General features: G+C 36.6%; 6 protein-coding genes and 1 non-coding gene across 13 annotated transcripts in view; 3 read left to right on the forward strand and 4 right to left on the reverse strand.

Annotated features, from left to right (window-relative positions):
* LOC134844597 (talin-1-like) overlaps nt 1-28,676 on the forward strand; it is a 185,319-nt gene extending 156,643 nt beyond the window's left edge. For 2 of the 4 annotated variants that reach the window (XM_063861357.1, XM_063861363.1), the window contains 18 exons: nt 5,320-5,634; nt 5,818-6,411; nt 7,882-8,615; nt 9,197-9,421; nt 9,633-9,918; nt 10,962-11,213; nt 14,958-15,066; nt 17,127-17,659; nt 17,920-18,042; nt 21,121-21,237; nt 21,602-21,784; nt 22,329-22,826; nt 26,115-26,150; nt 26,302-26,325; nt 26,413-26,448; nt 26,935-27,003; nt 27,273-27,455; nt 27,909-28,676. In XM_063861357.1, the coding sequence (XP_063717427.1) occupies nt 5,320-5,634; nt 5,818-6,411; nt 7,882-8,615; nt 9,197-9,421; nt 9,633-9,918; nt 10,962-11,213; nt 14,958-15,066; nt 17,127-17,659; nt 17,920-18,042; nt 21,121-21,237; nt 21,602-21,784; nt 22,329-22,826; nt 26,115-26,150; nt 26,302-26,325; nt 26,413-26,448; nt 26,935-27,003; nt 27,273-27,455; nt 27,909-28,154 (4,563 nt within the window). In that variant the 3' untranslated portion in view covers nt 28,155-28,676. Of the gene's footprint in view, nt 1-5,319; nt 5,635-5,817; nt 6,412-7,881; nt 8,616-9,196; nt 9,422-9,632; nt 9,919-10,961; nt 11,214-14,957; nt 15,067-17,126; nt 17,660-17,919; nt 18,043-18,623; nt 19,069-21,120; nt 21,238-21,601; nt 21,785-22,328; nt 22,827-26,114; nt 26,151-26,301; nt 26,326-26,412; nt 26,449-26,934; nt 27,004-27,272; nt 27,456-27,908 lie in introns of those variants that run through there. The other 2 variants (XM_063861372.1, XM_063861380.1) reach the window with 2 other exon arrangements.
* On the forward strand, nt 22,140-22,212 carry Trnat-cgu (transfer RNA threonine (anticodon CGU)). Its single transcript has one exon. It is a non-coding gene; the product is annotated as a tRNA-Thr (tRNA).
* A 12,415-nt stretch (nt 28,677-41,091) lies between the features above and the next one.
* Nucleotides 41,092-45,356, forward strand: LOC134856743 (uncharacterized). Its single transcript, XM_063873018.1, has 4 exons — nt 41,092-41,641; nt 41,811-42,052; nt 43,500-43,773; nt 45,148-45,356. Exons 1-4 carry the CDS (start codon nt 41,441-41,443, stop codon nt 45,331-45,333), a joined length of 903 nt encoding a protein of 300 aa, XP_063729088.1. The 5' UTR covers nt 41,092-41,440; the 3' UTR covers nt 45,334-45,356.
* A 5,219-nt stretch (nt 45,357-50,575) lies between these two features.
* Nucleotides 50,576-71,865, reverse strand: LOC134844639 (solute carrier organic anion transporter family member 4A1-like). Of its 4 annotated transcripts, none has more exons than XM_063861433.1 (13): nt 70,724-71,865; nt 63,780-64,129; nt 60,882-61,162; nt 59,701-59,857; nt 59,433-59,517; nt 58,238-58,362; nt 57,959-58,003; nt 56,983-57,027; nt 55,647-55,907; nt 54,681-54,873; nt 54,229-54,394; nt 51,468-51,640; nt 50,576-51,205 (listed from the first exon to the last, which is right to left on the reverse strand). In XM_063861433.1, the coding sequence occupies exons 1-13, from the start codon at nt 70,792-70,794 to the stop codon at nt 50,767-50,769; spliced, it is 2,391 nt and encodes a 796-aa protein (XP_063717503.1). In that variant the 5' UTR covers nt 70,795-71,865; the 3' UTR covers nt 50,576-50,766. The 4 variants fall into 4 exon arrangements, with proteins under 4 accessions (XP_063717503.1, XP_063717511.1, XP_063717520.1 ...); XM_063861458.1 differs by having other exon boundaries at nt 51,075-51,205; nt 51,500-51,640; XM_063861441.1 differs by lacking the exon at nt 56,983-57,027.
* A 15,765-nt stretch (nt 71,866-87,630) lies between these two features.
* LOC134844664 (uncharacterized) lies at nt 87,631-113,008 on the reverse strand. Its single transcript, XM_063861469.1, has 7 exons — nt 112,100-113,008; nt 111,517-111,699; nt 91,629-92,042; nt 91,525-91,557; nt 91,002-91,268; nt 90,124-90,373; nt 87,631-89,905 (listed from the first exon to the last, which is right to left on the reverse strand). The coding sequence occupies exons 1-7, from the start codon at nt 112,757-112,759 to the stop codon at nt 89,595-89,597; spliced, it is 2,118 nt and encodes a 705-aa protein (XP_063717539.1). The 5' UTR covers nt 112,760-113,008; the 3' UTR covers nt 87,631-89,594.
* An 80-nt stretch (nt 113,009-113,088) lies between these two features.
* Nucleotides 113,089-114,841, reverse strand: LOC134844675 (interferon-related developmental regulator 2-like). Its single transcript, XM_063861482.1, has one exon. It carries the CDS (start codon nt 114,788-114,790, stop codon nt 113,504-113,506), a length of 1,287 nt encoding a protein of 428 aa, XP_063717552.1. The 5' UTR covers nt 114,791-114,841; the 3' UTR covers nt 113,089-113,503.
* A 3,279-nt stretch (nt 114,842-118,120) lies between these two features.
* Nucleotides 118,121-118,959, reverse strand: LOC134856744 (N-acetylglucosaminyl-phosphatidylinositol de-N-acetylase-like). Its single transcript, XM_063873019.1, has one exon. The coding sequence runs from the start codon at nt 118,913-118,915 to the stop codon at nt 118,166-118,168; it is 750 nt and encodes a 249-aa protein (XP_063729089.1). The 5' UTR covers nt 118,916-118,959; the 3' UTR covers nt 118,121-118,165.
* Nucleotides 118,960-144,179: the final 25,220 nt, after the last annotated feature.

Genomic DNA, 144,179 nt, shown 5'->3' on the forward strand with positions numbered 1-144,179 from the left:
CAGCTTAGTTGCCGCAGTATCAAATCTTCCTAAAATTTAACCTTTTTTGCTCAATTAAAAAAAAACATTTCAGAGTGTTCCGGTTTTGACTAACTAATTGATTTCCAAGGAGTTTTGCTTATTTTTTTTCCTATTTTTATTTTCCATGCTGCTCATTAAAAGTTCTTGGAAGTTGTTTTCTTAATACATTTAAGGAGTGTTCTGTGCATATGATGCAGTGGTACCATCCATGCTTGAGACGACAAATCCTAGAAGTTCGATTCCAGTCGATACGTGTTTTTTTTATGGAAAATGAAAATTTTGACTCCCGTGTCTGCTAATTTTTGTCGGCTTAGGTCCTGAAAAAAAGTTCGGTTTCTTTCAGCCTTTAAAACCCTTTTTTTAACTGTTTTTAATGCAGGTAATTTTTTCCAGGAAGTTTTTGTCTTTTTTATATTTTTTTGACAAAAAAAAAATATTATTTTTTTCATTTGCTGGTAATCATAGCTAATCATTTATGTATCGCAAGTGGCGCGAAGCTCTGCTTCGCCTCTGTGTTAGAAAGAAGGTATATTACAATGTCCCCTAACAAAGGTGGAAATATCGCAAAAAGTGTGAAACTAAAAAATGTACTTTCGTTTTCCGAATTACTAGCGGATTTAAAAAATTTAAACTTGAATAAAAGTTAGGATGTTCTTAAGAGTCAATGAACATAGTTCAGACTCATATATAGGTCCCTATTGTTTTTTTAAAAAATTTCCGGAAAAGTTTCAAATATATTTTTTCGCGGATTGACTTGATTGCTTTTTAGTTCAGTTCTTTTCCTCTGTTAAAAGGAAGGCAATTTCCTCTATCGAACAATAAAAGTGTAGAGTATGATCGAATTCTAGTTTCGAAAGTGGATTTCATTTTCACATTTCCCAGCGAAATAAAAATTTTTACTCACTGATCCAATTTTCTCAAATCGGGTTGAGTTTATTAAAAAGTATATCAGTCATAAATTGATCTAAAAGTTTAAAGAGCTTTAATGGCATCTATTTTTTCGAATTTCGAAATTTGAGAGTTTTTCAAAAAAAACAAGTCAGTATTTCTTGTGTTTACTTACGTTCATTGACTCTTTTCCAACTGTCTGTTGGCTATGGTTTCTAGTTGACATAGTTTTATGAACTGTTTTATAAAAATTTTACCGTAGTGATTTTTTTGAAGTTTGAAAGTTTTGGGTGGGCCGATATAGTGTACGAAAGTTGGTAGTTTTCCACCAATTTTAATTTAAAGGTTTAGTATCAAGTTATGAGAGTTAGATTTTTGAGTTAAAATCTCTACTATTGACCTCTTGTTTATCACAAGATAGAGTTACAGCTTTTACTCGAAGAATTTCTTACGCATTTTGAGCTTTGCAACAGAAAAGGATGTGCTATCCGGGTATCATTTCCGTTAATTCACTCATCTATGACGAAGTTATGGTTGCTTTGCTTCTGAACAGAGAGGCCTAACGTTAGTAAATTTTGTCTACCATTTTGGATTTTAAAGATTCGACTTTTTTCCGACTACCTGTTTATTGAGAAGGCACTTAAGATTTTTCATCGTGACATAAGCGTATGTGTTTTCCCTGAACCCTGTATTTGCTTATATTTGTAATTTGTTGGCATTTATTGAGCTGACATTTATAAAAAAAAAAACGCAAAGATTTTCAATTCTAATTTTCTAGCCAAGATTAAATGTTTGACATGAATTTCGAACCAACGACGAACTTCCTTTTTGAAAAAACATCATTAATTTTGACGTTAAAGGTGGAATAAAATATACCTATTGATCAAATTGTGTCAAATTAAGTTACTTTCATCTTATTTGTCAATCATAAATTTCTTTGAATTTTAATCAGCTTCAAAACAACATAATTGGTTCGATTTTTTCTGTGTATGCTTTGATTTAAATTAACCGGGAAAAACGATTAAAGTTGGGAAACTTTAAACGCGTTTTTCTCAAATTGAAGTTTGACAAAAAAAGTTATCAGAACAAAAGTTGCTTAGATGTTAACCTGAATTATTATGGTGCAATTTATTTTACGAAGTTAATGTCCGAAATTTTATTTCAAAATTGGGTTTTTGGCTATATTTAGTTAATCGCAAATAACACATCAAGAGCTGACAAAACTATATTAAAGCGTTGTTTCATATTCATTCTCTTGTTCTCAGCCAAAGTCGGAATTGAAAATGCTGCTTTACTGAGTGGCAATTTATTTTGCAGCAATATCATGATTTCTTTTTTGGCTATTGTTGTAAGAATGACAAGCCTCCATGACCCAGATAACAGGGCATGTGATTCTTAATCTCTTGGTCGAAGGTTTGATTCTGGCCCAGAGGTGATCTATCAGTTAACCTTCATTTTCTTTTTTTTTCACTTTGTGACCCTTTTAGAGCAACTTATTGTCGTATTTGCTTATGCTTGCAAAGTTGCAGCTCTGTGTTGAGAAGCGCAAATAAAAAATATCTATATATCGTTTTTTCTCTAAAGGGGTAGTTTTTTTGAATTTCAATCCTAGGTTTTTGTTCCGACTTTCGATACGAAAGTAACGGAATATTTGTGCTCGGGGTGGGTTTTTTTTTCTTCAGACAAATTTCGACTTTTTATCTAGCCATTTTTGACGGAATTTTTTTATATCATTCGAAAGGTATTGTTGTCCTGAGCTCGAATTTGAAAAGATATTTCACCTGTGATCGTTTTTCGTAAAGTTACGGGGGTTTAAAGATTGCCATTTTGGCCAATTTGGGACAATTAACGCGCAATATATTTCGCGTTATTAACGCGTAAGCGGAGAGTTAGTCCATCTTAGAAATCGTTCCAAATTGGTTAAAAGAAGCCTATTTGCCATAATTGGTTTGTTACAATGAGCGAAATCTATCCTTTTGTACTTTATATGGCGTGTGGGGGATGATTTTTATGAAAAATTTCAAATTTTAGAAATTTTTTTTCATTTTGTTTTATTTCATTGAATTTTTAAATGTTATTACTGCTCTATAAACCTTAAAAGGCAGTCGGAACATTCAGGACTTTGCCCTGATACGAGCAGTCTTGTTTAAATTTTGTGGCCATACATTTTTTGTTTGAAAATTAAGTAGTTTTTCTTCTTTAATTATTTGAAACCTTGCCAGCTCTCTGTTGGTTGTGTTTCTGTTCTTGTTTGTTTATGAAGACACTTACGTAGTCGTGTTGATTTTTTTTTTCACGGTCAAGTTTCAAAAAGCTCTGATGAGTACGGAAATGCATTCATAGATATTAATGCGTTTATGAATTCCCATATGTCTATATGCTAGTTTTTAACTCTTTTCAAACTAACTTGCTGACAAATAGTCAAGTGGCGAAAGAGCAAGTGGCGCATGAAAACCTGAACAATTTTTAGTTTCGAAAATAGAGTTTGTTTTTAGAAATCCCAACTGAATAAAAACTTATCCAGTGTTCTTTAGGTGTATTTAATCAAAAGATGCCATAAATAAGAAATGCTTGAAATGCTTCTTCGGAGTTAAAAAAGTACAAAATTTACAAAAAAATTTCATTCTTTGAAAACAAGCAACCAATTATGCCTAGGGTTGCCAGGGACGGATGTTAGTGTTTGCGATTACACTAATTTTTAATACTTTCGTCAAAAATTGGGAGAATCAGTCAAAACGCACTTGTTTTTGCGCATTCCATCAAATAGAATGAGCTCACAAGAAATTGCAGCAAAATAGGATTTACTGCAAGTAAATGAAGTTTTCTATGAAGTTTTTTGGGTTTCTGATTTCAAATAGAAAACCGCCTAATTTAACATTTCTATCAAATTTCAGTGTACGAAGACTTATGCAAATAGCTGCTTTCCATTATACCACTGATGATTTTTTGTTTCGATCGCTACAAGACGCGGGAAGAATAGTTGTCCATGGTGGTTTTTACGCGATTCCGTGAACTTGAAAAAGCAATTGCGTCAGTTTCGCGTTTTTCTTTTGCACTTGATTTTTTTTCCTGGAAATGATTATTACTCTGCTTGGAACATTCGGTGCTTCCTTCTTGTACATCAGCCTAATTTTGCCAATAGTGAATAATCAATAGATAGCCGGATCCATTTCCCTTTCCTCATTATCTCCTTTTGTCGATCCATGTAGGTGTTTCCCACATTGCTAATGCCTATCTTCCGTTCCTACCGTGTCTTCTCTTTGAGACTGGAGCTATTCATTATAGTTATTTGCGATTTCCCGCCCTCTTGAAAAGTGTTTCTTGCCGCAAATTGAACACTACGCCTGTTTTTTTCTACCGTTCCACCGAAAAGTCTGCAATTAATTTCCTTTGTGTATTTTGAAGTGTAGCTAAAAAATAGTTTCAAATTAGTCTGCTGGTGAAGATATGCATCAAATTAGTATGATCTGGCTTCGCTCTGCCGTAATAGTTTTGACGAAATATTACAACGTATATCATGTCTCTCTAGAGTTACTTTGATTCAATACATTTATTCCCACCCCACCTCGCAATTTGACGAAAGGTCTCCATCACAAATAGCCATACATGTATATGGTTACTCTCGATTGATTTAATCAAATTTTTGCCATGTGTTTATTCCTTCATTCAGTATAAGTTGTTGTTTCATTTTTTTCTCATCGCGATTAATTGGGTCCGATATTCTATCCAGACTAACTTATGCCTCGCAGTGATGTCCTTGCTGTTTTATGATTGCCGGGTCAGAATGGCTTAAAATCTTCTGACCTTTTTATTTTATGATAGCCGGTTGAAAAATGCACTCAGCGTTGGACTTGAAATCAGTAAATTAATTTCGCTTTTAAGTAATTGTTTTCCTTCTTTTAGCTTAGATTTCATTAGTTTATGAATAGATTTTATGAAGTTGCTTAGAATTTATGAAAAGATTTTTATGAATAGTTCATTGGTAGCTCTTAATGCAGTTAGTTATATGTTATTGCAACCTAAAAATTTGTTTGTTCTAAGCATCGACTTACTTTTTTTACTGATGAGATAGTAGTATTGTAGTATTTTTTGAGAATCAGTTTTGATTGGAAATGTAAATATTTCCTGGGGCAACAATTCCTAGTGGTGTTGCGTGTTATTCTTACCTAAGTCAGTGTTAGTTTTGTGACGCGCTTCTTGGAGGCTAGTTCTCTGCCTTAAAAAACAATAAATCTATTGCTGCATTAAATATTGTTGTCTTACGGCATGTTTCTTTTTGTCATTTCTAACCTATTTTTATAACCGTAATGTATTCCGATAATTAATAACGGTAAGTGACTTTCAAGATGAATTAGTTAAACTAGTGTTCTTCTGCTTGTAATTGATCAATCGTTGTACTTTGCTGTTTAGATGGCGGATAAACAGAAGCTAGCTTTGGAGGCAAACCAGGCATGTGTTGATATCAACGAGAGCTTCGCAGAACTTCTGAAAAATTTGGCCAATGGGAATGCACGAGGATGTAACCAATCAGCACGCGCCATTTCTCAGAAATTTGAGCAGTTTGCAACTGACTGCCGACGTGTGGCGTCTTTGCTTGACTCACGTGATGAGCAGCTTGCGTTGATTCAGTCTGCACAGAATTTGATCTACGAAGGAAAACTGACTCTGCAAGAAATTCAGCATGTAATGGAGAGGGGCGAAGGATACCTCAACAATGTCCAGAAGGTAACTGAATCTTGCAACATTTTCTCTTCAGATAGTTTTAAAAACTGTTTAAAGATGTATAAAACTCTTTAAAGAATAAGGAATATGCTACAAAATTTGATCCGTTTCTTAAAATGCTATTATAAAGCTTCAACTATAAATTTGTTTTTATTTTTAATGAATGATGATGTTTACGATTTTCAGAAAGTTGCAGATCTTGACGGAGCAATCCAAATGTTCGTCAGCACACTACCTGGTCAGAAGGAGTTCCAGATCTGCTCAGATATTGTCAACGAATGTAATCATAACATCCAGAAGAGTCCCTCGTATGAAGGACCCTTCAACACTTCCTTCAGCTCAATTAACGAGCTCCAAGGCAACTTGCACTCAGTCTCGGGTGCCTTCAGTGATGAGATCAATCTGTTAGTTCACTCTTGCACAAAGAACCCAGAAGCCCTTCCAAGTAGTGCACTTCAGACCGCCAAGAACCTGCACCAGTTTGTTCTCATTTCTCTGGACTTCTATCTCTCGTCCAAGGATAGAAACGCAGTGGAACCTCAGAAGATGCTGCAGGTTCTGGACAAACTGGTCTACAGCAGTTCTATACTTATGGATACTTCCAGACAAGTGTTCGCAGCATCAGGAGCCTCAAATGCGGCGGATACTAGTGGTCAGTTGCACCCTAAGTTGAGTGCATCGGCTAGGGCAGTTGTGACTGGAATCAATGCGATGATGGAACTGGTGTTGCAGAGCTCGCCTGGACTGAAGCACTGCGACAGTGCAATTAGGAACATTGAGGTGTGTCAATATAAGTCATGCCGAACAATTGTACTCAAATACCAAAATGCTTCTATCATCTGACAGAATGTTTTTGATTAAAAGTAATGCACGTAGTGAAGGCCCTTATATAGGTCTTGCTGATTTTTTGTTTGTCTTCTTTTTCAGGAAAAGTCTCTAATAACTACAGATGTGCATTCATACATATTGATGCATTTATTAATGCACTTAGGTATATGTACACTTTTTGAGTTCAATAGAAATTCATCTGCTGAAAGTGACGTAAATAGCACTCTCCAAATACGCACGTGGAAATGGCGCGAAAAAGCGATTTCTAGTTTCGAAAGTGGACTTTAATTTTAAGATTTTCAGCGGAATAAAAACATTACATACAGGGCTTTTCAAAAATTAATTGAATTTTAAATTAATTGCAATTAATTGAATTTTTAACTAATTGTTGGGCATGCAATTATTTCAATTAAAATTTTCTCATGCCCAGTTAACTGCAATTAATTGCAATTAATTGTTGTTGAACAGAAGCAAGTTCGTTTGTTAAGCGTTGGTTGTTGAGCAACGAATTACATCTGCACGCATTCTTTTTGATGGAATTTTGGATGAGTACAAAGAAGAAGAATTTGCGAAATACTTGTCTGAAGATGGCGATTTAGTTCATGTGCCAGTTTTCCAGAAAGCAATTATTAAATTGTTGAAACACAAAGAAGCTGATTTAACAATCGAAGAAAAGGCCGCTGTTGAGTCTCTGAAACTGCCAGTTGTCGAAGTGACACATGCGGTGAATGTCGACGAAGACGACTTTGCGTCGGGTCTTCTGAAAATTCGCAAGTTAGAGAAGAAAAATTCACGAAGTGAATACATGGATCCGACATTTCTTCTTCCAACTTCAGATCTCATAGAACGTTTTTTTAGCGTAGCTGGATACGCCTACAACGATCTTCGCAAAAGTCTACTACCAATAAATCTCGAAATGCAACTTTTCCTCAAAGTCAATCACAGATTCTGGAACGAGTCAACCGTGGACAGTCTCGATAGCGACATCTGAATTTTTCATTGATAATTGCAATTAATTGCAGTTTAACTTTTGTTTTTTTCAGTTATTTGATAATTAATTGCTGAACATCCAATTAACTGCAATTTAATTGTTTTGATCTCAATTAATTTTTGAAAAGCCCTGATTACATATTGATTCAGTTTACTCAAGTTGGGTTCATGTTATCAAAGAAGCGCCGATCATAAATTGTTCTAGAAATTCAAAGAGCTTAAAGGGCATCTATTTTTTTTTGAAATCTAAAATTGAGATTTTTTAAAGAAAGTCAGTGTGTTTTTTAATGTTTACTTGCGTTCATTACTCTTTTCCAATCTTCGCTTGGCTATGTTTTTAATATCGTATTTGCGATATTTTTCTGATGGTTTACGAATGCATCGTAGTGTAGTTTTGATATCTTACTTATCGCAAGTCAAATTTTGTTCAAGTTGGTGTCCAAGATGTTACAAAATCCGAACCGACCAATAAACAACAGGAGTTACTTCGAAAACTTCGAGAATGTGATGGAGCAGTCGCGTGCATTGGGAACCAACATGTCACAGCTGACTTTCGATGCAAAGGGAGGCGACTTAGACCAATTTGGCGAAAGCGTAGATGGCACTTGTCAATCTATCTGTCAACTGATGGAAGGCGCCGCCCAAATTGCATACCTAGTAGGTGCCTCAGATGAACGAAGCAGACCGGGGAAAAAGGCGTTAGTTGATCAAGAGCATCTGGAAGCTTTACGAGATGAGTACTTGGCCGCATGGAAAAGAGTTTTCTCACCTGACCTTAACCGTCAAGAACTAACACAAGCCGCTTCCGCATTGGCCCAATCAACTCGAGATTTGATAGGTTTTTGCAAAGTGTCATCGACTGCCTGTAGTGCGAACCCTCCGATCAGCGATAAGTTCAAGAATTTTGGACAGAAAACTGCAATGGCCACTAAAAGTGCGTTAGATGGTCTGAAGTCCGGAGAAGCTCCAAGACCGGAAGTTTACTCCCAACTTGAAGCGTCTTTCGCTGACTTGATCAGGCTGTCAGCGTCGAAGGAATTAGCAGGTGAACCTGCAATATTGAGCGAAGAGGGCAAGATGCTCCAGCAGCCGATCATTCGAGCAGGAGAGTATGTGAAAGTGGCCTCACTCCATCTGGTCAATTCGGCCAAAGGACTCTGTGAAAGGTAAGATGTCTTGAGTCATTTTTTAAATTGAAGAGTCCTTCTGAACACTCTTTTGAATGTCTGAGCGAAGTCTTAGAGCATTAGTAACCATCGAAGTATTTGATTACACCATCCAGCTTGCGAGCGTTAGTGTATTAGTACGAACCTTTTTTCTAACCTAACTCGCAAATAAAAGTGTTCTTAGAAGTGTTCATTTATTTCACTTATGCTAAAATCACGATCTGTAGCATTGTTAATGTCATAGCCTCTGTTCTCTGCTTTTTTTGTGGCTATAGTTTGTGATTTTTTAGCGTTCGTGTTTGAATAGTTAGTGCGTGAGACTCATATTCAGTAGGTCGCAGATCGAATCCGAGATGTAACCTTTTTTTTAATTCGAGACTTACTTTTATTTTTCTTATTGCCTTTGATAGAGCCGCTTTTTCATCATCATCATCGTGTCTTCTTTATACACTTTTTCTCGATACTCAAGAGTTTTTGTCGTGTTCTCGCTAGTGTTTGTGAGGCGCAGCTTCGCCTCTGTGTTATTTTGTTGGAATTATTTTTTGTGTTGATCTTAAACCAAGTTTGTTCCACTATTATAGTGGCTCTGCTGAGAACTGGCCCCAGATTGCAGATGGAGCTAGTGAGGTAACTCAGGCAGTTGAGACCCTGCTGGCTGAAGTGAGGGCCAATGCACCCTGGCAGAAGCACTGTGAGACCACCCTGAGTCTGCTGGAGCAGATGTTTGCCAATTTCATCAACGAAATGCGAGAGAAAAGAGGTAGCGAGGGTGGAGCAAAGTCAGCTCAGGACTACCAATTCGACAAGTAAAGTTCCAAGTAGAGTTTAATAAACTGTAGTATGTATGAAAAGGACTTTTCCGCTGAGAACTATCAATCTATCTCAGTTAATGTTGTGCTTTTTTCCTAAATTTAGTTATATTAAAATTCATGAAACGTCAAAATTCTTAGCACGAGGTTGCTATTACTCTGGTTTCAAATCAAATTGGCAAATAAATAAAATCAAAGATTGTTGCAGTATTGAGACGGTTTCGGCCCATCTACTGGAAGTGATTGACCAATTGAACTCACTCTCACGTGAGATGAGGTCCGCAATTCTGGACAGACAAGTGGAGCGCATAGGTCACATTTCCCAGTCGATGGTGCAGAACTACATGGTGCAACTGTTGCACCATAGCAAACAATTCCTCGCCTGTATCAGTGGAGAGAGTGACAGGATGAACTTCGAGCAGCATCTCTTGACTGTTTATGAAGCAGCGAGAGCCGAGATTGATAACGCCAAGTCGTACTCAGTGTCGCCACAGGTGAGTATATGTCTAGAAGGCATATAGTTGAAAAACATTTTTTGAACTATTTGTTGCTGTTTCAAATGCTGTTCTAATTTTCGAGAGCAAGTGACTTGTAATCGGGTACTTTTTCCTGTTAACAACTTTTATAACAAATCTTTTTGGAAGATTTTGGACTTCTTTATTCTGGCATCTCAATAATGACCAGGTCCATTCCATTCTGGTTTGATTTAGTGGTAAAAGCGTGCTTTTGGGTCCTAAGCTCTCGAAATTGAATCCCGGCTGAACCTTGTTAAGAGTCGATGAACGTAGTTCACACTCTTATTTTGGTCGTGATGATTTTTTAATTTTTTTTTCAGCAAGTCTTAAAATGCTCTAATAAATACGGAAGTGCTTTCACACGTCTTAGTTGATGCCCTAGGTATACGTGCATTTTTCGAGTTCAATTTAAATTCATTAAGGGTAGGCAAAATTTGCTCTCAATTTACGAAAGAGGAAGCGACGCAAAAAAAACGTGTTCGACTTCTAGTTTTGAAAGTGGAATTGTACTTAATATGGCGTGTGGGGGGATGATTTTCACAAAAAATCTAAATTAAAAAAAAAAATCATTTACATTACATTTAATTTTTTCATGTTATTACTGCTCCATAGACTGCTCTATAAATTGAGGCATGTTAGTTGGTAATTTTTTTTTCAAATTTACTGGTACTGCTAATGCGTCATAATTGGCGTGCGTCCCTTACGAAATTTTGTAGATTCAAAGTTTTTCTCATTCAGTTTTTCCCAGTAGCGTTATCGGTCATATTTTTGCTTTTGTATGCGAAGTGCAACTTCGCCTCCGTGTCTAATTAGTGGTTTCAGTATGGATTTATATTTGCTAGCTTTGCCTCTGTGTAAAAATAATTAATCTTTTACTAGACGCTGTCTGAGAGATTTCCTGTTTCCGTGAGTGTTGTCGACGTTGTGCTTCTTTCTTTTAATGTATAACGAATGCACTTCGTCCTCTCGTGATCTTTAAATGTTGTCAGAACGTAGTATAAAAAGCGTCTTTTTTCGTTCAGTCGGACAAGAAACAGCTGTTCGATCAGAGTGCTGTTGACTTTGAGCAGTCACTGGTGGAGTTGAGAGAATGTGCGGACAGTTTGGCTAGTCGATTCGGATCCATCGGAACCCTCCTGGCAGATTTGGAGGAAACTCTGGCCTCTCCAGAATTAGTTCAACTCACGCAAGCCGACACTGGAAAGACCATGAAACAGATTATCGAAGAGTTGCAGGCATACGTGGATGCTTTTTCCAGAACCAGTTCTGACATGGTAAGCTGACTGAAATGTTTATTTTATTGCACTTTCAAATCGGAATACGAATTTTTCCAGGTAAATGACTTGCCTAACAGAATCACTGAATCTTTTTCTCGAATTAAGAGTAATGAACGTAGTGAAGACTCTTATATAGGTATTGCTGTTTTTTTTTCAGGAAAATATTGATGCACTTAGGTATAATGCACTTTTTGAGTTCAATTGAAATCCATCTGCTGAAAGTGACGTAAATATCATTCTCCAAATACGAACGTGGAAATGGCGCGAAAAAATTTGAACTATTTCTAGTTTCGAAAGTGGAGAGTATTTTTAAGATTTTCGAAAGTGGAGTTTATTTTTAAGATTTCCCAGCGGAATAAAAACTTTACCTATTGATCCAGTTTTCTCAAGTTGGGCTCATGCTATCAAAGAAGCGCCAATCATAAATTGTTCTAGAAATTCAAAGAGCTTAAAGGGCATCTATTTTTTTTTTGAAATCTAAAATTGAGATTTTTTCAAGAAAGTCAGTGTTTTTATTTATATTTACTTGCGTTCATTACTCTTTTCCAATCTTCGATTTTCTATGTTCTGTTTTTTTGCCAGCCAACAGACTTAGGTCTTAGGTTGAGCATGTTTGAGTGTTGAATACCCGTTTTATTCGAAATTTATTTTGGTCACTTACCAAATATTTCTCATATACCGATTTGGTAAAATTTATTATTTCGACTATTGAAAATGGGGAGGAACTTTGTATTCGGGTGTGTTTCAGTTTTTTCCCGAGCAAAATTAGGTACCATAAATAATCATCGGACTGGATTGAGTGATATATCAAATTGAAGATGTTTCAGACGTGATTCGAATCACCTTTCATAGAAACTTGCCCAGAGTCGAGAAAAACCGCTGAAGTTTTTGATGTTTCGTCTATTTTTGAGCGAGTAAAGGAGCAAGCAGGCTTGTTTATACTTAATTTTAGGCCGTTTACAATGCGTTTTTACCTAAGCAATGCTTGTGTTATAGTATGATCTATCATTTTTTCCATCCTAAGTCGCAAATATTGTTGCGACGCAAATAGTGTTGCGATAAAATGTGTTCATTTTGAAAGTGTTCATTTTGATCAATAACTTGCTATTAAGTACAGCCAATGCTAAGGATTTTAACACAGATTATTATTGTTCCGGCTTTCGTAACGAAAGTAACGGAATATTTGTGCTCGGGATGGTTTTTTTCTTCAGAAAAATGTCGACTTTTTAACTAGCAATTTTTGACGGGATTTTTTTATCATTCAAAAAGTATTGCTGTCTTGAGCTTAAATTTGGGAAAATATTTTGCCTGTGATTTTTTTTCGTAGAGGTATGGGATTTAAAAGTTGCCAATTTGGGACAATTAACGCGCGATATATTTCGCGCTATTAACTCGTAAGCGTGATAATCCGTCATAGAAATCCTTCCAAATTGGTTAAAGGAAGCTTTTTTATCATAATTGATTCGTTAATGGGAGCGAAATCTATCACTTTGTACTTGATATGTCGTGTGGGTTGATGAATTTCACAAAAAATCTCAAAAAAAAAATTTCATTTTGTTTTTATTACATTTAATTTTTCCATGTTATTACTGCTCCATAGACTGCTCTATAAATTGAGGCGTGTTAGTTGGTAACTTTTTTTTTCACAATGAGTGGTACTGTTAATGCGTCATATTTGGCGTGCGTCATTTAAGAAATTTTATAGACTCGAAGTTCTACTCAGTCAGTTTTTCCCAGTAGCGTTATTGGTCATATTTTTGCTTGTGTAGAATATTTTTGCTTGTGTAGTTTTTGGTTTTTTAACGTCACTTTGGGAATCAAAAGTAAAAAAAAATACTGCAAAAAAAATCAAAAAATTTCTGAAATCTTTTTTGGTTTTTTAATGATTTTTTTTGTTTATCTAGTCTATTTGAAAAAATTGTAGTCCGATTTGCCTATTTGACTATGATAGTCGATCCCGCCTCCCGCCTAATTTGTAGTTTTCGTTTCAGATCCAATGATCACACCACCCCGAAATAAAGACTAATTTGAAGAAAAAAAATTGTGTTTTTTTTGAAGACTATGCCGTAACATTCTGTGCTGCTTGCACAGTAACCGGCTATCCTTGTTTTCATTACTTTTCATGCGGCTTAAGAGGTTTTGTGTTAACTAAGTGGCTTCGTTATGCCTCACTTGATTAGAAAAAAAGATATCATGCGTGGCGTGTTTTGATGAGGATTTTTAAATTTACTTATTTTTTTCTTGTTATTTTTTCCAATGTTGTCTGCTCAAAAATTGGCAGTTTTGCCGCTTGGTAAGCTTGGTTTTGATGCTAATTTAAAAGTTTGAAAGTTTTTTTCACAATCAAATTTCGAGACATGGGGGTGTTGATATATCGTTTTTTTGGACACTTCAGCTTCGATTTTGCGGTCACTTCATTTTCTACTTTGCGGTTTTGGTTTCGTTTTGTATGGCTGGTTTGCCATGCTTTATGTCTTTCAAGTAAAGTTGATTTTTAAAAACCATCTGTAAAATTGGTTTTGAAGTTTTTTTAGCGCTTTCTTTTTTAAATTTTCATTTTTCGACGGAAAATGTTGTCGCCTATGCCTAATTTACTACGATTATCGAGTATGTCAAACCCCAGACTTTCTTTCAGTTTCTTTAATCACCGCAGACAATTAGACTAGTTTGAAGAAAAAGAAATTGTTATCCTTAGTAACCGGTTATCTTTGTGAAGACTCTTACATGGGTCGTGATGGTTTTTCTTTGTTTTTTCAGGAATAAATTTGAAAATTGGGTCATGCTCAATTTGGTCTTTTCGCAGTTTTTGTTTTTGATTTCTTTCCAAGTTCAGTTCACTTTCTTTGCTAATGGGAGGCAAGCTCAACTATCGAACAGTGATTTAAACGCATTTAGTGAACTTTTCGTAAGTGGAATTTAGTTATCAGATTTCCCAGTGAAATAAAATTTTACCCATTGAATTTAAGTTTTTATCATACATTTTTCTACAAATTTAAAGAGCTTTAAGGTCATCTATTTTTTTTCTTCGAATTCGAAACAAGTCCGTCTTTTTTTTAGTTTCCTTGCGTTCATTACTCTTTTTCAACTTTTAGTTAGCTGTTTTGCCCAAGTTCAGTTGGTTTTTTTTTAGTTAAAACTCAGTGTCTTAATTTTTTGCTCCAAAAATTCAAATAATTTTAGTGATTTGCAATTTGGCTATAAAATACATTGCCTAAAATCAATTATGGACGCATTAGAAAGTATCCCATATCCTGAGTGTCTGTTTTTTGTAACCAAGCACACTTGCGAACATGTTTAATAGGAGTTTGATGTCCTGAACACCGTGGCTCTGTAGCATAGTAGTTAATGCGCCCGTCTTTTAAATAGGAGATCAGTGGCTTTAATCCGCTCTTATTTACGGCTTTTATATTTCAACTAAAATCTGCTAAAAATGCTAAATTTAAAGCTCGACGCGCAGGTTCGTACCAAGTCAGCATTCAAGAGCTTGTATGTCAAGAGATCCTCATCAGAAGTTGTCTGCTCATAATATTGTGACATCCATGGTCAATTTCTTATAATAATCCCTAATCCCACCCGCAACATTATAGAGCTCCTCAGGGTACGAAGGATACTCTGGATACTTTTTCTTACTGGGAGTCGGAATACTATAATGTGAGAGAGCTCATCAACGGTGTTGTCATTTTGGCAGGTTTCATTGTGTTAATGCATATTTGAGCCACAATGAGATTGATTGTGTTTCAGACACCAGCATCAGATACGCAAGTGGAGCGACTTGGACCCCTTTGCAAGGACTTAGTAGACAGCTACTTGGCTGTTCTCAAGAGATCCAATGCCATTGGGAATATGAGAGGTACTGTTACACTCAAGATAATTGTATTCTAAAATTAATTCCCGCTTACCCTTGCGATTAGCAAGGGTATTGTAGCCATGTACCAGACTTTTACCCCGTAAACAACTTTGCTAACAGAATTCGCACGTAAAAATGAATTCAAATACAATGACCATTTCTGCACACCTTGCATAGAAATAACGCCCATACCTGGAAAAACAAAAGTGCTGGGTTTGATTCTGACCGCGAGTAGTTTTTTCAAATTGAAAATTTTATCTTGGAGAAATGTAATATAATACATGATGTATTTGTTCTTCGAAATTTGAAGATGAAAATTTTTTTTCAGTTTTTTTTTAATTACGTACTGTCTGATGGCTATGTCATCTTGTTTCAGACTCTTATTAAGGTCGCGGTGATTTTTTTCGTTTTTTATTATTTTTCAGGAAACGTCTTAAAATTTGTTCAGGCTCAAATTCACTTTTTCGTGATTTGATTTTTGATTATAAGGGATATGCATAAGGGTATTTCAATCGGGCGCTAGACTTCTTTCCAGTAAAGAACTTGTTCAAAGAATGGACGAAATTGTAATCAATTCAATAACACCAAGATAAGTGTAGTCGTTGCATATTAGGTATGGGCTTTGGGTTCCTGTTACGAGTTTCTGACGAGAATTTTTCGGCAGAATTTTGGCTCTGGAAAAGCTCGGTTTTAGTTTTGTCGGCTTTTTTTTTGATAAGTTTTCTTTGGTATTATGTAGAAATGATTGATTTTTAATATGAAGTTTTAAAAAAATTTAAATCAACCTAAGTTCTTTGAAAAATGGAAAAAACAAAACGAAACTTTCAAAAACTTTTTCAGTTCAGGTAACAAATGGCTCTACGTTTTTTGTTTTTGATAGTTCAATCGGTTGTTTTTATTGCATTCTTTTTGGTACAGATAAAGTACCTTCGTCGAAATCAAACGCCGAAAAACTCAAAAAAAAATTACAATAAATGTAAATTTAAGTTAAATTTAAATGAAAATGCAAGTTTTTTTTTGAGTTTTTCGACGTTTGATTTCAAGTTTTTTTCTCATTGGATTCTAATTTTTCTGTTTTAAATTGCTATATGCATTTGCTGTTTTACTGTCAATTTGATAAGCTGTCTGCAACTTTTTCCCATTATTTTGTTGTATTCCTTCAAGTTCAGATAAAACAACATGCTATTAACGAACAGAATTCATTTTATAACAGAATTCATTTTATTTCATAAATGGTTTCATCGCGTGTACTCTGCATAGCTGGCCAAATTAAAATGTCAGTTGGAGTCAAATTGATTTGTTGCTTCTTAACTTTTTGTTATTTTGAAGGCAAACTCCTATCGAACAGCAAAAGTGTAAAGGTCACGAAAAACGTGATCGACTACTAGTTATGACAGTGGAATTTATTTTTCAGATTTCTCAGAAATACAAATTTACCTATTGATCCAGTTCTCTCAAATTGGGTCACTTTTATTGAAAAACTCCCAATCAGAACTTTTTCTAAAATTTTAAAGAGCTTTAAAGGGTCTTTTTTTCAATTAGCATCTATTTTTTTTTTGAAATTCGGAAGTTTTTTCACAAAAGAAATCGTTTTTTGTTTTGTTTAATTGCGTTCATTGATTCTTTTCCAACTCTCTGTCAGCCATGTTTTTAGTTCGAACGTTTCTTTGGCTTAAACTAATTTGATCTATGTCATATCAATTAAGTTCAAATTTTTTCTAGAGCAAACTTATTACGCCTTTTTTGGCCCAACGGTTGCCTTTCGCAATAACTTTCTGCTTAGATAGCGCTTGATAAATTTAATAGTGAAAATTAAATTGTGTTTTCCGACATGTTTTCTTCAAAATGAAGTTCCACCGGGACAAATGTATAAAAATTAAGTTAAATATTATTTCACATTTAAAAAATCGACTCACCGGTTTTCGTCTTTGTTCTTTCGGCCTGGCTTGATGTTTTTTTTCGGTTGTTTCGCAAGTAGTGCGAAGCTCGGCTTTGCCCCAGTGTTCAGTTTTTCATGTTCCCCAACATCAAATTAAACATTATCTATTCAACGATAATCATAGGTGACCAAGATGACGTGGTGAAAGCTCTCCAGAATGAGATACGCATGCTCGGAGTTCATTGCAAAGAGCGAGTCGTGCTTTCCGAGGTGATCCTTAAATCCCCTTATGACCGACACGCAAAGCAGGAGTTCCACAGCAACTCAAACGTCATCCGAGAAACCATTAAGAACATAATAATTTTAATCGAACAGCTCTGGACAGGGGTTAAGAGTTGTGACGAGGCCATTAGAACCATTACAGCTATTATTGGGGATCCGTCGTTTGCAATTTTGTTCACAATCGGAGGAGTCCATACCCCGGCTGTGAGTTCAGACGTTGATGAAGCACATGGAGGCATTGGAGAGCATACGCCCATGATTAAGAAGGCAATCGAGGCACTGAAAAAAGACACCTATGCGATGTTGCAGAGCGCGACTGACAGACAAGACATGCTGGCTGTGACTGCGCCTGCTACTGCTAGAAGCTTAGATGCGTTGAAGGGTTGTGTGACGGATGGAGTGAAGAGTCTGGGCGAAGACCAAGGACCCACGAAGGTACTCGGAAATAATAATTACCTGAAAGATAATGCCTGCCGCTGAGTTAAAATTTAAATTAAAAGGACGCTGAAAAGTAACTAGTTCAAGCGTTCAACATAGTTTTTGACGTTGAAAAATGAGAGCGCTTGACTTGCTATTGTGAAAATACTGGAAAAAGTTGGGCATGCACGTCCCTCAATATAGCGAGATAAAAGCTTGGTTTATATTATATGCTTGGACCATGATACTGTGCTGGTGAATGTAAATTGTTTATTTAGGATGTTCTTCTGGGAGCTGTGCGAGAAGTTGCGAACTCTCTTAGTGGAGTTATTGAGGCCACCCGAAACCACTGTGTAGATGGAACCCAGCCTCTCACAAAACACGTCAAGATACCCTCTGAGGTTAGTCAAGCTCTAAAGTTTGCGTCCTTTTCTTCATTCTAATTGAACAAAATTGAAATGAAATTTCTATATATGGAACTGAGAAAAAGAGCTAGAAATAGGAAATGAAAGAAGATTTTGTTGAATGGAATTTGAAAATAAGAATATGTTAAGTTTTCACTAAAACGACTAGCTCCATTCTTACAAATTAACCATACTAACACATTCTATTACCACTCCATCTGTGTAAAATTTGACTGTCACACGCAAATCATTTATCATCATGGCCATCACGACCTCAGTTTTCAACAACAGCACACTATCGCAGTCATCGTCAATATAAAAGAAGGGCGATTTGGATACACAGTATTTGGGAAGATTCGACGAATACCCTGAATTTTGGAATTTTGTTGGATATGACCTTGCCTGTGTCCTTTCTGTTGTATTCGTTCGTGTGCAGTCGAAGATCAGCAGATCGCAGTGTGTTTTCAATTCATTTCTCACTAACAAAATCCACTAATGACCTTCTAACTGGTATGGCAATTGAACAAAAAACTGTTGATTCGAGAGCGCAAGAGACTATAGGTAATGTGCTGTTTCAGCAGCAAACGGGATTTGAGCGAAAACACACTGCGTCGCTGAGATCTTAGACTGCCGCGTCGTCTCTGATACGATTTCGGACCACAAGCACAGCGAAAGAGCACCACAAGCGAAAGAAAATGGGACTAGAAATGCCAGATTTAAATCCAGATTCAAATTTAACTTATATTCTACTTTCTATTTTTAGAAGTTGTGGACTACTTATTATGGCAAAAAAAAGTAATACTGATTTTTTTTTTGCTGTTTAAACCATTCGAATATTGGAAGAAACTGAACAATTTTTCAAGATGCGAATTTGTCCAGATATTCAAGATGCGACTACTTAATTTCGCAGCAAGTTTAATAATTCAGCGTACGATATCATGTTAATCTAGGTAAACTTTTATACAAGTAAATTGGCAGTTTGCATTCAATTTATTAAATTAAATAAGAAATTGGTTTTATATATATATTAATCAAGAAATTTAATTTTTATCGAACTTATTTTTGATCAGTACGTGATTTTTCATTGCAAAGAAATGTTCTCAGAGCTGAAGAATTAACTACCTATAGAACTGGTCGCTAAATGATGTCGTTCGAGGGATTTCACAGCCCAAAAGTTGGTCTATAAAATTTTTTGCAAAAAGTTGTCTCCCTGACTGGAAAAACTTTTAATTTGCCAGTGGCGTTCGAATTAAATTTACCTATCCTCATTAATTTTACTTGCGAGCGTAGTGTATTAGTACGAAGCTTCTTTTTTTCCAGCCTAGCTCTCAACTAAAAGAGCTCATTTGGTGGCACTTGCTATAATCACGATCTGTAGCATTAGAAATTTCATAGCATTTGTTTTATGATTTAGTTGTGGCTAGTGATTGTGAATTATTAAGCGTCCGTGGCTGAGTGGTTAGTGCATGGGACTCGTAATCTCTAGGTCGCTGGATTCAATCCGACAGGTAGCCGAATTTTGACTAATTCCAGGCTTATTTTATTTTCTTTTTATAGTGCTGCGATTTGTCGTGCTGTCGCTAGTGTTTGCGAAGCTCAGATTCGCCTCGGTTTTACCCTTACAATAAGTAAGGGTATTGCAGCCGGGCATTAAATTTTTCATTTGAATGTTTCGCGGGTTTCAACTATCTTTTTTTTATAGTTTCCAATAATTCAATTTCAACCATTCAGCGGTCTGGAGTAGAGGAAACACTAATGCTTGAGACGGCAAAGGCTTTGAGTTCGAATCCGGCTGGGAACTGGTTTTTTCAGAGATTTCTGATTTTGCGGACTATCGTCTGCCATTTAGTTTTGTCGGCCTATTTTTCGTATCCCTGGCGTTTTTGAAGGTTCAGCTGTCTCGCATCGTTCTGTTACCATTTCTGAAGTCCCAATGGTGGGGTGCATTACAAGATTTTGTGCCATTTTTTTGTGCGTTTTTTGATAAATATTCAATTTTCAAATAAAAAAGAATGTTTTTACTTCGTTTCACATGCATGTATTTATTACGTAATCGATTCGGATTATATACTTTTTTTCATGTAAACAAGAATCATTGAATCATGTCCACAAATCTATACTTTTGTCTGCGAGTATGCATATTTTGAGCATGTCTGCATTTTAAATTTGTTGCTGGTTATTTATTTACTAAATCTGATTCAATCTGATTTCCTTTTTTCTTTTTTAAGCCCTGGAAGTTTTCGATTTATATCATATCGGCTTAGCGGCCTTCGATTGCCTCGTTTGATGATTGTATCAAGTTTCTTATGAGTGTGAGTTTTTTGAAGGGTTTCTTTTTTTTGAGATAGACTTTAACAAGTTTTTTACGGCCCAATGAGCTCAGCGTCTGCTCAAGAACTGACTTGTATTGCCGTTTGAGTTTTTTGAAGGGTATCTTTTTTTGAGATAGATTTACACAAGTTTTTTTTACGGCCCAATGAGCTCAGTGTCTGCTCAAGAACTGTCACTTGTATTACCGAGTTTTTTTTGTTTTGATGCTAATTTTAATGGCTCTAATTGGCATGTTTTTCTGTTAATTAAATTTTTTCAAGATAGAGATTTTGGAAGCGAGCAAAATTTTGGTAGATATAGCTTTCGTCGACGTTTTTCGAAATTTTTTTTCAACTTTCGTCGGCTTTCTATTGGCTAGTTTGTCATGCTTTGTTTGTATTGTTATCGCAAGTGGTGCTAAACTCAGCTAATTCTTTTTGTAAAGATCTACATATTCAAAAGACTATTCGAGATCGCGATACAAGATTTCTGAAGATATAAACTGGAAAACCATTTTTGAGCATTCATTTAAAAAACTATGGGCAGTTAAAACAAAAAATTATCGCTGATCTTTGTTAAGGTTTTAAGGTAATCTATAGTTCTTAATTTTTCATGAATTTTCGCGTATCTTATCCGTATTTTCTAAGATTTACGGGTTAGTGAATTGTATTTTAGGATAAAATATTTTTTGGCCCGGTATGAGTTTCACAACTACAGAGAAATTAACTAACGGGAAAATTTCTAATGAGGCTAGAGTGTGTTTAGAAATGGGCGACTGCGTGTATCCAGTTGCAGAACATGGTGTGTGACATTGAGGACAAACATGACTTAGTCTCCGAATCACTCCAGTCATGCATAGCCGTGCTAGAGGAGGAACTCATGGTTAGTTAGCTAGCTCACTACATATATATCACTCGTTTGCATCCAGTGATAGAAATTCTCAATTATGGGAGTCTCATTTTCTCGAAAAGCACCATTTTTGAACCCCATCGACGCTGTATAGAAATCGAGATTTAACCAGAATGACATGCGCGGAACTTTCTTGTTAATGGGTCTGCAAATTTCCACTTAAGTTAAACACTGTGCAACATTAAATGAAATTTGACCAAAGCTACATTTCACAATATACATGTTTCGCAGAATTTTGCAAACTTTTCGTTCACTATGCATCTCATGTTGTGTTACCGATGTTGCTACTTTGTTTCATTTTGTTCGTGCGATATCTTGATGACATTGTGTTGTTTAGAAACTAGCCGTGAACAAAAACTTGATCAAGTCCCATCCGTCTGCCTTGAGCGATTCCACAGACACAATCCACATCCTGGCCTCTGGAATTGTATCTTCAGTTAGAACCAGAAATCTCAACCAGCTACTGGACTATGCCACCAGAGGCAGGGAGACACTCATCGAAATGCTCAAAGTGTCCAGGGTAGGTGTCAAACTATTTTGCACGAGAAGAATGGCACTTTCAAATACCCTAAAATGAAAGTTATCTAGGATTTTGTGGGTTTTAATATAGAAAACTCATGAGCTTTCTATTCAAAACTCAGGAATTTGATTTATCAGCTGAAGTTCGAACTGCGCTTAAATCTGAGAGTTTTGCTTCAATGTTGTACCATATTGTGTTTCAAACTGGCTCCAACAATTACTTGACAAATTGAGATAAAAATTGGTTTAACCTTTGATTCGACATAGTTAGCTTGGTTTGTATCCTGAAGCCAAACTAAGGCTTATTGGTATGAATGTGTTTTGTAATGTTTTTTATATTCAAACGTTGTAGGTACGGCTCTGTAGCAGAGTGGTTAATGCGCCTGTCTCGTAAACAGGAGATCGTTGGTTCGAATCCGATCAGAGCCTTGAAATCTATCGATTAAGAAGCCTATTAGTTTTTATTGCCCCTAAATCAATTTAAAAAGAGCCAAATCGTGTCAAATGTTGTCCTCATATTCAACCAATTTCTTTTTTGTTTTTAGAGTTTGGCGTTCAGTCTTCCATCAGAGTCATCTCAGCAGAAGGACCTGTTCAATTCGGCGAAGGGCTGCACCAAGTCATTCATGCAACTCCTCGAGTTCCTCAAGGTTGAGGTTGAGAACGGTTTCGCAGGAGACAAGGCAAGCTTCAAGTCAATGACAGAAATCACGCGAAACTTGAGCAAGGAGGTAACGAGATTGCAGAACATTGGAAATTCTCTTGAAAAAGAGGAGCATAATGTGAAAGCGGCAGAATCGTTAGACAGCACAGCTGCTCAGTTGTCGAGAGAGGTTGATAAGTTTACGAAGCTGAGGCCGAGCAAGCCTCTTGTGGCGCAGATGACGACCACAGGGGCGAAGGCAGTAGAGAATAAGGAGATGGAGAAACAGATTGAGTTCTCCGACGCTGTTTGGGGTTCCTCGACCGACATTGCAAGAGCGGTGCTGACTTTGATTCGAGCGGCCACGGAGGCACAGGCGGCGATCGATGCCACGTATAAGGTAAGCTGACTTCCTTCTTATCCAAAACAGATAATATATGTCCCGCGCTAAATTTTGATCTCGAAGTGAGTTTTACTTTTTTTAACGAAAAGGTTTCGTCATTCATAGTTTTTAAAATCGAAAGTGCTCTGAGGTTATGTACTTATGCAGACCATTTCGCGGAGAACGGAGCAAGAGACAATTCAGTTTTACTGAGCTATGGATTAGTTAGTGTTTTTTGCGCCCAATTTTAGTTCGGTATCCAATTTTAGTTCGGTATCATTTTAAAGTGCAATAAATATGGATTCCGATCCCAAACTCTCCTGCAATTTCCCTCGTTATTTAGGCTATTATACCGTCTCAGAGCGTAGTGTTATGTTACGAATCTAATTTTTTTTCTAAAACCAGCTTATTTTTGGTAGCACGGTTTGCTGCATGCATAGCATTGTGTTTTATCTATCCTGTTTATTGGTCGCTAGTGTTTGGTCTAGAGCATGTGATTGAGTGGTCTTGACAACGAACGCTTAGTATGAAGGTCTATGGTTTGAATCCCGTAGAGCTCACAGTTTTTTTAAAATGTTTCGAGGCTTATTTAATCAATTTTTTATTTTCTTGCATCTTTACGCAAGCAATGCTTGTGTTATAGTATGAACTTTTTTTCTCCAACCTAAATAGCAAATATTGTTGCGACGGAAATATTGTTGCGATAAAACGTGTTCATTTTGATCAATAACCAGCTGTTAAGTACAGCCAATGTTAAGGATTTTTACACAGACTATTATTGTTCCGACTTTCGTACCGGAACAATGTACGAAAGTAACAGAATATTTGTGCTCGGTGTGGTTTTTTTCTTCAGACAAATTTCGATTTTTTAATCCATCATAGAAATCGTTCCAAATTGGTTGAAGGAAGCTTATTTGCCATAATTGATTTGTCAATAGGAGCAAAATATATCACTTTGTACCTAATATGGTGTGTTGGGGGATGATTTCCACAAAAAAATCTCAAAATTAAAAAATATATATTTTTGTTTATTTCATTTAATTTTTTCAAGTTATTATTGCCCCATATACTGCAGGATCGGATGTTTTTAATGAAATTTTTCGTATACCTGTTAAAGTGCGTCCGCTCTATAAATTAAGGCGTTTTAGTTTGTAATTTTTTTTTTTCAAATTGACTGCTAGTGAGTCTTTATTGACTTGCGTCACAGCAATTACTTAGACCCATATTTGGCGTGCGTCAAAAAATTATGTAGATTCAAAGTTTTACTCATTCAGTTTTAACACAACAAGCTTAATGAACACGCTTAACAGTTCATTTTTTTTGTTAAAAGAAGGCAAACTCCATTATTGAACAGTAAAGGTGTAAATACACGAAAAACGTAATTAACCTCTTGTTTGCGAGATTTTTCCAGATTGATCCTGGCGTTCATTGAATCTTTTCTAACTCTCTATTGGCTATGTTTTTCTGGAAAAAAGAGTTGTACGACAATTGTTTTCTAGCCTATTTTTGTCAGCTCATTTTCCAGGGAATGGACTCTCCTTCTGATTTGAGCAATGTTTGCTTTAATTGAAATTAGTTTTGCGATTTGTAATTGCCAACTCTGATTAAGAGCCGATGAACATAGTTCAGACTCTTATATAGGTGCTGGTGATTTTCTTTTTCGTTTTTCAGGCAAAGTCGTAAAAATTGTTCAGGCTCAAGTTTACTTTTTTTGCGGTTTGACTTATGATTTCTTCTTAAGTTCAGTTTTTTCCCCTTCTTAAAAGAAAGGCAAACTTCACTATCGAACAATAAATTTGTAAAGGTCACAAAAAACGTGATCGATTTCTAGTTTTGAAAGTGGAATTTAATTGAAGTGGAAAAAAATTCAATCATAAATTATTATAAAAATTCAAATGTCTTTAAGGGCATCAATTTTTTTCTTTAGGTTTCGAAAGTTGAGATTTTTAATGAGAAAGTCATAGCGTTCATTGATTCTTCTGCAACTTTTTGTTGGCTGCATTTTGGTGTGTTTTCTTTGTTTCTTTTTCTGCGCTTAATTTGTTTCATATTATGTGATATTGGTTTTATTACGCTAACAATTTTTGTTTTCATGTAATGGTCAGATTGCAAATTTGACATTGTTGATTGTGTATCTTGACATGTGTTCCTCAAATAGTTCAACTGTAGAGACAAACGTATTAATTTTCAAAGATTGTTTTCGCCTAACGCGCTGATAGCAAATTTGGCATTACTGATTGTGTATCTTGACACTTTTTCATCAAATTGGACATAATTAGAGACAAACGTATGAAATTTTTTGTAGATGTATTTTTATAGACAATTTATTTCTGCCAACAATTTCGTTTTCGCTTGATATGCCAATTGGAAAGTTGACGTTTTTGAATGTGTATCTCGACATGTTTCCCTCAAATCGTTCATCCTTAGAGACAAACGTTTGAAATTTTTTCTAGATCTAGTTTTTTTCCGACATTTTTTTTCAAAAGAGTTTATCGACTTAGTGGCGTTCCGGTTTCTATCCGCTAGCTTACATGGCAAAGTTTTTGTTGTAACGCAAGTGTTCCGAGGCTCCACTTCGCCTCTGTTGAGTTTTTATCTTCAATCATTGTGGGCGGAACATTTTGCTACTTGCACTTGAAATTGGGTAGGAACATTGTATTCGTTCAAGTTTTTTTTTGTTCTCCATGCAAAATAAGGTACCAAAAAAAATCTTAGGAATGGGTTGAGTGATATATCATATTAAAGCCCATTTAGTAGTGATTCGAACGACATAAAAAAATTTTCGAAAAATTTTTCCCAGTTTCGAGATATACCGGTTTGAACTTTTTGATTATTTATGCTTAATTTTACGGGAGTAAATTAGTTTTTGGAGTTTTTTAATGCTATTTTGGAAATCAAAAACTTCAAAAATTCAAGATATATTTCTGCAAAAAAAACAATGAAAGAAAAATTTGAATTTTTATTGATTTTCGTATGAATTTTTTTAAGTATCTTTTCTTCAAAATCTGCTGTTCTGTGTGTATATATTACTGTGACTGTCGAATATGATTAAATTTTAGTTTATCTTCAGAACTTTTTATTACACCTCGCAGAAAAAAAACTACACTAATTTGAAAAAAAAAAACGTTTTTTTTTAATAGGTTTTTAAAGACTATGGTCGAAAAATTCTGTGCAACTTGCACAGTAACCGGCTATCCTTGTTTGTTTCATGTTTCTCTGTTGTCATTAGTCTTTTTCAACCGTGGGTTTGTTCTTTATATGCCGAAACAACTAAACTAAAAGACTCATGCTTAAAATTGTTTTAAGGGACACGGACACGCACCCGAATGCTCTGGACACAAAGTGAGTAGGAATTTTGTCATAATTTTTAATAGCTAAAGTAGCCCCTCTAGATGTTTTTATTGTTTCGAAGAAATATGCTATAATTTACCATACGTTTTTTTTTTGTTCCCGGTTTCTATGCTCCAGTAAAAAATCAAATCTTATGTTTCAGGATTCCTGCTTCTGTGACTCAATCGTAAGTTATTATGGTCGTCAACTTTCCCTCATCTTGAATGAAAAGATAGAATTCAAAAATATAATCAATTGAAAATGTATTGTGCAGTTCGCTATAAAAAGATCATCAGGAGCTTCCACCACGGTAAGGTTTTCCGTTCATTATTATAGCACCTCGGCGGTTTCCGCTTTCTGTTTTCGTGACTGTTCATTCAGCTCGATTCTGTTTGACGTCGACAAAATTAATTTGATTTTCCCGTCATGTAAATTCTTTGGTTCACTGCCTATTTGTTGTCTATTCCCACGAAACATTTGCACATAATCATGGGGATGAGGTTCATCGGGCTATAGTTTAACTTATTCATCGCACCTACAAAAAATGTTCTTACTGCCCCTGCGAATTGCTCAATTGCAGTTTTATTGCACAATAGGTTTTCTATCAATTGAGCATGATGTACTCTGTTCCATAGGTGCTTCTCTTTCTCTTCTTTATCTCCTGTCAATATATGTTCGCTGCACCTGCTATGAAATGGAGCTGTGAGAATGTTTAGTTGACATGTGTTGCGTTTGAACCTGACTTCGCGTTCAAAATATGGTTCGTTCCTAGGAAATGAACGATATTTGGTTTCAGCTGAACAACACGAGGAAGACGGAGAAGTACCACAAAGATGCACAATGGTCTGAGGGACTCGTGTCAGCGGTGAGAAGAATCAAAATAACATTACATCCATGCTCTCAGTTGGAAAAAAATAACGTTGCCAGTTTCGATCAAAATTAATATCTGTAATAAAAAAAGTCAACACTATGAGATAGCTCGCATTGATGGTAGTTTTTTCATAGCAGAGGTGCAAAAAAATATCTGCCAGTGTAATTTTTTGGTTTCTAGTGCTGTTTCCCAGATTTTGGTCAGCATTATTATGAATGAATTTTTGGTGTCAACTGTAAGTATCTAAATGTCTAGTTTTGCAGGCGAAGGAGGTGGAGATCGCGACTCACCATCTGGTAAGAGGAGCCAATGACGTCATGCAAGGCCACGGACAAGAGGAGACTCTGATCAGTGCGAGTAAACAAGTGGTGGCCAAAACTACTGCACTTGTGTATGCATGCAAGTCTAAGACACAGCTGGGCGACACTGTTGAAACAAACCTAAATGTTAGTAGGCTTTAAAGATCAAACAATCATTTCTAGTTTTGTTCTCCGTGTTCATTAAACCTCTTGGAATGACATCTGCCGAGTTATCATGATACATTTTCATTCATCCGATTTGCTGGATAGATACAAAATGTTCATTTTCTGGGCGCCTGGGCATAATACACTCAATGAGTAAAGCCGACTTGAACATCTGTGTGATGCCGCAGCCAGCAACCTAAAGTTTTAACTCTATGCTATGTTTCTAGGATGATCCGGAAATTACGGTATATGTGGCTATGTTATTTATTAAGTGGAGTGTTTATAAACTGCTGTGTTAATTTAAGGATATGAGCAAATGATTTTCCTTCAAGCTTATCGACTGGTCATTGATGAATTATGAAGCATATCTTTTGAGCTTAAATGTTCACCTGTATTGTTGTTTTTGCGTTCAGGGCAACTTTCATAATTTTTCAGCGTGCGAGTGACAATGTGAAGAAAGCGTCTGCTGCCCTGGTCAAGGACGCCAGTGAGTTTATTGAACAAAAGCCAGTTCAAGATCTAGAACTTCCGGCTGGCAAGGTGCAGGCAATGGCTGCTGAGATCAAACTGCGAGAAGCGCTGGACAAGCGAAGGCGCGAATTGGAAGCGGCGAGAGAAGCTTTTGAGAAGTACCAAAGAGCGAGGTACGATAGAGATGCTGCTACTGCCTCTGCATCCTAATGACAAATTAATTAGTACTGCATCCTTCCTGAAGAATAGAGGCTGGGACAGTAAAGAACTGGGAAAATAGCATAAGCGATGATGTTGAGCATTGGGTTTGATCATGTTGTTGGGACTCATTTGTTTTCTATTTTGTATTTTCTGCGCTACAAATTGCCGACTGATTTTGGTTATCTTTTTAATAATGTGGATGCTTTAAATTTAGTTAATGTTTGTTTGCTTGCCTCCCTACTGTAATTTGCTTTTTGTCGAAGCTCACGAGAATAAGTATCACTTCTATCGCACAAACTAACTGGAATTTTGAACTAATAATAAATAAAGTAGATCTTAATTTTCTCGCCCTTCACTTTAAACTTGTAAGTAGCAATTATCCTGTAATTCATTAATTTGTGATCTATAGAAAAAACATGAACATAGTCTTATTTCGGATACCTTGATTCTCATATTTCATTGTATGCAATCTTATTTGAAGCGTTTTTTAATCAAAAAAGTAATTTAAATTTCTGTTGTTCCGTTTTCAAAGAGATAATTGATTACGCAAGCAAACCCATGTTCAGTTTTTACCAACCCAACACGCATATAAAGGAATGAAGGAAAATACCCCGAAATTCGGAAAATAAGTCAGGTCTCTCTGATTTTCAGAGAAGGCAATAAAGCTGATGTTAGTTGCTATCGACCAATCAGTCTTTTGTGCTGTATATCAAAAGTCCTTAAAAAATTAATCTTCGATGAACTCTGAATATTGTCGACATAAAGTTCACAAAAATCAGTTTTGTTTTCGAAAGCAACGATCAGCTATCATCCATTTTTTGCTTTCCTTAGACTCAATATATCAACAGTACGATGACAAGAAAGTTCGAGAACTTATTGTAATCTACCTAGATTTTGCAAAAGCGTTTGCTAAAGTTGTCCACGACCTTCTAATCCAAAAATAAATCGATTTTAAAATTGGAGGAAAGTTACTCTGTCTGCTCAACTCATATCTTGAAAATCGAAAACAATTAGTGAAAATAAACAGCGATGAAGCGGATTATGTAGATGTTACCAGTGGAGTGCCACAAGGGTCATTACTTGGTCCATTACTGTTTTTACATTTGCGAAGCAATGTGTCATATTACGAACCTTCTTTTTTTCCAAATTACATTGCAAATATTGTTGCGACTTAAAGCAACAATATTTGCTAGATGGAATTGGCAATACAAAATGATTGGCAAGATGTTGCATCTTTACAGCTGATTGATAATATGTGCTTTGACATTCGAATGCTTATACGTTAAAACAGTTGATGCATTTTAATTCATCAAGTGAACCGAAGAAAGTTATTTGTTTCAAACATCTTAACAATTATAAAATTTAGTTTTCAGAAATTTTCTAATTCAATATATCTCGCAATTTTTTGAAATGCTGAATTTACACAATGTGGCTTTATGATGTGCGATTTGTTACATGCAAAATTCTATCTTTTTGTATTTGGGGCTACTTTTGCTGCATCGAATTAGCAATTCATGAACATATGTAGCTGCGTCATTGGTGGCTAGTTTTCAGGGATTTTAAGTATCCGTGGCTAAATGGTTAAAGAGTGTGACTCAAATTTGTTAAATCGCAGATTTTTGCTAATTATAGTTTTTGCTAAGCCCCGAGTTTTTGCAAATTCGAGGATTATTTCTTCTTTTATTCTGTAACTTGATAGAGCTGCTTTTTTGGTCGTTTTCTCGCGTTTGTTTGCGAAGCGCAGCTTCGCGTCTGTGGTAATATTTATCAAAGATCTGCCAGACTAGCTCAAAGCTATGCCGTTGCAGATGACTTTACACTTGTAGTACTCTAGAGCGAATACCTAAATCAAGGTGCTGAACAACTTGTTAACTGGTGCTGCCAAAACTTGATGAAAACGAGCACATGCAAATGTAAACTCTTGAATATAAGAGGTTGTCTGACAACAACACACTATAATGTCGAGCTGGAGGCCACCAATGTTCTGAAAGATCTTAGATTAATGATAACTCCCAGCCTTAACTGGATTGACAACTGCAACAGTCGTGTTTAAAAGGTAACCCGAGCTTTTTTTACAGCTGAAAAGAATTTTTTCATCTGTCTGTTCGTGAATTAAAATACTACATTCCTACACTCGTTACATTGTTCCCATCATCACATTTTGTTCACATGCTTGGCTACCAAAAAGCGGATCCTCTCTTCTATAAATGATTACAAAGAACGACTAACTAAACTGAATTCATACTTTTGAGTCGTTATGTTGAAATACACGACTTGCTCCTTCATCTATCAATATTAATTTCCAACTATGAAATTTCTTTTAATTTCGAAAATTATCATGATGACAAATATGACAGTTCAAAACAGTATGTCAAAACAGGCTATCAAAATCAGACGACAATTATTTCCATCGAACTAAATTTCTCTACAATATAATTATCAAAAGTCTCGACAAATACGGAAACGAATTGAACAAAAAGAAAATCAGCGAACTTTACTGGAATTATTTCGTCAACGAATTCTTGTATGGGAATAAGTGCTTAGGAGAATCATTTGTAAGTGTTCTCACTGCAACAACTGGAAAAAACTCGATTAAACATTATTTATATCTGAGAAAACTAACTTGATGAGTAAGCCTCAACTACTACTATGATCGCACTTTTGCTGCAGAACATTTAGGAATTGGCAGTTTAATGTCATGTGTTTTATCTGCTTCATTGGTGACTAGTTGAAGACTGCAAGTTCGTGGGTTTTTTCCGTTTAATTTCAGCGTAAATCTCAAAATTTGTTCAGGCTCAAATCACGAAGCGAAATAAAAATTCATCTAGAGATACACGTTACTCAAATTAGAGTAATTGTATCCTACGATGTCTATCATAGTTTAATCTAGAAATCCAAAACGGTTCAAGGCTACCTTGTAAAGAAAAAAGAATTGAGTGAGTTTTCTTATATAGGTCTTGCTGATTTTTTGTTTAGTTTTTTTTTCACGCTCTATTTTAATTTTTCGGGGTTTGACTCGTGATTTCTTTTTAAGTTCAGTGTATTTATATTGTTAAAAGAAAGCAAAACGCCACTATCAAACAGCAAAAACGTAAAGGTCACGAAAAACGTGATCGACTTCTAGTTTCGAGATTTCGAAATTAAGCAAGAGATTTCCCAGCGAACAAATTTTTACCTATTGATCTAGTTTTCTCAAATTGGGTTAAATTTAACATAAAAGCTCTAAAGCCATCTGTTTTTATTTTATTCGAAACTTGAAATTTGAAGATTTTTGAAAAACAAGTTTTTTTTCAGTTTTTTTGCGTTTATTACCATTTTTCAACTGTCAGTTCGCTATGCTTTTTCTTTGAAATTCAGAAGCTGAAATTTTATCAAATTAACAAGTCGGCAATTTTTTCTGTTTTTTGGCGTTCATTGCAAGCGGACATGTTCTTTTTCGTGAAAATTCATAGAAAACTAACTTCAATTACGTAGTGAATTGTTGTAGTTCGTTTCCGTCAGTAATTACCTTTTCAAATGATTGTCTTCAAAAATGTTGATTTTTTTTGAATACATGTTTTTGGCCTGGCTTACTTCGTTTCAATTTCCAGTTATTGGATATAGATTAAATTAGCTAGTACTGTTTTTATCGGATTTTTTTGTAAAAGTTTGAATTTACTTTTGTTTTAAAAACTTTTCAACTTTCATTGAAAGTTCGGTAATTTGTCATTCTACCAAGTCTGTCTTGAATAGTTTATTTTTTTTACTTTGTTTCAATTGAACGGTTTCGGTTTTTGTTCAATTTTTTTTTGAAATTTCAATTTTTCTCGACAACTACTTCATTCATTTTTACTCAAGCAAAACTTGAGTGATAAAACTAGTTCTCTTTGTTTTTTTTTCCACCCTAAGTCGCAAATGTCAGTGTTCATTTTGAAAGTGTTAATTTATTGCTGCACTTTGGCTTCAAGGTATTATGGATCTACAGCGTAAAAGTAGGTAAGAAGACCCGCAACAAAAGAAGAGGGTTCGAACCTGGGCAGGGTCGGATGTTTTCAATGAGCTTTTTCGTAAACTAGTTAAAATGCCTCCGCTGTAATTAAGGCATTTTAGTTTGTAACATTTTTTTTTCAAATGGATTGCTAGAGCGTCTTAATTGGCTTGCGTCACAGCAATTACGTAGACCTATAATTGGCGTTTGTCAAAGAAAGTATGTAGACTCAAAGTTTTACTCAATCAGTTTTCCCAGTAGCGGTATCAGTCATATTTTTCTTGAGTATGCGAAATGCAACTTCGCCTCCTTGTCAAAGAATTGTTATCAATGAAAAGACTGGCTATTACCATATGTGACTGCATATCTTTGTAGTATCGTTTTCCGTACTCCAATTTCAACAGCCTTTGAAATTTTTTAACGGCGGTGATTTTGAAATGTTTTGTCGATTTTTTATTTATCTATCAGAAACTTTCATGCCAAACTTGATTTTATAATTTCTTTGGAAAAAACAAACAGCAGGAATCTCTTCTGTATAACACGCTACGCCCTAATTTTAATAGAGAGCAAAATGTGGGCTCAAAAAATGCCATTGTTTGGACAGTTTGGTCGATTTTGAAACTTTTCCCGTTCTTTCCGAAAACTACCATCTCATATCTTGAAATAAGTGAAATAAGGGTTCGATCGAAAAAAAAAATTGATCGCGGGGGACTTTTTTTGCTCAAGAAGCTCCCTCTTTCATTCTGATTTTTTTCTAAAAAAAATCATGACCTCCAAAAAAAACAATTTTTTGACATTTTGGTTGTTGTTTTGACTCATCGATTTTGCTCAAAAACGACCCTCACAAATCTGAGCGTAAAAGATCAATCGAAAACTAAGTTATGCGCCCCAGTTTCTGCTGAAGAAAAAATGTGTTTGGAAAAGTCGGTTTTGTTAGAGCTTCTCATCGTTTTTTGGAAACTTTGTTACTTTTATCGAAAACTACCGTGCCAAATCTGGTGTCGAGAATTTAAGCGGAATTAGAGGTTCTACGAATCCTCTGTGCGTTAGTGGATTAACCTCTTTTTCTAGAAAAAATTTGATATGGGAAAATAATTTTTTTGAAATTTCGATCAATTTGATCAAAGTTCTGAATTTGACAATTTTGAGATTTCGATTGTTTTTTGGAATTTTTTTCAAACTCGCAAAACGCTGTTTCTGAGTTTATTGGTCGAATTGAAAGAACATGGTGTGAGCTATTTTCTGCATAAACGTTTACGCCATTTTTTGTAGAAATTTTTTGTGGTTAAGGAAAAATCCATTTTCCCAAACTTTTTATCGGTTTTTTTTTGGAAACTTTTCCCATTCCCCAAAACGCCTCTGCAAAATATAAGGATATAGTAGTAATAAAGTTATTCCGAAACATAATTTAAATTTTATCTTTTTGAAAGTTTCGTTTATAAAACGCAGATCTTTTTGGGTAGATCGCCATCAGACACAAATTGTCTGTTTTCAGATGTCTAGGGTTTCAGAATATGGTATAGCCATTTCAATGTTTTGAAACAAAACCCAATTTTTATACAATTTTAAATTTTCACTCCTTTTATCTTTGTACTACATTTTGTACGATGATTTACACAAACTAGATTATTCTTTGTTCTATGTCTAGATGTCATTGGATTGATTAAAGTGATATAAATGTAAATAGTAGTCAAAATAACATTGATATATTTGTTTATATCTTAGCATATGTGTATTTAAGATTTTTGTTGAATTATATTTTCAACCAAGTAAAAATTGAGGCAGAGCTTGGACGCTATTTATAAGTTTCTTTAAATATTTCATCACTACCTAAAGTGTAATTATCTAATTCAGTATGACTAGCGTTTTTTAAAAAATAACTTCTTCTTTTTAGGAGGACAAACATTCAAAGTCTTCTTTTTCTAGCCCAATGTGAAAGCTTTGCAGATTTATTGCAATATATGACAAGTTTTCGAGTTTTTTTCTTGATCTTTATAAGTTTAGCATGATTAATAAAATTATTTATGAATTCTGGAGAGCATTCTTTTCTAAACACTTTTCTTAATAGTTTCAGCAGTTCAAAAACGTTAGTTTGTAAATTTTAGTTTTTGAACTGCTGAAGCTATTAAGAAAAGTGTTTAGAAAAGAATGCTCTCCAGAATTCATAAATAATTTTATTAATCATGCTAAAATTATAAAGATCAAGAAAAAAACTCGAAAACTTGTCATATATTGCAATAAATCTGCAAAGCTTTGGTTTGTAAAGTCATTTTTGATTTTTAGTTTGTTAAGTTTACTGATTGTGTTTCTTGGAAAAGCAGATTTTCATTAAACAATTTATAGAAATTTCAAAAAAATTTGTTTTGTTTTTATCCGTAGCAGCATAAACAAGTACGCCCTATTGTTGCCCAATTGATATAAGATAAGTTTCGCACAAATGATTTTTTTCGTACACTTCCAGGTTAAGAAAAACATCCCACAAATTCTCTGTAACTTATTTTGAGCCTCGTTTTCTTGTCTTGCATTGCCTAATTTTTCATCAATATAAACGGGCACATATCTAAAACTAGTTAGTTGCTCAATATTTGTTTTTCTTTAAATTCTTTTAATGTATTTTTAGTGACTTTGGTTTTGGAGAGGCAAATTGTTTTTGTTTTGTATGTGTTCAACGTTGATTGATTACCATCTAATCAATCATTGAAATCATTCAGAGTTTTTCGATGATTTCTCTGTATATATTTTTTTCTCTACTATAGTTTGTACTGCAGTATAATCAGCGTACTAAACTATTTTTGACTGGTCATTATTAGAATCAATATCGATAAGAAGAAAATGATTAAAAGAACACCTAATTTAGATTCTTGTGGTACACCAAGTTTGACGAACTGGGTGGTAAATTTATATCGATTTACAAAATTAGATTGAGTTCCATTTGAGAAACAAGATTTTAAAATTTCAAAATTTGATACTGAGTTGTGTCTACCCTACCCATGCTTTCCGGAAAGCAGACTCTCTTTTACATTACCCTCTTTCAGTAGCAACAGTTAAGGGTGTGGGTTAAGAACATTTTTTGCAATTTAAGCATTACTTCCAGCATCAGTACAAAAAAATCAGAAAAAAAGTCTTGAATTTTTTTAGAATAGTTTTTTTTCTGGCTCAGCAGTAGGTCAAACAGCAATTATTGCCTTGGTTGCCGCACGGTAATCAAATTTTTATAAAGATTATTTACAGCAGTTTTTCAAACCTAGTTCAAAAAATACGGCAACCGTTTCCTTTTTTATTCATTTTCGTTGACGGGGTTTTTGAAAAACCGTAATTAATGTAAAAAGTAATCAAAATAACATTGATATAATTGTTTATATCTTTGCATATGTGTATTTAAGACTTTTGTTGAATTAAATTTCCAACCAAGTAAAAAATGAGGCAGAGCTTGGACGCTATTTATAAGTTTCTTTAAATAATTCATCACTACCTAAAGTGTAATTATCTAATTCAGTATGACTAGCGTTTTGTAAAAAAAAACTTCTCCTTTTTAGGAGGACAAACATTCAAAGTCTTCTTTTTCTAGCCCAATTAGAAAGCTTGGCAGATTTATTGCCATATATGACAAGTTTTCGAGTTTTTTTCTTGATCTTAATAACTTTAGCATGATTAATAAAATTATTTATGAATTCTGGAGAGCATTCTTTTCTAAACACTTATCTTAATAGTTTCAGCAGTTCAAAAACGTTAGTTTGTAAATGTTAGTTTCAGTTCCGTTGGTTTGTAAAGTCATTTTTGACTTTTAGTTTGTTAAGTTGACTGATTGTGTTTCTTGGAATAGCAGTTTTTGAATAAACAATTTATAGTAATTTCAAACAAATTTGTTTTGTTTTTATCCGTAGCAGCATAAACAAGTACGCCCTATTGTTGCCCAATTGATATAAGATAAGTTTCGCACAAATGATTTTTTTCGTACACTTCCAGGTTAAGAAAAACATCCCACAAATTCTCTGTAACTTATTTTGAGCCTCGTTTCCTTGTCTTGCATTGCCTAATTTTTCATCAAAATAAACGCGCACATATCTAAAACTAGTTAATTGCTCAATATTTGTTTTTCCTTAAATTTTTTTAATGTATTTTTACTGCCTTTGGTTTTGGAGAGGCAAATTGTTTTTGTTTTGTTTGTGTTCAACGTTGATTGATTATCATCTAATCAATTATTGAAATCATTCAGAGTTTTTCGATGATTTCTCTGTATATATATTTTTTTCTACTATAGTTTGTACTGCAGTATAATCAGCGTACTAAACTATTTTTGACTGGTCATTGTTAGAATCAAAATCGATTAGAAGAAAATGAATAAAAGAACACCTAATTTAGATTCTTGTGGTACACCAAGTTTGACGAACTGGGTGGTAAATTTAGATCGATTTACAAAATTATATTGAGTTCCATTTGAGAAACCAGATTTTAAAATTTCAAAATTTGATACTGAGTTGGCTCTACCCTACCCATGCTTTCCGGAAAGCAGAATCTGTTTCACATTACCCTCTTTCAGTAGCAACAATTAAGGGTGTGGGTTAAGAACATTTTTTGCAACTTAAGCATTACATCCAGCATCAGTACAAAAAATTAAGAAAAAAAATCTTGAATTTTTTGAGAATAATTTTTTTTCTGGCTCAGCAGTAGATCATACAGAAATTATTGCCTTGGTTGCCGCACGGTAATCAAATTTTTATAAAGATTTTTTACAGCAGTTTTGTAAACCTAATTCAAAAAATACGGCAATCGTTTCCTTTTTTATTCATTTTCGTTGACGGCGTTTTTGAAAAACGGTAATTACGAGGAAAAATGTAACGATTAGTCCGTCAAGATAATTCTAATGAAATGCAAACTCAAGATCAATTTCTTCGTTATGTTAGGAAGTATTAGTTAACACGGTGATGGTAGATTAGACAAAAATTTAGGGGCACCAGATGTTTCTGAAGAAAACAAATCAATTCGAATTTACCAGGTCAAGCTGAGTAAATTATTTGAATTATTGAATTTCTTGCGGTAAATGGGATATCCAAATTCCCGTCCATGTCCAATTTTTTTGTCGGAATTGTGTAAGTCTTGAATAAACTGATGAAACATGCCCCAAATCTTTATATTCTTTTTTCTTTGGTATGCGTTAACCGAAGAAGATAGAATTGTGTATTTTTCCGTTGTAAGGGTCAATAACTATTTATTGATCAAAGTAAAATTTTGAATAAAAGTATTAGATTTTTAGACCCATTTTCCGTTGAAAAACTTGAACCAAAAGATTTAGCTTTGTGTTTTATTCTGTCAGAAGAGCCAATATCCCAATATCTTTATCTTGAAAATTTTCATTGTTTGTTTTTTGGCTTAGGTAAGGGCAAATGTTTTGGGGAATATTCTTCATAAGTAGGGAAATTTTTTATGCAGGAAATTGATTGACTAAATACAATTTCGTTATGAGATAAATATCTAGCGCTTTTATACAACGGAAATGGGGGTAACAGTCATGAAATTTTCAATTTAAAATGGAAAAAGAACAAATCAGGAAATGCAATTAAAAATATTTGTGAGATCAGTTTCTGTAAATCTAACGGGTTAATGTACTCTAAAGAACAAAATTCTGAACGACGGCGCTTCAAATTTTAATTTTGAAGACTGGAATTCAAATAAAAGTGAAAATATGCGAAACTTGATTACTTAATACAGTGAACTCGGAATTTTCCAGGTTTGACCCGGCTGTGTTACAGCTTAAATTCATCTTTCGTTCCGTCAAGTTTAACACTGAATTATTTTTTGAAAGGATTGCTACGACAAAATCCTTACCCCAAGTTTCAAAGAGGATCATTTTTTGAATGGAAAAATTGATATTAGATCAGTAAAATCCGCACCTTACCCGCTAAATGTTCGATTGATTGTTCTACTACCCAAAAGGCAGCTTTTGATTGTTCTACTGCCCAAACTACATGTGAATCTCAATTCCTTTGCAGAGTATTTTGTTTTGTGGTGTCTTAAACATCTTGATGTGAACGAAACCGTTTTTCAATAGTTCTCATGGAGTTTTTGCATGATGCCTTTAAATTTTGTGGGATGCGTCGGATTTCACTCTTTAATTTTTTGTCGAAATATGTATCTGTGGCCGATTTAACTGTTTTTGATTTAATTTGTGAAACGTAGTAGTGTGACTTTCATTCTTTCATTTCAAGCCTTACGTGAACATTTTGCATATTTAAAACAATCAATGACAAGTTTTAGAGTTTTTGTTGTCGAAATGTATATTTATGGTCAATTAAACTGTTTTTGATTATATTTTTTAAACGCTTTACTATGACTTTTTTTCTATCGCAACGCAACATTTTTTTGAGTTTTTAGTCTGTGTGTCTTAATCTTAATACATTTGGCATGATTGATAAAACTATTAATGAATTTTGAAGGGCCTACTTTTCTGAACACTTGATCTAATAGTTTCGGTAGTCCATAAATGTGGAGTTCCTTTACGGTGTAAAGTAATTTATGATTTTTTGTTTGTTTAGTTGACTGATTACCTTTCTTGAATTAGCAAAAATTTATGATACAATTTATAGTATTTTCGAACGAGTTTGGTTTGGTTTTATCTGTAGCAGCATAATCAATTACGCCGTATTTGCGCATTTGGTTTAACATAAGTTTCGTATACTTTCATCGATTGAGATAAATTTAAACACTTTCAGGTTAATAAAACATCACACAAAATATGTATAACTTACTTTGAACTTTATTTAATCTCTTTCATTGCCTTGTTTTTCATCAATGAAAATACACAGATATCTAAAACTAATTAATTGCTCAATTTATTTTTTGATTTTTCACTGATTGTGTTTTTGGAGAAGAACCTTGCTTTTGTTTTGCCTGAGTTTTTGTCTGTAAGAGTCATAAAATTTTGAATTCAACGTGAAAAAAAGAACAAATAAGGAAATGGAATTCAAAGTATTTGTGGAATCAGTTTCAATATAAATATATCAGTATAAATATAACGGAATATACTCTGAATAACAAAAGTCTGAGCGACTATGCTTCAAATGATAATTTTAAAGACTGGAGTTAAAGAAAGTGGGAAAAGAAGCGAAATTTGATTACTTAATACAGTGAACTCTGAATTTTCCAGGCCTGACCCGACTGTGTTACAACTTCCATTCACCCTTCGTTCCGTCAAGTTTAACACTGAATTATTTTTTGAAAGGATTGCTACGACAAAATCTTTACCTCAAGCTTCAAAGAGGGCCATTTTTTGAAAAGAAAAGTTGATATTAGATCGGTAAAATCCTTACCTTACCCGCTAACTAATCAAATCGATTAAGAAATCAGAAGGAAAATGTCCATAGACCCAGTGAGTTAGTATGATATGATATATTTTATTGCTAAGCTCTGTTGAAAGTTCCACCTAAATTATTATGATTTTCTTTTTCATTTCAAGCGCGAAAAGATAAATTATAAGTAGTCACGTAAAAATTAGAACAAATAGCATGCCTCAATTTAATTTGGAAGGATTTTTAGGCTGGATCAAATCGCCATTCACGCGTTTACAGCACAAACTATATAGCGCAATGTTTGTCCCATATCTCTTAACCCCTCAAATTAAAAGATCACTAGTGAAAACCTTTTTCGTTTTGAACTCAAGACAACAATGCGTTTCAGGGTTTTAAAAAATTCTCCAAAAATGGCTTGTTAAAAAGTTTACATTGGCCCCGAGAAACCCCTCTCCACCTCCTTATAAATATTTTTTGTCACTTTTTTCGAAAGTCGGATCAATAAGTTGTTTCAATCATGATCTGACGAGTACGAATCTTTGAAATAGAATCTAGAGGAAAAAATTTGACTCATGTATTCCTCAGTGCACAAAAAGGCAAACCTATCGAAAATTACACAAATTTTGTTGATATTTGATAACCAGTAGCGCTAATAATAACATAACAGCCGAAAAACAACCTGCGTTCGATAATATCTTAGACAGGAAAAAATATTCTTCTACAACTCTGGGATATCAACAGAACGAGTTTTTGCTCAGTCTGATAATTGGCTTTTGCGATGGAATTTTTTCAGCGCCACTACATGTTTTCTGTCCAGTTTACACAGTTCACGGTTTAATTGATGGTAATTTGATACCATTAGTATATGGCTTGCTGCCAGACAAAACTCAGGTAACGCACGAAACCTTCTTCAGCTTCTTTGATCAACTTGGCTCCAAAACTGTCATTGACTTTGAAGTCACTGTTCCCAATGCTGTTAAAAAGGTTTAACCTTCAGCAGAAACTAAATTTTACCGCAAATGATTGCCCGTTTCAAAGACGAGCAAAACAATGTAGAAGTTAGGAAAACAAGAAAAAAGTAAGCTAATGCCAACCAAACAAGGAATTTTTATGCGCTGACATTGAGTACATATTTTTTAAGTGTTTGATTGGCATTCACATACATTATTCTTGTTTTCTAACTTCTTCTTCGGAAATGAGTCTCTCGACGTTGATTTCAGCATTCATATTCACGTAAAATTCCAAGTATTTGATAGTTTGTACAAACGATGTTAACTTATCTTAAAAAGCAGTTCTTTGATAATCTTTTCTATACCTTTAACCACTTTAACTTTGTTCGTCCGATTAAGTTGAACGGTATGAAAAAAAACTAATTATTTTTTTTCATCTTTATTGATTGAAAAGTTTTTGACTGAAATGTCTCACTTATTTTGACTGAAAAATATCATATTATCGGCTGAGTTGTCTGTCCGAAATTTCGTGACACCAGCGAAAACATCTAGTTTTTTTCCAAATAACTTCTACCGGTATTTAATTAGAAATAAGTTGTAACAATAATGACATAAAATCAGTTTTTGTTAAATGCCTTCACATTTTTAAGCCGCAGTTTAGTATGCTATTCAGAAACTTCTCTGCTATCGCTGCAGACCCATGATTAAATTTCCATAAATGAGTGACATAATGATTTCTTACCTTTCTACTACATTTATGAACGATATCCGGTTTCATAATCTGTAAGACGTGACCAATTAATCAAATAATTGACATAAAATGTCCTATCAAGAATATGATCTCAACAAAATTCTACGTTTCAAATTGCATATGAGAATCAATGTACTAAAACATCAACTGAGCTGTCTTATTTTCTAGAAATACTGCATATTGAAAATTACCATTCTATAGTTTAAAAGGATTAGGTTTGTCATAGCCTACTCAGCATCGAAATTTCTGGTGGCTCAATAAAAAAACCTTACACGGTGACCTACTCCATTTTCAATCTTTTCAACTGATTTTTTTCTTAGCTTGCACAGCAAATAATTTTAATGGAAAACGTGTTGGGGAACGATTCTTCCCTCTTTGGTTCGAATGAAGACTCTAACATCGAGAGTCTAGAGGTCTTCAACTACGACTCAGTCTACAGTCAGGTAGAGCAGCTGGTGATGGACAACATAGCGGGGTCATCTGCACGTGCTACTGGCGAAATCAATGCGACAGCAATTACGCCCAGTCACGCTTCTACGAAGGTAATATTTATTTACAATATTTCTGGTCCCGCAAACCTCTTTAATGTGTTTTATTTTTCTAGAATTTCAGTTTTAATTGACTAAAGCTGGCAAGAAAAAAACCTTTTAATAGTTTCCTGTTGTCAATTTAAGTAAAATCAGCATGTTTTTTTCCTGAACCCACGACAAGACAGGGCAAACTCGCCGAGCCCTTTCCAGACATTCAGCATCTCTTGAGATGATAAAAGAAAGCACTAAGGAGACTCGTGAATGTCGGAAGCACAGGAAAAGCGAAGGAGCGTCTCAAACTTGCAGACAAGACTCGAAGGGAGAACAGGCTTCGCTGCAAGGGAGACAACATAGGGACTCCAAGAGCGGAGGTGATAAAGAAAACAGCTGCAAGAGAAAACAGGTCAACTTCAACTCAAGAAGGTAGGCTTTGACCATAATCGCAATCTAGCAGATCAGAAAATTAATAATGTGTATTCACGCAAGCGGAGTTTTGTCGCGAATAAGAGTGCTTATTTGATGGCACTTTTGGTATATTTCCGGTGTCAGGACTATTTGTACCAAGTCAATTGGCCCTATGCCAACTTGTCCTATACTAACTTGCCCTACATGGCAACTTGTCCTGTGCCAACTTGCCCCACATGATATTTTGTCCTATGCCGTTTTGTCCCATACTTAAGACTTTTACTTGGTTCTTTGATGTTCAAATTGAGGACCAGCAAGTGCTACTGTAGACTGGACTCGTTTTGAGATAACAAAAAACTCTTATCAAAAGCTGAGCTTAAAAAACCATAATTTTTGGTAATTACACGCCAAAATTTGACAATAATTCACAATTAGCGCCATTGAAAAAACGAAACACGGCTATTCTTTCATTGTGCTTCATTGTTTTCCATTTTATTCTTAAAAATCGCAACATAAATACTATGAGTCAACTAACGTGGGGAATATCTCAACGAATTAAACGAACGCTCATTTTGACAATCACGATTTCACAAAAAAAGCAAACGACAAAAACTATTGAGCACTGGAGATGCGCAAGTTACAGTTCACACAAATGCCACAGGAGATGAACTGCCGTCACAGCAGGAGATGAACTGGCAAAATGACATGTAACCATTTTTCCAGTCATAGGCAATTTAACAGCATCCGTTGCTTTGATGGCTAGTAATAGTTTACTTTCAATCGACCGTCGCGCACATGACTCCTAATCTACAGGTCGGAGATTCAAATCCGGAACATTGAAATAGTTTTATGGCTTTTTTGCTGAAGCTGTTTCCTTGGTAGTTAGTGCGAGGGCATGAGGCTCCATCCAGCACAGCAAAAAAATTTATTTTTCAAGACCTATATTTATTTTTTTTAATTGTTTTTGCTTTTTTAGAACTACTTTTTGCTGTTTTCTAATTTGTGTGTGCAAAAACGCAGCTTTGCTTCTCTATTGATGATGCAATGAATAAATTCATATCAGGTTTATCATCTTTCAAAAAGACAACATGCCAATTTATAGCAAGGGTTCAACTAGAAAGAAAATTTTTAGCACAGATTTGCACTGACCTTTGTCTAAAAAATTTTTGTAGCTAATTGCAATGATTTTTGAATTTGAATTGATTAGTGAAAAAAGATACGAATACAGTATTTATCTCACAAGAATTTTACATTCCTCCATCTTGGGGCGAAATTTGGGCTTTTTAGAAAAATTTTGACCAACATGCGTTTTTTCGGCGTCAATCCTTCTCAAACATAGAACTAATCAGAAGATGAATCAGTGGTCACTTTTTAATTAGAACTACGAAAAAAAATCACGAACTAGAATTATTGAAGAAATCCATTGCAAATGATGCATTATGATTCTTTGCAAAACCGTTTTGAGGAGGATCAAAGTATGCGGAGTAGATGACCTGCAAGTACTGCGGAAGAATGCGCACCACAGACGCCACAACTGCAGCTTCACAGCCGGACTAGACGGACACAACAGTGCTTCGAGTGGGGATGAGTCATCATTCCACCATCTGAGTGCATCTGAAGTTGAGTTATGTCAACATGCGATTGGTGGGGTGATTGGACAAAAGAAGTCAGGGAAGCATCGCAAGGCCAAAGGGTCAAAAACTGTTACAACTGACGGAGTGTTTTCACATAAGCACAAGGTAAAAAACCGCAATGTCAAAAGTAAAACAGGATAGCCGGTTACTGTGCAAGTAGCAGAAAATAGCAGAAAAAAAGTAGCAGAAAATATCATAGTCTAAAAACATGTTTTTTTCACATTAGTGTCGTTTTTTCTGCAAGGGGTGATAAAAAATATGCGAACAAAAAAATAGAACTTGGGCATATTCCACAGTCATGGTAAAAACGACCAATTGGAAATCAGTTTTTTTTTTAGAAAAATGACAAGAAAAACAAATTTTTTGATTCCCAAAACGGCGCTCACACACTCCAAAAACTAACTTTACTCGAGTGAAATTAAATTTTCACGGCTTAAATCACAGCATAAATAAGCCTAATATGTTCGATTTATCAGCTGAAAATCAGACCAAAAATCAATTTTTCAAAACGGTTTTTCTCGACACTGAGAAAAAAAAATTTCAAACTTCGTGAAAGTCGTTCGAATCACGACTAAAAAGACTTGGCTCTTTTTCCTTCCCCCCCACCTCCCACGACCATCAATTTTATGGTGACATGAGTGGTTTTACAAGGTTTAATATGAAGAGCAAATGTGTTTGGCACAACCTAATTAGTCCGCATGTCAATTTTCATAATGATCGGACAATGTGAACAGTAATTTCACTAGTAAAAAATTGCAGGTGGGGGGAAGGAAAAAGAGCCAAAGATTTACTATGATATATCACTCGACGCATTCCGATGATTGTTTGTGGCAGTTGATTTTGGGTCGAAAACAAAAAGAAAAAACGGCTCTTTTTCCTTTCCCTCCACCTGCAAATTTTTACATTGTCCGATTGTTATGAAAATTTAAATACAGACCAATAAGGCCACGACAAACATATTTGGACTTCATACTCAACCTCGTAAAACCACTCGTTACACTAATAAGTTGAAACTGGCGTGAAGTGGGGGAAGGAAAAAGAGCCGAAAAAACTAAAACACACTCGAATGCAAAGCTCCTCCCCATTTTCCAAATGGTCGGAACAAATAAAAAAAAACAGTACTCTTACAGCCACCAGTAATCCAAAAATTTAATTGATGTCAGCACAGAAATTAAGGATGTCAGCAGCATCTTAATGTAGCGCACGTGCTGTTAACAATAATTCAAGTGATTGTATTAATTAAGTTGTTAGCCTGAAAAAAGTCAATATTCAACAAAAAATATATTTTGTTTAATAAATACAAAAATAAATGTTTACATAAGCTTTAGGTTAGCTGTTATGTGTTTCATTGCAAACGCAATCCCTTTAAAACTAATACCAAAACAAATTTGTTGCTGAAATTAAATAACTGAGTTGAACAAAAATCAATTACTTTCGTGATAAGAAACCTTCGATTTTTTAGATTATTTTTTTTTGCAGACGAAGCACCGCACTGTTCCTTGCAGCTATGCGGCTTTGATCACCGATACTTTGACTGAACGAAAAACATCGCGACACAAAAGGGAAATCCATCAAGAGAGGCGGTTGACTGATGTCAATCACGTGGAAGCGGAGAATGCTATCAGACGGCTGTGGCAGAGATTCACAAACATGAACTGTTGTTAGGTTAATTGGATCAATTGATTAACCCCCCCCCCCCCCCCGTAATGACCAATTGAGCTATATCGAACCAAGCAAAAACTGTAAACGCTATAAAAATACGTCAGCAAACGCATTTTGATGGCTGATTTGTTCGTAGAACGCAATCAATTGAGCGACTGAAGTTTATTTTATATGAGTATCGAGAAAAATTTTGAAAAAGAAATAGAATTTTATGAAAATTGTTTTTTTTTTTGCAAATTTTTGTTTGGGCGATCATTGCCTCATCGAGGAAAGCGACTTACCAGGATTGATGCTCTAGCCATGTGTCTGAATATCAAACACTGTTCTCCGCAGCACCTTAATATTGTATGCAATACACTTTTCCTCCTTTGAGGACAGAAAAAAGTAGTTTTATATGCCTATTGATTCTTTTCTGTTTTATTGATTTTTTTTTCCACTCTGATTGTAATTTTTGAGCTTTGATCTTGTAAATTTTGGCGTTCCAAAATCGTTGGAGAATCTGTTCTATGATTTCATATCATTCAAACTATTTTCAAGTTGTTATAAACATGTCTCAAGTACCTATTGAGCTTTATCCCCCCAAACGAGAATGAAGGGGGGGGGGGGGAGATTGCTCAATTGATCCGGTTAATTAACCATGCATATTCTGTCAATTGAGACAATTTATATTGTGTACTTGATAAGATGATCTCACCACTTAAAAGGAAGTTAGACGATTTTGCATAACTTTTTCAATTCAAAACTCTCCTGTAATATTCGGATTTGACATTTTATGTTCATTTAAAGTAATTGTTTTGATAAGTATTGTCATTTTATGTTCTTTTTCTGTAATTGTAAAACTAGACTTGGCTCTTTTTCCTTCCCCTGCCACGACCATCAATTGTATGAAGACATGAGTGGTTTTACAAGGTTGAATATGAAAAGCAAATGTGTTTGGCACATCCTAATTAGTCCGCATGTCAATTTTCATAATGATCGGACAATGTGAACAGTAACTTACAAGTAAAAAACTGCAGGTGGTGGGAAGGAAAAAGAGCCAAAGACTTTACTATGATATATCACTCGACGCATTCCGATGATTGTTTGTGGCAGTTGATTTTGGGTCAAAAACAAAAAGAAAAAACGGCTCTTTTACCTTTTTCCTCCACCTGCAACTTTTTACATTGTCCGATTGTTATGAAAGTTTACATACAGACCAATAAGGCCACGACAAACATATTTGGCCTTCATACTCAACCTCGTAAAACCACTCGTTACACTAATAAGTTGAAACTGGCGTGAAGTGGGGGAAGGAAAAAGAGCCGAAAAAACTAAAACACACTCGAATGCAAAGCTCCTCCCCATTTTCCAAATGGTCGGAACAAATAAAAAGAAACAGTACTTTTACAGCCACCAGTTATCCAAAAATCGTTGGAGAATCTGTTCTTTGATTTCATATCATTCAAACTATTTTCAAGTTGTTATAAACATGTCTCAAGTACCTATTGAGCTTTATCCCCCCAAACGAGAATGAGGGGGTGGGGGAGATTGCTCAATTGATCCGGTTAATTAACCATGCATATTCTGTCAATTGGGACAATCTATATTTTGTAATTGATAAGATGATCTCACCACTTAAAAGGAAATTAGACGATTTTGCAAAGCTGCAATTGTGAGAAAATAGACAAAAAGAGAGATATTAAAAATGTTTGCAGACAAATTGGTGTCCAAAAATTTTACATGTGAATCATGCATAATTTTTTCAATTCAAAACTCTCCTGTAATATTCGGATTTGACATTTTATGTTCATTTAAAGTAATTGTTTTGATAAGTATTGTCATTTTATGTTCTTTTTCTGTAATTGTAAAACTTGACTCTCAACAAATAATTTTGTTGGCCCTTTCCTTTTCATAGCTTTTTCGTCTAAAATCCCAGATCTCCAAAAAGAACTTTCGTTTAATTGCGTTTCTGTAGCATCAGTCTAATTTGCTTATCGTCAAATTTCCTAGGCCCCAATCTTACCAGACTCCAGACCAGACATTCAACTACGCAGGCGTCATTTAAATGGCAAAAGTAACATTACGAGGCCAAAATGTGCACTGGATAGGAGCAAAATTTTTGGATTCCAGAGACAAGTCTTTATACATGTTAAAATTTTGTCGGAACGATGAGAGAGAAGGAAAGAACAAAAGAAGAACAAAGGGAGCGCCCTTGTTGCGGAATCCGCTTACAATGCACAAAATGCACAGTTTGGCCTCGTAATGAAACTAAGAAGGAGAATTATCATAACAATTCGAGGTCAGTTTATGTCATGAAAAGAGTTAGAAACAGTTTGTTTGCTGATTCAGCTTTAAAATGTTCTTCATTTCAAACACATCTTTTGCGATTTCCGACCATGTTTTTTTTATTCCCAGCAGTAAATATCTAAGCCTGTTTGTCTTCAGGATATGACGGTGTTCACGCACATTTAAATCTGAAACCTATTCATGAGCAGATTTTTTCTCTTCCTCACTGAAATTTTTTAATCGATATAATATCAAATTGCAGAAATTAATGATATATCAACGCCAAAAATCAAGAAATAAAACAACAGCTAGCCGAAAAAAAAAGGACAAACACCACTGGTTCGATTTTTTTAAATATTTGTTTTTCACATTCGTCTCGAAGGCAATTGAATTTAAGGAAAGATGATACTGAAAAAGACAATTGCCAGCAGTTTTAAATAGGTTAAATACTTAAAATAGATAAAAGATAAAAATCAACATTCATCCAACAGTTAATAAGCAGACAACACTTGGGTAGACGACCACCAGCGGATTTAGGTGAAAGGGCGGACGTCACCCCCCCCCCCACCCCCCCCCCCCCCCCCACACACTCACACACACACAATAATTCGAACCCCTGCGGACCTAAAGGGTCCCTCCCCATTTGTACTATTTTGAGATATCCATTTTGTTGACAGACCCAAAAATTTTTCTAAAGGCGCCTTTGGCGCCAATATATACTAATTTTTGGGGGGGAATGAGCGCCAAAAAACGCGATTTTTAGGTCAAAGTTTTCTAAATATTTTGCCTGCGACACAGAAAATTTGGTCAAAATGGGGTCTTTTTAGTCATTTAGGAGAGCTCAAAAAGTCTATTTAGTCGACCTAAAAACATAACCTGATAAGAAAACCTAATTGCTAAAAAGAATAGCCGATTACTGCGCAGAGTGTTCCAACCAAACTGTTAAAAAAATACAAATGATCTCAACGAAAAACTAAAATTTAGACATAATCGACATTCGTAATAAAATAGGCAGGTTGGACAATTTTTCTAGAAAAACGAATCGACAAACAAGTCAAAAAACTAACTTTTATCCATAAAAACTCAGTTTTCACTGCTTAAATGACAGATAAATCAGCACAAATTAGCATGAATACTGCTTGATTTCTTAGCTCGAATTTAGACCAAAAATCAAACCTTTTCAACTTGTTTTTCTCAATGTTGGGACTACATTCTCAAGGTTTTTAATGTTTACTCGAATGACGACTAAAAAGGCTTGAATATGAGATATCACTGGATTTAGTCTGATGACTATTTGTGGTACCTAAATTTGCTTGAAAAAAAGTAAAACACACCCGAATACTAAATTTCTCCCCATTTTCAATGGTCGGAACACTTGATGCATCCAAAGAATAATCATTTGAAAAAGTAATTGTGCTTCAAAGTTCTCAAAAAATCATTTTTGCTGTATACAAAACCAAACCCCATTTTTTCAGCCTCCCAGATAAAATTACACAAATAATTTATAAACTGTTCTTTTAAGTTTGTTATATGCTTCAAACTATATCTTCTTCTGAAACTGAAAACAAAGCTGTACCTTCAGGTCTATGTGATAAAGCACAGTGTAATTGGTCTTCTTTTGGTAAATGAGTTTAAAAGAGCCTTTGTGTTTTTTTTTCCAGGAAGATTATTCGCAACTGAATTTTTCTATCTTTTTGTTTTAAAGTAAAACAACCTTCATATTCAATATTTTTTCAAATTCGAAAATAGTTTTTGATTGACATTTTTTAACATAGCTATCAGACAATTGGAACAAAATCAATGGACGCAAGGAAACAGAAAAGCTTACTAGTCGTTTGAAAAACTTCTGTTTTTGAAAATAAAACTTAAAAATCTTTGCCCTTAAAGCTCTTTGAATTTCAAGACCAATTTATGATTAACACCGTTTTGATGAACTTGGCACAATTGAAAAAACAACTGGATCAATAGGTAACATTTTTTTTTCTCTTGGAAACCTGAAAATAGAAACCCACTTGGGAAATTAGAAGTTGATCACATTTTTTTTGTGAAATTTTTGCTGTTTGATAGTGGAGCTTGCCAAACCACGAAACATCAAATTTAAGCGTGAAGAAAATTCAAGATTTTTTTGAGGAAACAAACTAAAAAAAACCATCACGACCAATCCATGAGTCGTCATTACGTCGATTGACTACTAATAAACTAACCGAATTTGAGAAAATTGAATCAATAACTTGTTTGAAGTGAATCAATAAGCAAATCATTTGGTGGGATCATGATATGTTTTTTCAAATAGATCGTTTAACAGACGTTGAAGTGATTTTTCAAAATGATTTGTTTACACTGTCCCGCTTGACTAGCAGCTGTGGTTGAGATAACCAGCTGCTTGCTTGCGCATAAAATAAATGCTTTTGAGCCTAGTGATCTATCACTCATTTGCTAGGTATTTTTTAAATCAATTTGTTTGGGTGCGGGCGCCCGCGTGTGTGTATGTTTATAATTACGAGAGCAAGTATTTATAATCGTTTAAAAATTTGGTAACATTTTCCGGCAACTCTAATTTCTGGACAATTGAAAAATATTTTTTGCATGTATAATTCAAATTCACTCTTCAATCAAGTTTTACCTTATAATGATTAGCTCACGAAAAGAAAAGTTTGGTTGTGGTATAAATTTCAATTATACTTGCTTAATTTCACTTTCAATTTTCGAGAAGTGATAGTTGCAAATGAATTTGCCAAAAAATGCTTATCGATTGTAAGTATTTGTTCTTGCATTTGTCATTATAAAGAGAAAGTAACGCAGAAAAATTGACAAAGAAATAACCTAGAAAAACCAAATGAGTGAAAGATCACTAATCTAAAAAGCCTTTCATGATGTTGGAACAAGCAGCTAGTTATTTCAGCAACAGCTCCAAATCAGTCCGCAATCGAAACTTAAAAAAAAAAGGCTTATGTAAAGTTTAATGATGAACTTGGTTCACTAAGTTTTATTTAGTAGCCATCATTATTCACAGCAAAAATTTCATTTTAGCAAGTAATCTATTTGGCATTGATATGTTTAAAATAAAATTTATTATTTCAGCAATTATTATATTAGACTAGCTTAAAATAGTAGTCAATAAGTTACCAAATTCAAAGGAGAAAAACAGCCGAAAAATTGATTATGCTCCAATTACCTCTGCTCTGCGCTCAGTTCGTCGTAAGCAGGAGGTGAGTCATTCTCGACGCTGAAAAGTAACCTAGGCGGATTATCGACCCCGCTTGGTTCTAATGATGTTCCCATGTTTTGTTCCTGCTGTTTCTCACTTTGATTTTCTTCTCCAAGTGAAAACAAATCATTAGCAGGTTTGTAAGTTTTGACAGCCGAAAATAGAAATAGCAGACCCACTGACATTGGACAGATAGCGTATAGAAATGTGTACAAGCCCAACTTTTTACTGTCGTTACTTAGACAAAAACTAGACTCGTGACATGCTTTGCTCTCATTCCATAAAAGACAGGTACTATCAAATATTTTGCCGACTATGATTGGTCCAGGAATGGTTCCGAGAAGTCGGACAAACACCCACTGGAGTCCGAGGGCTAAACTACGTTGACTGTCTGGAACTACCCTAAAAATCGAAGCAACTTGAGCGTTTCAAAATTACCTTCTCAGTTTTCAAACATCAGTTTTTTCCTTCGTACATAAATAAAAAAAACCTTTAATGTAAATCTTTCTTCAAACGCACTGCGAAGGCTGATGTTCCTTATATATCTACAACAGTGGATCAAAATGTAAATATGTGAATCACTAGTCAAACAATTGCCGACTGATTAACTTATAAGCGTACATTGAAAACCAGTCCCCTGTTTTTGTCAGCCTGTATTGCTTACCTAAGAAGACAGGTGATGTGTGGCACACTGACCATAGATGCGACCATGAGCATGAAGAAGAAGAGAGTGTAAGACAACTTCCTTGTGGGACAGTTCTCCTCACAGATCATTCTAGAGGCACTCAAGTAGTCCCCATTGGGTGATAACAGACACTTACACTGCAACAGATCCTCCTGAAACGACGCAATCTATGAATATATGTGAACGTCTACAAAATTTCTTCAGTGACGCACGCCAATTATGACGCATTAGCAGTACCAGTCAATTTGAAAAAAAAATCCAAATAACATGCCTCAATTTATAAAGCAGTGTATGGAGCAGTAATAACATGAAAAAATTAATAAATGTATTAAAAAATAAAATGATTTTTTTAAGTTGAGATTTTTTTGCAAAAATCATCCCCCCACACGCCATATTAAAGACAAAAAGATAAATTTCACTCCTAGTAACAAACCAATTATGGCAAATAAGCTTCCTTCAACCAATTTGAAACAATTTAAGACGGATAACTCTCCGCTTACGCGTTAATAGCGCGAAATATATCGCTCGTTAATTGTTCCAAATCTTTAAACCCCCATAACTTTACGAAAAATGATCACAAGTCAAATATCTTTTCAAATTTAAGCTCAGGACAACAATAGCTTTCGAATGATATAAAAAAATTCCGTCAAAAATGGCTAATTAAAAAGCCGAAATTTGTCTGATGAAAAAAAACCCACCCCGAGCACAAATATTTCGTTACTTTGGCATCGAAAGTCGGAACAATAATAATTGAGCTCATTTTAAACTCAAGCGAAAATTCCTACACAATTTGAAATCTGCAATGGTTTCAAAATGCGCCATGGTTGATTTTTCCTTAGTAACATCAGAAACGTTTATCAAACATTGTCGTTTCATTCATTTGAGGTAGTTTTTCGATGAAAAAGAAGATGAACCAGACGGTTTTCGAGTTGGCTTCATTAACTTTTTCAAATTGGCATATTATGGAAAGCTAGAAAACTTGTATATGAAAACGTCTAGTCAAATAGATCTTCTATGGTGTGTTTTCATATTTTATGGTGGTAATAAAAAATTCATTTTGACGTGATATCACCTACAAACGTTTTGATTAAATAAATTGAGTGAAAATTCTCAAAGCATCAAACTGATTTGAGACATTTCAAAATTCAATTTAATTCCTTTGTCTGATTTTCTCCAAAATGTTTTTAGTTTGCCACAAATTGCAGACGACATTTCTAGTAAAATTGAAAATGAAACAAGACTGCTGTATCAGGGCGAAGCCCTGAATTTTCCGACTGCTTTTTAAGGTTTATGGAGCAGTATTAACATTAAAAAATTAAATGTAAAAAAAATGAAAATTTTTTTTTCTAAAATTTGAAGTTTTTTATGAAAATCATCCCCCACACGCCATATAAAGTACAAAGTAAAAAATGTGGCTCCCATTAATAAATCAATTTGGCAGATAAGCTTCCTTTAACCAGTTTGGAACGATTTCGAAGACGGATTAAATCTCCACTTACGCGTTAAGAGGGCTACATATATCGCGCGTTAATTGTCCCAAATTCTCAATCTTTAAATCCCCATAACTTTGCGAACAAAAATCACAAAAGAAAATCTTTTCAAATTTAAGCTCAAGACAACAATACCTTTCGAATGTTACAAAAAATTTCATCAAAAATGGCTAATTCAAAAGTCGAAATTCGTCCGGAGAAAAAAAAACACCCCGAGCACAAATATTCCGTTACTTTCGTTAGGAAAGTCGGAACAATAATAGTTTGTGTTAAAATCTTTAACATTGGCTGTACTTATTAGTTGTTTATTGATCAAAATGAACACTTTCAAAATGAACACAATTTATCGCAACAATATTTGCGTCGCAACAATATTTGCGACTTAGGTTGGAAAAAAAAGATAGTTCATAGTCTAACACAAGCTTTGCCCTTTAAGCTCTTTGAATTTTAAGACCAATTCATGATTGACACTGTTTTGATGAACTTGGCACAATTGAAAAAAAAACTAGATTAATGGGCAACATTTTTATTCCTCTTGGAAACCTGAAAAATAGAAATCCACTTTGGAAATTAGAAGTTGGTCAAGTTTTTTGTGATATTTTTTGCTGTTTGATAGTGGAGCTTGCCAAACCACGAAACATCAAACTTAAGCGTGAACAAATGTCAAGATTTTTTTGTGAGAAAAAAACCAAAGAAAACCATCACGACCCATGCATGAGTCGTCACTACGTCGATTGACTCTTGACAAAAACTAAGCGAATTTGAGAAAATTGAATCAATAAATTGTTTGAAGTGAATCAATTAGCAAATGCACTTCTATTATTTCCCCGGGTTTTTTTTATTCTCCGGACGAATTTCGACTGTGTTAAGGACATTCATATCTCATATTTAACTAAGAATGCACTTCGTTTGTTATTAGAGCATTTTTAGACTGTTCCTGAAGAAGAAAAAAATCGTCACGACCTATTTAATAATCTAAACTACGTTCATTAACTCTTAATAGATCTACAAGGTGGAATTAAAAACATCTACAAGATGGAATTAAAAACATCTACAAGATGGATTCAAACTGTAATTTCATTATCCCTATCATGTTTTAAATGAAAAAGAAAGTAAACGATGGCTGCTAAGAACATGATTGGAGTTTCCTTACTTCTAGAGGTTCCGGCTGAAGTTAACGTAAAAAATCACCCAAATTCCGACGATAAAACGAACGCCGATATAAAAGAACGAACTGCAATTGTACTAACATTGTAGCACCCGGCATGACAGGGTGAGAAGTATGTGATACCATTCTCAGCACAGACGGGGTCGAAAAAGACATAATCACAGGAACAGTCCGAGTTACACTCCCAGTCGAAGTCCACTTTGGAGGAGCCAATGCCACCTGCTACACTCTCTGAAGTGGCATCCGATCTACGAACAGTACCATCAGTCGTATTATGAACCTGCGGTGTCTGATTGATACATTAAAAAACATCACTCAGTCGATACCATCTAGACACGTAAAACACAAAAAGCAGTACCCTAAATATGACATTTGAGGCGCAGATGAAGAAACTAATTTAACTGAATCGTATCAATAGCTCAATTTTGTGCCATTTGTATAAATCATTCGATGAAACTGTAGAACCTTTTATAAGTTTTTGACGCATTCAGATGCTCAAGCTCAAATATTGCATCTAATTTGTTAGATATGAACCTATTATAGGGAGCGTTGAGTCCAGCTAGACTGTATCTGGGACATGAGAAAAGAAAGAAGCAGAGGAAAGGCAGGGCCACAATCTGGACACCCATGCCGAACTTCATCACCTTCACACAGGGCCAGTCTTTGTACTTCAGAAACACGCCAGAGCCAAGTGTGCCTATGGCAGCTGCTGGAATGGCCAGACTTCCTGAATTGAATTTCGTAAATTGCAAATTAGAGAAAAAAATAAATTAATGGTGAAACTAGCGGGCAAAAACTATATTTAGTTGACCAAGAGTTCTAATGTCGAATTTCATTACATATGCACGGCACCAGGCTGTCCGGACAGTTTAGCCACGTTTGCGTGGACGTCACAACTTAAGCGACGATGGCAAGCAAGGATGCCGGTTGCTTCCCAAGTGGCTCATTATGTTTCCAGCCACTCTGATTCAAGAAAAGACATTCAAAAATTGAAGTAAATCCTCGAAAATCTTCAAGAATATTTTTAAAAAATTTTTTTCTAACAATCTTGCTTTTTTTCTGGAAAAGGCGAGCGAATAAGGCGAAAAACGCTAAAATGTGTGGTAGTAAAGGCTATAATAACGTAGCTTAAAATTGAATTAGAATTAATTTGGAGTTCAGTCTCTCATGTGTTTTCATGATCAAATTATCTAATTTAGCATGAAAACCGAAATTATTCAGACCAGTTTTTCTCGACCGAGTGAACTTTTTAGAATTATTTTTTATGGATAAACATCTCATATGAAAGGGTTTTAACACGATACCACAATTGACATCTCCAAACGTTCCTTCCGATACCCAAAATTGGGCAAAAAAAAAAAACACTTTGCCCATAGTTCTTTCTCTTCATTTCGTGAAAAAGTCGTAACATATTTCATTTTTTTTGTTCAACGCAAAAGTGTCTATTGCTATCCAGGTGCAAAACGTCGTACTTCATGCGCACGTTTCCGAATGACTTACCGACCATGAACGCAGAATCACTTGAGGACAGTCCGAACTGGGACTCGAAGTACTTGGGGAGGAAAGTAGCGAGACCACTGATGACCAAGTAGGCACACACTCCGTGCATGATGAGCAGCATAAACGTCACGTTCTTCAGGAACCCCAGAATAGAAATAGGGAGCCGCTTCAGAGACTGTTTGATGTCCTTGAATCCTAAAGATGTTTTCGGAGCATCGTCTTGAACCGCAGTCTCATCCACTCTTTCAATGTTTTCAGCACCTGAAGAATATGAGGAGCATTTGTGGAAAAAGTGCGTTATCATAGCTCACAAAAAAATTGAAAATCAATTGAAATTAAGAAGTTTAAAAAAATTTTACTAGCTACTCAAATTCATATTGACTGTTGCTTGAAGTTGTTTTAAGATTCAGCTTTTAAAAATAAAGACTGTTTCGATATTCAGCTTTTAAAAATAAAAATTTATCCCTTCAATCGGTTTAAGTGCCACGTTTTTTTAAACCAATTTACATCGCAAAAGATTTCCTACATTATATTAATGCCTGACCTAAATCTTGTTTGCTGTCAGAAATCATAAGCATGTTTTGTTCCAACCACATTAACTATTTTTATAATTTCTATTGATAACTTTTTTTCTACTGAGTCAAAAACAGACAAAAAGTCAAAACTTCCAGAAAATAAATATAGGTCTTAACAAAAAAATGTATTCGGGCTTGACTTAGTTAAAAGTGAACAAAACAGTCAACTGTTAATATTATGTGAAAATTTTGCACCATCTCAAAACAGGTTGCAGGCTAAGTAGAAAATTAAACGGGAAAATTTTTTTGGCTCCAGGTTTGAAAAGATTTGCTCGTATAAATGTACAGACAATCAGTATTTCAGTCTATGCGAATTTCAGTCTATACCAGATGCGAAAGGTTTATTTTGTTTCATGCAATTGCATTATTTATCTAGGGGATTCTTCCCACAAACCTCATCCATCTCAATTCAAATAGACTAAATAGTTGCATTTTAGTCTGATTTTGGTTATACTAGTGAAATCTATTTGACTATTCAAATTTATAAAACTTTTCAAATCTATTAGACTCTTCAAAAGTTTTAGAATTCTTATTCACCCAAAACAAAAGTGAATGCACTTTCTGTAGCTAAAAGAGCATTTTAAGACTTTTCCTGAAAAACTAAAAAAAATCATCACGATCTATATAAGAATCTGAATTACGTTCATCGAATCTTGAAAATGGAATCTAGGCTGTACATAAACGCTAACTATCAAACAATGAGGTTAATGAAGCATTAACAATGAAGTATTACAACTAGGTCTCTATTTAACCACTCAAACCTTCATCTGATGACTGAGTTGCGGCTGTATTTTCTGTCTTCTTCCCTGGTCAAACGAAAAATAAAGACCGTTTCGAAATTCAACTTTTAAAAATAAAAATTTATCCCTTCAATCGGTTTAAGTGCCACGTTTTTTTAAACCAATTTACATCGCAAAAGATTTCCTACATTATATTAATGCCTGACCTAAATCTTGTTTGCTGTCAGAAATCATAAGCATGTTTTGTTCCAACCACATTAACTATTTTTATAATTTCTATTGATAACTTTTTCTCTTCTGACTCAAAAACAGACAAAAAGTCAAAACTTCTTGAAAATAAATATAGGTCTTAACAAAAAAATGTATTCGGGCTTGACTTAGTTGAAAATGAACAAAAACAGTCAACTGTTAATATTATGTGAAAATTTTGCACCATCTCAAAACAGGTTGCAGGCTAAGTAGAAAATTAAACGGGAAAATTTTTGCTCCAGGTTTGAAAAGATTTGCTCGTATAAATGTACAGACAATCAGTATTTCAGTCTATGCGAATTTCAGTCTATACCATATGCGAAAGGTTTATTTTGTTTTATGCAATTGCATTATTTATCTAGGGGATTCTTCCCACAAACCCCATCTATCTCAATTCAAATAGACTAAGTAGTTGCATTATAGTCTCATTTTGGTTATACTAGTGAAATCTATTTGACTATTCAAATTTATAAAACTTTTCAAATCTATTAGACTCTTCAAAAGTTTTAGAATTCTTATTCACCCAAAACAAAAGTGAATGCACTTTCTGTAGCTAAAAAAGCATTTTAAGACTTTTCCTGAAAAACGAAAAAAAAATCATCACGATCTTTATAAGAATCTGAATTACGTTAATTGAATCTTCAAAATGAAATCTAGGCTGTACATAAATGCTAACTATCAAACAATGAGGTTAATGAAACATTAACAATGAAGTATTACAACTAGGTCTCTATTTCACCACTCAAACCTTCATCTGATGGCTGAGTTGCGGCTGTCTTTTCTGTCTTCTTCCCTGGTCAAACGAAACTTTTTATCCCCGATTCGAAAGAAGCGAACAAATATGATGTTTTCATCAGTTTTTGTTTCGTAAGCAGGCATAAAAAATTCTTTAAAATGACTCATTGTTGGAGCGATTTTACATGGTAGCTGAATGGAAACTTATTTTTGTTTCTTGAGCCAACAGAAAATCAGGCCTTGAAAATTTAAATTTAATGCGCTTGGCTTTAATGCCTTTAATCCGCTTTACCTTTAATGCGCTTGGGCAGTCCCAAAAGTGGTATTGCTATGAGTAGAGCTAGAAGGGTCTGGAGGAGGAAACCAACAAACCACGCCCCCGCCCATCCAGGGTCCTCAATGTCTACCTTCCAGTGTCTGAAATAACAATTTCGTTTTATTGTTTTTTTAACCTGTGCGATAAGCAAGGGTATTGCAATCGGGTACATGACTTTTTTTTCCCGTAAACAATTTTGTCCAAACTTCTAGAGGAGGATCTCCTCTTGTAGAGGATCTTCACTTCTAGATGATCTTCTGGTTTCAGGTTGTAATTTCAAGTTGTAATTAGCCTTTCAAAGGTTGGAATTTCAGGTTGTAATTATCTGGCCAAGTTTCAGGTTGTAATTATTTTTTCAAAAAAATGTCTCACTTTTATTTCGGGCTCGTGGTTTTCTTTCTAGTTTCGGTCGGTTCATTTTCCCTTTTAAAACGCCATTTTTTATCCGGTAGGCTTACGTTCTAAACCATGGATTTTGTTTTAATTTAAATAGCATTTACTAAAAATGAAGTTTCCCAAAATTGTTATTTTACCATGTCTGATTTTGAGTTTTTTTTTAAATTTTTTTTTGAATATACAAACAGATTCAATTTATGCTATATCGACTTAGTCAATTTATTTTGCGTAATTTCGAGGGCAAAAATATTCGTTAGGGATTATGTGTTTCAGTTTGGAAGGGTCGTAAAAACTTTTAAATTTTATGCAATTTTTTTATGACAACAGTTTTGTTTTCGGCTCAACAGGTGTTGATCCAAAGTTTGTCGCTTTTGTTGCTGCTCGGTAAATGATTTCCATTTTTAGTGGCTGTTATTAACTTCATCTGATACAAATATGGAGTTTTTGTAGCTGTAATTTTTCAACTTTTGTCAAGTGATTTTTTCAAGTAATTTTTTCCAACATAATTTTTCAGAATTATTTTTTGACTTGTCTTTTTTTCATTCACAAATTTGTAGCGCAATGGGTTTTTTGCATCGCAAGTTTTGCGAAGCTCCGCTTCGCCTCTCTGTTAATATTCCTAATTTCTGCCAATTGGCAAACCTATTTAATTTCAAAATTTTTGAAACAAAGCACTTAAAAGCAAAACTTGCGATGCAAAAAACACATTGCGCTACAAATTTGTGAATGAAAAAAATTTTCACTGCACAACAATAGTTTTCACTGCACAACTTACTTGAAATCGATGGGTATTCTAAGGAAGAGACCGCTGAGAACATAGCCGAGAGCTGGAGCTACAACTGCAATCGTGTAGAATATACCTGAAAAAGTGCTACTTTTCACTTTTTCACTCATTATCCTTCCTTCAAGCATTAGGATTACATTTTTATAAAGCTTTTGGACAATTTTCAAACGCTGTTAGAGCTTGTTATGAAAAAGTATTTGTTCAAGTTTCATGACTTTGAATAAAATACCTAGACTGAAGTACCTAGATAGTGAAGTACCTAGATATAAGGCGGATTTGGCCTTGGGTACATTCTCGTCCATGTATGCTACCCCCAGAGTGTAGACAGGAGTGGCACCCACTCCAATGAGGAGAGTGCCCACCATGAAGATGAACTTGAGGTTGTGGTTCGAATTGTGGTCTGCACACTCCTGGTTCTAAAACACAGAGAAACTTTACACAATGATTTTGTCTCGCCTCAAAAATAGTTGAACCCGATTGGCAACCTGACAGAAACTTCTGAATAACAATTGCCACAAACAAATCCATTAACTTTTTCTGTGCTTGGTTGTTTGATTGATTCGTCATGAATCACATCTGGTTACAGTTTTATTTTAAGTGATTCATGACCATGCGACTATTACCACGAAATCCAGCAATCATCATCATCATTCTTTATTCATATTAAGATTTGCCAGCGATGCAATTGAAAAATACACCCAGCTGTGCAGACTAATTAGTGATTTCCTTTAAACTATGCTAAGAAACCGAATAAAAAAGAAAAAATATATATATATTGATTATATATAAACTAAGTTTTTGTAGACCATAAGACCAAGAATTATCTCAAATAATCTGGAGTGACGATTCGATTAACCTTCTCTTCACTTGAGCTAACCTTCTCATATATGCTCTTCATATTTAGCTAACCTTCTCTTCACTTGAGCTAACCTTCTCATATATGCTCTTCATATTTAGCTAACCTTCTCTTCACTTGAGCTAACCTTCTCATATATGCTCTTCATATTTAGCTAACCTTCTCTTCACTTGAGCTAACCTTCTCATATATGCCTCTTCATATTTAGCTAACCTTCTCTTCACTTGAGCTAACCTTCTCATATATGCTCTTCACATTTAGCTAACCTTCTCTTCACTTGAGCTAACCTTCTCATATATGCTCTTCATATTTAGCTAACCTTCTCTTCACTTGAGCTAACCTTCTCATATATGCTCTTCATATTTAGCTAACCTTCTCTTCACTTGAGCTAACCTTCTCATATATGCTCTTCATATTTAGCTAACCTTCTCTTCACTTGAGCTAACCTTCTCATATATGCTCTTCATATTTAGCTAACCTTCTCTTCACTTGAGCTAACCTTCTCATATATGCTCTTCATATTTAGCTAACCTTCTCTTCACTTGAGCTAACCTTCTCATATATGCTCTTCATATTTAGCTAACCTTCTCTTCACTTGAGCAATATTGCAATTCATCATCCGTCAACCATGTGTATGGATCTCGGAATGCCTCTGGCAGGAAGAAGACAAAACATCCCGCCGCAATCAACACCGCTCCTCCCCCCAGATACCTGGGCTTTCTACCAGCCTGGCCAAAGTAGGTGACTGGGATAACTGCGAGGAGACTGGCCACGTCATAGGTGCTGATGATGAGGCCACTTTCCGTCGAACTGAGTCCGAACACTTTCTCTATCGTGGACAGTGACGTGTTCAGAAAGCCACTCACTGAAATATTCATAAATCTAAAAATTATATTATAATTTATCCCCTGGATTCCAATAAACTGAATGAACTTCTTTTGTAACTTCCAATTATGCTGAATAAGGGTCCAAAACTTGCAATTGCAATTGCAATTGCGATTAATAATTTCATCAAATCGAGCACTAAATTTTTCTTAATCAAAACAACTTGCCTTACTGTAACGAAAGGTATTGCCGCTAATAATAAAAATAGCCGGTCGTTGGTGAAATTCAATCAAAAGGAAAACAGTTAATTTCATAGCTTTTTCTTATACATGTCGCGCTTTGGCTATATTATTAAAACTGATAATAAAATAATTCATTTTTCTCCGATGCTTTTCGCAGATCGATTTTTACGAAATTTATTTTATAATTAAAAAAGAATTTTAGTGAATTGTTTCCTCTTTTATGTACATTTTACTTAGTTAAACTTCTTTGAATTGAATTTTAGCTCGCATTCAAAAAAGTTCTACAAAAAGTTTTCGCTGAAATTTTTCGACTTTTAACAGTTTTGGCGTTTTAATCATGGAACAATGAAAGTTTTGAATGGAAATTTTTGCGATGAAATTTTTTACGAAGTTAAATTTAAGCTTTTTTTGGTAAATTTTTATTTCTAATTACCGATTAACAGCTCAAAATCTATTACTTTGCTACTAAATTTTGATAACTGGATTAAACGAGTCTGATAAAATTGAAGGACCGTTTTTGACTCCTAAGAGTCTTCTGCACTTGAGATTTGTTTTGCGTAACTCAATTAGCCCAATTCAATAAGTTTTCCAAACAAGGGCGGAGCGGAGTTTTCGCACAATTCGTGATACAGCGCAAAAAAAAACATGGTAAGGTAGTCGACAGAAGTTAATACAACACGTTGAGCTCTAGTCTTTAATTTTGTCATTTTGAGACAAAAAAAAAACATTTCAAGAAATACAAATACGCAGCCGATTATAATTGGAGAGACGCCCGTTAAGCCAAAAAAAGAAGTATCATGAAAAAATTGAACGTTGGATTTTGAATTTGAAAAATTTAGGAAACAATTTCTTTTACCCTTCAAACGACACAAAAGGAGATCATCAAGTCGATGGAGTGTTTGTTGAAACCGTATAACTCGAATAAATCTTTGAAGCGAATAAAAAACTGAAATTTTACAAAATCAGAGTTATTAAAAACAAATCAAGATAAAACATAGCCAACAGAAGGCTAGAAAAATTTATAAGAACTCAAGAAAACCAAAAAAATTGGATTGAAAATTTTTGAACGTTTTTCAATTTCGCGTTTCGAAGAAGAAGTTATCAGGTTAAAGGTCTTTGCATTTCAAAAACGATTCAAAACTATGATAAATTAACCCAATTTATGAAAACTAGACTGATGTGTAATTTTTTTTATTCTGCTGGAAATTATAAAATCAAATTCCATTTTTGAAACTGGAAATCGATTGCTGTTTTCCGTCCTATTTGCGTTGTGGTGATAGAAGAGCTCAATTTGTCAACTTTTTAGCAAATGAATTTGAATGATACTCAAAAAAAGCACATATACCTACCTACATTCAAAATTCATTGATATGTATGCTTAACTATTATGGTTACTAAAGCATTTAAAGACTTTTCCTGAATGAAACTCACTTCGTTCTTTTTCATTAGAAAACAAGTTCCGAATAGATTGGGTGTTTAAAATATACACATGATCAACATAAGCATATGCCTCTTGGTTGACGTAAAAAACAGCCGACCAAATGATTCACTGATTTTGTTAAGCAAGCTGTTTGCATGAAAAAAGTCTGTGTTTCGATTTGATCTATGTTTCGAAAAAAGCTAGTTCTACGAAATGTTTCATGAAAATAGCCAACTGACAGTTGGAAAAGTGTAACGAACGCAAGGAAATAGAAAAAAGACTTATTTTTTGAAAAACCTCTTTTTTTGAATTTTAAATAAGCAATATATACCCTCAAAGCAATATAAGCAATATATACCCTTTGAGTTTCACAAAAAGTTATAATTGGTGTTTTTTTTTGATAAAATTGACCCAATTTGAGAAAACTAGGAAATAGATAAAAAAATTTTCAAGGAAATCTAATAAATGAATTCCATTTTCGAAATTAGAAGTCGATCATGTTTTTCGTGGCCTTGACACTTTTGCTGTGGAGTTTACCTTCCTTTTAACAAAGGAAATGAAGTGAACTTAAAAAGCAATCAAAAGTCATACCGCAAAAAATCGAAATTGAGCGTGAACAAATTCTTAAACTTTTCCTGAAAAAAAAATACAAAAAAATCGCCAAGACTTATATGAGAGTACTCACTAGGTTCATTACTCTTAAAATTAAAAACCTCTTTCATAAAACGCAAATAATTTGTAGAAGTTTTTTCACATCGTCATTTTTTTGCAGAATATAGGCTTAAATTTTTGAATCACCAGTGATGCTAAGCACCGCTCCGCTGACAGTCGGAGCATGCTTTTGATACAATAATAACAACGTTCTAGGACATGCTATACCCCAAAGAAAACAACTGATGTCAAATTATCTTCAAAAAATATGCTCGTCGAAAGGTTACCGATTTGATTGATATTTTTAAATAAAAACTAAATTTCATCAAAATAATGAAACTTGCCCAATTTAGCCTGTACTGCAACTAGCAGACAGATGAAGATGAGCATTGCGACAGGACTGTTAAACTTCTGAAGGAAATTTGGCCGAAATCTCAGCCAGCCGAATCTCTCATTTCTTGACAATTTGTCGCTTCCTCTATTGTTATGACCATCATTTGGCAGCCGGTCATTTTCGACAGTTGGCATTGCACCATTAGCAGCACTTAGAGGTTCAACCCTGGATTTTGACAGAAGAGACGTGAACGATGATGGTTTTGTGAGATCATTATCTTTGTTCGAGTCATTTGAAGTTTTTGAAAACTCTTCGACTGACGGTAGCTGAGCAATTGCGCCAATATTACGCCGACTCAGCCTACAGAATGCAAGATAACATAAATTTCAAGTTACATTTTAATTATTTGATGACAGATAAAGAGCAAAACTGATTTCAATTTGTTATATGAAAGAAATGACATCCAGGTAAATACAGGCTTTAAAAATTGTGGTCGATAACACATCGGTCACAAATACAATCCAATTCGTTTCATATTACTCGAAGGAAATTCGCGGCCAAAAATACTGTTTCGACCAATGAAAGTGAGGAAGCACTTTGTCTTGTCTTTAGGCGTGCTTCAGCTGTTTGTTCCGACCACTAAAAGTGGGTAGGAACTTTATCTTCGGGTGCGTTTTAGTTTTTTGTTTTAAATTTTTTCCCCGCAAAACCAGGTACCACAAAAAATCATCGGAATAGAATGCGTTATATATATCACTAATGCTCTTTTAGTCGTGATTTGAATGGCATTGAAGCAAAGCTAGCAAACAGCTGGAAAAAAAATAATGAAAGCAAGCAAATAGAAAAACGATACTGACTCAATTTATGAAAAAACTTCAACTTTCGAACTTCAAAGAAAAAAATATATTGCCCTAAAGCTCATCGAAACTCAAGAATAATTTATGATTGGCACTTGTTTGATACAACTAACCCAATTAGAGAAACCTTGATCATTATGTAAAATTTTATTCCGCTTTAAAATCTGACAACTTATTTTCATTTTCGAAACTAAAATTTGATTACGTTTTTTGTGAACTTTACAAATTCGCTTTTGCAAAAAAACCAAAGTCAAACAACGAAACTTCAAAATTGCGCGTGAACAATGACATTTTTTTGGTTGTTTTTTCAGGAAAAAGTTTTGATAAACTTTGGTCACACTCAAACAAAGATCCCAATTGAATTATTTCATTGAACCTTAAAAATACAAAAAAATAGAAGTGGTCAAGTTTTCACCTAGAACTAAACACTTCGTCAAAAAACAATTACGCTAGCAGATAACAAATTATTTGTCTGAAAAGTTTAATTCCAGAGATGAATAAAACCTTCTATATCATACTTCCAATTTGTTGATATATTTTTTGGTTTTTTAGGCATTATGATATATCGATCTTTTGTTTCTAGTACTTTTGTTTAAATTTCGACACGTTTCCGTATGTTTGATGTTTTTGTTTGTTAACTAGAAATGAAGCATGGTCTGTAAACTCAGGAGCTAAACGGTTCACTCAATTTCAATTTTAAATTTGTTTACTAGTTTCATAAAAGCTTCTTGCTGCTCTGAAGTCATTGTGTTTTTGACTTCAAAAATGTAACAAACCAGGTTCTGAAACTATGCAAAAAAAGAGCACGGATTTTTCTAATTAGTGTGGTTTTTTCTGCGGGGTAAAATAGAAAGATCTAAACTTTAAAGAAGAACTTAGGGATATTCGTCATTCATAGCAAAATAGGCCAAATGGAAAACAGCTTTTGTAGAAAAATGACTAGAAAAACGAAAAGAAAATCGTTTAAAAAATTCAAAAAATTTGAAAAGTTTTTCAAATTTTGATGCAGAAAATTTTTGATTTATGAAGTTTTTGATTCCCCGAATTGGCGCTAAACAACTCCTAAAAACTAACTAAAACTAAAACAAGTTTTCACGGTTTAAATTAAGCATAAATAAGCTCTTGTAAGCCTGCACGCTCACCTTATTAGCTTGAAATAGACCGAAAATTTCAAACTGGTTTTTCTCAACACTGACAGAATTTTTTATTGTGGTTAGAGTCCTAACTGAAAGGGCTTAAATATGATATATCACTCGACCTATTCCAATGATTTTTTGTGCTAGCTAATTTTGCGTGGAAAACAAAAAATAAAAACTAAAACCCACCTGAATACAAAGTTCCTCCAAATTTTTAATGGTCCCAACAACAACCAACAAATGCTAAGTTATTCAATATACATAGATAAAAATCAATCAATCAAAATCATCCAGATCATTTGTACACTTCATGAAAAAGAAACATTGAAAAAAGGGTAGCCCGTTGCTATGAAAGTAGAAAAAAAATATTCTGACCTCGGTAGTTTAAGAATTCTTTCAAAAAAGTTGAAGAAGTTCTTGAAAACTTTATGAAGGAAATGATATGAATTTTTTTTAAAAACTCAACACAGAGGCGAAGTTGCATTTCGCATACACAAGGAAAAATATGGCCAATAACGCTGCTGGGAAAAACTGAATGAATAAAACTTTGAGTCTTCAAAATTTCTTAACTCGCGCACGCCAATTATAACGCATTAGCAGTACCAGTGAATTTGAAAAAAAAAACAAATATAACTCATGAAAACTCATGCAATAAAAAACATGAAAAAAATAAATGTAATGAAATTGAAACGAAAGCTTTTTTAACTTGAGATTTTTTGTGAAAATCATCTACCCACGCGCCATATTAAGAACAAAGTGATACATTTCGCTCCTAGTAACAAATGATTTATGGCAATTAAGCTTCCTTCAACCAAAGTGAAAGGAGTTCTTTGACGGATTAAATCTCCGCTTACGCGTTAATAGCGCGAAATATATCGCGCGTTAATTGTCTCAAATTGGCCAAAATGGCAGTTTTTTAACTCCCATAACTTTAGGAAAAATAATCGCAGGTGAAATATCTTTCCACATTTAAGCTCAGGACAACAATACTTTTTGATTGATATAAAAATCTCGTCAAAATTGCTAGTTCAAAGCCGAAATTTGTCTGAAGAAAAAAAACCACCCCGTGCACAAATATTCCGTTACTTTCATCACAAAAGACGGAACAATAATAGTCTGCGTTAAAATCTTTAGCATTGGCTGTTTTTAATAGCTGGTTAGTGATCAAAATCAACACATTTTATCGCAACAATCTTTGCGTCCCATCAATATTTGCTAATTAGGTTAGAAAAAAAAGATAGTTCACACTATAACACAAGCATTGCTTGTGTAAATGAACTATAAACTACTTCAGGGTAATTCAATTCCTACTTTGTTGGAAAAAATTAGAACATTGCCAATAAACAGTTAGAAAATAGTCAATAAACGCAAGAAACCAGAAAAAATAATTGATTTGTTTTTGAAAAAGTTTCAACTTTCGAATTTGAAAGAAAAAATACAAGGCTTTAAGTCTTTTCGAATTTCTAGAACAATTTATGATTAACAATTTGTGACCAAAATAACCGAAATTGAGAAAACTGTATCAATAGGTAAACTTTTTTCGACTGGGAAATCTGTAAGTTAAATACCACTTTTGAAACTAGATGACGATCTTGTTGTTTTGCGCCATTACGGCTTTCGAACTGGAGAGCGCAATTTACCTAGCTTTAAGCAAAAACAGAACTAAATTTGCAGATATACCTAAAAATATAAACATATAAGCATTTTTTTTACGAAGTTTTTTTTCTGAAACAAAATACAAATAAAAAAATCATCATGACCTATTTAAAAGTCTTCACTGCGTTCATCGACTCTGAAAAACCAAGTGAAAACTGATGTGTTTTCATTGATAAGGATCTAACATATCAACAGCATGTAAAAAAAGTAGCGCAAGGAGTTGATACCTTATATACAGTTAGGGAAAACATCCCTGGCAGAATGAAAACCATGACTACCAAAGCGTTCGTACTAAGCCATATACCATATTCAGCTATTACTCTTTCTACAATAGACCAAAATCTTACCGAGACTCTAATAAAAAACTGCTGTAGACAATTTATGCATGATCAAAAAATCTTTCTTTCTTAAGAAACGGTTAGTTTTATCGAGCTCAGAGTTTCATAATCTTTTCGTTCTAAAAATTTTTCTGCATTAAACCATTGCACAGTCGGGCCTTTGATAAAAGTGTAGTTGAAAAAAAGCATTATTCTTCACAGCAACATTCCGCATTCCGTTCAAAAACGTATCAAATTGTACTAGCCGCAACAAAATGTACTTATAAAAAAATTCTCAGTCAATTTAGGAAAGACCCCGGCCAACTTATATATGGCAAAAAATGGTGCAATCAATTCAAGTTCAACTGATTTGAGTTTAAACCTATTTTGTTCGACAGCAAGCAAGCTACTTCAAATTTGTACATTGTCGGTGAACGTGTAATTTCAACTAGTATTCAACCTGTTTAACACATCTTAAAATATTTCAGCGTGTTTGTTTTCGTAAAGAACACATCATACTTTAATTGTGATGAAAAAAAAATTGAGCTGAAATTGATTTGAAAAAAGTTTCAAGATGAACACGTATGAGCTCGAGTGCTTTGTAAAATGTGTTTCCAACAATTTTTTAAAGCATTCTCAAAGTGTGAGGAACATTGTTTAGTAAACAGCGAGCAATTCACCAGTCTATTCCTTTAGAGTGGTATAAACATATTAAGGCAACTTTAAGAATATTAGGTCAATTTCAATAATCCGCTTTTGCTACTCAAGCAAACGGCAAATAAATTTTGACACAAAGGCGAAGCAGAGCTTCACGCCTGTTGCGAAAGAAAAATGAATGAAAACCGATACTTGCAGATGAACCGACAAAAAAAAAAAAGAAAACTTCTAAAAAAAATTGTTTCTTATAAAAATATATGAAAATTCCGAAAAAAATCCGAAATGGTGGATATGAATTAACTGTACCTTAAGAAAAGTAAAAACAGAGAAGAAATGAAGATTCGCATTACTGGCGATGCGACACATACAGAACATGACAAACTAACCGACAGAAATAGAGACAGAAAATAGACAGAAAAATGATCCATCAAAAACTTTACAAAATGACTTGGTTTGCTCTTGAACAAAATTCCTTTGAGGAGAATATACCAAGAAGTAACACAATTGATAAATAAATAAGCATCGAAACAAAACTTACAAAGACGACCATTTTGTAGCTGACAGACGTTGCGCCGAAACGAATGTTTTTATTAAAACTGTTAAACCCAAAGAAAGGTTTTAAGTCCACCTCAAAATTTAAGCGTTTAGACAATCGCTTTTAGCTCCCAAAATAAGTTATCCACGCCAATTCATTAAAAATTGAGACCTTTTAGTCCAAACAAAAGAAGTGAAAAGAAAAATTGGAAAAAAAATATAGTTAGCTATAAAGAAGAAGCAAAAAGCATTAAAAAAATTTTGCTCTCCAAATTAAGCCAGACAAACTGAATAATCCGATATCACAAACCAAATTCGTTTAAAAAATGAAAAAAAAAAACGAAAACTATTTAAAATCAGATTTGGTAACTTCACAAAAAAGAGAAATTTCGTTTTTGTAAAAACGTTTCAAACTAAATCCCTTGCTTTAGAAATTAAGCCAAAAAACCGTACCAGGAACAAATTGCATCTAAGAACGGTAAATGAATCGACAAAATCAGGGAAGCCGAAAAAAGGACGACAAAAATCACGAGTCTGAAAAAACAATCACCATTTTTCAAAAGGAATCATTTTGAAGAAAAAATTATTGCCTGAAAAGTTTTTCACCTAATTAGTACCTAATTGATAGTAGTTTTATTTAAACTTTTAAAGATTGAGCATGTCAGCTACTGAGGGTGATATTTACCATTCCTACTTAAATTGACCATTCTGTGAACTAAGTTGTTTACAGGGGGAAAATTCGACTACCCGTTTGAAACACCCTTGCTTATCACAATGTTAAAAAAAACTGTTAAAATCAGAATTTAGCCGTAGTTGAAACAATCCATGCTTTGGGCCACTATTGGATTAGTCATGGCAGCCAGATACTCTAGTATCATATTGTGCGACCGGAAATTTTTCATTTCTATTCTACTTAAAACACGAAATCGGAGCTAATAAATTTTCAAATAAAAGGAAATCAAAATGACTAAATTTGCTGATTTTAAACTTGAATCAGCATCAAATTCATGCTGTGGAAACTGTGCCGAGAAAACTTGAGCAGACAGATAATCCACCGGCTATTGATTTTTGCAAGAAAAACAGCAACACCAAGTGTACTAAAACAATACTAAAGAGTACTGTACCAGCACATAGTATTCCAGCCGTTTAACTTATAATTTATCACAAGCATAATCATTAACACAGAGGCAAAGCTGAGCTTCGCACCACTTGCGATGCAATACGCGAAAAAAATGGCCAAAAAAACTTAAAAAACTCAAAAAAAAACTATTTAATAGAATGTAATAATTTACTATCGGAAAATTTAACAGGCGGTAAAAAAAAAAACGAAAAATGTCTGAGCAGAAACCCTCAAAGCCAAAATTGTTAAATTTCATTCCCCTCAAAACTCAAAATGCACACAAAACATTTTTTTCGCTCATCAAACGATGCAATATGGGGCCACTAAGCTGATATAAAATATACCGAAACCTACTAAAAACCGAAAAAAAACGAGGAAAAAAATGAAGTTTTAACAAAGCGAGTTGGTAAAACTACAACCAACATAACAAAAAAATTTTGAATAGGCCGTATATTTGAAATGCTAACATGCTCAAAATATCTCTGTTGCAAGAGAAAGGCCTAGTGAATGATTGAGTCCAGGGTCCATGAGATGAGTCCTGTGCCCAAAGTCTAGTAACCGATTGCAATACCCTTGCTTATCACAAGGGTAAAGATAACCAAGAAGCTTGAACCTTTTACTCGTAATCGTCACACAGCAAATTAAACAAACGATTCTCCTTCATTTGAAAAACTTACAATGTTTCCTGTTTTTCACTAGCATCCTTGCAAGAGCCTGCTGCTGGATGTGCATCTCCAGACGCTTCCATTATCCAGCGAGACGACAATCAATTCTCGCTTGTTGAGTGATGGATGATATTGATTGTTTCTGTCAAAATGAGAATCAACAAATATCTCTGTCCACTCCAATAGTCAAAAGCATTGATTTTGTCAACGCGGCTGCTGATAATAAAACGTCAATGAGCCATATGTCGATTAATTTCAGTTGAATTTCTGCTATACAGATAAATAGCGATAATAACTCACGCAGCAAAAATGTTCATTAATTCAACTGTATACAAGGGAATGTGTGTTTTTTATTTGCACAACAAAGCGGCACCAACTGTGCAGATACAGTGTTTCAAAGTCGCATTTAATTTCCTGTGCCTCTCTGATATGTTGGCCTTTTCAAATGTTCAGTACTAACGGTCGAGCTCCCGTTCCGTAAATGAGTGTGAATAGAAAATTGTACTTTTTGATGAAACTTGAAATTCTGTTCCCATGGGCAATGAGGAGCCTCAATGAATAAAATCTCAGTCCCGCTAATTAGGATCAAATTATTTCTAATGCCTGTCCAATGAGGTCGATAATTCGTACCAGGTCGAGGAGGAAAATGTTGATAGATCTCACTAGTCGGAACAAATTGTTATACTAGGTAAATATTTACAATAAGTCAATGCGTCATACTGTATAACGGAACATGAATATAGTAAAACAAATGAATACTGCAGGAGAATTGAACTCCAGTCTCTTTGCTTTCCGAGCAAATAAAAATGGTGCAAAAAGATAATGTCTGATAAGATAATTTTTATCCCAAGACTGGGACTTTGCTGGAATTTGATGGCGTGATACGAGTTTGATGATGTAGTAATTAAGTACACTCGAGCTGAAGCATAAGTAATCAGTTTATTATTTACCAAAGCGAGATATGAGAATGCTGAGATATTCACCCACCTTACTTTAACCAAATTAAATTCATAAGCTGTTATAGAAAAATAAGTCTCGTCGATTTTAAAAAAGCGACGTTAAGTTTCCTGTCTACCTGAATAGACTAATGTAATTTATAGGTTTGTAGAGCACAATTTTGTCTTAAAAGCTACGTACAAATACGAGCGTTTTTATGTTGCTCAATAACATTTTTTCCTGTCTACCTGAATTTTTTAAAGCATTCTCAAAGTGTGAGGAACATTGTTTAGTAAACAGCGAGCAATTCACCAGTCTATTCCTTTAGAGTGGTATAAACATATTAAGGCAACTTTAAGAATATTAGGTCAATTTCAATAATCCGCTTTTGCTACTCAAGCAAACGGCAAATAAATTTTGACACAAAGGCGAAGCAGAGCTTCACGCCTGTTGCGAAAGAAAAATGAATGAAAACCGATACTTGCAGATGAACCGACAAAAAAAAATAAGAAAACTTCTAAAAAAAATTGTTTCTTATAAAAATATATGAAAATTCCGAAAAAAATCCGAAATGGTGGATATGAATTAACTGTACCTTAAGAAAAGTAAAAACAGAGAAGAAATGAAGATTCGCATTACTGGCGATGCGACACATACAGAACATGACAAACTAACCGACAGAAATAGAGACAGAAAATAGACAGAAAAATGATCCATCAAAAACTTTACAAAATGACTTGATTTGCTCTTGAACAAAATTCCTTTGAGGAGAATATACCAAGAAGTAACACAATTGATAAATAAATAAGCATCGAAACAAAACTTACAAAGACGACCATTTTGTAGCTGACAGACGTTGCGCCGAAACGAATGTTTTTATTAAAACTGTTAAACCCAAAGAAAGGTTTTAAGTCCACCTCAAAATTTAAGCGTTTAGACAATCGCTTTTAGCTCCCAAAATAAGTTATCCACGCCAATTCATTAAAAATTGAGACCTTTTAGTCCAAACAAAAGAAGTGAAAAGAAAAATTGGAAAAAAAATATAGTTAGCTATAAAGAAGAAGCAAAAAGCATTAAAAAAATTTTGCTCTCCAAATTAAGCCAGACAAACTGAATAATCCGATATCACAAACCAAATTCGTTTAAAAAATGAAAAAAAAAAACGAAAACTATTTAAAATCAGATTTGGTAACTTCACAAAAAAGAGAAATTTCGTTTTTGTAAAAAGGTTTCAAACTAAATCCCTTGCTTTAGAAATTAAGCCAAAAAACCGTACCAGGAACAAATTGCATCTAAGAACGGTAAATGAATCGACAAAATCAGGGAAGCCGAAAAAAGGACGACGAAAATCACGAGTCTGAAAAAACAATCACCATTTTTCAAAAGGAATCATTTTGAAGAAAAAATTATTGCCTGAAAAGTTTTTCACCTAATTAGTACCTAATTGATAGTAGTTTTATTTAAACTTTTAAAGATTGAGCATGTCATCTACTGAGGGTGATATTTACCATTCCTACTTAAATTGACCATTCTGTGAACTAAGTTGTTTACAGGGGGAAAAATCGACTACCCGTTTGAAACACCCTTGCTTATCACAATGTTAAAAAAAACTGTTAAAATCAGAATTTAGCCGTAGTTGAAACAATCCATGCTTTGGGCCACTATTGGATTAGTCATGGCAGCCAGGTACTCTAGTATCATATTGTGCGACCGGAAATTTTTCATTTCTATTCTACTTAAAACACGAAATCGGAGCTAATAAATTTTCAAATAAAAGGAAATCAAAATGACTAAATTTGCTGATTTTAAACTTGAATCAGCATCAAATTCATGCTGTGGAAACTGTGCCGAGAAAACTTGAGCAGACAGATAATCCACCGGCTATTGATTTTTGCAAGAAAAACAGCAACACCAAGTGTACTAAAACAATACTAAAGAGTACTGTACCAGCACATAGTATTCCAGCCGTTTAACTTATAATTTATCACAAGCATAATCATTAACACAGAGGGAAAGCTGAGCTTCGCACCACTTGCGATGCAATACGCGAAAAAAATGGCCAAAAAAACTTAAAAAACTCAAAAAAAAACTATTTAATAGAATGTAATAATTTACTATCGGAAAATTTAACAGGCGGTAAAAAAAAAACGAAAAATGTCTGAGCAGAAACCCTCAAAGCCAAAATTGTTAAATTTCATTCCCCTCAAAACTCAAAATGCACAAAAAACATTTTTTTCGCTCATCAAACGATGCAATATGGGGCCACTAAGCTGATATAAAATATACCGAAACCTACTAAAAACCGAAAAAAAACGAGGAAAAAAATGAAGTTTTAACAAAGCGAGTTGGTAAAACTACAACCAACATAACAAAAAAATTTTGAATAGGCCGTATATTTGAAATGCTAACATGCTCAAAATATCTCTGTTGCAAGAGAAAGGCCTAGTGAATGATTGAGTCCAGGGTCCATGAGATGAGTCCTGTGCCCAAAGTCTAGTAACCGATTGCAATACCCTTGCTTATCACAAGGGTAAAGATAACCAAGAAGCTTGAACCTTTTACTCGTAATCGTCACACAGCAAATTAAACAAACGATTCTCCTTCATTTGAAAAACTTACAATGTTTCCTGTTTTTCACTAGCATCCTTGCAAGAGCCTGCTGCTGGATGTGCATCTCCAGACGCTTCCATTATCCAGCGAGACGACAATCAATTCTCGCTTGTTGAGTGATGGATGATATTGATTGTTTCTGTCAAAATGAGAATCAACAAATATCTCTGTCCACTCCAATAGTCAAAAGCATTGATTTTGTCAACGCGGCTGCTGATAATAAAACGTCAATGAGCCATATGTCGATTAATTTCAGTTGAATTTCTGCTATACAGATAAATAGCGATAATAACTCACGCAGCAAAAATGTTCATTAATTCAACTGTATACAAGGGAATGTGTGTTTTTTATTTGCACAACAAAGCGGCACCAACTGTGCAGATACAGTGTTTCAAAGTCGCATTTAATTTCCTGTGCCTTTCTGATATGTTGGCCTTTTCAAATGTTCAGTACTAACGGTCGAGCTCCCGTTCCGTAAATGAGTGTGAATAGAAAATGGTACTTTTTGATGAAACTTGAAATTCTGTTCCCATGGGCAATGAGGAGCCTCAATGAATAAAATCTCAGTCCCGCTAATTAGGATCAAATTATTTCTAATGCCTGTCCAATGAGGTCGATAATTCGTACCAGGTCGAGGAGGAAAATGTTGATAGATCTCACTAGTCGGAACAAATTGTTATACTAGGTAAATATTTACAATAAGTCAATGCGTCATACTGTATAACGGAACATGAATATAGTAAAACAAATGAATACTGCAGGAGAATTGAACTCCAGTCTCTTTGCTTTCCGAGCAAATAAAAATGGTGCAAAAAGATAATGTCTGATAAGATAATTTTTATCCCAAGACTGGGACTTTGCTGGAATTTGATGGCGTGATACGAGTTTGATGATGTAGTAATTAAGTACACTCGAGCTGAAGCATAATTAATCAGTTTATTATTTACGAAAGCGAGATATGAGAATGCTGAGATATTCACCCACCTTACTTTAACCAAATTAAATTCATAAGCTGTTATAGAAAAATAAGTCTCGTCGATTTTAAAAAAGCGACGTTAAGTTTCCTGTCTACCTGAATAGACTAATGTAATTTATAGGTTTGTAGAGCACAATTTTGTCTTAAAAGCTACGTACAAATACGAGCGTTTTTATGTTGCTCAATAACATTTTTTTCACCAACTACGCTATTTTAGTCTATTTTTGAGCATGGTAAGGCAACCGCTCTTCATATAAACGTTGTATGCAAAAAGAAATGCAAAACTGTTTTTCATTTTAGTACAGTCTAAATAATGAGAGCAGGTGGTTCATTTAAGTCTCCGCTAAAATGTAAAACCATTAGCCGAAAACAAAAATGAATCATAGAACGCACCTTTTGTCCACAAAAAACGTTTGAAAAATCCTTGATTTACTTTTTGACGCGACTTAAGATTGGAAACATAAAAGTGCGAGCAATATTTTTGGAAGTAGTTACTTTTTCTATGTCATCAGCTGTACAATAAAGAACGCTTTTTGTTTTTTCAGCCTTAGAGACTCAGATGATTCCAAAACATAATTTGATGCACAATGATTAAAACAGAGGCGCAGCAATACAAAACAAACGTAACATGATAAATCAGCCGACAATAAAACCATCCATAAAAAATATTTGAATTTTCAAGAAGCAGTTTACATTAGTTTACAAGTTATATCTACAACCTTGAGAAAATTTTAAAAAGGCAAGTTTGAGCAAACTCTATGAGGAAACAGTTTTTTCTCGCTAGTACAAAGGAAAAAAATAAACAATTGCGCTTTTTTTTTCAAACTAATCAACGTAAAAGACATCAAAAAAGACTAGTTTTTCATGGTCGTAAATATTCAGATCTCTTAGCGTATGTATGTAGACATCAACCTTAGAACCCTCAATTTTCAGAGAGTTTTTCAAAATGCTACCATCCGTCATCAAAAATTAGTTGTGGACAATCCTAGCCCGAGTAGCGATCATTTTTTAAACAAAAATGGTTTTTGTATCGATCATTTTTTCTTACAAGAATGGTTTTTGTATAACGAATTTTTGGTCTTTTCCACGGATTACGTATCAAGAGGCTAATAAAAAAAAACGGAAAAAAATTGACAAAAGATTAGTTCGAGTGTACCAAGACTTTGAATGTGAAGTTAGTATCGAACCAAAAAATTTAACAAGCGATAACAGTGCCGGCAATATTTGACCAGACAACATTGAGCATTGAGCCAAAAAAATGTTCTGCACTGGAGTTCCATGGATAATAATCGATTATTTTGACATTTTAAAGTCAGTATCTATAAGATTACAAAATGAATCGATTATTATCCATCAAAAATGACTTATAGTCCTAGTATTTTTTATATCAATATGGGGGGACTGAAACTAGGGGGTTGGGTTTGGGCGTAAACATGGGGGTGGGCGAAGGGATAAAAGTAGGGGAGCGGGGTGCGGGGAGGGGGTTTGGGCAAATGCGGATGGGGGCAAAGTGAGGGGGGGGGGGTGTTAGTTTGCGAGGCGGCCATGAGTAACCCGGAAAGGCTGCAAGTTTTGCAAATGATTTAGCAAAAAAAATGTTATAATCAATTCTAATGGATTTTAATTGGATTATAATCAATTATAATGGATTTTAAATGGATTATAATCCATTATAATGGATTTTAATGGATTCTGTTTTTACGAAAATAGTCGATTATAATGAAAAAAAAAATAATCGATTCGTGGTCTAAGTTTGCAACAATAATGGATAATAATGACAACATTTTAGACACCAATTTTCCATTATAATCGATTCTTATCTATGGAACTCCGGTGCGCGTGGCTTATAGCCCCCTCGAAATGCATGTAGGCCTAAGAAATCTATTTGGCTCATCAAATGACGCAACACGTAATTAAGGCCACTAAGCCAAAACCTTTTAAGCCAACCCAATAGAAAAAACACAAAATTCAAGTTTGAAACATCAGATATAAGAACCAAATTAAAAAACGGGCAATAACAATGGAGACATGGGCTTTTTCCTTACCTACCCACCTGTGATTTAAAAAAAAACTCAGTTCACCTTGTCTGATTGTTACAGAAATTAGCACGAAAACCAATTAGGTCATGCAAGTACGAGACAAATATTTTTGTTTCTCATAGTTAACCTTGAAATCACCCTCGTTGCAACATAAAATTTATGGTTGTGAGATGGGTAAAATGAAAAAGAGCCCAGGCTTGCTCAAATTACGGCATGTGCTTGACAAAAAATACAATTTGGAGATGATCACCAATTGCACCAAAATCACCCTGTGAGAAAGTTTTTTTTGGGGGGGGGGGGGGGAAGTCATAAGCTCGGGTGCAATACCCTTGCTCATTGCAAGGGTAAACACGCTACCTCAGAACAAAACAGCAAAAATTGTTCGGTAAAAAGGAAAAATAAACAGATAGAACGAGAACTTACCCTGCAGCTGTCACGTTGAATATAAACCCAACCCTGTAATATTAGGAGCAAGGTTAAAATGTCAAACGCAAAAATTACAGTATGTAGATCTCTCGCTTAGTTTCTAATCGGCAATAGGTTACATGGAAAAAGTCACGACGATCCAATTGACTTCGAAATTGATTTAAAACAAACACTGATTAAAAACAAACACTCGAAAGTCACCCGTTAGCTACAAATTGCTAATGAGTTTCTGTTAAGATATTGTCGAAATGATCGAAACCAACTAGCTTGTTCTATACAGCTATTTAATCCAGAATTGTGCGTCTAAATTAAAAGTAGACTATATGAAACCTCTGGGCATTCTTTTTAACGGCATAATTGAAAATCAACATAGCTAAATTTCGGACAAACCCTCCTCATGCTTTTTACATCACATTTTAGCCATACCCAGGCGAGCGAGGGGTTGCTATCAAAAAGTTTGTCCAAATAAAATGAGCGCCAATATTTTGAAGCTCATTGCATGCGGTTTAAGCGTTTCGGATGAAAATTCGACATTTTCCATTTCAGACAAAAACTATCTTACTTAATTGAAATTTATTTAGTTTAAGAAGAGAAAAAAATAATCAAACAAATTTTATTTGGCCAACCGAACTGGCCCTTGGCGTATCATCAAACTTGTCTTCCACAACCTAGTTGTCAGAACCATGCACGATTAGAATTTCATGCTTCGAGAAGAGTGAAAGTTAGCTCTGCAAATCCTACATTTTGTAATACTGTACTTGAGCGTAGAAACAGTACTTTTTTAAAAATAAAAAAAACTCCTTAAAAAATTTTTGGGCAATTAATTAATAATGGATAGTTTTTAGGACGAAAAGGTCATTAACTTGCTTAGTTTGAACTAGAATGCGCCATTCGAGAAAAACAACCACCAGCAAAAAATAAGTTTTTAGTATCATTTACCGAGTGGTCACTAAGCCGACAAAACTTGGGTGAACACCAACTGCGCGACATTTGAATTTGAATACAGAGGCGGAGCGGTTCTTTAACACTTAACTATTTACTAGCACTAGCCTTGAAAAAAAGTAGCTACATATGCTAAGAAATTGCCAATGCTATGCAGCAAAAATGGCACCAGATATAGATAGAGCCAAAACTGAAGGCGTCCGCACTAACTTTACATAAAATCAATTGGAAAGCATGGAGCCAAATTATGAATAACTTATGCATAAGGCAAAGCCAGATAAATTGAGTAGGAAAATAAATTTCTGAACAAAACTTTTACACAGAGGCGAGCGGAGCTTCGCACCACTTGCAATGCAACACAAACATAAAAAAAACATGTCGAAAAAAATTTTAGATGTTGAAAAAACTAAGTGAACCAAAATTTTCGTATGTCTCGATAAAAAACAACTAGTGGCTCAGCTAAGGCTGGAGGTACGTGATTGATAATGAATGACTTTACTATACTGATATGGCACGAAAATGTGATTTCAAAAACTGGACTTTGCCTAAAACCTTAGCTGTTTCTCAACTAAATAAAATAAGTGAGAAGAGTAAGAAATTTTGAGATAATCAATTTTCCCAAAGAAATAACCTTTCTCTCACAAAAAACTAAGAAGTCCTCGCTTTTGAATGACTAACTATTGCAACCCGATCGTGCAATGGAATTTTTCATCTCAGATTTGAGAAAATTTTTAGAAAACTCAAAAAAAAATTCTAAAAAATGATCAAAAGTCCTGGAAACAACTGTCAAAAGACTTCCAAAATCCAGAAAATTTTTCTGCAAAAAGTAGGTTACGGCCGCTTAAGCAGTGAATATTCGCAAAGTCTAATTTCTCGATTGAAAAACTGAGAATTGGCCTTGTAGTTTTCGCGTAAAATCAATAATTTTCCAAAAAAAACTGTCAATGTTTCAAAACTTTGACTTGTTTGAAAGCCATAGATTTTTTCTTAAACTGGGCATAGCCAATTATAAAGGTAGACTTTCAACAACCTGTTCATTCGATGAGCGTTTAATATCAGATTTGGCACGATAGTTAGCGCGAAAAAAAAACCAAAAAACAGTCAACAAATCAAAACTTTGACATTTCCGAGAATCATAGCTTTTTGTGTAGAAAAAATTGGTAGAGTCGTTAGGCAGAGGGGATGCAGGCTACCTGTAGTTTCAACTGAATCCAAAATTTCAAATTTTGGAGGGTAGTTTTCGAGAAAAATCAATAACTTTAAAAAAAAACGGTCACAAAATGAAAATTTTTAGTTTTCCAAGGCCAAAACTTTAGGAGTCAAAAAAATTTGGGAGTAGTCGCACAAAAATGAGCTTGAAACAACCCATTTTGAGAATCGAACCTAATATCTCAGGTATGACGGGGCATTTTTCGAGAATATTCAAAAAGTATTAAAAAACGGTCACAAAATCAAAAATCTGATTTTCAGAGGGCGACAAATTCTTGCGTGAAATTTTTTAATAGTTTCCACTTATGCAGAGGAGCTTTATACTATTCGTTATTTTATTGAACCCACAATATCAGATTTGGGTGTTTAGTTTTCCAGAGACTTTAAACTTTAAATGTAGAAAAAATTGGGCGTACCCACTTCTGCAGGGGAGCTTTTCAAAACAGTTCAATTCACTGAAACCAAAAATTTATATTTGAGAGGAGTAGTTTTCGAGGAAATGAAAAAAAAAAAATTTAAAAAAGGTTCAAATATTCCCCCACACTTTTCGAAGGCTGTAGACAGAGGGCTCAAGTAAAAAAGACTCTAAGGGAGTACACAGGCAGAAAGATGAGTAAGAGGTCTTTCACTTGAAACCCATTTTTGAAAATCAGGAAAAGTTTCTGAGAAAAACTAAAATTTTTGCGAAAAGTGAAAGTTTCCCAAACAAATAAAAATGAAATTTCAACAAACCGATTGGTAAACATACAACCATTGGTGAACACACAAATGGGTAAACATACGATTGGTATTTGTACAAATTAGGTTAATAAGCCGATGAAAAATCAGGCGAAATAATTTGGGCCGAGGAATTTTTTTTAGCAGAACAAAAAACAAAGGAAATACGAAATCAAGGTAAGTAAAATTACAAACTATAGGCGTAAATCAAACACTGAAAACAGCAGTAAAACATGCGCGCAGAAAAAAAAATAACTTCAAGATGTGACAACAAAGCCGACAAAAGATAAGCAGACAAATAATTGGCCGACAATTTCTTTGAAACAGAATATTTTTCATTTGAAAAAAAAACCGGTCCTGGTCAGATTCGAACCCAGGACATGTGCCGTCCCAAAAATATTCGTTACCCCCAGGCTAAGTTGACCGGGAACGTTAAGATATTTGAATACGTTATGAAACAAGGTAGAGATGATTCCAGACGAGTCCTGTGGACAAAGTTGTTTGCGGGAAAAAAGTCTAACCCTATTGCAAAACCTTTGCTATCGCAAGGGTAATTATTGTACTGTTGCTTGAAACAAATAGCTTTTTACGGTTCATTTGAGGAATAAAAAATCATGAACTGTATAAACTCACTACCTAACGAATATCAAGCTCATGCCGCCAAATGCCACTAAATTTGGTGGCATGGGTTGCCCAATATTGGTGTCCTAAAAGTGGCACCAATATTTGCTACTTTTATTAGGAAAAAAAAGAATTATTACAGTCGTACTATTACACTATAAAAAAAATTTTGAAAAAATTGACCTAATCTAAAAAAAACTGGATCAATATGTAAAATTTTTATTTCACTGGAAAACTGAAAACTAAATTCCAATTTCAAAACTAGAAATTTATCACGTTTTTTTTGTGAGTTTTACGCTTTCGCTCTGTTCGCTAGTGGACTTTGCCTTCCTTTTAACAAAAAAATGAACTGAACTTCAAACGTCAACCCGCAAAAAAAGTGAACTTGAGCTTGAAAAACTTAACTGCACCATTACAAATTTCACAAAGTTTTTAAAGTTGATGAAATGCGTATTTTCAAAAATTGGACGTTGCTCCATAATTACTTTCGGACGATGGTCTCTACTGATGTAAATGCAAAAAAGAAAACAACTTCATTAAAGACCTAATTTGTTTCTTACAAAAAATTCAGCGCTTCTGCAGGAAGGAAAAAAGGAGTAGCCGCTTCTGCGCTAAAAGTTCGCGCAACCGCTTCTTTCGATTGAATTGTTCATCTCATGAAATTTCTATAAAACGGTCAAAATTCAAAACTTGATTTCTGAAATTAGTTTTTTTTCTGCTAACAGCAGTTCAAGGACGGTAAAGTTGAAAAGATTCCCAAAATTGGGTTTCTCGATTGAACAACTAACCTGAGAAATAGCACGGTTATTTTCGAAAGAGTAAGAAAAACTTCCAAAAACAGTCCAATTTTCAAAACTTTCACATTCTTGAAGGCCATAAACCATCTAAAAGAAACTGAGAGAAAAAAACATAAAGGCGAGCTTCCAACAACCTGCCTTCCTTTTAACAAAAAAATGAACTGAACTTCAAACGTCAACCCGCAAAAAAAGTGAACTTGAGCTTGAAAAACTTAACTGCACCATTACAAATTTCACAAAGTTTTTAAAGTTGATGAAATGCGTATTTTCAAAAATTGGACGTTGCTCCATAATTACTTTCGGACGATGGTCTCTACTGATGTAAATGCAAAAAAGAAAACAACTTCATTAAAGACCTAATTTGTTTCTTACAAAAAATTCAGCGCTTCTGCAGGAAGGAAAAAAGGAGTAGCCGCTTCTGCGCTAAAAGTTCGCGCAACCGCTTCTTTCGATTGAATTGTTCATCTCATGAAATTTCTATAAAACGGTCAAAATTCAAAACTTGATTTCTGAAATTAGTTTTTTTTCTGCTAACAGCAGTTCAAGGACGGTAAAGTTGAAAAGATTCCCAAAATTGGGTTTCTCGATTGAACAACTAACCTGAGAAATAGCACGGTTATTTTCGAAAGAGTAAGAAAAACTTCCAAAAACAGTCCAATTTTCAAAACTTTCACATTCTTGAAGGCCATAAACCATCTAAAAGAAACTGAGAGAAAAAAACATAAAGGCGAGCTTCCAACAACCTGTTGGCTCGATTATACTTCTGATATCAGGTTTAGCGGGATAGTTATCGAGAAAAGTCCAAAAAACGGTCAAAGAATGAAAAGTTAAAATTTCCGAGAATCATAGCTTTTCTTTTTTTTAAAAAAAACATGACAAAAGCCGCTTCTTCAGGAGAGACTCACCCAATATGTTATCTCGATTGAACCAAAAACCTAGGTTTGGCAGGGCAAAGCCAAAAAACGGCCAAAAAATCAAAAATTCGACTTTTTTGAACACATTATTTTGCATCAAAAAAGTTTGGGCGTAATCTTGTATGCAAAGACGCTTCCCACAACCCTGTTTTGGATTGAACCCAAAATCTAAGATATGATAATGTATTTTGTGGTTAAAATTATAAAGTTTGGAAAAAAAAATCTCAAAAACATTTGACATTTCCGAGCACGATAACTTTTTGTGCAAAAAAATTGTGATTGCCCACTAATGCAGGGGTGATTCTCACTGCCCTTTATCTCAATTGAACCCAAAAATCTTAGTTTTGAGAGGTTGGTTTTCGAGAAAAATTGAAAAAGATTAAAAAAAAACGGTCAAAAATTACTATTCCGAAGGCCATAGTTTCTTGCGTAAAATTAATCGGGCAGAAGTGCTTATGAAGGCCAGTTTTCAAATCCAATCTATTCGTTGAAAGCAAAATCTCCAATTCTGTAGATTGCAAACCAGGCCAACAATCATTGAGCAGACACAAGTTAAGCCGAAAAAAACTTACTAGTTAAAAAAAAACTTTATAAATTTCAAGTAACCCTGTAGTAACTAGTTCCCAGCCAGTAGTTAAATTTAAAATTTAAATTTTCAATTTGAATTTGAAGAGCATGTCAGGTGAAGAGCAGGTTAACTGATTCAATTGATTTTGTTAAACTAGTTGTTAACCAGAAAAAAGTCTACATTCCGATTTAATATTGCTTGCTAATCGCAAGCGTAAAAATAACAGTGAAAAGTTTAGAAAATGGGTAGAAGGATTTTTGAGGGAAAATTTTTTCAAAAAAAGTACATTAAGTATTAAAATATTCGAAAGCGTCAAAAATAAAACAAAACACCCATACAATTTCATAATACCCGTTTTTACCAAACAGGAAATCTAGGCTAACAAGACATCTGAAATTCAAATTAGCTACTGAACAAATCTTACGAAGCGCAAACCAGGCCAACAATCATTGAGCAGACACCAGTAAAGCCGAAAAAAACTTACTAGTTAAAAAAAACTTTATAAATTTCAAATTTCAATTAACCTTGTAGTAACTAGTTCCCAGCCAGTAGTTAAATTTAAAATTTAAATTTTCAATTTGAATTTGAAGAGCATGTCAGGTGAAGAGCAGGTTAAGGGATTCAATTGATTTTGTTAAACTAGTTGTTAACCCGAAAAAAGTCTAAATTCCGATTTGATATTGCTTGCTAATCGCAAGCGTAAAAATAACAGTGAAACGTTTAGTAAAAATCTGAGTCCGTAAATTGATGAAGCAATCGGACGACTGTCAATTGCAGTTATAGTGGTATACCTAGAAATATCCATACTTTGGAAATAGAGAAAAAAACGACAAACAAGCAGACAAACAAAAGTCCGGCATTTCAATTTTTTCCGAAAAAAATTAATTTCATACAAACCGTGTTCGAACAAACCGTGTTCGAACTCCAGAATTAAGGGTGCAAAACAGCCGTGAGAAATGGAAAATGGTTAACGAACAAGGAAACATTTTTTAAAAAACAGTTTTCAATAGTACTCCAAGTACCACACCAATACTTTCATATTTCAAAAACGCTACTATGAAAAAATTAACCACGCTGAACTGTCAATTTAACCACGTCTAAAAATGTATAATAAACAAGGATAGCCGGTTACTGTGCCAGTGGCACAGAATGTTCCGAACAATTTATCAAAAAATACAAAAAAAAACAATTTTTAAAGTTAGGGTAGTTTTTTTTTCAAAAAGGCGCCAAAAGTACTAAAAAAAACAACGTCACTAGAGTTCAACTCAGTTTTTACGTTTTAAATTCAGCTTTTTGTAAGCTTTCGAGCCATTAAAATAATCTATTGTAAGCCTGCTCACTCGCTTTATTCGCTCGAATTAAGACGAAAACTAAAAATTTCCAAAACTGGTCAAAACTAGCTGAAACTTCATATGCAAAAAAAAAGTAAATAATAAAAAAAAGCAAAATTTTTTAAAAAAATTGCGCTTTCGTTATTGGGGAATTTAAATTGCATTTTATTTACGTAATAGGCTTCAGTTATTTTTAAAACGCCATAAGTCGAACCGCCGTCATATAAAAGTGAACGCGAAATGATTCTAAAACTCGCTGAAGAAAAGCAGAGAGAACACACGACCTAGATAGGTGAAAACTCGCGGTCGTTTTCTAACACTGATAAGTCCGCCAAAAATACTGAATTTGAACCTTCGAACCTTAGAAAACGATTGTTATATTTTCGATTGCTACGATTGATATATTTTCAATTTGCCCTCGCGTATTTATGGTAGGCACTTATTAAACAGCACTAATTTGAAAAAACTTTTTGACAATTTTTTAAAACTATGGCTGGAACTCTCTGTGCTACTTCCTCAGTAAACGGCTATTCTTTCTTATCAAAATTACTCTTGTTCAGGAGTATATTTTATGCAAAAGAATAAGTAAATTGGCTTGTTTTTCCTAAAACAATTTTCTCTTGATAATTTGATGCCGATAGCCGATGAAGGCAGAAAAAAATCCAACAACGCATAAGGATTTCATGACTCATGGGCGAAAATTTGAGCGCAAAAAACTCGAAACATACCATCAGATAGGACAATAACGCAGGCGAAATAAACGCCTTACCCATTAGCAGATGTAAGTTTTTGATGGAGTTTAATTCTTCGAATATTTTTTCATTTTTTGGTAAATTTTAAATTGCTGTTTAGTAAAAACGTAATATAATCAATTCTCCAAGCATCTAGTTAGCATAGAGAAGCTTATTTTGTCACTTCGATCCTCAAAACTGCTGCACCTGTATCTTGAACAATTCGGAATAGAAAAGGTTTAATTTTCATTTAGACCTAAACAAAATCAATAATTTTTTATCTCGACAACCTAGTCTTTATAGGGGACAAATATTGGAAGGAAGTGAGAAAATATCTAAGGGAAAGTCAAACTTGTTGAAAAGGGTTCTACCCTTCTTGATTCTATCCTTCTTAAGTTTGTTGGATTACGTAAGAGGCTCACTTTGATAGTTTTGATAGCAATTGAAGCGATAATTTAGGCGTTTTTTATTGACTAAAACACACAAAATATATCGTTTTAGGAGTATAAGTTTGCGCGGAAACTCGCAAATCAAATTGAATCAAAATATTGCTGCTTAATGTTTAGGCAAGTTGTCTTCATCTTTGTTCACCTAAGGTTAACACAACTTGAAGAAAAACGCATTTTAAATTTTGTCCGAAAAAAACCGCGCACGTTTTTTTCCTCACTTTCAACGAAAAGTGAAAAAACGAAGAGCAAAAGTTTTTGAAATCACGCAACAAATTAACGACATTCAGACAATGGTAAAAAACGCTTCTCGTTTGATGAGTGACCATTCAGTTTGTGAAAAATTTTAAATAATATGATCGGATTGTCAAAACCTTGCTTCTGCATCAAGGTAATTTCTTAAAATCTGGACTAAAAAGCAATTTTTCTGTCATAATTCTGTAAACCTTGGATATTATAAAGCATGACAAATATTTTAGCAACTCAGTTAATTGGCTGATAAGCCACTGCGCAAAACAAACAAGAGATTTTTTGAAATGGGAGTAACAGATTTCTCATCCATTTTAAATTAACTTATTATATCGAATTGCAGAATAAAACATGCTCTTTAGGATAATGAGCAGATAATAACTGAAGATGACATTTCAAAGCAATCAAATCCTCTTGAAATTTTTCGTAAAAAAATAAAACTTCTTGAAAAAAACCATTTCTGCTTTAATAATAATTTGAGCTTGCCAACCACCATTGAGTTTAAAACAATCTAACCTAGAAAAAAATGAAACAAGTAAGAATAATATGAAAAAAATGATCAAAAAATTCAACGAAAAAGAAATGCGCAAAACGCATCAACTCAACTAGCTGCAACAAAAAGATTTCCAGTCAGTCTGAAAATATTTGATAATTTTCATATTTTACTCTTCTTTTCGACAGAGCGTCTGGAGTTTGATTTCAAGTTTACTTGATAGCTATTCAAAAACTTCAATATTCAAAAAATTTCTGCAAAGAAACTGAAATTTTTTTAATGATTTTTTTTTCGATTTGCTATTCATTTTTCAAAATAAACTGTTTTCCAATTAGCCTATTCTAATATGACTGTTGAATACGCGTTATTTCTATTATTTCAATCAGATCTTTATCACACCCTGCAGAAACACGACACTAATTTGACAAAACTTTTTGACAATTTTTCAAGGCTATGACGGAGCACTCCGTGCTACTTGCACAGTAAACGGCTAACCTTTTTATCAAATTTACTTTTGTTCGGGAGTATATTTCACGCAAAAGAATAAGTAAATTGGCTTGTTTTTCCCAAATAATTTCATCCTGATAAGTTGATGCAGATAGCTGATGAAGACGGAAAAAAATTCAACTAAGCATAAGGATTTTATGACTCATGGGCGAAGATTCGAGCGCAAAAAACTCAAAATATACCATCAGATAGGACAATAACGAAAGCACAACAAACGCCTTACCCATTAACAGATGTAAATTTTTGATAGAGTTTAATTCTTCGAATATTTTTTTCCTTTTTTAGTAAATTTTACATTGCTGTCTAGTAACAAACGTAAATATTTGGATATCCAAGCATCTATTTAGCAAAAAAAGCTAATTTCACCACTTTGATCCCCAAACCTGCTGATCCTGTATCTTCAAAACTTTCGAATAGAAAAGTTTTAATTTTCATTTAGATCCAAACAAAATCAATATTTTTCAATCTCGATAACATAAGTCTTTATAGGGGACAAATATTGGAAGGAAGTAAGAAAAATCTAAGGAAAAGTCAAGTTTATTCAAAACGGTATTTTGCAAATCACAATTCTCCGAAACAGCAATGCACACACCATGTGCCTAGAAATTAGCACTCTTTAACGGCAGTTGAAGGTCTAATCACAAAATTGGTTCTAATTCTGAGTCATTCGAAAACATTCAAATATAGAGCAGGTAAAATATATAGCATTTATAAAATCTCTTAGTATGAAAAAGCACTTTTCTTTTGCATTTTATACAAAGGAAAATATTAACCATAGAAGTGTCCTAATCACCTTATTTCTATTGACCAGATATTATTCATGAAATTAATTGAACTAAATGGACTTGATTCAGTTTTTAGGACAGCGCAATACCGGAAAACAAAGTATACTTCTAACAAAAATAGGAAATATGGGTCAGAGTGAAAAGCAAAACGAGTCAGGAAAATGAATATTAAGTTTATCAAATATTATGTGCAGTTAATTTAGTTTACTTTAGTTTAATTATTATTCAAGATAGCAAATATGATGAAGCTCGAAAAGAGGATACTGGGAGTCGCATTCAATTAACAGAGAAACAATTACCAGTAGTCACGTTTCAATCCAACTTAGCTTAATCTTAAACCCACAAGTAAAAAATTCTGATGAAAAATGGCAATGTTTGGAATCCTTACAAAGCCTATGCAGGCATTGGTGATTGTGATCAATTTCTCGAGCTTCGCCATTTCACAAATAAGAGGGTAGGAGTTGGTTCTTTCGGACATGTATCAACATGGACAGAAAAGTGAGGGCAAGGAAGGGCAACAAGAATGGAAGATTCAAGTGTTGTTAGGAAGGTGGGGAGATGAGGGGGGAAAGTAGACAGTGAGAGGCAGGGGGAAGGGGGTCAAATAAGTCAGAGAAAAGAGAAAGTAGGGATGACAAAAAGGGACTAGTAGGGTAGGAAAGGAAAGGAAAGAAAGACACTCTGCTATAACAGTATAATCTTGAGAGCACTAACAAGTAACAAGAGAATGACTTGTCTTTGACAGGGTGTTTCGTTTCGCACACCAACCATCAGTCTCAAATGAATTATCGTGGCGGGGCAGGAGAAGACGACAAGTCATTGTTGTTCTATCGGGCATCAAAATACAACAAAGCAAAATAAAGAAAGAACTATCAAAAATGAACAACCAAACACAATAGTATATAAAACCAAGCTGAAAAGTCAAATCCATCAGCACATCGCAGAACAGATTCTCATGAAGTAAGTGATAATCCAAATCAAACCATAAAACAGGAAATTTATTATAAATAAATACATACTAAATTTAGCGCCAATGTTGTGAAACAATGATAACTTCTCTGAATCGAGTCGCACTCGAACGTTATTCATATTCATCTTCCGGTCGACTTGGTAGAAACACGTTAGATTAGACTAGCAAAAAGAAACTAGGTGATTTATTTGGTTGTAAAGAGTAATACGTCCACTAATGAAATTTAGACGTGATAATTCGTATCCACAAATCTAATCGAATTTAAAAATCACCAAAATTAACGAAACTGCAAACAAATCCAAATATTGTTGTTAAACTGTGCAAGTTTTAAACTATCTTCGATTCCAGAAAGAAACCGAACCAATCAATGATATCAAAAATAACTACAGGTAATTAATTATTAAGAAGAAAATTACATAATACTACTCGATTATCTATCTATCAATTTGTTAATTAATAGTCAGTCGCAGCACTTACAAAAAATTAAAGCATATTTTAAATAGCCAAGTTTCATTCAACGCTTCTCACTTCAGTTTATTTCGGCACTTCCAACCACGTAATCCTTTCGTTTTTTTTTCACGTTTTCCTTTTCCGTTCGCGTGGTGGCTTTTTCTGTTCACAGATATTTCTCGATGACAACTACAGATCCAAATTCGGACATCACAACAATCTGGTTGTCGCCTTTGGGCACAGCGCAGATTGGCCTGGCGAACTGGAGAGCTCTTCCATGGAGCACCCGGATGAGTTTTCCTTGTCTTGAGATAACCTGCACCTGTTGGTAGTAGTTGTCTACAGTGATCAAATTTCCAGCAAGGTCGAAGTTGATCTGCTTCAGTCGTTTGAAGCTCGTATTCTCTCGTACCGGAAACTTCCACTTGTGTCGTCCATTGCGATCGTACAAGTAGATCAAGTTATCCTCCGCATTTCCTAATTATATACTAACAGATCACGAACACGAAATCTAATTTGTTTCTCGTGAGAAGCACTTATGTTTCGTCAAAAAAGGGAAACTAGCATAAATAAAGGCTAGTAAACTTAATTGGCTTGGTTGGCATTAATTTGGATTTCTTTTTTTTCGAATGGTAGTCATGATATACCCAAACATCTCCTTAATTAAGGAAAGCCTCTTATGTTACTCAGCTCACCCAATGCAATGAAGCCAGTAGCGGACACAGCCATATGACTGATCATGAAATTGGCGTTGAAGAGGAGGTTGAAGCGAGTCTCCCTCCATTTGGACATTCTGGTGCCGAACTCGGAAGTGATGGCATGTTGCTCATACACATTCATGCTCTTTGTACTTAGGATTATCTGTCCAGTTGGGGAGGTGCAAACATCATGGATTCTCTCGTTTATTGGCAGGTCCGGAACGAAGGGACTCTTATCCATTAGATCCTGCAACAAACTAATCGTTAATTATTCGCCTCATTAATTAGTTAATGCCAAATTGTTGCGTGTCGGTGACCTTGGGCAGTTTAATCTGGCCTTTGTAGATTAAATAGATTGTAACACTGATTTACCGGGTGAAACCAGCTAAAAACTATTTCCAATGTCCAAGTGAGCAGTTTGAAAGTAGGCTACATTATTTATTTGCCCGAAAAGATATTGCAAACAATTTCGCATTATGTATAGTTCTATCATATCGAATGTCAGCCACGTGTAACAATTAACAAGAATTCAAAACTAAACTATTATCACTTCTAAAATCTTTTTTAAATGAACATTTAGCAACAGAAATTTTTTGACTTCCTTTTTTGACTTCTTACCTTACCAGTTGATTTAACTTTGTGTACTGAAGCGAAACACTCGATATACGAGCACACTTTCTAAAAAGCGATCAAGTTTTAAGGTTCAAAACCACGCCCAAATGAAACTTCAATTATTTTGCCAAAAAAACATTTTCTGCACGGTCAATTATGCATTTTTATCTGCACGGTCAATCATGAACTTTTATCTGCTATGGCTAATTGACATAATTCTTTAGGGTAAACGCTATTAATAGAACTGAAATTAGTGTACGTACTTTGTCGACGAAGTAAAGCTCGCATGCTGCTCTTTCGTTCTCTTCCACGAGTAACATAGTGTTGTTAGTGAGAGTGTGCACTCCCACTGGACTGGCGGTGAAGCCCTTATTGTTCGTCCCAATGTACCTGCCCACTGAGATGTCGAACGACTTGATCCACTCGTTCCTCTTGTCAATCACTGCGAAGTCCTCTCCCAACAGGGCACAGTCACGGATGTCGGTGAACTTGTCGAAGGTCGGGTTCACCACTTGGAAACGCAGAATAACCTACAAAAAAGAATCTCTTAGATGGGGCTTTTCTGGGAAATAGGAATCTTTTTGCGCATAATTAACTTAATCCCAGTACCCAAGAAAACTATTTACTTGATTTCGATACCTTACGAAAAAGGAGAAACTTATGATCGCTCGAAAAATGACTGGAATTGGCAGGAAACAGTCGTAAACTATCAAATGAAAGTAATATTTCTTAAACATTTTAGGTGCTAAAGATAACGACATTGTTAGTTGTTTGATAATCACCTACCTGAGCATTGTTTCTCACATCTGAGTAAGTGCTCTAAAAACAAAAAAAAAACTGATTCAACTAGTACACATTGGGATACGAATCAAAGATGTGTCTGTACCAACCTGAGCGGAATTGTGAGGATTTGGACTGCTTGTTCCCATAACTGTCGACATCGGCATCTGGCGCCTTATGGGAGAATCCTTACTGGAGGAACAAGTCGAACCCGTATCGTCCAGCGAGTATGACGTCATTGCAGCTGCTATTAAGTCACTTCCAGCTGCGGTCGAACTGATGACTGAAATTGTGTCGTCTCCTCGCATACCGACTGAAGAAGGATCTTCGCTGAACATGACACTGTCCAGACTCTTGTGAGAAACAGCTGGGGATAACTCGACAGCAACTGCGGCTGCTGAAGATGGGATTTCGGTTTGAACCACGTTTACTGGAGCTCTAGTGTCAACATATTCTCCACATGTTCCATTGCTGAGAAACTCTTTCACCAGCTCAGAGAAAGCGTCCAAATCGACAGCAGAAGTCTAGGAAAATGACCGCAAAATAAACATGACTCTTAACGCGTACTCAAATTTAGAAAACCATGAACATAGCCAAGAGACAGCTTATAAAGAGTCATGAACGCAAGTGGAACCTGATCTAAACTACATTTTATTATTGGATAAATTAGATATTTTATCACTATAAAATATTTAATATTAACCAATCATATTCATCTAACTAACAACCCACTTATTTGTAAGTGCTGAAATTACTTAAAATTTCAGCACCAGAGAGATTTGAATTTAACTTAGAAATTAGTTACCCCTCCAAGAAAACTTCAGCAGTCGCAATAAGCCAGTATACTCTAGATCTATTAAGCCTAGCAGAGACTAGTTAAACACCCTGAGACTAGTAGATGTAAGAGTAAGATTAGGATCGGTATTAGACTAACAAGTTGCACGAATCTATCCGGCCGAAAATAAGATAGCGTGACGAGCAGACGGTGTACCCGTCCGAAATTACTCTATGAGTTATACACCCCTAACACATAACTCATCTGGTGCGACCATAAGTCTCGAATAAAGACCTTAAAAAACAAAGTAGCTTAAAATTAACCAAAAATAGATTAGAAAATAGACAAAACATTTTCAAAATGTTACACGACAATAACTTAATTGAAATGTCTCTACGACTCAATAGATCACAGCCGCTATTCCGCAAAATACGAGAACTACCCGGTATTGGAAAAAGACCTCGGACAAGAGACGACATACGACTACATAGAAACTTACCATTTAGTTTCATGGTCGTACGGCAAAAGCCAACACAAACTTTTATATTTAGAATCTTACTAGCAATGAATTTAGATTTTCATTTGCAAACATAAAATCCTTGAAGGAAATCTTCAATGATTATTTCAGGCGCTAGATAAAAATATTATTGTTCAATAACGATTGATAAAAAGATCTCAAATCGTTCCCCCAATTCTGCAGTAATATATAAAACATATTTGAAAAAATATTTATTGAAAACAAAAATAAAAATTAGTAGCATGACAATAATTTGTTAGTATATATAAATCATCCTGTTGTTCCAGCTTCATCACCTAAACTTAACAGCAATCATAAATCAACTAATATCATCAAAAACTAAAACCTTTTACCAAATAAATTTAAATTATTTTAAACTTAATTTTATTTCATATTAAACCAGATCATCAAGGCTTTCCTTGGATCTAACTCAATTTTCTATCTTATAAATTTTAAATTCTGATCATCAAAGCTTAGCCTTGGATAAAAAAAACAATTTTGTTCTCCCCCACCCACTTATCAAGTGTCTAACGACCTCAAACGTCGATTCACTATCCAACGATTCACTATCCACCAGATCATCAAGGCTTTCCTTGGATCTAACTCAATTTTCTATCTTATAAATTTTAAATTCTGATCATCAAGGCTTATCCTTGGATCAAGAAGAACAATTTTGTTCTCCCCCACCCACTTATCAAGTGTCTAACGACCTCAAACGTCGATTCACTATCCAACCTTTTCAAAAGACCCAGGACTAATAGAAATTTTTAATCACGCTAACCATTCAAATTAGGCTAAATAGTGAAGAACTTCGGTTATTCATCCTTCACTTGAACCCTCCTCTTACCTGACCCAGGATAAATCTTAAACTTAGTAAGTTTAAAATAGTATCTAACGAACTACTTGCGTTCTAATTATACCTGATTCTTGTGGATCGATTTCCTATTCTCCAACCCTTGAACACAATCACTACCCCTAAGTAAGATTAAGTAAGTTAACACCTTAACTTAGACTAGCCACGAGAAAGTAAAATCATTCTTCGGAATCGATATGTTTTTCTCTCCAACCCTGAACAAAAAGACCCAGGTTAAGCTAACCAAAAAATCGTAAGGACTAACAGTCTAGGAAAATTAAAATCACTTAACTTCTTGCATCCCTCATCCTAAACCTTATGTTATTGAAAAATTTAGGAAATAAACAAACAATCGTATTACACAATTGTGAAATAGACAACCAAAAATACGATCTTGTAATAACCCCGCATACACAAACAGTTGAATACATTCGAACAAAACGACAAACAATAAAAAGAAAAATTATAAGTAAACAAAGACAGATAACACGAAAAAGATTTTCAAAAAATAGAAATGCATTCTCCGAATCAGAAGTCAGTAGTCTAGACGCACTATACAAATTAAAAGAATCAGTAAATAAAAATTGCCCAATCCATGATCAGTTATATTTTTCCGATTCAGAAACAGCTTCAAACTCATCAAAAAGAGGAAAAAGAAGAATAAAAAAGATATATAAACACAAACCAGTACATCTATACAATTGGAATCAACCAATTAGACATATTGATAATTATATATTAGCAGTTATCAAACGAAAAAATGAGCAACACTCGAAGTGACGAAAGTCCAGACAAAGAAGCAGTTTTCCCTTTGTTATAAATTCACTCAGTGATAGAGGACAAACACGATTTTGCAAAAATTTACTCGTAATATTGTTTGAACCAGGAATCAGTCCATGCAAATCAGAATTCCCAGATTTAAAAAACAAAAGACAAATTATAGAACATCTGAAAGACAAATGTAACCTAACACAACAATACGGAATCTACACCATAGAAATCAGTACACCAAGAACACTTCATGGTAAATATGTTATCCAAACAGACGATATTGATTTAGAATTCTCAAAAGTATTCACAGAATATATCAAAAGCATACAATATCAAAACTCACAGAGAGCAAACTCAATATTCACCAACGAAGTTTTTACAATAATATATAGTTATTTATCTATATTAGAAAGAACAGAAGCTCAAAGTATATCACCAGTCCAAACATCAAAACATACAAAAGTAAGAAACGAAATCGTCGCATTTTCAACATTTTTAAACGCAATCCGTGAAATTTTTGCCAATAATGATGTCTCACAAAACACTAAACATGATTTACAAAAAATACTAGCATGGTTTACAATTGATTATTTTACACATAATATCGACTTAATTGAACAAGCCAGAAAAACCTTTAGAACCCAAAGTACCAATGACGACACTGTCATTGCAGAACAATCAGATTACGTTTGGGATCCTGAATGGTCTCATCCAGCATTTTAAAATTTTCCAGCAGATATCTCAAGTCAAGCAATAAGTACAATATCTTTTCACCAAGATTATGTAAAAATAATACCACTAACAAATGACTTTAAATTATAATACATTTTTAGTTGATACACAAAATAACAGCTTAAATTCAACAGTTATACATCATGAAAATCTCAATGGAACTAGAAATCTTACACAACAAGATATTCAAACACCATCACACTTCATAAATGAAGAAACAGTTCAAACAACAGTAACAACTACACAACAAAGTATCTCACCAATACGTCCAAACCTCACAACACCGAAAAATAAAAATACAACACTACCACAAGTAACCTTACAATCGACCGTTAAACCTTCGGTTGCTCCAAAATATTCACATATGGACTATCAGACACATAGACCAATGACAAAACCGTCAAAAACACGAAAAACGTTCACAAGAAACAGTTTTGCAGAACACAACTATAATTATGTAAATCAATCAAAAACAAATTAACCCCCCCCCCCCCGAAAAAATAAGCAAAACCTAAACCAAGTATGTTCTCACTATTGGAATCTTCCAAATACACCGACCAATTCAGTAAATTTCCAAGATAATCCACACCCTCCACAGGATTATAGTGAAAATTACCCATTTTTTCAACAAAATAGGAATAAACAACTTATTACACAAATTACTTATCATCTGATGATGATGATTATCATCAACCAGACATTTTGCACCATATACACAAGAATATCGCACACAAAGACCGCGACAATCTCAACCATCCCAAAATATGAAGATTTACCCACAAAATCCAGCAGATATGCAGAATCAACAACCAATGCATATACAAAACTCAATTAACGCACAATCTTTTCAACCCAAACAATCACAAAACCCAATGACTATGCATTCCTACCAACCAACTCAAATGCAAACTGAAATACCGCTACCATATTACCTACAACAACATGAAATAACAAAAAATCAACTTACAAATTTCTCGCAAATACCAAACGCCGCAGAGTCACTCCAAATGACGATGAATCCATATTTAATGGGAGGATCGTCAATAACATCCAATAAACCATTAATGGTATTCACAGGAACAGACCCTGAATACTCAGTAGAAGATTACCTAAATGCAGTCACAGCAAATTTAATTTTAAATATAGGACCCGAACCAATTAATACGCCACTCCATCAAAATTGGATACATAGACGCACAGCGTTAATACAAACAACACTAGATGGCGCAGCCCAAAAATGGTTTTCAGTACTACCTATAGAAATAAAATCAGATTGGAAAAGATTCACATAAGAATTTTCAAAAATGTTTGATTCTGCATGAAACAAACAACATCAAAGAGTTTTATGCAACAAAATTCGCAGATTACCAAATGAAACAATTAGCAGTTCGAATCGAAACACTAGTTCGAAAAGCATATTCACCTCAATTAAGGAAAATAGCTATAAAAAAGAGAGCATCTCATCCTTCCTCAATTCGAGAACCAGATTTAGATTTTAGAAAAATAGTAGATAAATTAGAACAAGCAGAAATCACAATGAAACTTGAAGAAACAGAAAATCTAAAATTACAGTATGTTAATAGGATCGAAACAAATACTACACATATAAATAACATACAAGGATCAGATATAGACCTGATTGAAAAATCACTGAAATATTAAAAATCTATGAAAAGAACCCAAACTTTAAAGGTAAGCCATCTTTCAAGAAATGGTGTAATTATTGCCGACGATACGGACACAGTATTGCCGAATGTAGACAAAAACAACAGGAAAATCAGAATAAACCTCAAAAGCGCAAAGAACCAAATAAGTCACTCTATCAATATATGAAAAAAGATCAAAATCTACAAAACAAGAATATACACAGCAATAATAGCTCTGGAAAACCACTTCCAGGCAACTCAAATTATTCAAGAAATCAATCACCATGTAACTCCAGTTATAGAGGTAGATCGCCCGAACAAAGAAATCAAAGAAATTCACGAAATTTCTCACAAAATAGATATAGTCGATCGAATAGCCAAAATAACCAAAAGAGAAATAACTATTCATGATCGAATTCAAACACAACAGAATTTGTTTCTGCATCCAGTTCCCATTCAAACCCAAGGAATAGACACTGTTCCAACAATAGATCACGAAATTCATCATACAACAGAAATAGAAACTATTCAAACAATAGGAATAGAAGTTATTCCAACAATCGAAATCAGAACTATCCAAACAACAGATCAAGGAACAACTCATATAATAGATCAAATAATTAAAGATCAAATGATAACTATCATAACAGATCACGAAATAATTCACAAAACCGAAACTCGAGCTACAACAATAGATACAGAAACTATTCCCAGTCACCCCATAGGAATAATAACCGTTACCCTGATTCTAAATATCGATACAGAAGTAACACACCAAAGCATCAAAGACAAATCAATCAAGTACAAACAAATGAAGAAACAACTTCAGACCCCCCAGGTATTGATAACGCAGAAAATAATGAATTACAATTAAACCACATTAATTGTGAATCAACGGATACTGAAAGTGATACAGATAATACCATCTCAGTAAATATGATAACAGTCGAAAATGACTGTGAATCTATCATATATGAACAACCCTTTAGTTCACACATATACGAAAATCAATTGGAACTTCTTCATGATTATTACACTAGACCCATTAATAATAATACACGAACTACACAAGAAGTAAACGAAATTAACACTGTAATTAAACCTGATAAAAAAGACGAAGTAGAATGCTCAAACACAAAACACATTTATCAAAACATACAAAAAGAACAACCGAGAGAAAAAATTTGGACAATCCCATTTCTCTTAGAGAGCCCAAGAAGTAAAGAATTTCAACCACCAGATCTTGAAATTGATATTTTAATCGATTCAGGAGCAGAATCAAATATCATTAACATTCCCACATGGAATGAAATCAAAACACTGCATCCGAATTTAACACCTCTTGAAACATCTAGTAAATTAGCAACAGCACAAGGATCAACATTAGTAAATTATGGAAAAAAAACCAACTATTCCTTGTTCCCACAAGAACAATGGAACAAAACAAGATTTTGAACAAGCCATTCAAACAAACATTTCATATTACTGATATTAAGCACAATATCATTGGCATACCGTTTATGACTAAATATATACCAACAATAAACATCTTAAATAGTAAAATCCATATCAAAGATAAATATACAAAAACGAAAAACACAGCCTTAACATTCTTTAAAAGATTAAACAAACAACCACCATTTTTCTCAAAATTTTACCCCATTTATAATCAAGAACGGAAACACCTGAAACCACTATCAGGAAACGTATACAACTTTTCAATAAAACGAGGTCATCAGTATGACAAAAGTCAAAACAAACAACAACTTTTCATGTCAGATTTCGAACTTAAACCCATTCACAAATTTTTCAAAATTACAATCTCATCAATAAAATACTTGAAAAAAACACAAATTCCGATATTATTTCACTACACGTGTATAATAATACACCATATCAAATAACATTACCCTTAGGACTCTTAGGATATTGTGAAACAAACGCTACAACTTCACCTATAAATGAAGTAGCATATCGAGTAAATAATATATTACAACTATTAGATATTTGTCAATCAACAATTCTTGAAGAATTATCCATAAATAATATAATAAGTAATGAAAAAAAAATAGATTACTTCACAGAAACACCATATTTTAAACCAACATTTAATATAACAAATTATACAAAAGAAAAACAAAAATTTTTAACAATGTTTAATTTTCAACATTCACAAATAGCGCAAAATGAATTTGAGCAACTGATAAAATATTCAACAGTCTACGCAACATCAAAATTAGACGTTGGAAAAATTAGTTCATCACTACAGCTTCCATTAAAACCTGACGCAGTTTTCAAAAAACAAAGAGCAAGTAAAGTACCGATTCACTTACACAAGGTACATAGATTACTTGATATTTTAGAATACGAAATTATATCACCAGTAAATAAAGAAGAACAACCAAAAGGTAATACCTTCATCAACCCTGTTATCATTCTAGCAAAAGGTGAATCACTAAAAATAGTTTTAGACGCTAGATATCTCAATTCACTAATTGACGAATCAAAATGTAATTGGCGCATTGAACCAATACAAGTTATCTTAACAAAGATAAATGGTAAGTACTTCACAACCGCAGACATGAATAGTGCTTACAATCAAATGCCACTAGATGAACAATCACGACGATTAACACAATTTGTTATTGGAAATCAACAATACGAATTAAATCGATTATTCTATGGAATATCCATAGGACCAGCAGCATTTTCAGCTTTCATGAATAAAATTTTTAGACCACCAATACTCAAGGAAAATGCAATCACATATTTAGATGATGTTTTCATGCAATCACAAACTAAAGACGAAATGTTTACAGTTTTGGAACAATATCATGAAATACTTCAGAACGAAAATCTGAAAGCAGCCCCCGATAAATCACATTTCTTCTTCACACGCGTTAAATTTTTAGGACATAATATTGAACGAAACACTATCACTCCATCAAAATCACGCAATGATGCAATTCAAAAACTTCAACCACCTACAAATAAAATGAAAATCCAAGAATTCCTTGGAATGTTGAATTTCTTAAGTAAATATGTTTACAAAATGCAATTATACTTGAGACCTTTCTATAACATCCTCAGAACAAATTTCAAACACAATTCCAGATCCAAACCAACCACTCTATGCAATGTGCGATGCTTCAAATTTTTGCATCGGCGCAGCATTATTACAATCACATAGTGGAACAAATAAAATGAATCTTATATCAGCAAATTCACGATTATTCACACAAGCCGAGCTACGACTCTATACTCTAATGCGAGAATGTACAGCTATAAAATACACGCTTACAGAATACGAATTTCTGATACTTGGATCAAAACAACCAACAGTTGTATTTACAGATCATAAACCAATTATATTTCTTTTCACACAAAAATCAAATCCTAATCATACAGTTAATAGATTTCAATTAATTTTAATGAAATTCCCAAACTTACATATAGTTTGGACAGCAGGAAAAAACCTTGCATTACCAGATACATTAAGTATAAATACGCCACCTGAACTACTTACACGAAAAACCAGTTGAAATACCAAAAAATACCGAATTCTATCTCGCAAAAGATGAAACATCACCCCGATTAGAATGCAAATACGCAGAAAAACTGACATTGATCAATCACAAATAAATAATCTACAACATTTTCCACTCTACCTAGATTGCCAAAATAATCACTATGAAGTTGATTTATTAGATACATCTACCTTTAAACCAATTCCATACTCACAATGGATAAAAAATAATACTCAACAAAAGAAAATAAAACAACATCCGCATAAAAAAGACCTTTTTCCATTAATTGAAAAAGAAAATTTGACCGATAAAATAAATTTATCAGGACCACAAACAAACGATTCAAAATACACAATAAATCAAGTTTCTAACCTCCATGACCCACTTGACACAATTCCCCTTTCAAAACTAGAAATTGATAATATTTTTTGTCCCACCAACAGAAAAAATTACACTTGAACTTTTATAACAATACCAAAATTTTGACCCAGTAATTAGACAACTCAAATCATGGCACAAATATAAAACAAAACCAGCAAAAGCTGATACCACAATTTTAGGAAACAAAACACTCTCCGATACTTCCGAAAATTTAATAACACAACAATCAATGAAAATACAGATCTTTTAGAGTATCAATTAGATGATTCTAAAGTTCCCTGTCTTCCTTTAAGTATTATGATACTGATAACATCTAACATCTCCAATACACAAAATACAAAAGGACACTCCGGATCAGAAAAGACATACTCGAACTCCACACAAAATTTTTATTTTACAAATGCCTCAATTTGGATAAAAAAAGTATGCAATGATTGTATAATATGTCAATTGAACAAACTTTATCCATTTGTCTTAGTTTATAATTCAACCATAGAATTTCATTCGACATAAAAGGACCAATTTCACCATCCTCTGAAGGAAATTCCTACATTATGGTCATTGTTGATGCATTCACGCACTATGTAGCACTCAACCCAGTACCACATTGTAATACTTATTATGCTTACACGAACACTGGATAGCTAAATTCGGATTACCCGAAATCCTAGTTACAGACAACGGTAGAGTTTATTAATAATGAAATTATCACACAATGCCACTTATACAACATTAAACATAAACCACGTACATCTCATGCACCTTGGACAAACGGTTTAGTCGAAGGTATGAACCGTTCATTACAAGAATATCTTAGATGTATCATTAATGGAAATGATACACGATACACAGAATGGTCAGCAGATGTAAAATTATTTCCCTTATCATACAATTCACAATTAACGACAACTTTAGGAATGTCACCATATGAAATGGTTTTTAATCAAAAACCAAGAAAACCAATTATGTTCACAGCAAATGCTCACAAAAACGCACAAGGTCATTGCAAACCAAATAAAGATTCAATATGCTATAATCTACCATTACACACACATATGAAGATCATTTTCATCACCCACAAATTCTCAAATTAGCCTCCGGCACACATACCGAATGGATTTTGAATAGAGATAAAAAGCACAATGAAATCTACCAAAAAGTAACAAAGAAATTGTTACAAAGGCGAAACATTAACAGCCAAATTAATTCACGTTTTATGCCAGCCACAGATTTAAAAATTAGAACATTTGTCTTAATACCTAATTTTAATACACAAAAAGGAATCTCCAAAAAATTACAACCACTTCGAAAAGGACCATACCAAATAATTGCCAAACCCACTGAAGTAACATACAAACTCACAGATTCAACTAAAAAAGAAATTGTTCAACATCGTAACAATTTATTACCTTACTACCCGAATAAATACACATTACGCGAATTAACTCAATTATATTCTTTTACAGGTTTAAAAGTTATTCAAAACAATACATATAGAGAACAAGAAACAAATGTACATGACGACATTCATCATAAACAAAGTCAAAAACAAAACACAACTCATAAAAATATAAAAACACTAGACCCAAAAATATCTCAAAAAGAAAGAAAAAACAGGAAAGTGATAGAAAAAATTCTTACCACAAGAACAAATAGAAAAATCAGAACACAGAGAATCATCACGACTTAGAAATCAACGACGTAAAAATTACAAAACATTCATCCCACAATTTAAAATATTAAAGAAAGTAGAATTTCAAAAACAACTTTAATTTTAAAGTCAACAATTCGTACACCTCTAAATCATTAAGAACTTTCACATTTTCAAGATAACATGCTGAAACATACGCAACAATTCTAGTTCAAATTCAGCCAATACGATTCACTCAAATCCGTCACCTTCAATATCTCTAACACAAACCTACTAGCCGATAGATATTAATCTCCAGGCATATCTATAACTATAACTTTACAACCTCCAGGTCAAAAATAAGCAACTTGCTAAAACTTGACAACTTAAATAAACACCACCATAATTTTACAACCCTCCCCTATCAAATATGCAAAGATCAACAATATTTCCCAACTTAGACCTCAAAAACCCTCCAACCAAAATGGCAAATTAGCCTAAAGTAAAAAAGGACCATAATCATTTGGCCTAAAGTACAAAAATTTCAAAAATACCCCAGATTACCCAACGAATAAAAACAAAGCAAAGAACACCTCCCGAGCACCATAAAATTAGCCTCCAACAATTTTTCACAAACTCAACCCACTTGTCAAAAAATCAATAAATAATCCGACCACACTTGAATTTCGCCCCAGAAGTTCAAAAATTATTCGACGAACGAATCATTTCTTAAATGCTTCTCTCTTTAATTTTTCATTCTATTTAAACTTTTGCTAATATTTTTTATTGAAACTTTTGAAGCCCTAATAATCGTTTTAATAATTTTTTGCAATATTTTTTAAATTTTCTACTTCCTATTTGAAATATATCTTCAACTTTCCCAAATCATTGACCACATTCACAGGTACGATAATTCAAATCTATTTAAATGATACGAACAATTTTTAGTAGAACAGATATTTTTTTACTATTCGTAATTTTCATCACATTTTTATCATCCCTAATTGTGACAATGTGCAAATGTGTAAAAAAAGGCAATAGTCACATTCGCCTTAGCAATAATCCTTTTAACTCTTTTCATCGAAGAATATTACAATAAACATAAATCTTCCCACTAAGAAACAGATTAACCGGACACATTTCCAAAATTGCTAACCAACCACCACCAAAACAGTCTTCACCGACATCTTCCCAAGAAAACCCAATCATACCTACAACTACCCAAAACCCCCAAACATCCACACGAATTTATTTTCAAGATAACCCGTACACTTTCGAAGAACGACACGCCCGCTTATCCGAACCACTAGAACCAGTTCAGCGACAAGCATCCCTAAGTGAACCAACATATAATTTGTACCCCACATTACCACAAGATTTAAATCGAATAAGACATATTAGTCAAAATCAAAATACAGTTGAAGTCAATAGACAATTTATACACCCAAGACGAAATAGAAATTTTCAAACTCCCAGAGTTACTTTTAGCATACCTCAATCCCCAACACCATCAAGCTCAGAAGTCTCTAGTATTACATTAACAGACACTCCTACGCTCACTTTACAACAAAACACACCAAATCTCCCCTCAGACTATCTAGGTTCAACACCAACATCCGAAAAAATCCGTGAAAATCCTTTTAACCCCCCCCCCAACACCACCGAACGACTACCATATTGGACAACACAACTTTACTCACAAGGAGAACCAAACTTAGTAAATGAACCAATAGATATTTCTTCAGATACAACATTATCATCCCTACCAGAAACATTATCACTCCCCTCGACACCATCAATAAGTCAAATATCACCATCATTTTTCCCCCTAAATTATCCAAATAACCTCGACGCTCGTTACAGAGAACAATCAACGAATATACCCCTACGATTAGATTGGAACACATTCGTAGCACCTACCTCATTATTCGGACAACATCACTAAAGCCACCGACTCCACAGTTGGGCACTCAATAGGTTACAATATAGACAAGATATCCACGAAGATATTCGACAACATAACGTTCATATACTCCAACAAAACAGTCTTCAATTAAAGTTTGAAATAACAGTCAAACTTAATAATATTGTACAACACCCCTATCCATTAAGTCCACCAAATATTACAGCTCAATCGCTACCACCACCATTTATAACAACTGAAGTAATATATAAATACGATAGATATACAAAAAACACAATTGGATACAACATTTTATAACCCATACTCCGGATTATCATACACATGTATATTCTAAAACATTAACATTTCAACACATCCTTTTTCTAATATTTTCCGACCAAAACAACAAATCCATCTCCTCGCACAGGACCTCAGGATTTATTAGTAACACACTATGATTGTGAAGAAAACGAACAAAAAACACTACAATAAATCAAGTAACACAATGCGAAACAGAACCACAAGCTATAGAAACTACAAATGTAATAGCAACATTGTATTCAAAAGCCCGAGCAACAACAGTCACAGGATATAAGTTTACAGCAACATTTTCCGAAAAGAAAGTACATTGTTCACAAGTTTCCAACGGAAACAAAAACCGACTTGATCACGAACCATTTTACCAGAGTAACACAGAAAGACTTTTACATCTAAACCCCGACGATTGTAAAAACGAATTACTCAGACTAAATCTAACAAGAAATAAAAACACAGACAGAAAAATGGTAAATTTTCAAGTCTTTGCCGATTCTGTACATCAAGCAGAACTTGAACGATATCAAGGACATGTTCAATTAGACGAAAAATACCCATATAATGGTGCACACGGACGATTAACTTATGATATACACGATAAACACTGGATACCACACATTGGAATAAATAATCCCTCAAACTGCAAAGCAGACACAAAAAATAAAGGATATCAAGAAATAATGTTTTTTGATTGGAAAATACAACTTGAAAAAAAAACAACTCACACGAGATTTAACTGATAACACCATGATCTATCAAGGAATTAGATTGCCTTGCAAAAATGATCAAGGTTACTGTAACCCTACAACAAGAACACAAGTAACAATTGTTTGGTTTCCCGAAGATACATGCACAACATTTCAAGTAGCAAAAATACACGCTCGAATGATAAAATTTCATGAAAATTATATTATTGAATCAATTCCATACTAACAAGTGAACTCGTCTCACAAACAAAGAAAGCACTGATTTCAAAAACATTCATGATATAGAAAATAAATTGACACGTTTTCAAATCTATCACGAAACAGAATTTGCATGTAAATATCGCAATCCACTTTATAAAACACAATACTCTGAAATACTTGTCGAATACGAAAAAGGTTTCGACATGACCACTGGAAAAATAAAATTTGACCCTTACGCAACAAGTCACCCTATTAACGAAGGCACATCATACGTCCCAGTGAACCTCTATGAAAGCACAGGTAACCCTGGTGGAAAGCTAACACCATACGATAGTAAAAGCACACGTTTACAAGAATTATCACTAATGAATAGCACCTACTTTGGTAATATACATTATGATATTCACTTAGATATGAAACTAGACTACACAATTAGCAGATTTTTCCAAGAAATGTCATTTTCTGAATTAGAAACACTTCATCAACTATGCGAAATAGAAAGAACACAAATCTTACAATCACTCGCATTAGCAGTATTAAAAACACCCGACGCAGGATATTTATCATCAGGAAATAGATCAAACTTTCTTGATTACAAAGGAAACATTTTATGGTTTTATACTTGCACCAAAAAAGTATCACCATTATATGTTTTTGAAGATAAACGTTGTTATAAAAGAATCCCCATATTCTACAAAAATAAAGTACATTTTATCGATACACTTTCATGACGAACATAATTTTGGGATACCCTGACGAAGATAAATACTACCTACTTACACCGTATCCTACATTAATGCAACCACTAAAAAAGTTTTCACCAGAAAGCATCCGAGCTATCGCTCGTAACCCAAATATTGATTTACAATCAATTGGAATATATTCTGAATCTGATATACAAGATCACATTAGAACACAACAATTTCAAGAATTACTAACACAAATGGACACAATACAACGACAATCAATCGACCAGAATTTAAGAAAACTTGCCGAAACCGCAAGATTTGCAGACATTTATCCACAAGACTACAGCGGATATTTTAAGGATATTAAAGATTACATTTATTTAAACGGTGAAAAATACAGACCACAAGATATTTCACCCATAAATATTTTCAGTTTTGTAACCTTAAAAAACGAAATTCTCGCCTTTCTAGGATGGCCCTATTACATCTTTAAAAGATTAACTATCTTATACGCTATGTTTAATTTTATAGGATTTCTTTTCTCACTGTTAAAAGGAATATATAACACATGCGCTATATACACACAAGTAAACCGCCCAGCAAGTGTAGCACGTATATTAATTGCAGGATTTTTTGGAATTTTCTCATCATCAATCAATAAAATACTTTTAGATGCACAAATAAAAGAATATAATACAAAAATATCCACAAGACCAAACACATATGACGAAGAACATAATAATGTAGATATAACACCTACAGCACCACAGATACCAACCCTACCACAAAACCATCCATTATCATTAGTTCCCCGAAATTTTCGAAACCTAGCAACCACAAATAATCCAAATTTCAGACCAAATACAACACACCCATTCAACACATAATGACAAATCATTGACAAAATGATAATACATATGAACAAATTATCGAACAACCTCATACCACCACTTTTCAGTCTCAAAAAAATCATTTTTTTAGCCCACGATGAGCCGACAAATTGGATCCCTCCATCGCTCAAAGTCCCACCCAGCCAACCTCCACACTCAAATCCCAATTATCCCACTTTTTGCTTTCCCGCCACCCGATTCTCCAGTTATTAATATACCATCAAGCATGAATTCTGATACTTACTCAGATATTTCAGTTTTTCATACCATCTCACAATTTAACAACTCCGATGTAGAAACTCCCGACGAATTCGCAGACTCCGAACCATCTCCCTCTACCCATACCCAGACCATTTCTTCAGCTTTTTCAAAAACCCCCTTTCGACCCATCCAAACCAGTCATCCACTCTCATCCCTTTCCACTCCTTCTTACGCTTCCCAAGTAACCCCAACCTATTCTCCATTTAATTCCGACAAATCGCATAACAACTCCCCAGATAACATTCAAACTTCCGAAGAACTTGACAATTTTATTACACTACAACATTAATTAACATACCCCCGCACTCTTACGATACATCAACTATCATCAACAGTAACATCATCAAATCCAAACACCTACACCACTTTCAGATTACACTCCATCATTAGCTCAATCATCCACATCCACCGAAACACCTACCAGCACTAACCGAGCTTACCGCACTTTTAAACGAAAATTCCCAAATCACCCATTTACAACCAAACCCGGAACAGCCAGAGAATATATCAACCACCCAGATCACACAAACACAAAAAATTACCTTCAAATAACCCTACCCTCTTTTCCACAATATACATTAAATACTTCTACCACAACTAATGAAATACGAAATTTTGTTGATGAGCACGTTTTAATGCCAACACTTCGTTGGACAGCTTACTACAACTATACTAACCCCCTTTATCTACCACTCACTAATACTAATGAAAACATCGAGAGAAACAAAAATATACTATATAGACTCACCACATCATTAACACCTCGACAATTTACATACGTTGGATATAAAAAATTATTAAAAACATTCACCGCACCCCGAGCTAACGATTACTCAAATTAATACTACGATCATAATATCATCCGTCCTAACCAAGATCAATTTTTAGACGAAGACCGCTTTGCAAACCCGCAACTAACCGAAACAATTTTTATTAAAACACCATACCCATTTACACTTAATATTTTTGATAAAAAGCACGATCATATAATTTCAGAAGCACTAGTTGACATACAAGCATATGAAAGCTTCTATGATAAATTTCAGTTATTTTCACTAACCTTTCACCATAGGAACGCGATTTGCACTGTTCCCACGATATAATGTTACGCACTAAACAAACGCACACTTACATATATTATCGTTTTATACAAAACCATTTTGATTAACACACACCATCACGACAACCCCACCACCGTTTTCAGTTTCTTAACTCGAAATACACGTCACCATTCTTTCTTAATTTTACATATTGCATTAAAAATACTAACCTCCACGGCATCCTCCGCAACTACGACCCAGTTACCCAAATGTATATATTCTGTCCCATCACGAAGACCTTCAAGGATGAAGAATCAAGACCCTTCATTATCCCGCATAAATTCATACAACCTATCGAAATACCCATACTGGAATTTATTCATAACACTAAATATAATCATAAAATTTACAACCTAATCCAAAACACACCTCATGAATTCGCAGTAGGCACAGAAGAACTAAACACCATCAACGCACTTCAATTGCTTTGGCCACTGCTACAAACTAAAAATGTTATACGCATACTAGCCAAGTTATTAACAACATCAGACTTGATTCACGACATCTTCCCACATGGCTTTTTCCCAGATGAATAAGGTAAATATGAATTAAAATAATTTTAACTAAAAAATTCAAAATTGTACTAACCATTTTCTATCAATGTTTAATTTATTCTTTTAGTCTTCACACCACAATCATCTACAAAACAGAAAAAAGACAATTAAAAATACAAACTTGTTAATTTAAAAATACAAACTTGTAAAAATACCTACTCGTTACAAGGCATCCCATCATTTATAAAATATTTCCCCAAGAAGCAGTAAAATTAAATACGATGAAAATTTATAATTTTAAACTTCCCCAAAAGCAGTAAAATTCAATTTCTAAGCAATAAATTCGTAAAATGAGAAAGCAGTACTAACTTTTTCAATTTTTTCATTTATTCGCACAAAAATTCTATCCAAACTCGCACAGCTCGCCCACGGAGAATTGTTTAAATAATGATTTTATGTTTCAAGTTTTCACTACCAACAACTCAAACAAGCAATAACAAGTTTCCAACTTTTCTTTAACCCGGTTGGAAAGGAACTATATACTAAGCCAAAGTAACCAACGCAGCTTACTAAACACCACAAATCATAAAATAACAGCATGACTAAGAAAAGAAAACCAACGGTACCCAAACCGGATTAACCCAGTTTAAAACTGGATAATATATTCTTTTGAAGACTATTATAAAGTCTAAGAAAGAAATATTAAAAACACAAAAAAGTCGTAAGACAAACCCAAACCAAAAACAATTTGATTTTTGAAAAAAGGACAACCAAAGTAACATAAGAAAGACCAGAAAAAACCAACATAAAATGTTATCACATAACAGGACCTCTCAAAGAAACAGCATGAAATCAAATTCCCACTCCTGGCCTAACCCACCAGAGAAGGACGTCCTGAGCATGCTTATAGCCGGCCTAACCCACCGCGCTACACCCACGCTTTGTGACCACACTTCAATTTTAAATAAGAGGTACTCAAGGGTGAGTAACTATTCAAAATAACTGAACTAAAATAAAACGCTTTTGTGAAAACAACTAACTAAGATCATGACTAAAAACCAAATTAACAAATATTTATAAAATGTAAATCATAATATGCAGTATATAGATCATACACATCAACAAAGACGAACATCCAAAGACTAGACGATCCCATCACACTCGAACAAAAGAATGGCTAAACACAACCGACATGCCGTCCACAATCACGACTCAAAGGATTTAGAGTACGACTTGACTTCGCAGAAAAGGACTTCATTGAACTAGACCAATGACCACCTCGATGTTCAAGTATACGTACAGATCCGAGTTATAAGGCATCCCTTCCAAACACGATTTTCACGCCATTCCCAGACGAGGCTAAACACAAAACAGTTCTCTACTAATACAGAAAAATCTGACATAGCAAACCATTTTGAAATCGGATTGATTTCATTGGTGATCACAATCGTTGTCGAATGACAAGATAACAACTTCCTGTCCATAATTCCAGCGTCCTGGAACGTTCTTCTTCAAGAGGAACCGGATAAGAAACTGATGTTCGCCAAATACCAACGTGCATCATCCATCCTTCAATTACAGAAAGAAAGATAAATCTAAAAACTCTGTAAACCCCGGATGGGTGGAACCTGATCTAAACTACATTTTATTATTGGATAAATTAGATATTTTATCACTATAAAATATTTAATATTAACCAATCATATTCCATCTAACTAACAACCCACTTATTTGGAAGTGCTGAAATTACTTGTAATTTCAGCACCAGAGAGATTTAAATTTAACTTAGAAATTAGTTACCTCTCCAAGAGAACTTCAGCAGTCGCAATAAGCCAGTATACTCTAGATCTATTGAGCCTAGCAGAGACTAGTTAAACACCCTGAGACTAGTAGATATAAGAGTAAGATTAGGATCGGTATTAGACTAAGAAGTTGCACGAATCTATCCGGCCAAAAATAAGATAGCGTGACGAGCAGACGGTGTACCCTATCCGAAATTACTCTATGAGTTATACATCCCTAACACATAACTCACAAGGAAACAGAAAGAAAAAAATGCTGACAAGAAATTTTGAATTTTAAAGAAAAATTATATGGCCTTAAAGCTCTTAGATTTTCAAGAACAAATTATGCTCGACACTTTTCTGATAAAATTGATTTAATTTGAGAAACCTGGATCAATAGCTAATTTTTTTTACGCCGGGAAATCAGAAAATTAAATTTCATTTTCGAAACTAGAATTCGATCACGTTTTTCGTGACTTTTTCATTTTAGCTGTTCGATAGTGGAGTTACCCTCCCTTTCAACAAAGGAAATGAAGTGAGCTTAAAAATAAATCAAAACTGAAACCGCGAAAAAACGAATTTTAGCTAGAACAAATATTATGACTTTTTCCCGAAAAAAAGAACAAACAAAAAAAATCATTCAGACCTATGTAAGAAAATTCACTACGTTTATGACACAAAATGGTAACTGAAAAGTTTTAAAATATTTCAAAATATTTTGGCTGCTAACTTCCACAAAACTTAAAAATCATAAATTTTTAAACAAATGAAGCATAACAGCATTAATGATCAAAATGATGATATGGCTCCACACATCCATACTTGTTTCGCTCTGACATTTGTGAGTGCGTTATAGCACTCGTTGTTGAGGTCAGTGATGACTCTGACCACTGACTCATGTAGCTCTCTCATCTGCATGGGAGTGGAGGAGAGGAACCCAGTTGCCCCCTCCTGACTTATTCTCTGCTTCACCTCCAAAAGACGCAGCTGCAGTCTGTTCAGCACCTGAAAAATGCGAAAACTTCCATTTTTTGTTACTGGAGAACTTGCATCAAGAAAATGCATCATAATCACATAGGGGATACATACAGCAACCATAAAAGGCGGGTTCAAATCTGACGAACTATCAAGGATATGGAATGTGCTGGAAATTTATTTTTGCTATTTTGTTGGTCTGTAATTATACAGATATTCTAAATCATGAAGATGAAACACGCGGAGCTTTTTACACATTTTCATACATTACATAAATGAATTCAATTCAATTCGAAACTTTCGTCGACTGAAAAATTTGAGTAACGCTTGCTAATAGAAAATAATTGAAAGCTTTAGAATACAGAGGCGAATATTTCTACCCGTGGTTCATCGGAAGTTCATCCGTGGTTCATCGGAGTCCATGTTTTACCTGAATAGTTCCGTTCTCAGGAGAAGCTTCCGCATCGGCTGGTCCCGTCTTCAGATTCTCCTGTAGAATCATGAACTTCACTTTGTGCTCCACTATCTGCTTCAGCTTATCGCCCAGAGTCTTCAGCCTCAGTTCCCGGTTGCGGAACATGTTACAGTTATCCACAGTCTGTTGTCCTTTGCGTTCCGCTGCCATTACGTGGTCCAACAGGGCTTTAAAGTGGTCTTGCAACTCTGCTACTTCGTGATTCTGATGAGTTGTAATGGAGCATTTGTAGCAAACTGCTGTCAAGCATCCTGGCGCGCAACAGAACAGCTCGAGCTTCTTCTTATGTTCGAAGCAACTCAGGCTCTCGTTTACTTCCCGTTGCTGTAGCTTTTCTATTATCTGAACTACTTTGAAATCTTGAGGCAGATCCTCAATAACGAGCCCCTCGAATGTCGTCTTACATGACGGACATTGGAATGCGTTGTTGGAATGGGCATCCTTGTAGCTCATGCCCATTTTAGAGGAGGAAGTAACATTGTTGTTTTGGCATTGTTTTGACGACAAAATCTGTAAACAAGGTAAACAAAAGGCATGCAGGCAGGGCAGACATCTTGGGTCGTTCATTTGGTTGCTACACAAATGACATGTAATCAGGTCTTTGAACACGTCCATTGCTTCAGTTTAAGATTTTTTTATCCTGAATTTAGCAGATAAACAAGGTTAAAATTTTTTTTTGCGTTTTAGTTGATTTGAGTTGGTTGGTTGACAACAGCGATTAAACACAATGCAGCACAGCCAATAAGATTTCGTCGTCACACGACAAGACTAGATGTCGTTTAATTAATACAAGAAAGACCGAAACGAAAGAAGTTGGCTCACAAAAGACGCCCAAAACAAATCGCCAATAGCACAGAACCTGAAAAAAAAACAATTTGGAACCAATTCCAGAAGTCTAAGAAAAAGAAACATTCAGTCTAACGTTTCATTCCATAATTGAAAAAACATACATACGACTATTTTTCTTAATAAAAAGCACTTGGATTAATATAGTTTAATGGAAATAAAATAATTATTCAAAATAACATACCGGTATAACTAAATTTCAATAAAACACCTTCAAAGAGAAGGTTAAAAGGACAAAATGGATCTCTTTAACTATACACCAATACCTTTTGTACCAAGTATAGAATAACGACCCCTGTAAAAGATTATATCAATGGTTAAGCATATGCGGAATTCTTACTTAGTAGCAAATCCCCCTTTCACAATGGGGGATACTTAAAGAGATCCGAGAAGATATAGAACAAACAATAAGACTGCTGTTGAATGTTGCATATGTTAATTCATTGTCATTTTGAAATACATTTTGATTATCAATTTTAACAAAATATTATTCGCATTTACCACACACAAAACTTAGTCATAAGAATGATCTGTCCTTTTTCCGCGTTGCTTCCGCAGGTAAAGAGTTCTTGCTTTGTCATTTTCACTGAACTCCCCCTTCATTCTCTCTTTCATCGTTTTTCTATCGAGGTTTGAAACTCCAGTGGCACCTGGTTCCGACAGGTCAAAGATGGTTCTTACAGTAGGGTTTACGGCTAGATGCTTGTTTACACCAGTTCCTAGGACCTCTTTGAAAGCCTCGTACAACAGATAGCTTGAATAAGAATTAATGACCAAGGTCTCTTTTCCAAATTTCACTACTTCTGCTTTGAAGCTTTCTCCATCCATATAGGAAATTGCTTCCCGGAGCGAAGACTTCTGCGCTTTCTTGTCACGTTTGCTCACAACATTGCTACCTTTTTTAGATAACTCTTCGAGTAAATCGTACAGATCTTCAAACTTTTGGAACTTTCTAAAAACTTGCGCTTCTGGATTATTGAACGTTTCGTAAATAAGAGCGACCATTTTACCAGCACCGAGTCTCAGTTCTTTGTTATCTTGAAACTCCTCGAAGATTTTCAGCACTCTGAACAATAGCTTTTCACTGTTTTCGACTATTCTTTCTGCTCTGAATTGTATCGCCAAAACACACCAACTTTCGAAGGCCCAGGCTACTAGTGGAACTACTTCTTTCTTCATTGTTCCACATACCACTGTTTCCAAACTGTCCAGAAGATTGCCATCATCTTCGTTATCCAGACTGAAGAAAGAGCAGAGGGAGAGAATATAGAAAAAGCGACCTCTGGACTCCATTGAATGGTTCACATTATTCGACGCTGCCAACAGCCCTTTTCTTATCTCATCTGCATGAGTCGACATTTTATCCGCACCCAGTTGCACAAACAGCAATAGAAGCAGATTGCTGGCTAACTTGGACTCTGTTTTCTTACCCTTTGTAAGGCATTTCAATGCCGCCGAACAAAGTGTTTCAGACAAGTTTTCTAGCAAATCAGGCACGAAAGAGGAGGACAAGATAGAACATATGTAATTAAGGGATTTCTCTCTGTCACTGGCTGTTCTGCTTTCTAGCAAATTAATAGAATCTGAAAATTTCTCATGCAAGGCATCCACTGCTGAGGAAGAGCTTTGATCTGGGTCCCCAAGTATTTCGTCGTTTGATAACACACTTTGCATGTCACTTTCCGAACAGTTCGTCTCCACCTCGTCGTCTTGACTGTCTGCCGAGTAGTACCCATGGCCCCCTTTACTTGCCTGAGCCTTGCTCCCACTTCCATTAGGCTTGCTGCGCTTTTTACCCATGATTTATCATAATCTTTGTCTAAAAAAATCTAAGAAAAGAAAATAGACTACTACTTCATCCTTTCAAAATCCCTTGCATTGAAGCCATACAAATCGTTATAAATCTCCAATTATGACAGGAAAATGGAAGCAAACAATGGGTAACTTATCCCACTGACAAGCACAGGACGCGATCAAACGCTACTTGATTATACACAGCAGTTGATTTGTGATGGCAATGATTTTACTTCAAATCGGTACAGTCATTTATTCCATGCTTTGTCAAACTCGGCTGACTCTAAATGCAGAAAAGTCAAGATAATGCTTACTATTACTCCTCTCACACTATGCACTTAATAAAGTGTAGAAACACAAATTACCGCAAGTTACAGAAGCATTGTTCTTTATTTTTATCACTAAAACATCGTGATTTGAACCGCCAGCTATCAGAATCGATAGAGCTTGACAAATTTAATAATTGAGTCTATTACTACTATTACTACTACTATACACAGCAGTTGATTGTTGAGCTTACAATCCACAGATTTCATATATTCGATTTGCTTGACCTGAGAAGGATGACATCTCACTTTATTAATAATGAACAAACATCTAATAGTCGCCATTCAAGATTTATTTAAGCTTAACAAAAAAATAACTCAGCAAATCCAAAAGATTGCGTTGGATTGTTATCAAAATCGATTAAAAACATTTTCAATTTTTTGAAATATTGAAAACAATTAAATTATATCAAATAAGAAACTTTCATGACCGTCATGTCCTTCAGATTATTAATCTAATTTGCAGAAAAATGTAATTGGCCACAACATTTTAACCTCAAACTAATTCTTCTTTTGGAGCAAAAACCGATTATATTTTCAGGATCTTATTGACTACTTCTGCAGTTTTCAACGTTAATAGAAAGACACCGTTTTCGCTGGCCTACTCGCTCGTTTTACTTTCTGGAAACTACACTAAAACTCGACTTCAAACCGGTTTTTACCAAAACTTCGCAACTTTTTGAAATTTTTTTACACTCGTTCAAATCATGACTTAAATGGCTTGGGTTGATGGACGGATAGCGAGTTGGATGATGAATGGCTAGATAGAGAGATGGCTTGATGTACGAACAGATGCATGGTTAGCTGAATGGGTGGTTTGATGAATTACTGGTTGGATGCGTTGCCTTGCTCTGCCCTAGCCTACCTTTTCCTTCCTCGCCCCTTCTCACCCTGCTCTGCTTCTTCTCGCCTAAGCCTGTCTTGCCTTGAACTGTTCTACCACGTGATGTCTTAACCTGGCCTTGCTCCACCTCGTCTGGCCCTGTCTAGTCCCTTGTGGCCCAGCCCTGCGCTTCTCGCCAGGCCGTTTATTGCCTTACCCTGCCTTGCCCCTCCTCGACCTACCCTGCCTTGTGCAGCCTTACATTGCCTCCTCGCCCTACCTTGTCCCTTCTCACACTACCTTGTCCCTTCTCACACTACCTTGTCCCTTCTCACACTGCCTTTGCCCCTCCTCGCACTGTCTTTCACAGCACTACCCTGTCCCATCCTCGTCCGGCCATGTGCAGCACTACCCTGCCGTGCGCCTTCTTGTCTTAGCCTACCTACAGCCTCCTTGTCCTACCATGACTTTCATCTCCTTTTCCTACTCCCTTGCTCAGCCTTCCCTTGCCATGCCGCTTCTCGCCCCGCGCTGCCCTACCCTTCTTAGTCCCCACCGCTCGCGTTGCTCTACCATGCCTTGTCACTGCTCGCCCAGCCTTGCGCTGCTCTGCAGTTCATCAATCTGCTTTGCCTTGCGCTGCCCTTATTTTCCTCATCTGGAACTGCGCTACCCTACCCTGTCTTGTCACTCCTCGCCCTGCCTTGCCTTTTCTCGACCCGCCTTTTCGCTCATCGCCCTGCTCTTAACGGCCTTGTCTAGCGCTGCCCTGTCCGGTTTTCTTCTTTTTAAGCTGTGCAATATACGATAAAGCTTTAACGTGCTAAACTTGAAATTTTGTTCGTTTCTGAATTTTTAAACATGAGACATATTGTACACCTTAAACTTGGGGAGATAGGCAGACGCATTTAATTACATTTTAGATAGATAGATGGTATTTAATTTCTTACAACTTTTACAATTTAAGAACAAGTCCGAATAAAGTAGAATAAGTCAACGGACTCAATTTAGCTGTGACGGTTTCGAATTTACGCCCAGGAGATTTGGAGTTGCACGTCCTCGTATATGAGCCATATTCCCTTGAATCTTACTAACACTAGCCACCGATAAAGCAGCTATAAATGCATCTAAAATGCCAAAGCTATGCAGCAAAAATGGCACCAGACATAAATTTACACACATTTTGCAAGTAATAAATTGGAATATAAAAAGTTAAAGGCATCCACTCTAGTTTTGCAGGTAAAAACTTAGGGGGTATGAAGCCAAATTATGTTTACATTATGCATTTCAAAAAACGAAAAAACGCAGGAGAAATTGACTTGAAAAATTACTGAAATGGAGTTTTTAATGTCGTACTGTTGTTTGAAATAAAGTTTTTTTTTCGGTTCAATTGATAAAACAAAAACGCATCAACATATTTATAACTAAATGGAAAGGCACTTGCAATTAAAATGCCAATTCAGTCTCCTGCTTCAAAAATTTTACCTAAAGTAGCACTAATGGCACCAGACATAAATTTACACACATTTTGCAAGTAATAAATTGGAATATAAAAAGTTAAAGGCATCCACTCTAGTTTTGCAGGTAAAAACTTAGGGGGTATGAAGCCAAATTATGTTTACATTATGCATTTCAAAAAACGAAAAAACGCAGGAGAAATTGACTTGAAAAATTACTGAAATGGAGTTTTTAATGTCGTACTGTTGTTTGAAATAAAGTTTTTTTTTCGGTTCAATTGATAAAACAAAAACGCATCAACATATTTATAACTAAATGGAAAGGCACTTGCAATTAAAATGCCAATTCAGTCTCCTGCTTCAAAAATTTTACCTAAAGTAGCACTAATAATTGCGATTTAGGTTCGAAAAAAATATTAGCGTACTATTACACTACGCAGAGAAAGTAGCGCAAAAAATTACCTTCAAAAACTGAAGATCACTTATCTAAGAGCCTTCAATGATGCTGAAACAAGCAGTTGGTTTCTTCAAAAACAGCTTCAAATCATGCTGGACAGTTTAAACGTGCATATTGGAATGACAGAGACTTGCTACAAGCCGTTCTAAATCAAAACTAAAACAGGCGCAGGTTTAATGATGAACTTGGTTCGATAAGTTTTATTTCAGCAAATAATCTATGTTTAGTATAAGCCAAGAACTGGAAAACTCAGTTAGAAAAAAAAATCCAAAATTTTAGAACAGCATTTATTTCGGCCAAAAGTATAGGAAAAGGGCTCTATTTTATCAACTTCAACTCATTGATTACCATATATTTCGAAAAAATTATATACAGAAGTCGAAACCAAGTAAGCTGTGATTTATGCTGCAACATTGCTTTGTATCCAATCCAAGGGAAAGCAACTATCAATATGTCCGTTCTTCTGAGAAAAAGATTAATTAAGGCGAACAGAGAATCCAAAACTGTAATATATTTTCGAGCTACTGAACACGTCACGAGCTCGTAAAACTCTATTTTCTTTCTAATTTCAGCGGGAAGATTTGAAACAGCTCGACGAATGTCGCAATGATTCGAATGCCCTGACACCCCCAAGGAATCAAATGTAACAACAATTTTCAAATTTTGAATGTTTCTTATGTGATGCAACACTGACTCCGACACAGATGATGGATTCCAATTTTGGTGTGGATCGTCAAAAAAGCTGTCTGAATTGAGGCAATAAATATTCTGCCGAGGAAAATTAAACACAGATAAGCTATTTACAAGTTCAATTTCTCTAACATCTCCCCTGCCGTAGTAGTTTCCATTGGTAAGGCATAAACAATGAAGCTCAAAGTTCCGCACCGCAAGAAACTGGAGACAAGGGCTAAAAAACATACATTCATCATCGGGATGAGCAATTACAACCAGAGCAGCAGGTTTTGATCGATGCGTAGTCTTAAAATAACATGAAGTAACAAAAATACTAACAACGAAAGCTGCAATTGTCAAAACCATGTAAGTGAGACATAAGATAACAAATTCCATCTAAAAACAGAACAAAATCAAAAAACCCCGGAAATTGTTCGCAAGGTTTACTTTCATGTTTCAGTTGCGTTTATAGGGTAAAAGTCAGAAACTAAATCTATTCAGCAACTGTCCATAAAAGCAGATGCATAGGTACAGTAGAATCAACTTTGTCGAAAGTTCAGTTTTCAAGAGCGCAAACAATTTTTTATAAGAACAAAGATAGCCGGTTACTGTACAAACAGCAGAGAATGTTCCGAAGATCACCTAAACAATTTCAACTTTTCTTCAAAGTAGTGTTAGTTTTTGTGTGTCGTGTGAAAAAAGGACCTGAAAAAAAACACTTATAAATTAGGCGGTGGCCAGTCAATAAGCAGAATGGGTCCAAGAGCAGAAAAACAAAAAAATATCAATTTTTACAAACTAATCGGTAAATTAAGTATAAGAATTGTCAAAATTATCAAAGAAACGAATATTTTATACACAATTTGAGTAAATTAATCAAAATTAAAAAAAAAATTCAATCAGAAAACTTAATGAAACTATTCAAGTCATGCTTAATCTATTCATTTTCTTGGTATTTTTGACGATTCTAATAATTGTTTTAACAATTAGCCCGTATAAATCAACGTAAGTCAAAATTTTTCTGTTTTTCTGCTCTTGGACCCATTCTGCTCTTAGATCATTCTGCTTATTGCTCCGCCTCCCGGCATATTTGTGTCATTCGACCAGGATGCAGTCTGTTATTGAAACGAAAAATGAGCATAAGTCGGGAAATCACAGACAAAGGACGTTATTTGCATTACGAGTTGAGAAGTGAAGGACGGACGGTTACCTAGCAGTATTTAGACAACCGCGTATTCAGACAAGTCAGTATTTAGACATACTGTTTTAACCAATCAGTCAGAATCGAGACAAGGAAGAAATTAATTAATAATTATTATTTAATTTGGATTATTTCTGTCTTATCTCGATTCTGATTGGTTCATACAGCATTTGTCTAAAAACTGACGAGTATGAATACGCGGTTGTGTGCCATTCTGCCAGAAAGGCACAGTGCAACCTTCCGGCGACACGAAATAGAACGAATAAAGGCCTTAGGAACGAAAAAGTATTGCGAAGGAGGGTAGGAATATTCTAGAATTTTTATTTCTAAAATTTCGATTGAAGAGTGGATATTTCTCAGAAATACAAAAAAGACGGCCATTTTGACGAAAAAACAGAAGAACGACAAATATTGTGGAAAACGGTCGCACAAGAGACGAAAAATACGAAGCCTCTTATCGTATTTTTTCGGACCATCACGTTTCCGCGTGTTCTGCATACAAACAGAACATGAAGGCGATAGGCTACTTTCTCGAGGACGCCGACGCGACCGACGAGGATCACGAAGAGTACGTCAGAGGGCTCATCATGAAATATGGTCCGAGGTGATTCTTCTGTAATTTGGAGGGACACTTCAAGTCGGATTGTACTCAATTTTGGGATGCAGTGGCGGACGCGAAACATCCCCGCCACAAAGAGGCGATTTCGGGTGTCAAGGCCAGTCGAGCACGTCTGATGAACGAGGCTGAGTCTCGGAGAAAAGAGACGACACCGAGCACCTTTACGACTAAGAAGGTAAAGACACTGCCTGACCAGGGATGTCGAATACTCGGATTTTTTGATATTCGTTATTCGCCGCGGCCCAACTATTCGATATTCGACTTCGGCCGAATAGTGCCCTTACTATTCGGATTCGGCCAAATGTTACTACTCGAACAACTATTCGGATATTTGGTTATTTTCCCAAAAAACTTAGCATAAAAGTTTGATACAACAAATTCTATAAAAAGTATTGAACATAGCATTTTTCAAGTAGAATTGGCTGGGACTTGCGTAATAATGTAAAAACTATTTAAAAAACTCTATTTAGAAACTCCTTTTTATTTTCTATACTCGCACTCGGCAGCGACATCAGACTCTTCTACATTAGCCATCTTAAAAAAAACAGAAAAATATTGTGAAACAAAACAGTAAACCAATATTCGGAATATTCGGGTTTTTTAGCAGTGGACCCTGGATTATTCGGTATTCGGCAAAAAAAAAATATTCGGATTCGATATTCGGATTTCAAAATTTTAATATTCGGATTCGGCTTCGAAGTGCCGAATACTCGGTATTCGGGTCGAATACTCGGATTCGAATCGATATCCCTGTGCCTGACGAGGTGGTAGCCTCGAACCTGGAGGCAGAGTCGTCTAGCCCACTCAAGGTGGATTACGGCCTGGCGGCAAAGACAGCGCTGCAGAATGTCAAACAGGACCTGGCCACGAAAGAAGTGGAGCAATGGGTAAGGTCGGAGCTGGAGAGCTCAGATCTTCGGGAGTGTTTTAATATTCTGGGTAAAACGACGAAAGTAGAAGACAAAGAGGAGCCCAGGAAACAGGGACTAAAACTGAACGCTATATCTGGGAGAACCTTCGGCATGACGAAGGAGGGGACGAAAATAATGTCCATTATCTCAGTTGCAGGGCACCAGGTGGTCAAGAACTTGAGTGAACCATCAGAGATTACACTAGTCCACCTGGACATCTATGCCGATTACCTGAAAGAGAAGGATCCCAAACTGGACTCCAGGGCAGTGCGAGCGCTGCTCACAACAGGAGGCCCGAGGCTGATGAAAGTGGTTGGACATAATATCGATGTCCATGGCCCTTACCCGATCCTAATGAATGTGGATGGCATCAACATCTACACAAAAGCTCACATAACTGATGCGAACGATCAGATTGGCCGGATATTAATTGGTCAAGAGGAGCTGAAGGTTAGACGAATCGGACACAATGCGAAGCTCGAACAAGATGCGGTGCACATAGGCTGCGAGGCCGATCTGGCCGCACACGTGCTGGACGTGCAAGGCAGACAACTTTCAGTAAAGGGACTGCTAGACACGGGAGCAGTGGTTAGTGTTATGCCAGTCAAAACTTGGACCGACATGGGTTTCGAAAGGTCGGATCTCATACCGACAATCATCAGGTTGGCAGCTGCCACTCAGGGAGCGATCTATGTGACTGGACGAACCCCGATCATTTCACTGCAACTCGGAGGAAGACATCTTTGGATGAGCTTCCTAGTAGTGGAGAATTTGGACGAATCCGATCAGTTCATCTTAGGAAGGGATTTTGTGCGCAACTTTGATGTCACGATCGATCTCTATGACGGGTTGATTAGGATCAAGGATCCTGAGAGAAAGTATGAAAAGAGATCCCTTAAAAAGATCTTAATTAACCAGGCCAAGGTGCCGATTTTTCTGGATCGAAAAGTTAGATTAAAACCAAACCAAGCCGTAGTAGCGACGTTTAGGATGAGGAACTTGAATGAACTCAGCAATGACAGACAGATGTGTCTGGTACCAAATCCAAACAGTAAAAGCTCGGCTATTTTAGGAAGAAGCTTCTCACTCACTCCGAGCGGACTGTGTGTGAGTGTGTTATTGAACACAGAAGCAACAACAGTGACAATACAGAGGGGAAAGAAACTTGGCTATGCTTTGCCTCTGAACACAGACTTTCAAAGTGTGGAGAACTTGAAAAAGTTTGATGTAACCAAATTTCCATTGCATGCGAACCAAGAATGTATAATGAAGAGAGTGAATGAATTGAAATCTTCTAAGAAATTGTTTTCAATGAAGTCGGAAACAGATAATGGGCTGTCTAGTTGCTCCAACCTTCCTGAGAGGCCGACAGAAGCAGAGTTAGCAGCGAATAAACCAGTCCTACCGGAGATAGAACATTTGAAGGGTAAAATATCAGACAAGGAACTAGATTCGCTCAGAGCGGTGCTAAATCGGAACGCAGACGTTTTTTCGAAACATAAGGCCGACATAGGTTGCTGTAATTTTGTAGAACATGAGATTGAGATAGAAGAGGGCTCGGTACCTCATAGGGAAGGGGCGAGAAGAATGACCTCAAACAAGTCAGAAGCATGTAGGAAGGAAATCGAGATGTTAATGGAGTACGACATGATCGAGCCGTCGAAGTCCCCGTGGGCTTGTGGCGTGGTCATGGCGAAAAAGAAAGGGGGACAACTCAGATTTTGTTGTGATTTCCGTTATCTGAACGCAGTGACTATAGAGGACGCATACCCGATTCCCCGCATCGATGAGAGCCTATCCAGGCTGGGAGACGCGAAGTTCTTCTGACGTTGGATCTGGGCTCTGCGTTCTGGCAAGTGCCACTCAGAAAGCAAGATCGAGAGAAAACAGGCTTTGCGTGCGAGCTGGGATTGTTCCAGTGGAAGAGGATGCCGTTTGGAGGATTGTGCAACGCGACGGCCACATTCCAGCGACTGATGGCCCAGGCACTCACGAGCGTCACTAAGAAATACGGGAATCTCATCATGTGTTATGTTGATGATGTCGTGATTGCAACACCAACCTTAGAAGACCACATAGAGAGGTTGGAGGAGGTGTTTTCTTGCATGAAGCAGGCGGGTCTGAAATGTAAACCCTCTAAGTGTGAAATCCAAAGAGATTCCATTAAGTATCTGGGCCGCCTGGTGGACAAACATGGAGTGAGACCAGATCCTGAAGCGGTTGAAGCGGTGCTGACCTGGAAGGCACCTAAAACGGATACACAGCTGATGAGTTTTTTGGGATTCGCTAATTATTATCGAGAGTTCATCAAGGGGTATGCTGACAAAATATACCCCATGCAGCGGTTGATGAGAAACAAGGGCAAAAAGTTCACCTGGACTGATGAGGCACAAGTTTCATTTGAGAACATCAAACGTGAACTTTGCGAGGCACCGGTCCTCGGCATGCCAACAGAGAAGGGGATGTTCGTGCTGGACACGGATGCATCAGTGGTTGCGATATCCGGCATACTTCACCAGGAGCAGGAGTGGAACGGGAGAACGGTTCTTCGTCCGATAGCCTACGGGAGTAAAGTCCTGAGTGATACTGAGATGAAGTATGGCGCACCAAAAGCGGAGATGTTTGCGGTGATCACTTTCGTGGAAAAATACAGGGCCTACATGGTGAGTGCTCCCTTCAAGTTACGTGTGGATAATCGTGCCCTTGCCTGGCTGAAAACCTATTCGATGGACCAAAGTTATATTGGTCGTTGGATCGTGCGCCTGGATGGATACCACATGATCATAGAGCACCGTACCCGTGACAAGCACCAGAACGCAGATAGCCTCAGTAAAAAGACAGAATTTTATGAGCGCCTCGAGGAGAAGCAGGCTAACCAATCGGAAATCAAAGACGGGTTTTCATTTCTGGACGAGGAAACCTACGACAAACTGCCACTTACTAGGTGGTTCGATAAGTCAGGGCATCCTATACCCGGACACCCTGACCTTCCAGTAGAAAAGGCCGCGTAGATAAAGGTTTTAGCCAGAGACGAGCCCGTTCCGTTGGATTTGCTAGTACGATCCAATTTGGTACAGCAAGAACTTACCAGGCTGGGTATAAACAGCATGGCCCTTTTGAACGGGACGGTGAACGTGGCGCCGGACGTCATGGGAAGTTGGACAGGGAATTGGATAGGCATGATCGTGAGTGGATGGAGACCATGCAGCGGTTGACTGTCACCGAGAGAACAGAGAAGAGGCCAGTGTCCATTCGCAGCAGAGGCGTTGAACGGGATTGCAGGTCGATAGTCAACCAGCTGGTGAGCTCGATGCCGAAGGAGGTCTTGTTGAGAACTTCGTTCACTGAATATGGGACACTGAATCAGACCCAAGCCACTGAGGAAGTCAAGATCAAGTCGAAATCTAGCTTCGCGAGGAGAGTGCATTTCACGGATGCAAAAGAAGATTACGAGCCTATCCCAGATTGGTCGTCCGGGGACGAGACGATGTCAGGGGAGTCTGTTACCTTTGAGCCAGTCAAGGACGACTTGTCTGAGGAGTCAGACACCTTTGAGCCCGTGCAGGACGACTTGTCCGGGGAGAGGTTGACGAGACCACCTAGGGACAGAATTTTGTCCGGGGAGTCGGGTTCAAAGCGACCAATGGACAGAGTTTTGTCCGGGGAGTCGAGAAACATCTCAGACAACTTGGAATATGATGTTGGGAGTCAGTCAACTCAATTGTTGACTCGAGGCCCCAGTCCTGAGACAACACATCTGAAACAACTTCCAATTCCGATATGTCAGAGATCGCAATCCACTCCTTATTGGTAGACTGGAAGCAGCGCGGGCTGGACCGAGAAACGCATCAGGATCCAGACAGGGACAGATACACCTCAGATGAAGAGGGCACTGTGGTAGATAATGCCGCAGACGAGCTCGAGCTGATAGCAGTCTCGAAACGCCCAACCAGATTGTTGCCACATGGTACGGTCGTCCGTACCAATCTGGAACCATCTGTGCAGGAAGCGACGCCTCTGAAAAAGATATGGTGTGTCAAGTTGATGGACGATGCTCATGCTCCGGAGATAATGAGTGGGCAAATGAACGTGGTAAAGACGTATTTGAAAGCCAGGTACAGGCTGTCGGATCTCCTAAGGGCTCAACGAAATGATAGAATGACGAGCAGTCTGAAGAGATGGATCGAGAATGGAGCACCTGACAAGGGAGACTTGGAAGAAGACAGCTACAAGATCTTGAAGCAATTCTACCTGAAGCGAAACGACTTGTTGTACCTGAATAAGGACGGGATTGTAGCCTGTAAACGAAAAGAGAAGGACAAGGTCCTCTATAAACACAATTCAATAGTGTTACCACAGTTGCACCAGACCGAATTGCTCTATCGCTCACATGATCAGATGGGCCATCAAGGCGTGGACAAAGTGTAAAACAGGATACAGAAACGATTTGAATGGCCGGGATTGAAGAAGGCTTGTGAGAAGTGGATCGCCGCATGCCTGTCATGTCAGCAGGCGAAGGATCCCAGAAAACTAAGGTTCCCCCTACAGTCAATAGAGTCGTCAGGTTTCAACGAAGTGGTGCAAATTGACCATCAGAAAATCTGCATGACAGCAACGGGCTATAATTAGGTGCTGGTAATGATCGACCATTTTACGAAGTATGCGGAGGCAGCACCCTGCATGACAGCATCGGCGGAAGAAACATTGCGATCATTTGATAAACGTGTGGATAGCGAGGCATGGCTGCCCCATCACGTTCCAATCGGATAATAGCAAAGCATTCGTTGGTGATATCACGAAGGAGTTAATGAAAAGGTCGCAGGTAGCGCAGGCCCACTCGACCACTTATCACCCGCAAACGAATGGCCTAGTCGAGAGGCAAAATCGCACACTGGTATCCATGCTGAGAGTCTATTGCTCGCGTTACATGGATGACTGGGACAAGCACTTGCCGCAAGTGATGGGTGCTTACAACAGCACGGAGCATTCCACCACGGGAATAAGTCCGCAGATGATGCTAACGGGTCACGAAAAAGCGCTTCCGTTGACGTTTTTCTACCCTGAATATGAGGGGAATAGAACAGCACCACAAACGTACGTGCGGGATGTTATTAGAAGACAGCAGAACCTCAATGACTTATGCAGGAGGAACACGCAACAGGCGCAAATTAGACAAAAAAGGAGGTTTGACAAAAGGACAGCCGATGCGAAAGCCTACTCAGTTGGCGACTATGTCTGGGTGTTCCAGGAAGTGGTTCCACCAAAAGGAACCAAGAAATTATTAAAGAAATGGCGTGGTCCATTTCAGATAACAGAGGTGCACCAAGGAGGTCGCTTTTATCGACTGAGCACTGGAAGAGCAGCTCATTACGAAAATATCAAACCAAACAATGCCTCGTCAGAGGACTGGTGCATCCCATCGGACATGCAAGAGGGAGATTATTTGATAGTGGATCCTGCTTGTGAAGTGAATGAAAGGTGTACTCGCGACAAAAACGACGGGAATGAGGTGGTGGACGATTGCGACCTACCACTGGATCTGGAGTTGACCGAGCGAGTAGAGGTGGACGACGAAACTCTACCTTATGCCGAGGAAGACTGGGACTGCCCGGAACAAATCGAAATTGACAAAGGAATACAGCCTGACTTTCCACTCACCATGGAAACACGGCAGAGCAAGAGAGGAAAAAACAAGAAGAAATACAATCCGTACGGCGAGGATTTCGTTGTAGACAGAATAGTTGTAAGTGACGTCATGGACTCGCTAGTGGGACTGGACGAAGTGGCGGTGCTAGAAGAAATCGACTTGGTGAATGATATGGATCAAGATTGGATCGACGATCGATCAGAACCGGAAGCGGAACAGACTCATGAGCAAGAACTAACGAACTTGCGCGTGCTCGAATGGCTTCATGATCTGCCGACAGATCCAAAAGAGACGATCCTGACGATTCAGGACGTCGATAAAGACGGCATCAAATACATCAGTCATGACAACACTGAGTCCAACTGGGTCGCACCAGATGGTCCTCTACGTGTTCCACAATCCAACCTCGATCTCCTAGACTTTGGGCGATCGACGGGGACGTCAATGGATATTTTTGTCCGGGGAGTGGGGGTAGGACTCACCCACACCAAAAATCTGATAATAAAAAAATTGAAATCGGCAAGAGAAACCGGAGAACTAGAGACAGAGGGCGAGAATGCTAAAAAACCACCTTTTGGACGAATCTTTGAATCGTATTTTGATCTACCGAACCATTATTCAAACAATATCGTCATAACGGACAGCGATTTCATACTCACGAAACGCATGTGCGCTATAGCGATAACCGCGGACGTAAGCTTCAAAACAGCACTAGCCACTGATTTCAAAAGAGAGTATAAGAACATCGAATTTTTATGGAAACAGAGGCCTGGTGTGGGAGGGATGATAGCGCTGCCCCCTGTTGCATCACAGATACCAGGGAAATATTTATGTTTCCTGGTTACCAAGGCCACTGATAGGCAACACCTAGATCCAAAGAGCTTGGTATTGGCCTTGACTCGACTTAGGGATTTTTTGGTTGAGAGAGGAGTGAACTCTCTCTCGTTACCAGTATATGATCCTAATAGGGGAAAGCTACATCCGAGAGAGTTGTACGCGCTTGTACATGTGATATTTTCAGAAACTGACATGGAGGTTTACTTACATAGAAAATACTATCTGAGCATATGCTAGGAATTGCGTTTGGCGATAAGTGGTTTTTATTAAGTTACTTGATAAGAATTAGTGTCAGGTTTTAGATTAGGTTAGGTTTTAGGTACAATATTAGGGATTATGTTTTTATGTGATAATATAGATGTTTATGTGTTTATGTGTTATGTTATTGTTAGGATATGTTTTATGTTTTGTGTCATAAAAGACCTAAAGTACTCCAGGTCATCAAGGTGACGGCGCTCATTTGTGCTACCCTGACGCAGATACAGGTGGACGATCCACCTTGGTGCTAAATTTTTAAATCAGAATTGAGAAGAGAACTTCCATGAGAGTTTTAAAGAGTTGAATGATGTTTAATCCAAAAATGATGGTTTTAAGTCGCGACTTGTTTTTTAGATCTTGATTGATCAGAAATTGTTTATTGAATTCATTGAATCAAACGAGACAGGAAGAAACTACACGACAGCAAGAATCAACACGATAAGAAATGAGTGACACGAACGAACTTATGGAATTCCTCTCAGCGAGTCTAGGAGCGTCTCTAGACGAGATCTATCAGCGGCTGATCGATTGTGATTTTACACGAGAAGACCCGGGGCTGGCGATATTTGTGGTCGCGCTCCTCAATGCATTAGGACGAGAGGGTCGAGGGAATCGCCCTACGGAAGTCGTGTTGATGTTGGCCTTCGGTGAGTCCGGGACCGCCGAGAGAGGTCGAAACCGACGTATGAGATGGCGGCGTGGAGAAATGTCTGGCCACGACCTGGCTCGTGAGCCAGGACTAGGTGAACAGAGGGACCACCGGCTAGGTGAGATGCCCTTACCCGTCCAACCTGCGCAGCCACTCATCGGAGCAAAGAGACAACGTGATGGGCCAGGCCCGTCACATTCGGTCGACTCTCCAACAGCTGCTCCTCCTCCGAAGAGGGTGAGGGTGAGTGAAATAGAGATCCAGACGTCGGAGACGATTGAGATGCTGGAGAAGAAGGAGAGAGATCAGAGCGAGCTGTGTGCCAAACTCCAGGAGTATAGGGCGATAGCTCGAGAATGAGACGAATGGAAGAAGAAATATGAAGATCTGCAGGTGGCCTACAAGGAGGATGAAATAAAGCACCTGAAGGATCTGTATATGGCAAGGGTGAGCCAAGTGTCACAGGAAGTTCTGGCGACAATGAAATCCTCGGAGGGATCCAGTGACACACGCCCCAGGACAAGAGTACAGGAGCTGTGTGCATCGAGAGGGCCCGAGGCTTTGGATTTACGTGCATCGAGAGGGCCCGAGGCTCCTCAGCAGACACAACCGTCTGCTTCCAGTCAAAGGAACACAATAACGGACCCTTCTGACACCTACCTCGCTCCTCAGTTCCAAGAATCGTTCAACCAAGTGGCCAGAGCAACAATGGATGAGATCAACCGAACCACTGGGCGGACATTGGGTAGGATCGTTCCTTCCCAACGTCGTGATCATTCATCCAATAGCTCGGAGCGAGCACCCCGCACGGTAGTGTCCTCGGGGACTGCGCATGGCAGAACCTTTCAAAAGTCCCGCGTGGTAGACATTCGGAAGAATCTGATGACACGTCACCAGTTCACGCAAGTAGCTGCGGAGCATCCTCGAGCCTGCCTGAATGACATGAGCTGGAACCCCGCTACGAGTGACCAGGTAATTCCCCCAGGGAGTCGCCACTTGATCATAGGAGACAGTTTGGTGAGGGATCTGAATGAGATCTTCGTCTATGGTCAGACTACCACTCTGTCCTTTGGAGGAGCCTCAGTGGCTCAGGTCATCAAGATGATGGAATTCCAGAGCGAGGATCACCTGGACACGCTGGTGATAATGCTGGGAACCAACGACGTCTCGAGAGCCCCAGTGACTCCGGAGAATTGTGGGAGCCTCTGTTGGTATGCCTCCTGAATGAACTGAAGGAGTAATACAGGCCCAGGTTTGTGGTGCTGTGCACGATACCACAAAATCCGCTGTTGGGCACCACAGTGGCAGATTTCATGAATGGCAACGTGACACGGTGGAATGAAATGATCCGCAATCTGGTGGGAAACAACCCTGGCGAGCTGCGACTTCTGGATCTCGAGAACATGCTGCGCATGATTGATCACATCGCGCTTACCAGAGATGGAATACATTTCAACACCCAACGAGGGAGACACTGGGTCAATGATGTATTTCAGACGCAGTTGAGGGAAGTGGAGCAGGAGTCGAGGGCGACCAGTTCTCTGGCTCGGACCAGCTCGACCGGAGGAAGTAGAATAAGGGCAAGCGTGCCCGAATCCCTCGTCAACCACCTAGGGCCCTTGGCAATGGAGACGGCTGCAGCCACACCCGTCGCTCCGAGCTCAAACGTAAGAGAGAGGCTAGGGACTGCTCCTCCTCCCAGAACACAACCGCTCGAAAGCCGAATCGGGAGATTAGTGGTTCAGAACAGGAATAATTTCCAGACCGTGTCTAGGAGGAACGATCCGCCCGCCACGGCAAACCCTGCTTCAGCAGCAGGACCGTCTACGAGCGCCGTGCCAGCGGAGGGAGTTGAACCAGGCAGCGTGCTGCTTTGGAACCGATCAGACCCTAGTCATTGGGGACAGTACAAGACGGACATGTCCGCGAAGTTGAACATGAATACCCTGACGTGTCGGGAGGACGCAATGAAAATGATTGGCGGAGAAAGTCCCACAGTGTCGCGACTATATCGGATACCGGGCGTGGATTGGCTGCTAGCAGAGCAGGAGCAGTTCAGTTCCACGACCACGCTCCGGCACGCAGACTTGAATGGGTTGCCTCAGGACAATACCTTTGGACCTTTGAATACCCGGTCTCTTACGGACGTCCGACAGAGAGCCCGGGAACTGACGCCACCTGCTCACAAGGGCAAGTTTCAGGCAGAGAACAAGCCCAATAACAAGCATCACAAGATGTACAGGCAGTTTGCTAAACCACCCGGTCAGACGCCTGGCGAGTATTCAAGGGACTACTCCCGAGCGACCACGGTGGATGGAGATGACAAGATATATGGGAAACTGGAGGCCCCAATAGGCGACGGCCTGTTTGCAGCTTACGATCCCTTAGAGATGAAAGCTGCAAAGTATCTGATTGTGGCCAGTTCCGATTATCTCTATACGCCCCGTTCTCTCTTCTGGCCCGACGTGATTTTCTTGACGGCGCCTAAATTGGACTGGGGACAGGCAATAGGTATGATGATAAGTGTACGAAGGGTGGTCAGCATGGAGCCGCAGGTGATAGTGGTTGCCGGCTCAAATGATCATCTGCAAAGCAGGGGCTTGTTGACACGTCTGACGAATATGTCGATCCCGAGCAACGAGGTCATAGGGGAGGCGATAATGACATTGCTCTCGGCGATAGCTGAGGTAGAAACAGCAGCAAAACAACGTTTCACACAAAATGTAGTGAAGGTGGTCTTTGTGTTGTCACCAGGGTACGCTGCATTGCCAGAACCCCTTCAGTTTGTGTCCACGATGGTCACAACGATAGCAGAGGGGAGGTTCAACGTGATAATTCCTGCCGGAACAGAGTGGTAGACCCAGACAATTACTACCCGTCCCGATCTGAGCTTCCCGCCGTTTGGGCTGACATTTCTAATGCCATACAGGGACTCAAAGATTGTAGCACAACTCGGTTGGTGCTAGATGAGGTTCTGGGGTTGGAGCTGTCCAACTTTGCCAGATTGTTGAAGTTAAGACCAGGGGTAGATGACGATCATCTGTTAGTACAACAGGTGGCTGATGATCTCTGGTTCAGACAGATGGATCATGCCAAGAATGAGCAGGGCAGGACAGTCAGGAAGAACATGACGTCAGCGGAAGAGGATCTCATAGCAATGGCTTTGCGCACGAAGCCACACAACAACGTATGGTTGTACTTTTCACCAAGGCTGTGCACCTTGGGTGAGGACGCGTTCGAGCATGCGCCGGCTGTGATAAAAGAGATACACGTGTATCTGAAGAACTTGTTTGATGCCCGGGAGTTAGCTGGGGGCATGATGTTGAAATTGATGCAGGACGTAAACACGATGTCACTGGACAAGTTCCAAGCTGACGTGCTAGCCACGAGGGCACAGTATGAACGATCAGATGCCATCTTGGGTGGAATGGGAGTGGGAAGGACGCCATCCTTCCTGTCGACGTGCTATCCTAGGGCATCCCGGAACCTGATCGCGAGTTTCGTCAAGGATATCAGGAAGTTGTCGATTGGCCTGATATTAGCCCTATACGTGACATTTGGTCATGAAAATTTCGTGAAGGGACCGGCGAATCTCTTCACCCAAGCGTTGGCAGATTTGAGATTGGATGGAATCCTGACTCTGATTGCCATGACCTACGGTCGACTGGGTGATTTGCTTGTGCTGTTGCGTTACCCTGAACAACTTCAGGGACCAAGTCGCGAGTTCAATGCACAGTTGGAAACCACCTCGCTCAGGAAGATTAAAGACTGGAGGACTCTCCTGCTCCAATATCTCTTGCAACAGAACAGAAGTGTCACGGGAGAAGATAAGGTGGCGACGGATGCGGGTGAATGTAAGCAGTATTGTGGCATGCCCTTGCTGACAGACTTGGCTGTCATGATGCGGATCGACCCGTTGGCTCTGATTCACGGACTGCGAGAATTCGTCACGGTGGTGTATGGACCGGTGATGTCTTTCGCGTTCCCGGACGTGCAAGTCAAGGCATACAGGAATTCTGTGTTGTATGTCAACCTGGTCTCAGTTGTGGACTGTTCCGTGCTGAATTGGGTAGAGCAGAGGGAGCTGAGAGGGCTGGCCAGCGACGATAGGCTGTTCGGAAGAATAGCTGAGCCAGGTTGGGTGTTGATGGATTTCAACATCCACTTCAAGTGCCGAATGGGCCGTGAGGACCTTTCTCACATCCAGTTTAACCCGAAGCTTTGGATTTTGAGACCAGTAGTGAAGGATACAGGAGCGGCTATGGGAGTCCCACTCTTACCAGAGGCCTATGCACATGCGAAAGAGAACCAGCAAGCGTGGCTTTCTGGGTCCAGGCCGCTGCCGGACCAATGCCCTCGATATCCACCGATAAGGAGGATGTTGTTGGGAGCCACATCTCCCATCATTGCCCCTCGCATCGGAGCAGCTCGTGATGCGGAGAAGAGAATGCTGAAGTGGAGTGAAGGGATGGAGCCGCGCTTCATCAGCTGGAATGTTGCAGCCGCGCACACGTTTGACTTCTCATTCCTGATGCTTGGAGTAGGAAAAAGATCAAGGCACTACCTTCCAGGAGATCAGAGGTCTCGGCTGAAATGTGGAACGAAGTGTATACTCCCACGGATGATTTATCAAGACTGAAGTGGTCAGGAGAAGCGAAAGTAGTGATGCTGGAAGTGGCAAGGGAGAGCAGAGGAGGCTCATACATAACGATAGAGGATCTGGCACCACATGGCGAGGAGTCCGTAGAATTCCTGGTGAACGATGAATTGTTTTATCACGCAGGAGACATGACCGTACCGGCTCGGCCGGACTCGGGCATAGACACACGACAAGGCCCTTCAGGACCCAAACCGAAACGTGATGCAAGTGATGATGATTTGATGGATCAGGACGTTAACGATAACGACATCGAGGGAAAGACGGGAAAAGCGGGTGAGACGGATCTAGGAGCGTTGGAGAGAGACTTGCTAGAATACCGGTTCAGTGAAGACGACGATGGGGAAGTCGATGGGAGTCTATTGCTAATGACGCCATCGTCTTTCATGTCCCCTACAAAGGAGGCGTCGGCCGACTTATCCCCGATGGACCCAATAAGCCAGGCGAGAGAATGCAGAAGCAGGGATCCGCAAAGATTGCTCCATGAGTCACCGAGGAGGAGAAAAATCGAGGAATCAATGAGGGTATCCTTCCTGAGTACGCTACCGGAAGAGGAATGGGAGAGATATCAAAGTGAATTAGAAGGCAAGACAGAGGCAACCTGGAGCCGAGTGAACTTCATGGAAAGGTCATGGGACGTGATACGACGATATGGGACGCAGTCCATAATGAAGGTGGGATTGAACCAACCCATCATGCGTGAGGTCCTGCAGAAAATAGTGAACTCCATGGAGTCGGATGTTCTGACCGAGTCAGTTACAGAAGACAGTGCCGATGATCAGCAGGTCACAAAGAAATTACCTGTTAGACGAGCCAGAAAGGGGCTGAAGCGACTAAAAGGGAAGACAGGAAGTCGAGCCGTGAACCCGAGAGTGGTGAAGTCAAAAGCCAGCGCAGTGGTGGCCTCTTTAACGAGCGCAGGTCGTTCAGGCGAGAGCGGGCAAGGAGATGGTGCAACACTGACAGGGGGAGAAAAAGAGAATCTGATACCCCCTATGCTCTTGGCAGGTCTGACCACGACAGCCGTGAGATCAAAGAAAACAGCACGAACCCTGGCAGACACTAAATTAGAGATGGAGATCATCAGTCAATGTGGATCTGGAGGACTTGAAGATTACAGGCCCTCGCGGACCAACATGGCCAAATTGAAACTGGTGGTCGAGTACAGTCGAGTCACTGTGCCGGAATCGGTCCACATGGGAGATCCAGCAGGGGGTTATGTGGAGATGTTGAAAGCGAGAAACTCCGCGAGAGGGCACCTGATGGCTTGGAGCGAGAAGCGAGCCATGCAGGAATATCTGAAAGAGCTTACGGAGAATTCAAACTTAAATCGGAAAGAATACGGTACGGTAATGTCCTCTGAAGCGAACGAAATCGGATTAGAAAAACTACTAGAAATTTCTTGGAGAGCGGCCCTCCAGAGATACTTCGACGAATCGATGCATGCACCTGCTACGGTGGCAGCATACCTGGCTCATCCTTGCATGAGAACCGATCTGCAAGTACGGTTGGCTTGGTGCTTGATGGGCATCAAGAAGGCGGAATATGAAGCCAGTATTGATTCGAAATCACGGGAACAGGAGCTGGAGTTGATGGAAGCTCTGCGAGCGTTGATTTCAAAAGACGATTCTGCGATAGCATGGGCTAAGCGTAAGGATGCCCTTTGCTTTGTCAGGTTCGTGGTGGATCGTATTCCCACTCCTGTTTTGGGAGAATGTACAAAGATCATTCGGCAAAAGGGAGTGATTGCGAAAGGAGCTTCCTTAGGGCACTCCTGGAACTAAATCAGGATATGCCGTTGACTGTACCAAATAAGGAGTCGAATGACATGGAGAGCTATCGCAAGTTGGAAGAAGTGAGAAGATATTCCAACAAAGAATTGAAAGTGAGCCGGGAGTTGATTGAAGCAGTCAAGGGACAAAAAGACTTTGCAACACTAGGGAAACTGAAGTCGTTCCAATATGTGTCTGGCATACAGGGGATGGCGTATAATCCCTTCGTGAATGAAGAAGCCAGGGAAGCATACTTCGACTATGAGCAAGTCATAGTACTCAATTTCTAGGTAGAACGGATTAAAGAACCTGGAATGCTGATGGTGGAACAACCCAAGCTGGGAATTATCTTGGAAGAACGAGTGGTCGAACCCTCGGTTCCCGAGCTAAAGGGGCAAGTGAGTTTTGATTGTGGTTCTTGGGACGGTCCCTTGAAAACCAGTCTAGTAACGATGTGGGAACTCATGAAGCCTTCTTGGTGTCCTCATCCTAACGCCGGTTTAACCTGGGAATTGACGGCGGATGTCACGTTAGACCTAGATAATGACGCGAGTTTACATGATCTGGCCATGATACACCATCTGCTGGCCATGAGGTTGACGAAGCGGAAGAGCAACCCATCCACGGAGCTGTCCGAGGAAGGTCCATCGAGCAATTGGTTGAAGCAAGGCACATGCTTGGTTCAACATAGTGGGATGGAAGGACATGTTTGTAACTTGGGGCACTGCTTGATTACGCTGAGCGAGCAGCATCGACAACTGGCTCAATTGTACGGAAGATTGAGCATGTCGGATAAGAGTGGCATGGAGTTGGTCGCGGACTGTCATGGGGTGACGGATGTAAACTTGACCACAGCTTTGGGATTTTGTAGCATGACGATTTCGATAGAATCGCTTGAGCGCCTGGAGCGTGCCCATGAGCTAGTGACGTCCCTCAGCGTGGAAGTGTTCCCTGGAGCATTGCAGACAGAGCAGAAGATCGAAGGCTGGCGAGAAGCTCTGGAGAACGAAATGAATCTGAAAGATAGTGAAGCCTATCATAAACCTACTGGTTCAAAATATCTGGTGGGTTTAAGCTCCGCACCATATTGCAATAGTAGGTACCCTACACACATGGTGGTGATGGATGCGAGGACACAGCAGGTGTTGATTGACCAACTTTTCTCTGTGCCAAAGTGCGTGAGGTTGGCCAGAATGTCAGAGAGGTCATATGATTTGTTGGCAAAGATCTTTCGGGCAGTCCCGAAGAGATCTGAAGGCGAGTTGCAAGATGTAGTGGGTGAAGAATTTCTGAGATTGAACGAAGGTAATGTGAGTGAGTTCCAGAAGCAGAAAGCGAGTGGAGCGTTCCCCACTGAATTCCCCACCATAGAAGAGAAAGACGACTTACACAGAATTCTGATGGAGGTGGAACCGTTGCTGGGAGCCTCAGGGTATCGGACCCGAAGGAACATAGTGAGAACCCATGGGGAGTATCCTTGCCACTGCTTGGCGCAGACGTTGTGGTACCCCAAACGCGGGAATCTGATGCTAGTATGGGACGTGGAGGAGTTGTACTCTACGGGGTTGCCCGATCAGAATCAACAGGTGTCAATCGTGGTGGTTAGTGCCATGCTGGCAGTGAGATGGTTGGAGGCTAACGCGGACACGAGTGAACAGGAGACGGCCGTGCCGACTCCTGAGCAGCTGAGCAATGTGAAGATGAGTCGTGAATTGGACCTTTTCAGAACTACCTGCAAGATTCTGAGAATACCCAAAGCCATTGAAAGAATATGGTCAAGGCAAAGATTGATGCCTTGGTTCCATGCAGTGATGACATCATGGATGTATGAACGCGCGAAGCGTCACATGTCGAGGAACACGGAAGCCTATCAATCTTTCCAGCTAGATATAGGACCGGGAGCCTATAAGAGAGCATTCCTGACGCACAGAAACGCGGTCACCACGGCGGTGAAGCGAGTAGCTGGAGCGCCTTGTGTAACTGAAGATGAAGAAGAAAGAGGTCTTAAGAGCTGACCTAGAAAGAAATGTGAGCCTATGTCTTCACAACAGCTTTCGCAGGAACCGGGAGCAAAAGGTGAATGTGGACCTGCTACCTTGTTGCAAACCGAGGCTGTTGGAACAGGAGAGTTGGGGCACGGCCCGCAACTCCATGGACATGTTGGAGAAAGTCCTAGAAGACAGCGAAGCTGAAAATAAGGATGGAGAAGAGATGGAATGAAGATTATGAACGAAGAGAACAAGTGAAGACGTGAGCAAAGAAGGGAAGATAAGGAGAATGAACTTGATTGTCTTTGTGTGTTAAAACTTGAACCAATCAACCAAGTTCTGATTATTGAACTTGTTAAACTTTTTGTTTTGATTTAGTTTGGTCAAACCAAACTGTGAAAATTGTTACAATTGTTAAAAATTGTTGAAAGAAAATTTTAGTTATACTACTTTGTATATATATAGAACATAGGTGAGTATATTTACCAATTTAAACATGACTGAAGTTTTTAACCTGTGTAAGACACAATTTCACTGTGTGGTGACATGGTAAGTTTGAGTAAACTCGCTCGAGAGGGTGAATAACTCAATAACTTTCCTAGCCACAGAGTTTCTTAGTTTTAATATTGAAAGGACTGCATAAATAACTGATTGTACTAGGTGAGTGACGTTAAGTTAATTTTAACGGGTGCGTGGCCGTGCCACGTCCCACTTTTTAATCACAAAGAGCGAAAAGAAGTTTTATGGCAAGACGACGTAAGTAGTCAGAAAAGAAATTTTATCTAGGACACTCCTCATGTTGCAAATTTTGTGAAAATGTTGAAAGGCAGTGAAATGTAGTACGATGCCATTTGTGAACACGTAGTGAGTTGAGGTGGAGTAGATATATTTCATTTTCTTGTGCGATTTGTAAGATTGATTACAGAGAACTGGAACACTACTTGACGATAACCCGGTGTTATGCGATCAATAGGAACATTGATGGGGACTTGTCCGGGGAGTATGCGCCATTCTGCCAGAAAGGCACAGTGCAACCTTCCGGCGACACGAAATAGAACGAATAAAGGCCTTAGGAACGAAAAAATATTGCGAAGGAGGGTAAGAATATTCTAGAATTTTTATTTTTAAAATTTCGATTGAAGAGTGGATATTTCTCAGAAATACAAAAAAGACGGCCATTTTGACGAAAAACGACGAAAAAACAGAAGAACGACAAATATTGTGGAAAACGGTCGCACAAGAGACGAAAAATACGAAGCCGTTTATCGTGGCAACAACACACGATAAGACTCTTAGCAGAGGATATTAGTGGAGAAGGAAGCTTCAGTGGGGAAGGAATATTCCACGGAACCCTCCCTTGCCACAAATTGGAAGAGATAAGGTTGTTATCTCAGGAAGATTACGGGAGCGGAGGCTTGGTCCCCCAGAGACTGTTTTATGTGAAGGGACTATATAAAACTAACTTTGTAGCTACTTGGATGTCGTAGAAGTCTGAATTAACACCGGTATAATTTGATATTTTAGAATATGAGTAGCTAGAAAGAGGAAAGGGTCAATCCATCTCCAATGGATTTAATATAGAACTGTCGCACAAAAACATTTTAAATAGGTTGTTCGAGCCGTGTTTTTAATGACAATCACGTAGTCTGAGGATCCGAGACTCAGCTATGTGGTTGTGTTCGCATGTAAACGAAAGCTGATCAAAAGTCGTTTGACTGATGGCCTAAAAATAGTAACTTTTTACATAGCCCTAAACAGACCAGAAAATCAACTGGCAAGGTCGAGACGGTGAAAAACGAGTAGGATTAAGGTAACTGACGCCTGCCAGTCGTTAATAGGTACTTTTTCTACGCTCCGTCGCTGTGTAGTATTTGGGCGAATGTTACATTGTCTAAATACAGACCGCACCCCAGGACGGACGTATTCAAGGAAACCAATTCTAAATTTTCGAATTGGACATAACAATCTCAAATTAGCAGCAACTAAAACAACGCAAATCAGAACGACGATTTTTGCTTGTCGAATAACACGACAAATTGGACTGAGAAGAGTGGTATCGCATATTCCAGTCAATCGATTACAAAAGAAACGACTCCCTCCCAATTGGTAAGGCCGAAGACAATAAAAACAACCCTTCTTGTTAGAGAAAAAGGCCTTCTTTAGCAAAAATGAAATCTGAAGGTCCGGAGTTGTGTTCCAGAACTGTCATTTTAATAAACTTTTAGCTCATGAACTTTCTCTACTGAAAAAAGTGTAATTCTACCGAGCCAGTCAAGAGAACCCTTGTTCAGCTTGTAATTTAGTGTTATTTTCTCTGAACAAAAAGTGTAATTTTCTTTACCGCCCAGAATGCGGTCTGTTTTATTGATACAAAAAATGATCGTACGTCGAGTAATCAACGAATAAGGACGTCATTTGCATTACGAAATGTGACCTCGTAACATACAGTAACATTTAAAAAAAAATTATATTGAGATATGAGTATCTAGGAGTGAAAGGAAAGGATCGATACATCTCCGATAGATAGGGTGAATTTTCTCTACTGAACAAAAGCACGAGTTGTTTAAGGAGCGAATAGAAGTTTTTAGGAGTGATCTCGTGGCCAGGGGATGACGCGATCTAGCCATGAGATCACTAATTCAACCGTGAATTGGCCGGTGAATCGACCCATAAAACGACGCCAGGTTGTTCCACTCCTTTTGTTTCCATCACCCTTGTACCAATTTTAAATCCTAATTGAAAGTATTCATAAATCACCCCAAAGAGCTTCCTTTCTGTCCCCAGTTGTCTGTGTTTCAGGTAGAAGCCGCAATTCCAGGCAAGACGCATCCCTGAGTTCTCACAGAAACTAGTTATCGGGACTTCAAGGCCAAAACATATCAAACCAGCTCTAGTTAAATCAAAAATTAACTCCTACCGGGTCGCAACGCTTCATGATCTGTTTGAAATAGTTTTGCAATACAGACCAAAGCGCCTAAATACAGTAACAAAAGTTGCTGGATACAATAACAACAGGTTGCAACCACAAGAATTAGAACAGCAGTGGAAGAACTTGATTAACCTCGTCACTAACAAGTTTCAGCCCAAGACACTGATCATCCCCAAAACAATTCGGAACTGTAATAACCCTGAAATAAATTGGAAAATATATATTCATAATCATGTGTTGTTTAATTTGAAAAAATAGATTTGCACATCCACATACACTCCTTGTTTCACCCCACCTCAAACTAAATCTAACCCCTCAAATGTTTTGACTTGATGGCATCCATTCTCGTTCTACGGTAATGATTTCTTTACTAATTTTCTTGCAAATATATTCTATAATTTCTCTCGCTAACTTGACACCGCCGTCTTTCCTCAAATGGCTAATCAAACACATTGCCTTTTTTGTAGTAACAGCTTGCGAGGCGGAGGTGTTTGGTGCTTCAGATGCCCAGGCTACATGCATGTAAAACGCAGCGGCCTAGCCCGCAGCAGTGATCATCATGACAATTTCAGCTGTCATAGCTGCACCTCCCAATTTCATTCAGCTAACGACACGCATTAATGCAATCCCCCAAGCCTTACCTACAAACACACTCCCCCAAATTCACCCTCACCCTTCCACTGCCCCACACTCACAAAACTCAACCCTCCACTATAGAAACTAGAACAACACAAGACCCGTGGTCAACTCCCTGTTAATATAACGAAGGGAAGGCGCTGCAAATGCGCTGGGCAAAAGTAAGAAGAAGAAAAATTGGAACTGAGGCACAACAGCTCAATAAACTAATGAATACTGGTAAAATAACAAGCGCAATAGCAAAACTAACGGATAAATCCAAGGGCGTTCTTTCGCTCGACGAGATCGTCGAAGGTAAGGTAGTAGAAAAAACTTTTATAGAGAAGCACCCACCATCTGAACCAATTGATGAGAACTATATTACACCAGTCTCAAATGAAACAATTCCCTTCCATCCATCGATATTTGATCAGATTAACGGTCAACATATCCAGAAAGCAGCCATGAGATTGCATGGATCTCATGGACCATCTGGCCTTGATACAAATGAATGGAGACAAATTTTAACACACTTCGGGCAACAATCAATTGAGATTTCAAAAACAATTGCTAAAATTGCTTAAAAAAATTGGCTGCCGAAGAACTAAATTCAGAACTAACGGAACCATATAACGCATGTAGATTGATATAAAAATCCAAGAGTAAGATCCAGAGGCATAGAAGAAGTTATGTGTAGGATAATAGGACCAAAAATAATCAAATGCCTAAAAAACGAACTCATGTCGCTTGGTTAAAACTATCAACTCTGTCTTGGACAAAATTGTGGCATTGAATATGCAATCCACACGCTAAGAGATCAAAACAGCAAATGTAACAGTCGCCTACTTCGGTCACATATGAGGCTTAAGAAAAATAGGCCCTATAACCATTGGCTCAAGAGTCAGGGACACTATCTCTTGTGTTTTTCTACCTCAAAAACGGTCGGAGCCAATTCGGTTCGCTTGCGACATGAGACTAGAACCCGTTACAGCTTAAAGGCCACTACCAAAATACCCTACCCCCCCACTCTAGAAAATGAGAACGTCCCCATACTTAGGTCTCAAAATACCCAAAATACACGAACGCCGTTAAAAACAGGGTCGGAACAATCCGTTAAGTTACTTTTTATTAGACAGTGGAATTTTGATCCATTTCAGATGGATCAACCTAAAACTCGCCTTACCTCAACATACTCATTATAAAATGCACTCGAGAAAACTAAATTTGGTACTTACATAGCAGCACGCTTGAGAAACAGAGTAATTAAACTAATTAATGACTCTAGCATAAAGATAATCGAACATAACTCAAGAAGTTTTCTAACGGTGAGTTCCAATCAAGGGAAATAAGTTTTAACTCAAGAAAGTAGTTTTGGATCTGGACCATTGGGAGACTTCACTTGTCTGCCTTTCCGTTGATGGTTCACACTGGTCCAGTTGATTCTTGCTCTGCTCTCGTATTTGTTTGGTCTCCTATATCAGATAGGACAGCTCTACTCTAGTTTTCTACGATGGAAATTGCGAATAGCAATTTCCCACTGTGTATATTTGACAACTTTCCCGCAATTGTAATTCGGTTGTTCTGATTTTATATTTGATGTTTTCAGTTGTCGCGAGAAAACTGAGCACAACAGGCTCCATTCGATGTTTTGAAAAATAAAACTTCATTCCAAAACCACGTATTTTCGTGCTCCTCAAGGTCAAACTTCCAGATATGACCGACTGGCACATACTCCCCGGACTCAAGATCGATGTCCTCATCGCGTGCTGCCGTCTGTCAGTGAATCCCCAGAAACCCGAGTGTTACTCAAGATACAGTGCCAGTGGTCATTTGCAGAAGTTTGCAGCAGACTTAATTTTATCTACAACCCAAAATTCACAACCATGTAAAATTTTCACACTATCGCTAAACAGCAATCAAAATCTGCACACACCTGCACCTGTGAATTTTCGCTTTTTAAGCTATTACTTGAAAATTTCTTTTGTCCTATTCAATCAGGAAATTGTCATGCAGCATTTTGATTCATATAATAGATATAACATACTAATAACAATATCTCATTTGTTAAAATTTCTTTTTTGTGAACCTGGATTTCATCCAAGTTCACCCTCGAGCCCCTTTCCTTCGCTCTCAAGACTCAAGATTCCAGAATTCACCATTGAGCCACCTGCTCACCTCGCGTTCTTCGCCCTCGAGGTACCAGACCCAGATGTATTTGACACCGTGATCTGCTTCAACAGTGCCTCGTCGTCATCGGAGCTAATCATGATCTCTTCCCAGGCTTTCAGCTGTTGATAGGACCGCATCCATTCCCTTTGCTCCTGCAATCTCTTCGCTTGATTGGGCAAACTCTTCACCCTCGACTCTCGGTTCAAACAGAAGGAATTGTGCAGCCTCAGGCTCACGTTCTTCGCCAAGTCTTCCTTTAGTATGGACTCTCTCGCCTTGGTGTTGTTTCTGGACACTCTACCAACTCTTTTCCACCCCGTCGTGATGGCATTTCGATGGGTCAGCAGAGGTCTCTTGAAAGCCTCCGGTCCTATCTTGGCCTGGAATTGTCGATATTCCTTCTGATATTTCCTCATATGATCCTTCGTTATCATGTATAACCAGGAGATCAACGTCGCTCGAAACCAAGGAAAGAACCTTAAGCGGCTCCATACGTGTCTGACTTCCATTGGTATGGCGAATACTTTGCATGCAGTCTCAAACAACTCGAGTCTCCTGCTGTAATCTATCGCGTAAATCGACTTTGCCGTCGGTGTCTTCATTCCGGATACTTCGTTACATTTTCTTCAATCCATCGTAGAGCCAGCATCGTGCTCACCACCAAGATGGTCACCTTTTGCTGATGATCGGGCAGTCCTAACAACCTGATTTCTTCCACATCCCAGATCAGGCAGAGATTCGCGTGATCCGGGTACCACACTGTTTGTGCCAGACAGTGGCATGGACATTACCCATGTGTGAGGTCTATGCTCCTAAGATTGCGCTCTCCCGAGGTTTCTAGGCGAGGCTCAAGTTCCATCATTTTCTCGTGTAACGCGTCGTTCTCTTCCGGGTTTGGAGCACCACCCATAGGTTTTCCGATCACGTTTTGTCTCTCGTGGTCACTTGTGTTTTCACTTTCCAAACCCAAAAGTTCTCCCCCCCAGATTTCAATCAAGTCGTCCCTCTGTTCTTTCGGCACTGTCCCTCGGATTTTCCTCAACAACCGGTGTGAATGATGCGACATCCGAGCCAGTCTTACGCACTTGGGCACTGAGAAGGCTTTGTCTATCAATACCCTTTGGCTGGATACCTCCACCATCGCCATGTGCAATGGATAGTGGCTGCCACATAGGTTGGCCATCACTGACCCCACTAAGGACTTTGCATTTAGAGGCAGACCATAGGCTTCGCTCATGGGAAATCCCATTTCCGCTTCAAGTCCAACCTTCCAGCTCTTGACGTGTTTCTGTGTTACCGGCAACACCCCGGGCCATGACTCCACACTCAACCCGGTCACCAAGTGGTGTTCCGACTCTAGCCTCTCCAGTGACTGGAGACTGCACATTCTCGAGAAGAATCCCAGAGC

The sequence above is a fragment of the Symsagittifera roscoffensis genome, chromosome 1 (assembly GCF_963678635.1).
Source record: "Symsagittifera roscoffensis chromosome 1, txSymRosc1.1, whole genome shotgun sequence".
NCBI classification, from domain to species: Eukaryota; Metazoa; Xenacoelomorpha; order Acoela; family Convolutidae; genus Symsagittifera; species Symsagittifera roscoffensis.

Bases quoted from the DNA above. Each gene is read 5' to 3' on its own strand.
- LOC134844639 (XM_063861433.1), bottom strand. From the start codon at position 70,794: ATGGAAGCGTCTGGAGATGCACATCCAGCAGCAGGCTCTTGCAAGGAT. The intron at 64,130-70,723 runs GTAAGTTTTTCA...TGCATTCTGTAG, and splicing joins AGTGAAAAACAGGAAACATT to GCTGAGTCGGCGTAATATTG. The intron at 51,641-54,228 runs GTTAGTACAATT...GCGTCGTTTCAG, and splicing joins GTCATGCCGGGTGCTACAAT to GAGGATCTGTTGCAGTGTAA.
- LOC134844675 (XM_063861482.1), bottom strand. From the start codon at position 114,790: ATGGGTAAAAAGCGCAGCAAGCCTAATGGAAGTGGGAGCAAGGCTCAG.
- LOC134856744 (XM_063873019.1), bottom strand. From the start codon at position 118,915: ATGGAATTTGTTATCTTATGTCTCACTTACATGGTTTTGACAATTGCA.
- LOC134844664 (XM_063861469.1), bottom strand. From the start codon at position 112,759: ATGGACGTGTTCAAAGACCTGATTACATGTCATTTGTGTAGCAACCAA. The intron at 92,043-111,516 runs GTATGGATGTGT...TCATTTTCCTAG, and splicing joins CAAATGTCAGAGCGAAACAA to ACTTCTGCTGTCGATTTGGA. The intron at 89,906-90,123 runs GTGAGCTGAGTA...GTATATAATTAG, and splicing joins TACTGGCTTCATTGCATTGG to GAAATGCGGAGGATAACTTG.
- LOC134856743 (XM_063873018.1), top strand. From the start codon at position 41,441: ATGGAAAACGTGTTGGGGAACGATTCTTCCCTCTTTGGTTCGAATGAA. The intron at 41,642-41,810 runs GTAATATTTATT...ACCCACGACAAG, and splicing joins CCAGTCACGCTTCTACGAAG to ACAGGGCAAACTCGCCGAGC. The intron at 42,053-43,499 runs GTAGGCTTTGAC...AACCGTTTTGAG, and splicing joins GTCAACTTCAACTCAAGAAG to GAGGATCAAAGTATGCGGAG.